The following is a 144179-nucleotide window of genomic DNA, read 5'->3' on the forward strand; positions in this document are numbered from 1 at the left end:
TGGTTCAACTCATTCTAATTTAAGACTGTACAACATAAGTGATTAGAGACAGAGGAACTTGAGATCACCCCCTCCCTAACCACTCTCACAGTGAAGCTTTATATTATATTTATACCCTGTATAGAATCTCCAGGACTGGAAGTCACCTTAAAAACCCCAGGGCATACAAATAAAAGATATAGGAAGTACTTAATGAGAAGTGTAATATCATGGGCATTTATTAAAAAGCCTCTTAATGAAAGTGAAAGAGGAGAGTGAAAAAGTTGGCTTAGAGCTCAACATTCAGAAAACGAAGATCATGGCATCTGGTCCCATCACTTCATGGGAAATAGATGGGGAAACAGTGGAAACAGTGTCAGACTTTATTTTCTTGGGCTCCCAAATCACTGCAGATGGTGACTGCAGCCATGAAATTAAAAGACGCTTACTCCTTGGAAGAAAAGTTATGACCAACCTAGATAGTATATTCAAAACCAGAGACATTACTCTGCCAACTAAGGTCCGTCTAGTCAAGGCTATGGTTTTTCCAGTAGTCATGTATGGATGTGAGAGTTGGACTGTGAAGAAGGCTGAGCGCCAAAGAATTGATGCTTTTGAAGTGTGGTGTTGGAGAAGACTCTTGAGAGTCCCTTGGACTGCAAGGAGATCCAACCAGTCCATTCTGAAGGAGATCAGCCCTGGGATTTCTTTGTAAAGAATGATGCTAAAGCTGAAGCTCCAGTACTTTGGCCACCTCATGCAAAGAGTTGACTGATTGGAAAAGACTCTGATGCTGGGAGGGATTGTGGGCAGGAGGAGAAGGGGACGACTGAGGATGAGATGGCTGGATGGCATCACTGACTCGATGGACGTGAGTTTGATTGAACTCTGGGAGCTGGTGATGGACAGGGAGGCCTGGCGTGCTGCAATTCATGGGGTCGCAAAGAGTCGGACACGACTGAGCGACTGAACTGAACTTGTGCAAGGCAGGGTCAGTAAGAAAAGATATTCAGAACTTTCCTTTCTCAATCTTCACACAAGTAGTTGTTATTTTGATAGGAATTGGACACTGTACTGAACAGGCTGCATTTGTCTGTCATTACATTTTTTCCCCCAATTTATTTTCAGGTGTGTATCGATTACTGCTTTTTTCTTTTTGGAGGGGGTCTGGTAATTTTTTATTATAGTTTTCAATGTTACCTATAAAGTACAATTCTTCAGAGAGTTTTCATCTATGAATAATCTCCTCTGCAGTCTTTTTTTTAATTAATTTATTTTTTAATTGAAGGATAATTGCTTCACAGAATTTTGTTGTTTTCTGTCAAACCTCAACTAAACTCAGGAAGAAAGTGAGGGAAAAAAGTTTGAATGCTTGTAGCAAATCCCAGGTGTGTGTTCAGTGCTCCTGAAGGGCATTAACAGGCATGCTGAGTGAGCAGAGTATTTCAATCAAAATACACAGTGAGCACTCAGAGTATAGCAGGAAAAGAGAAAAAAAGGCATAATGTGACTAGAAATCCTTTTATTCCAAGGGTACTGTCAACTCAGACAGCAGCTTAGACACCTGAGTTCCCACGATGCTCTTCCCATCGTAGCCAGAAGCAGCTTTGGGGCCTCTTTTGGCGGCCGTCTTTTTCCAGCCAGGAAGCTTTTCTTCTGTTTCATGCTACTACCACCTGCTGTCCTGTTCCTACCACACAGAACTCTTCTCCCCTTCTCCAGACAAGAACTAATCTGACTGCAAAGCCCACGATAGAAACATCTTTCACTGAGTTTAAGCAATGAGACAACTTTTTAAGGCTTCAGTTTAAAAGTACAGACTCTGAAAAATAGAAGTGTCCTGTTTTAAACGCCGGTAAATAAAGTACTTTTCCTTTCGGCATGTGATGATGAAGGGGTGAATGCGTGATTTTCACCATGGCAAGAGGAAACAATGGCATGCATGAACCTTGGATTTATTTCTATTTAACATATAGTGTTTAGTATATCAGGCACTGTTTTAAGTGCTTTACCAGAAGAAGTCTTGCAATCCTTATAATAAGCTACCTGTGAGGTAGGTTCTATTATTGCTCCCACTTTAAAGATGAGAGAACCAAAACACAAAGAGGTCAAATACCATGCTCAAGGTCACTGCAGTGGATTATATTAGTGTTTAAAATATTAGGTGCTCCTCCCTGTTGGCATCAATCTCAGCTATATTACTTGTGGTGCCTTCCTTTCTCCATTTACATTCAGGTTGGCCACGTAACTTGCATTGTCCTGTGACATATGAACAGCAGTAAAATGTTTTGAACAAAAGCCTTAAAGTCAGCTCAGAGCTCACTGTGTTCATTTTCCTCTTTATCCATAAGCCCAACAGTGTTTGAGAGAAGGGACATTCTTTCATATGGGATTCAAGAATGGAGACAGATGGAACAGAACGAGCTGACCCACACAGTACACATAATACAACCAAGAGCTAAACCTTTGTGATTGTAAACCACCCAAACCCTTGGGTTGTTGGTTCATATGTTTGTCATCTTTGCATGCGTGCATGTATGCGTGCTAAATCTCTTCAGTTGTGTCCGACTCTTTGCAACCCCATGGACTGCAGCCCACCAGGCTCCTCTGTCCATCAGATTTTCCAGGCAAAAATACTGAAGTGGGTTACCATGCTCTCCTCCAGGGGATCCTCCCAACCCAGAAATCAAACCCGTGTTTGAGAGAAGGGACATTCTTTCATATGGGATTGGAGAATAAAGACAGGTTGAACAGAAATGGAGCTGACCCACAGAGTACACATAACATGACCAAGGACTAAACTCCCTCATGTCTCCTGCATTGGCAGGTGGGTTCTTTACCACTAGTGCCACGCTCATCTTTAGCAATGTAACATACAGCCACCAGATCTCATTGGCATTTAGTATTAAACATTTATTTCTTGCTTTCAAGTTGGCAGGTCAATGGGGGCTCCTGCTCCATGTGGCTCATTGAAGGGCCCAAGATGGAGGACCACCAGCTATTAGTGGTTTGTTCTTCTCACACAGTGGCAGAATCACAAGAGAGCGAGTCCAACTGCTTGAGCATATTTTATTTTTTATTTTAATTGGAATCGAATTACTTTACAATATTGTAGTGGTTTTGCTATACATTGACATAAATCAGCCATGGGTGTACATGTGTTCCCCATCCTGAACCCCCCTCCCACCTCCCTCCCCATCCCATCCCTCGAGGTCATCCCAGTGCACCAGCCCTGAGCACTCTATCTCATGCATCGAACCTGCACTAGCGATCGATTTCACATATGGTAATACACATGTTTCAATGCTATCCTCTCAAATCATCCCACCCTCGCCTTCTCCCACAGAGTCCAAAAGTCTGTTATTTATATCTGTGTCTCTTTTGCTGTCTCGCATATAGAGTCATCATTACCATCTTTCTAAATTCCATATATATGTGTTAATATACTATATTGGTGTTTTTCTTTCTGACTTACTTCACTCTGTATAATAGGCTCCAGTTTCATCCACCTCATTAGAACTCATTCAAATGCATTCTTTTTAATAGCTGAGTAATATTCCATTGTGTATATGTACCACAGCTTTCTTATCCATTTGTCTGCCAATGGACATCTAGGTTGTCAAGCATATTTTCAACTGTTGAAGTGGCATCATGTCCTCTAACATCTTACTGGTTAAAGAAAGTCACATGACCAAGACCAAAATCAAGAGGTGGAGGGAATATAATCTGCTCTCCATAATGAAATGACAAGGGTATGAGTGTATACCACTACTGATATAATGAAGAAGTAGGACCAATTATTAAGTCTAACATGGTTACTAATTCATAATTTAGCTAAGGTGAATGAGAGTGTCCAAAGCTGAAATTTAAGTCCAGGCAGTCTGGCTTTATACGTTTATTTAAAACTTTTTGAGATATCATTCAGATTCCATACAATTCACCCTTTTAAAGTGTACAGTTCAGTGCTTTTTGGTGTATTCACAATGTTATGCACCTATCACCACTATTTAATTCCAGAACATTTTAATCACCCCCAAAGAAACAGCATACCTTTAACAATCACTTTCCATTGCTTCCTACTTCCAGCCCCTTGAAAACACTAATACTTGTTCTGCCTCTATGGATTTGCCTTTTCTAGAGAGTTCATATAAATAAAATCATACAATATGTGGTTTTCTGTGTCTGCCTTCTTTTACTTAGCATGATGTTTTTAACGTACTTCTTTCAATGCTGAAGAATGTATCACTACTTCATTCCCTTTTATGGCTGATTACTATTCCATTTTATGTACTGATCACATTTTGTTCATCTGATTATCAGTAAGATGGACTTTTTGGTTGTTTACATTTCTGTTCTTTTCAGAATATAACTAGGAAAAAATTGCTAGGTCATACGGTAGGATATCTAATGTGTTAGCATATTCATAATATTCCCTTATAATCTTTTTTATTTTGTGAAGTCAATAGTAATGTATCATGTTTTATTCCTGATTTTAGGAACTTGAGCCTTCTCACTTTTTTTCTTGGCCAATATGGCTAAAGATTTGTCAATTTTGTTGATCTTTTCAAAGAATCAGTTTTCAGTTTTGTTGTTTTTCTCTATTGTTTTTCTGTTTTCTATTTTATTTACTCTAATCTCTATTATTGCCTTCCTTCTACTTACTCTGATTTTAGTTTGATCTTTTTTACAGTTTCTTAAGGTGGAAGTTTAAGCTAGTAATTTTGAGATTTTTTTTTTTAAATATAGGTATTGTTGTCCAGTCGTCCAGTCGTGTCTGACTCTTTGTGACCCCATGGAAAGCAGCATGCCAGGCCTCCCTGTCCCTCACCATCTTCCAAAGTTTACCCAAATTCATGTCCATTGCATTGGTGATGCCATCCAGTCATCTCATCCTCTGATGCCCTGTTCTCCTTCTGTCCTCAATCTTTCCCAGCATCATGAACTTTTCCAATGAGTTTGCATCAGATGACCAAAATATTGGTAATATAGGTATTACAGCTATAAATTTCCTTCTTAGCACTGTTATCACTGCATCTCATAAATTTTTATATATTGTGCTTCATTTTAAGTCATCTCAAAGTATTTTCTAATCTTCCTTGCAATTTTTTCTTTGACCTGTTGTTATTTAGAACTGTGCTCTTTAATTTCTACATATTTGTTATTGATTTTTTATTTTATTTCGTTTTAGTCAGAGTACATTTTGCGATTTTAATTCTTTCAAGTTTATTGTTTTATGGCCTAACCTCTGGTTTATCCTAAAAAATCTTCCATGTGCACTTGAAAAGGATTTGTGTTCTGCCACTGTTGCATGAAGTGCTCTGTAGATATGTGTTTATTCTAGTTTGTGTATAGTGCTGCTCAAGTCTTCTATTTCCATTTTGATCTCCTGTCTGGTAGTTCTATACATTATTGAATATGGGTATTGAAGTCTCCAAGTATTATTATTGAATTATATTTTTGTTGGTTAACACTTTTTCTCTTATCTGATTTTAAAAGACAGCTGTACAAAGTAATAAATTGTAAGTGTAAATAGATGGACACACAATAGATAAACTTTTAATTTGTATGACAGTAACATCACAAAAAAGAGAAGGAGGAAAGAAGATATGAGGATCAAAGTTTTACTTGATGTAATATTGAAATTTAATTGGTATTAATCTAAACTAGATTGTTATGGTAAAATGTTAATTGCAGTTCTCAGGGAAATCACTAAAAAGATAACTCAAAAATTACCATAAGGTAAATGACACAGGTGTTAAAATAGTAGATGAGAAAATATTTAACATAAAAGAAAGAACTAATGGGGGAATAAATAAACAAACTAAAATGAAAACATATAGACAACAAATGTCAAAATGGAAAATGAATGTTATCACCAATTACTCTAAATGTAAATCAATTAAACACTCTAAAGAAAATATTTACAGATTTGGTACAAAATACATGATATAATTATATGTTGTTTATAAGAGACATATTTTAAATTTAAAGACACAAGTTGGCTGAAAGTAAAAAAAAATAGAAAAAGACACACCATGAAAGCATTAACCAAAAAAGAACTGGAATGGCTACTATCAATAATATGAGACAAAATAGACTTTAAGTTAAAAAGTTGTTGCTGCTGCTAAGTCGCTTCAGTCGTGTCCGACTCTGTGCGACCCCATAGACGGCAGCCCACCAGGCTCCCCCATCCCTGGGATTCTCCAGGCAAGAACACTGGAGTGGGGTGCCATTTCCTTCTCCACTGCATGAAAGTGAAAAGTGAAAGTGAAGTCGCTCAGTCGTGTCTGACTCTTCACGATCCCATGGACTGCAGCCTACCAGGCTCCTCCGCCCATGGGATTTTCCAGACAAGAGTACTGGAGTGGGGTCCACTGTTGTTAGGAGAGACAAAAAGGATATTTTATAATGCTAAAAGTGTTAATCTTTCCAAAAAAACACCTATAAACATATATACTTAACAAGAGAGATCCAAAAGACATGAGACAATTTTATTTTATTTTCTAATAGACTATTTTCAAAGCAGTTTTAGGTTCACAGCAAAATTAAGCAGAAGAGACAAAATTTCCATATACCACCTGTACAACCTCTCCCACTATTAACATCAACAAACTTCTGTTGACACATTATTATCATCCAAAGTTCATAGTTTATATCAGGGCTCACTCTTGTATATTCTATAGATATGTAATGATATGTATCCACCATAATAATATTGTACAGAATATTTTCACTGCCGTAAAAAAAATCTTCTGTGCTTTACCCATTTATAACCCCCTCCCTCCCACCTAACCGCTGACAACTGTTGATATTTTTGCTGTCTCCATAGTTTTGCCTTTTTAAGATGTCATATAGTTGAAATCATACAGCATGTAGACTTTCCAGATTGGCTTTTTCCACTTAGTAATATGCATTTAAAGTTGTTCCATGTCCTTTCATGCCTAGATAGCTCATTTCTTTTTAGCACTGAATAATATTGCATTGCACAGTTTAATTATTTACTTACTTCCAAGTTCTAGCAATGATGAGTAAAGCTGCTATAAACATCCATGTGTAGGATTTTGGTGTGGACCTAAGTTTTCAACTCCTTTGGGTAAATACCAAGAAGGTGATTGCTATACCATGTTGTAAAAGAATATTAAGTTTTATAAGAATCAACCAAACTGTCTTCCAAAATTGTTGTCCCATTTTACATTCCCACCAGCAATGAATGAATGTTACTGTTGTTCTGCCTCCTTTGCAGCATTTTGGTGTTGCAATATTCTGGATTTTGGCCACTCTACTAAGTATATAATGGTATCTTGTTGTTTTAATTTGCATTTCCCTAATGACCTAATTCTCTAATGTTGAGCATATTTCCAGATGCTTATTTGCCATCTGTTGGTGTGATGTCTATTCAGATCTTTTATCCATGTTTTCAATTGAATTGTTCATTTTCTTATTGTTTAATTTTTAGAGTTCTTTGTAGCTCTGTTCAGTTTTTCTTTATTCTTTTCTCTGTGTTCCTCAGACTGAATAATTTCAGTTGACTTATGTTCCCTGGTTCTTCTGCTTAATCGAATTTGCTGATGACTTCTTCTAGTGACTTTTTCATTACAGTTATTCTGCTTTTCACCTCTAGAATTTCCATTTGCTTTGCTTTTTATTATTTATGTCCCTTTATTGATATTTAGGGAGACGTTTTTCTCATACCTTATTTAGTCCCTTAGACATGGTTGCCTCTAGTTCTTAAATATATATAAAATGGCTGATGTTTAGTCATTGTCTAGTAAACACCATATCCGAACTTTCTCAAACACAGTTTCTCTTCGTTTTATTTTTTCCTGTGTATGGACCATAATTTCTTGGGTTTTTTTTTTTTTTTGCATGCCTCATAATTTTTTGTTGCAAAATGAGCATTTTAAACAATATAATGTGGCAACTCTGGAAATCAGATTCTTTCCCTTCCCAGAGCTTGTTGTAGTATGTTTCTTTAGTGACTTTTCTGAATGAATTCTCTGAAGTCTGTGTTCTTTTCTGTGTGTGGTCACTGAAGTATCTGCATCACTAGAGAGGAGTCTTATTAAAATGCTCCTTCCCTAACCTCAAGTTCTACCACACAGTTCACACAATTTGCCCCATACAATTCAGCCACACTGATCTGTGCTTAAGGGGGGAAGATTAGCAATGCATACTGGTTAAGAAAAAAGGCTTGAAATCCAGGCTGCCTGGGTTTAAAGTCTTGTTCTGGCACTTACTAGCTGGTATCTGCTTCAATAATGATTAATAATGATACAGTGAAAGTTAGGTGCTTAAAATAGTGCCTGGCACAGTACAAGTGACATAGTCAACAAACAATAGCTATTATTTTTAAGACTGTTGACATCATTGTATTCCCTCAACAGATGCTTTGTACTTGACGTACTCTGCCTGCACTTTTCTTTCCCTAGGACTTCTTGTGGCTGGCCTCTTGTCATTTGAGTCTTTGTTTCAAATGTTACCTCCTTAGAGAAACTCTCCTGACTACTCAATGCATGAAACTTCCTTCCATCATTCTATATCTCTGTTTTATTTTCTTCAGAGCATGTTTCACTCTGCAATTATTCTATTTATTTATTACTTCTTTATTATGTGCCTGTTCACTGCACACACACACACTGCCCCCCCCCCCCCCCCAATACAAGCTACGGGAGAACAGGGACCATGTCTGCTTTTGGTTACTTGTCAGTGGATTCTCAGAGCCTGAGCAGTTCTTGATGCATCATGGTGACTCAATATATATTTGATGCATGCATTTCCTTTGTACAACCTTCACAGACAAAAATAATAAAAGTTATAAAAAGGAAGTTGAAGACCTAAATCAACAGAGCAACATACCGTATTCATGGATAAGAAGACATGGTATCATAAAGATAAGAATTCCTTCTCCCAAATAATCTAGAATTTAAATAGATTCCAAACATGGGTTTTTCATAGCACTCAATAAGTTAATCTACAATCCATATGTAAGAATAACTGATCAAAAATTGTCAAGATAATTTTGAAAAAGAATGAGGAGAAAGTTGGAGAAGGATAGAACTGCAAGGAGAAATAGAGAAACCTATAATGATGGTTAGAGATTACAATAACCTTCCCTCAATAACTGATATAAAAAGTGAAGAGAAAAGCAGCAAAGATACAGTAGTTTAGAAAAACACTGTGAACTACCTTAACCTAAATGACATTATTATACTCTACCCAAGAACATTAGAATGCACAGTCTTTTCATGTGACATGGAACATTTGTCAACAAATATCACATTCTAGGCCATAAAACAAGTGTCAGTAATTTTTTTATTAAATGCAAGATTCTTTAATTTCTATAGTTCTTTATAATTTTCAAAAGTTGAACACATATGTCTCATATAATCCCATAATAACATTTAATTGTTTTTTCTATTTTTTAATTTTTAAAAAAAATTTTTGAAAGGTTAATTTCCATCTACAGTTATTACAAAATGTTGCCTATATTCCTTGTGTTGTACAATATATCTTTCAACCTATCTGACACCCAATAGTTTGTACCTCTTTCTCCTCCACCCCTATATGCCCCTCCCCCATTCCCACTCCCCACTGGTAACCACTAGTTTGTTCTCTATATCAGTGAGTCTGCTTCTTTTTTGTTTTATTCACTAGCTTGTTGTACTTTTTAGATTCCATATGTGAGCAATATCATAAAGTATTTGTCTTTCTCCATCTGACTTATCTCACTTAGCATAATACCCATAAGATCCATCCATGTTGCTGCAAATGGCAAAACTTCATTCTTTTTATGGCTGAGTAGTATTCCATTGTATATATGAACCACATCTTCTTTATCCATTCATCTGTTGATGGACACTTATGTTGCTTCCACACGTTGGCAATTATAAACAACGCTGCTATGAACAATGGGGTGCATGTATCTTTTCAAATTAGTGTTTCTGGTTTTTTTAGGATATATAAGAGAAATTGCTGGGTCATATGGTCATTCTATTTTTAGTTTTTTGAGAAACTACCATACTGTTTTCCACAGTGGCTGCTCTGATTTACATTCCCACCAATAGTGTAGGAAGGTTCCCTTTTCTCCACATCGTCAGCAACATTTGCTATTTGTGTTCTTTATGATGATAGCCATTCTGACCAGTATGAAGTGATAGCTCACTGTGGTTTTGATCAGCAGTCTGTTCCTTGACTTAGTGGAATTAAAATGGAAACTATGTCACAGAAAGTTAACTGGAAAATTCCAAAATATTTGGAAACTAAAACAAAGCCAAACCCTCACACTTCTGGATATCCCATGGGTCACAGAAAGTAATCCAAAGAAATATTAAAAATTTTTTACACTGAATAAAAGTTAAAATGCAATAAAACAGAATTTATGGGATGTCACTTAAAGCAGTACTTGTAGTGAAACGTATGGAATGAAACATCTACATTAGAAAAGAAAGACAATGAATGACCTCAATTTGCACCTTAAGAAGATTTTAAAAAGAAATGCAAAGAAAACCCAAAGTAGAAGAAAGCAGAAGTCAATGAAATAGGAAGTAGAAAAACAATAGAGAAAATCAATAAAAACAAAAACTGGTTCACTGATAGTGTGTTAGTCGCTCAGTCATGTCCTATTCTTTGCTACCCCATGGACTGTAGCCCGCCAGGCTCCTCTGTCCATGGCATTTTCCAGGCAAGAATACTGGAGTGGGTTGCCATTTCCTTCTCCAAGGGATCTTCCCAACCCAGGAATCAAACCCAGGTCTCCTGCACTGCAGGCAGATTCTTTACTCTCTGAGCCACCGGGGAGCCACCAGGGAAGCCCGGTTCACTGGTAAGTTCAATAAAACTGATAAATTGATTTCTATATTATAGACTGATCAGGAAGAAGGAGAACACCCCACAAATTACCAATGTTAAGAGTGAGAGGGGACATCATACAAGTGGTATCCTGGAACCCAAGGTGGAAGTGTCAGGTAAGAGGAAGCAGTCAGGGTGCCAAATGCTGCTGCTAGGTCAAGAAATAATGAGGATGCAAAACTGCTCTTGGTTGAATTCCCTTGTGACCTTGGTAAAAGCAATTTTGGCAGAGTAGTAGGGACAAAAGTCAGTGAATCAGGTCCAAAACATAGTGAAAGAAGAATTAAAATTCATAAGTATAGACAACTCTTTTGAGGAATTTTGCTGCAGAAGGAAGCAGAGAAGTGGAACAGTATATAGAAGAGAAATAGGGTCAGGAAAGAGTATCCTTTTTTAAGATAGGAGAAATAACAACATGACTGTATGGTAACACGAACGATCCATTAGAGAGAGAAATTTAAATGACGCAGAAGAGAGAGGGAAGAGTTGTTAAGCTCGTGTCTTTGAGTATGCAAGAAGAGAACTACTGTATACTAGAGGGTGTCTCCTCCTTAGCCAGTAGCACAATGGTTCATCCGTAATATCTGGAGAGAAGGACAAGTCCAGGGGTACAGAAGCTCCAGGCAGATATGTACACATGGTACTGGCAACTTGTGGATGATCTTTGCTGATCTCTTCTATTTTCTCAAGGAAATAGGAAACAAGATCATTAGCTGAGAATGAGGATGGGAGAGGAGGTACTAGTGACTTGAGAGGTACTAGAGGAGGTGCTAGAGAAATGAAAACGTCTAAAACCCCTTTCAATTCTGACATTCTGTGATCTTGAAGCACAAGATAAAATACAAAAGAGCCTTCACTTTTTGGCCCCTTGTAGGGATCAACAAGTTCTTTCTGTATAAAAACCATAGTAAAAAACTGTATGAGATTGTATGTGATATCAAAAAAATGAGAAATAACCTAAATATCCATTAGATGTTTGAAAGGTTAACTAAATTATAACCTGCCCACATTATGGAATAGTAAGCAGCAGATTAATAGAATAAAGTAGTTCTATACTAGTTGACACAGAAAGGTCCCCAAGGTTTGTAAAGAGATGGAGTAGACGTCCTTTTGCTTCTTGTTGCTAGTCTCTTCTTTCCTTCCTTAAAAAGTCCTCAGCTTTGAATCTTATAATCAGGCTTCCCCTCATCACCTCTATTGCTGCTGTTGTTCACAGATCTCCATGTTTTGCTGACATAAAGTGAACATACTTCTATAGTTAAATGCAAACACTATCAAGCAGGTATTTGATCATTTTGTTTCCTTTGCAACCAAAAAAAGCTCCAGAGCAGTAAAAAGAGGCAAGCCAAAGAAAGAAGTCATATTCTGTGGTAATTGTTGCTGATATGCAAAGTCACATCTCTCAATCCTTATTTTTGAGATACTGTACTAGTATCTTCATAAAAAAGAGTTAAGGCAGGAACCCAAGAGAGCAGGTAATGGAAACCATAAAGGAAGCACTCTTTTCACAGGAAAGTTCTCTATTATGGGGTATTAAAAGATGTTCTAATGTCTTATTGGATAAATTTACCTAAAGTAGTAAAACATTATTTAATGAGAAAAGCACTGATCGTGTGAAGCTAATGTTGTTTTTATTATTTTATTTACTTTTCCCCCAATATTCGTAGGTCAATTATAGTTTATGCTTCTGTCTTTCCTATAATTTAAAAGCATAAAGACAATAAATAACTTTGAGGATCGAAAATTATTTGTAAGCACTGAAAAACTATGAGTGAAAATGTGATGATGTGAACAGTGAAGTAAAAGGAAGAAGAAAGTGGAAGTGAAAGAAGAGGAAGCAGAGCAAGAGGACAAAGAGGTTGAAGAAGCAATGATAAGCACCATCTCTGTCTTAGAGAGAGGGTTTCCCTGGTGGCTCCTGCAATGCAGGAGACACAAGAGATGTGAGTTTGATCCCTGGGTGGGGAAGATCCCCTGGAGAAGGAAATGGTATCCACTCCAATATTCTTGCCTGGGAAGTCCCACGGAGAGAGGAGCCTGGCTGGGCTACAGTCCATGGGGTCGTAAAAGTCAGACACAACTTAGTGACTACTGCCTTAGAAAAAGACATCAACTGCAGAATCAGGGTAGTGATGCCAAGTGGACTTCTGGAGTAGATTTGCTTGCTTTCCTTTATAAGCTTATAGTTTCTGTTTACACTGTGGAAGCTTTTTGAAGAATATGATACTACTTCTAGCTTGTAAATTCCTTGAGGGCACAGGCCATGTCTTATAGATCTTTGTATCTCACATAGCATCTAGACAATTACTAGCCATGGTGGAGGTTCTCAATAAATATCTGTGGAAGGAATGACTGCAGAAGCCAAGAGATATTAAGTATTTTTAAAAGAAGTAAAATAAGCAGTTTAATAAAATTTAAAATGCATTTTCCAAATATTATTTAGGTTAATTATAAACCCATACATTTCAAAGTAAATCTACTCTGTATTTTGCCAAATAATTTCTATCTTATTTCTGTGTTAGTTTTCAATTATTTCAATATGCAATGAAATCTTTACCACTCATGAAAACTTTTTTTAAAAATATGTTTTCTTAACTTTTCATTTTGGAAATTTTAAAACTACAAAAAATTTTAAAAAATATAGACTTCACCTAAATTCACCAGTTGTTAATACTTTGCCAAATTTATTTTATAGAGCTATTAAATACCAAAAAAAAAAGTGGCTCCTTTTGGAACCACTTCAATAATACAAAGAATGTTGAAGCTTTTTTGTACAAAGTAGAAGGATATTTCAGCAACTCTGATGATGAAGTAAAACCTCAAACATTACTAAGACTTTCAGACCTTGATGAAAGAAACACCAGACCTATTTTATTTCACAATTTTAAATCAAACTGAGACATATATAATTAAAACAGTTCTTTTTTGACATTCACAAAAAACATGGATATATTTTTAAATTAAAATGTGGATTTTTGGTCACAAATAGTTCTGAATTTTGAATAATTTTAACTAACAGGTGTAACATATATATTCATCTTTTAATTGGTGATATATATTTACTTTGATTTTTAGAAGATAAATATATGATTTAGCACAGAACCTGGCACAAAAGCATTCCATGTTCTCTTTCATCACCTGTGTTATAGAGGTGAGTTAAATTTGTAAATCTAGAATTAAGTATGGTGTTTATACACTGCATGTCAAGGTTGAATTGTAGGCTAGCTAAAAAACATTTCAAACCACAACATATATATCCTGGGAATTAACCATACATTCGAATTCCTTTCTTATAGTGCAGTTATCTTTGCTCACAATGGATTTTCAGCTTTCTTTTTTCAAAAAGATAAGATAAAAATTTAGAAATTCATGATTTGTTTCAGTTGAATTTTGGTGCCCTGATTTTTCATATGCGAATTAGGATAACTTATTATTATATATCATATATATGTTTTAAAGAATAAAAATATTTGTTTAGCTCTTCCACAGTTCACAAGGTCTTTTCACTAACATTACCTCATTCATTCTTCACAATATTCTGATGAACAAGCTAAGGATGTAGAGAGATCTGGAAATGTTTCACCCCATGAACAAATCAAAGTCAGGCATTTCTTAGAAGGTACATTCAGTAAGGTGGAAATTCTTCACAGATGCTAAATTCCACCTTGAGGAAGAGAAGTCATATTTATATTGCTTCCTGGGCAGAACTGAAACTGGTATGTGAAAAATAATACTGCCAACAAAGGTCTGTCTAGTCAAACCTATGGTTTTTCCAGTAGTCATGTATGAATGTGAGAGTTGGACTATAAAGAAAGCTGAGCACCAAAGAATTGATGCTTTTGAACTGTAGTGTTGGAGAAGACTCTTGAGAGTCCCTTGGACTGCAAGGAGATCCAACCAGTCCATCCTAAAAGAAATCAGTCCTGAATATTCATTGGAAGGACTGATGCTCAAGCTGAAACTCCAATACTTTGGCCACCTGATTCGAAGAACTGACTCGTTGGAAAAGACCCTGATGCTGGGAAAGATTGAAGGTGGGAGGAGTAGGGGACGACAGAGGATGAGATGATTGGATGGCAGCACCAACTCAATGGACATGAGTTTAAGTAAGCTCCTGGAGTTGGTGAAGGACAGGGAGGCCTGGCGTGCAGCAGTCCATGGGCTCGCACAGAATCAGACACGACTGAGAAACTGAACTGAACTGAATATAAAAATAAGAAATACAAATAAAACAATAATAAAGATCAATTTTAACATACTGATGTGGCAGATACTTATAATTAGCACTTTACATACATTCTTTCATTTAATAATGGAAAATATAATATTATACCCATTTTACAGATGAGGACATTGGAGCTTTGAAAGTTTAGGTAACTTGCCTAAGATCATACAGATAATCAATGGTGGGGTAGGACTCTGAATATGTATCTGACTCCAGAGCCAGTGATCTCATCTTCCATGCTATACTATCTTTTATTTATTCCATACTGCTATACATTAGAAATGGAGTTACCTGGGGGACTCATTTTATAATGTCTTAGGGGTGACCTGAGAACTCTCAATGGTGTTAACCACTGATACTTGCCATGCAAACTGGCTCTGAGCTAGGTGTTGGTTCATATTGAACACTAGGACTGAGTGGGGAGAACCTGGGGCATTCTGAGCATTCTGGATATAAAGCATTGACATTTGTCCCAGAAAAGAATAAGAGGTAATGGCTGAATAGTTCCTAGAGGTCAGGAAGGCAAGATGGCACCCAGAATCCACATGAGTAAAGAGCAGGGAAGAAGCTAAGTACCACCATCCATCTAGTTGCTCAATAGAAACCTATCAATCATGTCTGATTTATTCCTCTCATTTCCACCTAAACTTCCCAAGTCTGGTACCACCAGTATGTTGCATAAGTGTTATCTCCAACATATTTACTAAATCCCTCCATTCCTCTCCATCACCACCATCCTAGTTGCAATCTCCCTCATCTCCCACCTGAATAACTGTATTAGCCTCTAGCTGGTCTGGGTGACTCCAACCTTTACTCCTACAGTCTGTCCTCAACAAGAAGCCAGAGTGATCTTATGAAAATGTAAACCAGATCACGTCACTCCTCTGCTCAAAACAGTTCAGGGGTTCCCCTCCCATCAAGGATAAAGATAAATTCCTTCCTGAGACCTACACAATCCTCATGGGGATTGGCCCTGATTTGTCCCCCCCACCAGCCTCCTCACACCCCACACTCACCCTTGCTTTCTCCATGCCCTACAATACTTTGGCCACCTGATGTGAAGAACTGACTTATTGGAAAAGACCCTGATGCTGGGAAAGATTGAAGGCAGGAGGAGAAGGGGACAACAGAGGATGAGATGGTTGGACGGCATCACTGAGGTGATGCACATGAGTTTGAGTAAACTTTGGGAGTTGGTGATGGACAGGGAGGCCTGGTGTGCTGCAGTCCATGGGGTCTCAAAAAGTCGACTGAACTGAACTGAACTGAGGCAAGGTAGTGTGGAGTGGTTAAGAGTCTGGGCTCTGGAGTCAGTCTGCCTCGACTTGAATTCTGGCTTGCACTTAGTAGCTCTGTGACTTTGGGCAATTTATGTAAGGTTTCCATACCTCAATTTCTCCCCTCCATAAAATGAAAATAATAATAGTACCTAACTCATAGATACTTGGAGAAGGAAATGGCAACCCACTCCAATATTCTTGCCTGGAAAATTCCATGGACAGAGGAGCCTGGTGGGCTACAGTCCATGGGGTCACAAAGAGACATGACTGAGTGACTAACACTTTCACGCTGTCATTCATAGATACTAACCCACTATGCAGCCCAAAATGTCGATAGTGGGGGAAAAAAGGAAGTAGGTTTCATTGGAGGAATGTATTAGGAGGAATGGAATTTCTCTAAGCGCCACTTTTTGTTTTCCCCTCATGACAAACTAATCTGAACATTAAATGTAAAATATACCTTTTGCTAACTCACTTTGGCTAACAACACAGGTCAAAATCAGCTAACTCTTTTGAAAGTTATCATTCTTCAAGTAGAATAAAGCACAAAGTTGAACTACAGAACTGACCACCCATGTTTTTGTTCACCAACATATTCTTTGCTCCTTTCATTCCCATTAATCCACGGTGGTGGGTAGGGTTCAAAAATCTGTCTGAGCTCACAACTCTGGGCCAGTCCTGACCTCTTGCTGCCATCTTACAGAAATAGCTTCTCCAATGGCCTCGAACCCTGTGGTCCTAGTTACATGAATGGTAGCTTCCATTTTGATTAAAATTCTTTAGCCACAGTCATATTTCCTTTCGTCTTTGTGGTGAACCCTGTGAAATAAATGAATGCGTCAGCACACACAAGACCGAGGAGAAGGGACTCTGACAATTGTAAGCTATTCACAAAGTTTTTCCATAATTGTGAATTCAGGGCACAGTTTAGATGCCCAGAAACAAATGGTTTGCAAAAAAACTCATCTTAGTACTCTTTTTCCCAAAAGGTTGATGATAACTATTGCTTTGTTAAACTTTATGAATTACATTTCAAAAGAGAAAATACCATGCTAATCCACTTTCTATTGATGAGAGCAAGATTAACTGTTGCCTCAAACTCATGTCCCTCCCACAATGACTAACAAAGTATTTGTATGTGTTGCCCAGGGATCCACCCGTTCATTAAAAAGACCCATGTTACAAATACCAATCTGGAAACCTTCTATTGGCTTCTAGAACAAATACAAATAAGCAGATTATGTCGTTTATCCCTTCTTTGTATCTGTAGTTAGATGTATGGAATAGAATGTGATGACATAGATTTTAAGGAAATAGTAGCAGACAGAAATTTTGCTGCTGAGGAAAATACTTGTTTTTAAGAAATACCAGCACCAATAAAAAGATCTGCCAGGGGCTTGGAGTGGGGCAGAATGGGGAGTCATGATTTACTGGGTACAAGGTTTTATTTGGGGTTGATGAACATCTTTTTGTTGGTTGATTTGGTTTGGGTTGCATTTTCTGTTTGTTTGTTTTTTTTTTAGTAGGTATTTTTGTATGATTGAATTAGTATTTAATTTCATAGTGAAAATAAGTTAATTTAAAAAAAGACAGCATCTTAACCATTTTAAAGTATACAGTTCAAGTGTAATAAGTACATTTATGTCATTGTGTGACAATCATCACAGTCTTCAATGAACCTGTTTTATAACTCGATAGCAGTGGTAGCTGTACAGCATTGTGAATGTACTAAATATCACTGAATTGTTCAAGTGTAAATGGTTAATTTTGTTATGTAAATTGCACCTCTACTTTTTAAAATATATACATGTGGGTATTGAAATATTTTGAAATATAGTGGTTACATAACACATTCCACTTGGCATTCACAGGGTTAACCTGCATCTCCATCACCATAAAATGCCTCCTTCGGGTTTGCATACTTAAGTATTTATACATATTACAATTTTCTCCTCCTTTTTGATAAAACAGGATTTAAGTTAATAAAGGTAACCAAATTACCAGAAAATATAAACTAAGAATATTAAAAATATGTCATTGAATTTTAAATTATTGGTGAACCTAACTACTGAGAATGAAAGCTGTATCCTGAATGTTTGTCAGTTCCAGTTCTTCAGCTCTATAATGAACAGCAGTAGGTCTGTCACTCACTGAGACCAATATGATTTTTTCCCACTACCTTGCATCTCTATTTCAGCTGAAAGAAAAAGAGAAAAATTATGAAATATGGTGACCTTTCTATTTATTGCAGACCACTTCCCAGTCGCTTTAGACAACTGGCTTTTTGTCCAGGTGTCTTGTTTATCTCTTCCTGTGTTATGGCAATAACCCGACTATTCTGAAATCCTCGTCTGCAAAACCAGGTGGGAAACTTACACACCATTACTACATGCCTCCAGAGCCCCTTCTGAAAAAGCCTTCAACAGAAACAGTTAAATTCCCCACCACCACCACCCCGCTTTCCTTCCAAGGCCAACATAACTTATGGCAGCCAGATCAGACAAAAAATTCATTTACAGTTGTTTGGCTGAATCCCCCGTCCCTCCCCTAAAGGCCAATATATTTCCTGGGGTGTTTGGTATTTCCAGAGAGGTCCCTAAGTTGAGACACAGAAGTAAATTGTAGAAAAGTAGAAAGCAGCAACTCAGCAGGCCAGTGCTAAGATCTTGGCGAGGGAAGACATAGACGTGCGCGCGCAGCCAGCGTCTAAAGCCCAGTGCCTTCCCTCAGGCTGGTTTTCTTCTATTCCCTCTTTTCTGCCCGGGGTACACGCGTTGGGGGAGGGGACCAGAGGCAAAGTTCGCAGGGTTTGCATGCTTTCCGCAGCAACCCCGGCGACAAGGGCCGGCCTTCCCCTCCCCTCCTCCTCCCTTCATCCCTGGAATGGCCCCCTGCATCTCCCCACCACCCCCGCCACACAGCTGTATCCTCCACCCTCCCCCAAATCGGATTGATGCCACCGTCGAGTTAGTTCCTAGGACGAAGTCATCTTGCTCTCAAGGGTGAGCCCGTGCACGCGGGGGCACGGGAGGGGTAGCGGGGGCAGTAATGACACCTCGCACCGAGCAAAAACGACGATTATCAGATTGTTTAATTTTTAATGAATCCTCAAGAGACAGAAGACCTTTTTCGTTTCCTCTGGACCCTCTCCTTTCCGGGGGCCTCTGTTGCCCGAGCGGACCGTTTCCACCTCCCCGGATCCTCGCAGCTCGAAGGCGAGCCAGGAGTCCCCAGATAACTATTTAGTATAAACAAACCGTGAGGCTTTAATGGAATTACCTCAGCCTGCTAGTAAATAATTTATAGTAGGCAGTAAATAAAATATGGTTCTATGTCTTTAAAAGAGTTGTCAAGTGGAAAACACCCACCAGAGGGATGTAAACCCCGAAGACTGCCACGCTTAAAGACGCCAGTTGGGATGGGGAACCGGGAAAAGACAACATGATTTTCGACCCTGAAAGAAGGCATCGGTGCCGCGGGAGCCGGAGCTGGCGGCTCTGGGGGAAGGTTCCCGCGGGCAGGAGGGAAGAGACACGACTCCTTTTTCACTGAGCTGAGGGGCAAGTGATTAAAATGCAAAGGAAGGAGGCTGCACTTTCACAATAATAACTTCCATTTGAAAGCCTGGTCGCTTTCAAATTCGTTATTACCCTCAATCCTCGCCACCACCCTTCCAGAAAGACCAGGCGAGACCCTGATTCCCATTTTGCGGATGGGTAAAAAAAAAAAAAAAAAGGCTCGGAGGCTAAGGGCCAGCCCTCAGGTCTGCCTGCTGGGGACTAGTAAGTGGATGAGGGAGTCCCCGGAGCAGTTGTTCTTCCCCGCGGTAGCCCCAGGCTGGTACCCCCCGCACCACCACACACACTCAGGCTACCCGCCCAGCACACTTGCCCGGTTTTACCATACTTCAGCCTCTCTTCTGTTTTCGGTGACCTGAGGACCCTCTAAATAAATTTTCTGCCCCCTCCCCTTCTCCATATCACTCCCGCTGGAAGGCGCATCCCCAGTTCGAAGAGGATAGATTTATGAGCATCTCCTCAAGGTTACCCCCAAGACAACCTTGACCATGAAACCAGAATCTTGAACACTTGACCTAAATTTCCAAGGGCATCTGTTTCCGTCTGTAATTGTCACCAGGCTTCATTTGAAATTCGATCCTGTGTCACTAATGGTATTAACAGGAGCTGAAGTCCAACCTTCCAACGGGGAGACTGTTGCATATAATTTTACTTCCAAACGAAAGTAAATCAGTTTCTATAAACCTACAGCAACCCCCTCCCCGAGTACAATAAAACTGTTGTCGCAATCAATAAATCTCTGGTTTGGGGCAATGAAAATTAGATAACTGTTCTCTCTCTCTCTCCGTCTCTTCTCTTCCCCCCACCCCCATAAGACAAAGCCACTATTCAAAGAACGGGGCGTCTTGTTAACCATTTCTGAAGTCCCTCGCTGTACCCGGCGCCTTTCAGACATGCACCTCTCAGTCATCGGAGAAAACCAGACGTTTAATTATGGTGACTTTTGTTCGATCATTACGGATAATAAAGGCAACCTTTTCGCTAGATACAATTATAACGCAAGCTGCTCCAACACCTGCACGGATCGCATTTGTCTCCAGCTTGATTTCTCTCTCCTCCTCTAAACTGCCTTTGAATTTCTCCTTCTCTTCTGACCAGATTTAATGTGTTGCACGAGATAGATTTCACGAAAACGCGTTGTCCCTTCTGTAGCTACATCTGCTCCGACCTATTAAGAAAAGTAAGACATTTTGATACTAATTGCAAATAAATTGTGATGTGTTCACCGAGTAATTGATTTAATGAAGTTCATATGAAACTCCTGAGATTGGCCAAGTGAAAGGCCCCCTGGTGCGTCTATTGTGTAGGAAAGGAAGGTTGCTTTTTCGTTTTCTTTCTTTCTTAAAAAAAAAAAAAAATACACACATATATATGTAAGCGGCGTGGCGGATGGAGGGGGTGGTGAGGAGGGGGTGGGCACAGATGTTACCTCCGCAGTCGACGCTGTGGCGGGAAGGAGCCTCCGGGATCGCGCCTCCCGCCCGCCCGCCCGCCGAGCCCCGAGTCCGGCCAAACGAAGCGCAGGCGGCCGCGCCCCGACCGGCCCGGGAGCCCGGGACGCGCCGTTCAGTGTCAGGCACGGCCGCCAGCGTCCTCGGAGTTGCCGAGATCGCACAGGCTATTGCCGCTCGATTCTGTTCCCCGTCTTCCCCAGGTCTCGACACCCGCCTCTAAGCCATTTTCCCGGCCCAAAGGCCAGAGGCCAGGAGGCTGAGCGAAAAGAGGGGCGGGGGGGCAGGAGGCTCCCCGCTCGGCCCCGGCCCCCAGGCCGCAGCCCGGGTGAGAGCTGCGGTAGCGGGTACACGCCACCTCCTGCGGCCCGTGGGGTGGGGGTGGGGGTGGAGGTGGGTTCCGGGGTTGGGAGGGCCCGGGCCCATCCCGCAGCCGAGAATCTGGACAACGAAGGCTCTTTCGGCGCTCACGCCGGCTTTCCTTTTCAAGCCTTTCTAACCAAACTGGCAAGTTAAAGAGCTGGGGCTGGCGGGGTGCGGAAAGGGAATCAGAATTTTCTGAACACCTGCTGAGCCACAGTTAGTTCCTTCTATCCCAGCAGAGGGTATCATTGCTCCCTCTTAACAGATGCAGACACTGAGGCCAGAAGGACCATTGGCAGCGACTTGCCAATACTTGTCCTGGCTACTCCTTGCCATCTGCCCAGCCTGGCTCTTCGGGAAGAAGGCAAGTTCGAGAAAAACCTTGCCCAGTTTGCCCTCAGAGTCCTCCAAAAACGTTCTGCTCGGTAACTTAGGCTGGAGGGCGTGGAGGCCAGGGCAGAACCGGCCGCCGTGCCCGGCGCGTGCCTGCGAGTTGGCTGCGCACAGTCGGCGACTGGAGTTTGCAATTTTTGTTTCGTTTTGATTTCGAGAAAGAGGAACTCGTCTGAATAATCATAGGCCTGAACTGAGCTAGCGGCGGGCTCCAAGTTCCTCGGAGTAGCCCGACTGATGAACTTTCCGCGAGTTGCTTCCTCCCGGGTTCGGGAGCCGCTCATCCGGGTCCCTCGGCGCTCGGAGGCCCGGGTGAAGCTGGGCGCAGGGGGTGGGGTGCCGGCTCTGCCCCGCGGGCGTTAGATGCCCGAACCCGCGAGCCCAGCTGTAGGGACGAGGGGTGGCCCTTCCAGCCCCTCCACTCACGTTGGGGCAGCTGCGCGGGGACTGGACCGCCCGCGGGGTGCAGGCCGGTTCTCCTAGGAGGTGGCGGCGAGTTGAAAACCCGGGCTAACGCAAATGGTCACCACTGGGGTCCGATCGCGGCTACGTTCTCTTCCCGAGGGGCCAGACCTGGCGCGAAACCCCGCGGAGGAACCCGTCCCTTGCTTTCCCTTTGGACATTGCCGGCTGGGTTAGCGTCCAAACGCCCGGCCCCGAGCGCCCGAGCAGCAAGCGGGACCCGCCTTGGGCCGGGCCGCCAGAAGCGCCACCTTGTCCCCGGGTGGAACTGGGCCCCAAGTACCCAGGCTGCTCCTTCTGGGGAAGCTCGCTCCCCACGCTTTTGTCCGGGTCCGCCGCTCGCAGGCCCACCCTTTCGGGGGCTCTCGGACGGCCCCGACCGAAGTACCTCTCCTTTCGTCTCGGGGGAGCCCTTTCCTCGTTATTTTGTTTATTTTTTTTTCCGGGACGCAGAAGGATGGGGCTGGGGATGGGGGACGGGCAGCCGCCCTCGCCCCGGTACGGGGAACCCCAGCTAGCCGCCCCTGCCGCAGGCTCATCATTTCTGGGACCCTAGAGCGTCTGTCCGGACGTCTGAAGCCCCCTCTCCCATGAGTGGGTGAACTGGGAGCAACTTTCTTCAGCCCAAGGTCACAAGCACACTTTCTGGGGCCGCGAATCCCCTGCCTGCCCCTCTGCCCCCATCGGCTTCGGTACAAACGCCGGCCCGGAGACTAGGGTGTCGAGGATGGGGCTGGGAAGTCGGGGGGCCTGGGCCGCAAGGGTCTTCGGGATTGTGGAGGGAGGCGCCGGTTGGGGGTGGGGGGAAGAAAAGTTAGATTTGAGAGGTTTGGCTGGCCAGGATTGTTTCCAAATGACCTTTTCTCCCCAGTAAGTGGGCACCAGCAGCTGACAATCGCGCACGAGGGGCGTGCAGTCTTTGTGCACATTTTTCACATTCCTGGGGCCAGGACAAGATTGACAGGGGCCTTGAAGATACGGGAGTCTCGGCATCCCGCTTAGTTGGACGTTGCAGCCTGTGCGCCCCAGGACGAGGCTGCACCTTCAGTCCAGGAGGCCGCTCCCCTTCCCCTCCCCCCCGGCTGCAGCGCCCCCTAAGGCCCGGAGGTGGGAGCCGGCGGGCCCCGGGGAGCCCCCGGGGCAGGGGGTGGGCCCGGTTGGGGGGCGGGAAGCCGGGTGCTCGCGGGTCCCGCCTGAGAAGCGGTCACCCGCAGGGGCTTGGCATCTGAAAGTGAAATTTGGGTAGCTGGGAGTGGAGATTTACGATCCCGGAGGACAGAGCGTGAAAGAGGTATCATCATCAGTTCTGACTGAAAGAAAGAAAACATATCTTTAACAAAAAGAAGGACCCTGGCCATTCACCCGCGTTGTTAGGACAACGTGAACTATCCTTGAAATGATTCGTTCCACTGCAAAGGAATTTACATTCAACAGTGAAAACTCTGCCTTTTTTTATTTATTCGAAAAGACTTTTCACTACGGAGAATCGTGTGTTCGGTCCTTCTATTTATTTTTCAGATTCACGGTGCACTCGTATTAGATCAACAGAGAGAGCTGCACAATCCACTCATTAAACGGCCCAGCCCGGGGTTCCAGAGGCCCAGAGCTACAGGTAGACCGGGCGGGGGAGATGGTGCCGGGGTTGAGGTCTAGGACCACGCCGGCGCCCTCCAGGCCCAGAGGATGCGGTGAGGGGCAGCGGGTCTGCGGAGTGGGGAGCATGGCACCGAAAAACCTGACCCGAGCCCAAAGCCAAACGCAGTGACCGGAGATCTCCACCTCTTGGTACAGCACCTGGCACACTTCACGGTTTGTCGCGAAGAAACTGGACCCAAAGTTCCCAGTGACACCCCCCACAAAGCTGTTAAAAACTGATCCGCTTGGCCTCGCTTCCCCGGGCACAATTCAAGCCGATCTCCACAAATTGGGAAGACACACTCATCTCTTAGTATCCTGGGATGTTTGCTCTCACACATATTCTCAGGGCCCACAAATTCACGCCCCACCCCAGGTCTCCACTGGTCGTCAGATCCAGGAAACCTCTCATCAAAGGAACAAAAGTAGAAAGTTTAGGCGTGCCGCGTCCTGGGGGGGTGGGGGTGAGCTGCCCCCATCTCTAACTGTCCTGGATCGGCTGGGGGCGGCGGCTGAGATAAGCTTCCACCGCCTCCGGAAACGGGGCAGCCGCCACCAACTCTCAGCTTCACCTCACACACACCACCAGCCCACGAACCCGGCACTCCCTATCCCACTCCAAACGTGCTATTTTCTTCAGTCTAGGGCTGTTTTTCTCAACAGTAACGGGTGCTGCTAAACTTTTTCTTGATGATCTTTTCTAGCTTCTAATTAAATTGGAGAGAGAATTTGTGATAGCCATTATATTCAACAATTAACCTATCATCTCCTAAGGTATCTAGATTCACCCCTACACACACACACACACACACACACACACACACACGCTGAGCCCATACCTTGAATTATTGTCAACATGAATTTTAGCTGATGCTGAAGCTGAAACTCCAATACTTTGGCCACCTGATGCAAAGAACTGACTCACTGGAAAAGACCCTGATGCTGGGAAAGATTGAAGGTGGGAAGAGAAGGGGACGACAGAGGATGAGATGGTTGGATGGCATCACCGATGTGATGGACATGAGTTTGAGTAGGCTTGGGGAGTTGGTGACGGACAGGGAAGCCTGGCGTGCTGCATCCCATGGGGTCTCAAAGAGTCGGACATGACTGAGCAACTGAACTGAACTGAACTGAATTCTAGCAATTGTCCTTTCTAACTGGACTTCCGGGTCTCCCTCGCTTAGATTCAGAAGCAGTGGCCACGGGCTGCTTAGCTAGGAATTAAAGGTGGCTGACATTGGCCACTTGTAGCAAAGGTGTGAACTGGATTGGCGACTGGGGAAGGCCCTAATTAGTCTGTCTCTGCACAAGGCCTTCCGGGAGTTGAATAGAAAGTAGGGTTTTGTTCAGCATTCTTCCTCCTGGATTCTCTTGGATTTATTTCACCCTCTCGGTCTGGTGGTTTCATTTTGCTTCTTTTCCTGCCTCAACCTGAGGTTTATCCTGAGCCATCCCTTGACCTCTCTCTCCCTCTCCTTCTAAAACTCTTTGAAACAGCTTTCCTGTCCTCTCATCCCTGAGTCTTCACAGAGAATCTAACTACAGTGAAGTCAGAATCCCAAGCAGAACTCAGGATGTGCCAATCCCCCAGGTGGTTTGAGAGAATGTGCAGACAAACAAGAGATACAGACCTCTACCCTCCAACTAGATCTAAGCTTCGTCAATGAAGTCTGAGCAACTTCCATGTGGGTTGGTGTTTATTCCTCTGTGGTATCTACACTTCGCTGCAGGTAGCAAATGCATCCCAGTGTCAACCCTGCGCGCTTGCCTTGAAGGTGCCTCTGTTACTCTCAGGCAGGATGGAAGGGAGGAAGAAAGGAAGGAGGGGAGAAGGAAAGGAAAGGGGAAAAAAGAAAGAAGAAAGGAAGGAAAGAAAGAAGAAAGGAAAGAAGGAAGGGAGAGTGGGAAAGCAGGGGCCCCTATGGAAAACAATTCTGGGAGAGTTCTGAGAGGCCTCCAGCTGAAAAGGCTTGAGTATGCGAGGCCCCCAAGGCAGCTTTGGTGGGGGGAGGGCAGGAGGAGGCGTGTGAGAAAAGTGACATGTCCTAAAGCACGCCCCAGGAGAGCTGGGGATCTAGGAAGGACTCAAAATGTATTTCTAATTACTTTTCATGCTCCCAGGAAAGGGGCCCCTTTTAAGTTCTATTTTAAAAGCTTGTTATTGTGCTGAGTTACAGTCCACATGTTGAAAGCACTGTTTATACATGTGAACTTTTTGTATAGGGTGGAAGGACAGCAAATGCTAGAAATGTACTTTTCTGGCAGGATCTGTAGAAAATCAAAACTTGGCAGCCTCTTCAATAATAGTTTCTTCATGATAAGAGCTGATTAGGAATAACAAAACATTGATTTGACCAAAAATATGTGTGGATTCTTGATAAGAAATGAGGAAACCCTCATTCATGTCTTGTTTATGTTTCTGTATCTCTCATGTAGCTGAGGCTCCAAACGTGCAAGTGTGAATTATGCAGACATCAGTGCAGGACAGACATTCAGTCAGCAGAGGGCGCACTCGTCACTGTGAAACCCTATTGCCAGATTTGGAGGTGACAATGGTACCTAGGGGCTTCCCAGATGGCGCTAGTGCTAAAGAACCCGCCTGTCAATGCCGGAGACAAAAGAGATGCGGGTTCGATCCCTGGGCTGGGACGATCCCTGGAGAAGGAAATGGCAACTCACTTCAGTATTCTTGCCTGGAGAATCCCATGGACAGAGGAGCCTGGTGGGCTGCAGTCTGAGGGGTCAGAAAGAGTTGGAGAGGACTGAAGCAACTTAACACTTACCAAATGGTAGATAAGGGCAAGAATGGTGGGTATAATCTCATTGGAATGGGGCTCCAGTGGAGATCTAGAAAATGCAAAAAAAAAATCTATTTCTTGAAAGTAAAAACAAAGAGAGCAAGAGAGGACATGTTGGTATACTTTATAGCCATGTGTAGTCCAAAAAGTAAAAGTATCTCAGGACTGGAAAAACAACCTTGAAAATCTTGATTCCTCAGGTATGAGGTTGAGGTCAGAGTATCCACTGAATAAAGAGCTGACATTCGCTGTATGTCCATGATACCCTGAAACACTTTTGCCTTCTCAAAATCAGGAAGCAGCTGTAAATGCTGTAAAGATCACTGAATATGACACTGAAAGCCCTTGGTCTTAGTACCTTCCAGTGAGTTCTTAGTCCAGTCACTTCCTGTCTCTGCGTTTCAGTTTCTCCATCTGTAATACAAAGGAGTAGAAATGGAACTAGATCACCTCTAAAGTTCCTTCTTGCTCTAACAGGATAGGATCCTGGAAACAAAATGAAATCTGAACCCACTTAGAATTTAATCTTCATATTCTAGGATCTTCAAACCCTGGTTTCAAAAAGATGGTAATATGCAGGCTGGGATGAAGGTAGCAAGCAATGCAGACCACTCTGTGATGCTAACTTTTTGCCTTATCCAGCTTGAGAGCTGTTCCACCATGCAACTTCAGCTTACATGGTGGAAACAGTAGAAACAAATGGTGGAAACAGTGTTCTTGGGCTGATAGACCCAGACAGCAACTGAGTTGTATGTAGAAATTGTTGAGGAAAAAAAAAAGCCTTGAGACTAGGGCACTGTCCACTGTGGGAAGGCTGAGTTCCCGGGGCCAGGCCAGAATGTTTGAGTTTGAGTGGACCCTTAACATTCTCCTGTGCTCAGTCTAGTGACCTTTGAGAACCCTCAGACTCAAGAAGGTCACTGTCGTGTTTGTTGACAGATGTGTGTTCCTCAGGCCTTTTCAACCCACAGTGAAATTTTGGGTTTCCTCCAGTGAGTAATTTATATACTGGTGTGAACACCTGAAGCAGTTGCTTGAATTGGATTTTCTTATCTCTGTCTAGAGCAGATACTAGATTGGTTAACACAAAGAGCAGGGCCACCGCTAACTTTGTTATTCCACTCAACTAGCATGAAGTTTCTATAACTGACGACAAAGACTTGCAACTGTGGATGTACACTTGTTCACTTGCTGAGTAGCTTAGAATGTGTTGTGAATAGGCAAAATCATGACATACTTAAAGGTCTAAGGTCGACTCTGTTCTGAAATCTGCCTTCCTCTGTCCCCTCTACTTCACTTCCCAGCTTTATGTGGCCAAGCTGTGCACTCATAAGCTCCATAGACTCTGAAGCCCCAGACAGATTAAGCTGGCATTCAGCCGAGTTAGGTGTTTGGGAGCAGGTTCTGACACTCACTCTAGGCCTGCCCAGTCCAGCACTGTGGTCACTAGCCACACGGGTACTTGAAACGTGGCTAGCCCAAATTGAGGTGTGCTGTAAGCAGGGAACACACACTAGATTTTTAAGACTTGGTTACAAAAAAAAAAAAGCTAAATATCTCAGTAATAATTTTCATATTTTACATGTGGAAATGATTTGGTGTTAAATACATTACTAAAATAATTTCAGCTGTGCTTTTTTTTTCACTTTTTAAATAGTGCTACCAGAAAATAAAAAATTACACACATGGTTCACAATTGTGCCTCAGATTCCAGCTCTGTTGGGTAGCACTCCTGAGACAGTTGGCCAGGAGCTCCTACACACCTAGTCTGTGTCCAGCAGTAGAATAGACCTTGTTTGCTTCCTGATGCATCTCCAGAGTCAAGTACAGTGCCTGACAGGTCCTAGGGGCTTACACTTGGATGAATGCGCCCTCCAATACTCCAAAGTGAGGAAACATTGACTTTGGAAGAGACAGCTAGGAGGAAATGCTTCAGTTCAGTTCAGTCGCTCAGTCGTGTCCAACTCTTTGTGACCCCATGAATCGCAGCACGCCAGGCCTCCCTGTCCATCACCAACCCCCGGAGTTCACTCAAACTCACGTCCATTGACTCGGTGATGCCATCCAGCCATCTCATCCTCTGTCATCCCCTTCTCCTCCTGCCCACAATCCCTCCCAGCATCAGAGTCTTTTCCAATGAGTCAACTCTTCGCATGAGGTGGCCAAAGTACTGGAGCTTCAGCTTTAGCATCATTTCTTCCAAAGAACACCCAGGGCTGATCTCCTTCAGAATGGACTGGTTGGATCTCCTTGCAGTCCAAGGGACTCTAAAGAGTCTTCTCCAACACCACAGTTCAAAAGCATCAATTCTTCGGCGCTCAGCCTTCTTCACAGTCCAACTCTCACATCCATACATGACCACAGGAAAAACCATAGCCTTGACTAGACAGACCTTAGTCGGCAAAGTAATGTCTCTGGTTTTGAACATACTATCTAGGTTGGTCATAACTTTTCTTCCAAGGAGTAAGCGTCTTTTAATTTCATGGCTGCAATCACCATCTGCTTACCCCCAAGCAACTCCACCTGCTATTGCATGGCTGTGAGTGAAAAGAGCTTGGAAAATTACAGGCCACCTTAGTTCAAGGTGCAGCTCAGCAAGTCACTCACTGTGTGACCTCAAGCAAGTCACTTGTCTGCTAAGCTCCTTTCCTTCCTCAGCATAGGAAGAAGGTTGTGCCAAGTAGATACTCTCAGCACCTTCCAGTGTTGGGACTTTTTGAACGGGGAGGGGTAGAGAAGCCTTTGCCCACTCATAATTACCAGGCCTGTCTCAAGTTCTCTTTGCACTTCCTCTTCCTTGCTTTACTTTTCCTCGTTTCCTCTTCACCTTTTTCCATTACACTCTGTGCTCTTGATTCTGTCTCTCCCCTCTGTCCCCTCAAGTAATGCCAGAACTAGCTTTCTCCTGTTTTTGTGTTGTTCTACTTCTCCAGTTGCCGGGGATGGAAAATGAGGAAGGACTCATCCCGGAAGTAGTTTCCCATCCCGGAAGTGGAAACACAGCAGGTTTTGGAAGGAGTGGTCCTCTTGGTCCACCTTTACTTCTAGGACTCTGGCAGCGGTCAGGAACGTTGCTGGCAAATGAGGGGCCCAAGGTATAGAGCAGTGAGGAGCTAGGGCAAGATTCCAGCCCTCCAGTGTTCTTGCCTGGGAAATCCCATGGATAGAGGAGCCTGGTGGGCTACAGTCCATAGGGTCACAGAGAGTCAGACACGACTTAGCAACTGAGCATGAGCATGGTCACAGTCTCAGCTCCGCTCGCTGCCATTTGCTCACCTGCTGGCACTCTTATAGTTTCCCCTAATGTTAAGAGTTCTATAGTGCCAGTTTGAAGCATTTGCTCATTTAGCTGTTGAACAGGAACAAAACGTCACTATGTCAAAGAGCCAAATGCCTTCTCAAGGGCCAGGCAGAGTGGGTGAGGGTGCGACAATAAGAAATGGTGAGAGTCATGGCTAAGCAGAGTGAGCTGATTATACCTAAAGGCTTTCAAAGTCTTCTTCCTTTTGATTTTTTAAACGCTGTGGTGACCAAGCAAAACACAACTGTAGCTTGAATCAGAGTCATAGCCAATGTATTAGGTTGGCCAAAAAATTCGTTCGGATGATAGTACAGAAACACCCGAATGAATTTTTTGGCTAACCCAATACTTCAAAGTGTGCCATCCTTCCTAGCTTATCTGTCATCTAGATTTTGGCTAAATTCTGTCTAGATTTCTTAGGATGGTGGATGACGTACCAAGACAAATAACTTTAGAACTCATAGTCTATATTTAAACTCTAATTTCCAATGAGCATATGCAAACCCTCCCTTCCTTCCACTACTCTCTAGTCCTAGACATGCATTCATCTCCATCCTGGAGTCTTCCATTGCTTTCAAGGGTGGCTTGAGCATTAGTTACATTAAAATTTAAACTGAAGCAAACAAACTGTGTAAGATTTGCATTCTTTGAAACATGATTATACATTTTCAGCAGATTTCTCCAAAAACTTAAAATCCTAGTACTGATATGAACAAAAGCTGAAGTTCTTGATAACTTGCCATTTCTTCTAATGAGAGGAGTTACTCTGAAAGTGTCCAGGCTGTCATGGAGTTGGAAGTGGCTCAAAGAACGTTTTGCCAAAGCCACATCTGCCTCGCTCATGCATCTTTCTATCTGCTGAGGGATAAGATGTCTTCACACCCAAATGACCTTAAGACACAAAGTCATCACTCTTCTGTCATCCTGCATTGTCACCCCAGCAGACAACAAGCAGTCTAAAGACAGGGCCTGTGTCTAAGCCATTCCGTACCCCCAGCACCCAAGTCTGACGCTCAAAGCTTAGTGAACGGAACTGTCCTTCTGGACAGTTATGGAACTGAACTGTCTCATTCCCTAAATATTTGTTTTCCCCATTCATTTATTTATTTAGCACACATTCATAACGTATATGCTTTCTGCTATGAAAATGGAAGGAGAAAATTGTTTAAGCAGATTCTTTCCCTTGTAACCTTTATAAAGAAAGGCATATATCCTGAGTATCATTTGTTGAGTCCCAGCCACTCTCCTTGGTACTAAGGATGCACTGGTGACATGACAAACCGTCCTTGTTCTCTCAGGGCTCATGATTGACAATAGCAAAGGCCAGGCTTTAGTGGAACCCAGACATCACTTCTTGGAGGAAGCCTCCATGGCTCCTTATCCTCTTCCCTTGTCCCTCTTTTGTAATTTGTGTGTCCCTTGCCACAGACCTTGCTGCTCCATGCTTTAGTTGCCTGTCCACTTAAAGGTCTCCCAATCTGGACTCTCTGCTGCTCACAGGTGGAAATTTGGGTCCCATCATTGCTGTACTCCCAGGGCATGACATGGCTCCTGTTACAGAAGTAGCACACAATCAAAGTGTGCTGAGTTAGTGGGTGAAAAATTGGCAGTTCTATACACAGTTTGACCAATGAGAACTAAGGATATTGGAGTCAGAACAATTTGCAGTTGAGGTTGAATACAAAGTAGTGAGTGGGTTGCTAGAAGACGAAAGAGCATCGTGGCTCTGGGGTGATGGAAGTTCCATGTTAGAATCTGCTGTCATTGCAGTCATCTGACTATTCCATTTTAGAGTGATATGAAACAGTGTAACATGGTAGTTCAGTGGAAAACCACTAGATTTTGGAGGAGATGTTAATTTGAAGCAGAAGTTTAAGAATATCCTTGGCGTCTATTTCTTTCACCCTTCCTGCTACATATATAGATTCTAAGTCTATAATACATATCCAGATCAATATCTCTAGCTATCTTTCTATCTTTTTTTTTTTCGCTCTTTAGATTTAAAAATGCTTTTGAACCTGAAAAAAAATAGTGTGGGGAAACTAAACTAGTATGAGGTTAACATGTGGGAGGTGGGAGTGAGTGGCTGCAAAACATATAGTTATATTCCTGGATTTGAATTATTTCTTCTTCTTTTTTTGGTTTGGGTTCTTTTTTTTTTTTTAATAGTATGAAGCTTTTTTACTTAAAGGCAATTGTTGGGGAAATGAGCATTACATTTCCAGTTCTACTGACGTATAGTATCCAGCTATTTAGATTCCTGTGTGTTCCAATTCCTTTTTCTATAGCTTTTCTGACTTCTTTCCCATCTCTTTCTCTGTCCATTGCACCTCTGTACTTTCTTCATTTGTTTTTTTTATTTTTTGGCCACACCAAGTGGCATGTGGAATCTTAGTTCCCTGACTGGGGATCGAACCTGTGCTCCTTGCATTGGAAGCATGGAGTCTTAACCACTGGACTGCCAGGGAGGTCCTCTGTATTTTCTAGAATAGCATCCTCTTAACCTCAAACACCATCAGAGAAATTTTGAAGAGTCTCTTATACTGGGACAGTGTTTGAAGCATGTCCTTTCTCCCCTCCACATTTCCTGGGGAACTGTTTAAACCTAAATGCACCCTCATCTTGCCACCTTTCTTTTTTTTTTTCAGTTTTATTTATTTATTTATTTTTACTTTACAATATTGTATTGGTTTTGCCATACATTGACATGAATCCTCCTTGGGTGTACATGTGTTCCCCATCCTGAACCCCGCTCCCACCTCCCTCCCCATCCCATCCCTCTGGGTCATCCCAGTGCACCAGCCCCAAGTACCCTTTCTCATGCATCAAACCTGGACTGGCAATTCGTTTCACATATGGTAATATACATGTTTCAATGCCATTCTCCCAAATCATCCCAACCCTCGCCCTCTCCCACAGAGTCCAAAAGACTGTTCTATACATCTGTGTCTCTTTTGCTGTCTCACATATGGGGTCATCGTTACCATCTTTCTAAATTCCATATATATGCATTAGTATACTGTATTGGTGTTTTTCTTTCTGGCTTGCTTCACTCTGTATAATCGGCTCCAGTTTCATCCACCTCATTAGAACTGATTCAAATGTATTCTTTTTAATGGCTGAGTAATATTCCATTGTGTATGTGTACCAACTGCTTTCTTATCCATTCGTCTGCTGATGGACATCTAGGTTGCTTCCATGTCCTGGCTATTGTAAACAGTGCTGCGATGAACATTGGGGTACACGTGTCTCTTTCAATTCTGGTTTCCTCAGTGTGTTTGCCCAGCAGTGGGATTGCTGGGTCCTATGGCAGTTCTATTTTGTTTTTTAAGGAATCTCCACACTGTTCTCCATAGTAGCTGCACTAGTTTGCATTCCCACCAACAGTGTAAGAGGGTTCCCTTTTCTCCACACCCTCTCCAGCATTTATTGTTTGTATACTTTTGGATAGCAGCCATTCTGACTGATCTTGCCACCTTTCATATCTCAGCTTTTGTTATCTTTCACTTAACAAGCTTCCAAAGACTGATGATTTCACATTGGTGATGTCAAGTGTCCTGTGAAATACTTCCTTTTTTCTTTCCTGCATGTTTCCTTTTAATTCTATATCTTTCCATAGCCCTTAACTTTGGGCTTAGGCAGATTGCAGTCAGCATCTGCACCTCGTAAAATGCCCCAGCGCCTGCCTTTTTCTGCTCTGGTGCTGGGTAATCATGACACCCATGGTTCCCACCTGTCTCCCTGCATGCCTCTCATACACAAGCTTCCTTCCAGTCAGAGCTTGTGTGACTGGCTTCCAGTCAGAGCACTCTAAGAAAAAGGAGCCCGTTGAGTTGAGGGCTGGAGCCTTAGTGGGGAAGCTCCTTCTTCAGTGATCACAACGCACCTCATTAAGCATTCTTTTCTGTCTCATTTTCTAAAGAGAGCAGACTTGGGGTCTGTCATGTTGTAGGGCTGTTGAGAATGGTATAGCTTCCGTCTGGACCTGCCCCATGATTCTCCTAGACATTTCAACCGAGCCATGTGTTTGTTCCCAGCTGACTGCATTCCTGTCATCTGAGGCAACAGTTTTAAGTAGTTCAAGTCTGAAAGTGCTTCTAGCCAGTCATCTGTCTCCTTCTGTTTTCCTTTCCCTATAACCGTCTCAGTTAGGGGAAATAGATAGACAGCGTAATAACCTTTACTGTCTGACCTAATGGAGAAGGCAGTGGCACCCCACTCCAGTACTCTTGCCTGGAAAATCCCATGGGTGGAGGAGCCTGGTGGGCTGCAGTCCATGGGGTCACACAGAGTCGGACACGACTGAAGCGACTTAGCAGCAGTCTGACCTAATCCAGGGAAAGGCTAAAAGGGGATCAGTTATTTCTAGGAGATGAGAAAACCTGTGTGTGCGTGTGTGTGTGTGCGTGTGTGTGCGTGTGTGTGTGCATGTGCGTGAGAGTGCGGTGGGTTGGGGGGCAGGGAGGGGGCAACACAAATCAATCAAAGATTTTTCTGGCTCCATACTTTCATTTAAATATTTGAAAGGAAAAAATCTGAGGGGTGAGTCATCCAGTTGCCAATTGGAGATCTAGCCAAGGGGAAAACACCTACTCTGTGTCCAGCCCTGTTCCTGATATAGAGGAAGGCTTGGAGCACAAGGTCCTTGCCCTCAGGTTACCACCCATCTTTCTTCAGCTCTTTGAGGCCTTGGAAGAGCAGTCTATGCTTGAAGCCTCTGTGTCTTTCCTTTAACCTGTGTCTCAGGTTGGGTTCTCTGGGAAGCAGAGTCTGAGACAGAGGTAGAATGTGGGGTATTTATGAGTGAGTTCCCTCGGGATTAACATCTGTGGGAGGGAGGGAGAGGAAGCAGGCATGGGAAACAGGAAGAGGAACCACTTCTCTCTCTGGAGAAGGGCCATAATGCAGGTTCAGGGATTGCTCAGCCAACCTCATAGGGCTCTCTGGATGAAGATCATTCTTCAGAGCTGCCTGAGTTAAACTGAGATGACTGGGAAACATTATGCTCCCACACAGATCAGTTATTAGATGTATGCTTCCATGAAAGGAAGTGTGACCTCTGGGTAAGGGGTCTCTCTGAAGCTGAAGCCATCTCTGAAGGGGCTGCTGGGGACTCTGCAGATAGTCCTCCCAGAAGTTGAGCAACAGATCTTTCATTGAAGGGAGATCTGGGTGGTGCATCACAGTGGCTACTGCAACCCACCGCAGGCTGGCTTTTCACAAGCCAACTAAATTGCCCTTGCTAAGGTTAGCAACGAACCCCTCAGTAGAAAGTCCAACAGCCTTGTCTTGATCCTCTTCTTACATGAATTTCCTGTTAATCAACTTGTCTGGCTTTGAAAGCTCCCTTCACTTCTGCTGTAGCTCACTTTTACTTTTCTGAAACTCCTTCCAAGTCATTGCTCTATGTTCCTCAGTGAACCATTCAATCACAGATGCTGTCCCCACCTCCTTGTTCCACCTTAGCTCTCCTCTTTCTTTTTGTGTTCTTTTGCTCTCTGGATGATCTTTCTCATCCACTTCCAAATGCCAGTGATTAGATGACTCCCACAGCAACAACTCTTTTCTGAGCTCCAGGTGTATTTCCAACTGACCACTACATATCCACAATGTAAGTGCCCTGCCGAGACAAATTCAACCTGTGTGTTAGTCAGCTTGGGCCGCCACGACAGAAGACCACAGGCTGGGTGGCTTAAGCAACATAAGATTCTTTCCTCACAGCTCCGGAGACTGGAAGTATAAAATCAAGGTGCCCGTAGGGTTGGCGTCTGATGAGCACTCTCTCTCCTCGAGTTGAAAATTCCCACCTTCTTGCTGTGTCCTCACATGACCTCTTTTCTGTGCATACATGAGAAGAGAGAGAGAGAGAGAGAGATCTCCAGTATCTCTTCCTCTTCTAATAAGGATGCCAGTCATATTCGAGTAGGGTCCCAACCATATGACCTCATTTAACCTTAGTTACCTTCCTAAAGGCCTTATCTCCTAATATGGTCACATTGGGGTTTAGGGCTTCAACATATAAATTTTGTTTTGGGGGCACAATTCATTCCCCTAAACTGTCCTAAAATAAACTCTTTATCATATTTCTTCGATCACTGTCCCTCTCTTTCCTTCTCAGTAAATCGTACCACTCAGTGGCTTGAACCAAAACTTAAGAATCATCGTTGCCTTATTCTTTTCCCTCAACTTCTACATCTAGGCTCAGAGGGTAAAGCGTCTACCTGCAGTGCAGGAGACCCAGGTTCGATCCCTGGGTTGGGAAGATCCCTTGGAGAAGGAAATGGCAACCCACTCCAATACTCTTGCCTGGAAAATTCCATGGACAGAGGAGCCTGGTGGGCTACAGTCCATGGGGTCACAAAGAGTCAGACACGATTGAGCAACATCACTTTCTACATCTAAGCTGCAGCATTTATGTATTTCTATGTAACAAATTATCCCTAAATTTAGCATCTTACTACAATAGGTACGTTATGCTCAGTCACATCCAATTCTGAGATCCCATGGACTGTAGCCTGCCAGGCTCCTCTGTCCATGGGATTTTTCAGGCAAGAATACTGGAGTGGGCTGCCATTTCCTACTCCAAGGGATCTTCTCGACCCTGTCTGCTGCACTGGCAGGTGGGTTCTTTACCACTCATGCCACCTGGGAAGCCTGCCAACACTTGTTATCTCACTCAGTTTCTGTGGGTGATAAACTATGAACAGCTTAAGTGGATGGTTCTAGCTCAGAGTCTCTCATGAGGTTGCAGTCAAATGTTGGCTGAGTATGTAGTCATCTGAAGGTTTGATTAGAGCTCCAGGATTGATATTAAAAATTGCTCACTTAGTGGCCATTGGCAGGAGGCCTCACTTCTTCACTGGCTATTGGCAAAAAGAACTAATTCCTCTGTAGATGGGTCTCTCCACTGGGTTGCTTGAGTGACCTCATAATATGGCAGCTAGCTTCCCCAGAGTGAGTAACCCAAGAGAGAGTGAGGAGGAGGTACCACACGTCCTTCATAACCTAGTCTCAGAAGCTTTACACCCTCACTTCCACCATATTCTATTCAGTAGAGACAAGTTACTGAATATATACTAAAAGAAGACAATTAAAGTCCCTTTGAAAGGAGGTGTATCAGATAATTTATGGACATATCTTAAAATCTCCTACACATCTCATATCTACCCAACCTTTATGCATTCTTAGACCATTATACTGGCCTCCTAAATTGTCTCCTTGCTTTCAATTTGTCTAAAACCCAGATATAATCATGTGAACCCCAGTGGCGCCCTGGAACCTGCAGAAGCAAGCCCACATTCTTTACCATAACATTCAAGGCGCTACATAATTTTGCTAGAAACTTTTTAAAATTTAACTTCGTACTTTATTCTTTGTACCTCCCTCTAAACGATCCATATTCATTCCTACTTCCTTGCTTTTGATCATCTTTTTGCCCATTCTCTGCCTGGAATTTCTGTGGTTGTTCCAAATTGTTCACCTTCCCTGTATCTACACATATGTCATGTAGCTTTGCAGTTCCACTAGAAGCAGAATATATTTCTCCACCCTTCAGCTTTGGACTCAGTTATGTGACTGACCTTGACCAATAGAGCTGTGATGTAAGCAAGGGCTTGAATGTGCTTGAGTAGTTGGACTTGCTCTCGTACTTCTGCCGTGGCCATGAGACGAGCTTTCTTTGGGCTACTACTGCCCTTTCCACCCTTATGGCAGAAAGTGAAGAGGAACTAAAGAGCCTCTTGATGAAAGTGAAAGAGGAGAGTGAAAAAGCTGGTTTAAAACTCAACATTCAAAGACCTAAGATCATGGTGTTTGGTCCCATCACTTCATGGCAAATAGATGGGGAAACAATGGAAACAGTGACAAACTTTATCTTCTTGGGCTCCAAAATCACTGCAGATGGTAAATGCAGCCACGAAATTAAAAGACATTTGCTGTTTGGAAGAAAAGCTATGACCAACCTAGACAGCATATTAAAAAGCAGAGACACTACTTTGTCTACAAATGTCCATCTAGTCAAATCTATGGTTTTTCCAGTAGCCATGTGTGGATGTGAGAGCTGGGCCATAAAGAAAGCTGAGCACCAAAGAACTGATGCTTTTGAACTGTGGTGTTGGAAAGACTCTTGAGAGTCCCTTGGACTGTAAAATCAAACCAGTCAATCCTAAAAGAAATCAATCCTGAATATTGATTAGAAGGACTGATGTCACTGAGGCTGAAGCTCCAATACTTTGGCCACCTGATGCAAAGAGCAAACTCATTAGAAAAGACCCTGATGCTGGGAAAGATTGAAGGCAGGAGGAGAAGAGGATGACAAAGGATGAGATGGTTGGATGGCATCACTACCAGGCTACTCTGTCCATGGGATTCTCCAGGCAAGAATACTGGAGTAGGTAGCCATTTCCTTCTCCAAGAGATCTTCCCGACCCAAGAATCGAACCCAGGTCTCTTGCATTCCAGGCAGATTCTTTACCAACTGAGCTATGAGGGAAGCCCATTGTTATTTGTAGATGTTCCCAAAAGGCTGCATTACTAAATATTTGGGTCTGTAGGCTCCTAGATGTGAAGATCTTCCCACAGAATTGTCAGGCCCTAAGAACTCAGGATGTAACAGGAGACTGAAAGCAAATATCAGCCTTTTAGGGTCCTTTGCAAAGTGGCTGTTGGTAGTTATTGTTTAAACTTCTCTACTAGCTATGTAGAAGAAAGGACGTTCTCAGATGCCACTACTTAAGCATAGGTGAAAAATACAGGGATCAAGTCTGTAAACGAGGCTGTATATGGTACATGTTACTTCTTAAGATACATTTGGGGCAAAGAGCCCTTCCCTGGGGTGACTGCAGTAATCTCAGCTGTCAGCTAGCTGACTGAAACCAGAGGGGTGGGAATGCAGCAGCTCAGTCAGCAGTCATGCTATTAAGTCATGAGGATGTTTTAAAGGAAAGGAAGTGTTACAATAAATGGTGTTGGGAAAACTGGACCACTACATGCAAAAGAATCAGTTTGAACTACTTTCTTATATCATATACAAAAGTAAACACAAAACAGATTAAAAACATAAAATGTAAGACCTCAAACCATTAAACTTCTAGAAGAAAAGAGGCAGGATGCTCTTTGACATCAATCTTAGTTATATTGTTTGGATCTGTCTTCTCAGGCAAAGGATACAAGGGTAAAAATAACAAATAGGACTTAATCAAACTAAAAAGTTTTTGAACAGCAGAGGAAACCATTGACTAAATAAAAAGGGAGCCTATTGAATGGGAGAAGATATTTGTGAACAACATATCCAATAATAGGTTAATATCCAAAATATACAAAGAATCCATACAACTGAACATCAAACAACCCATTTAAAAAATGGGCCAACTGAATAGACAGTTTTCCAAAGAAGACATATGGGTGGCCAACAGACACATCAAAAGATGCTCGATGTCACTAATTATTAAGGAAATGCAAGTTAAAAACCACAATGAGATATAATCCCACACCTGTCAGAATTTCTATTATCAAAAAGACAACACATAGAAAGTGTTGGCAAGGATGTGGAGAAGAGGGAACCATCGTGCACTGTTGGTGGGATTTTAAATTGGTGTAGTTGGTATGAAAAACACTATGGAGGTTCCTTTAAAAGTTAAAAATAGAATTGCGATATGGCCCAGAAATTTCACTTTCGGATATTTACCCAAAAGAAACAAAAACACTAATTTGAAAAGATATATGCAGCCCTGTGTTCATTGAATCAGTATTTATAAGAACCAAGATATGGAAGCAACCAAAGTGTTCATCAATAGACAAATGGAAAAAGATGTGAGATATATATATATATATATGATGTGATATATGTATATATATGCAGTAGAATATTGCTCAGCCATAAAAAATGAAATCTTGCCATTTGCAACAAATGGATGCATCTAAAGGGTATTGTGTTAATGAATGTCAGAGAGAGAAAGACAAATACTATATGATTTCACTTACATGTGGAATCTATAAAAACAAACAAAAGAAAATGAAAACAGACTTTTTGCTACAGAGAATAAATGAGTAGATGCCAGTGGGGAGAGAGGATGGGGGAAGCAAAGTAGATGAAGGAGATTAAGAAGTACAAACCTCCAGTTATATAATAAATAACCGCAGAGATGTAATACACAGCATAAGGAATGTGATCAATAACATGGTAATGGGGACAGATGATTACTAGACTATCGTGGTGACCATTTCATAATGCATGCAAATGTCAAATCACTGTGTAGAACACCTGAAACTAATATAATATTGTACAGCTGTATTTCAATTAAGGCAGAAGTTTTACAGTGATGAGAGCTTTCAGGTCAATATCTGAAGAAAGGTGACTCAAAACAAGACTTGGAAACCCCTAACCCAAGCAAATAAAAAGTTGAGAGCTTTTAGGGTACTCCAAAGGCAAGAGGACAAACATCGACAGAGTACTACAAAGCAGAGACATCACTTTGCCAACAAGGTCCATATAGTCAAAGCTATGGTTTTTCTAGTACGGATGTGAGAGCTGGACCATAAAGAAGGCTGAGTGCCAAAGAATTGATGCTTTTGAATTGTGGTGCTGGAGAAGATTCTTGAGAGTCCCTTGGGCTGCAAGGAAATTAAACCACTTAATCCTAAAGGAAATCAACCCTAAATATTCACTGAAACAACTGATGCTGAAGTTGAAGCTCCAATATTTTGGCCACGTGATGCAAAGAGCTGACTCACTGGGGAAAACCCTGATGCTGGGAAAGACTGAGGGCAGGAAAAGAGGATGAGATGGTTGGATGGCATCAACTCAATGGACATGAGTTTGAGCAAACTCTGGGAGACAATGAAGGACAGGGAAGCCTGCCATGCTGCAGTCCATAGGATCACAAACAGTGAACAACAATGGCAATTGCATAGATCACTCAGTCAATAAAAAACAAGCCTTTCAAAAAATTTTCCCAGTTTTATTGTGTTATTATTGACATATAACCTATACAAGTTTAAAGTGTACAATGTGGGACTTCCCTGGTGATCCAGTGGTTAAGAATCTGCCTTTCAGTGCAGGAGATGTGGGTGTGATCCCTGATCAGGGAACTAAGATCCCACATACTGCAGGCAACTAAGCCCAAATGCCACAGCTGAACATGCTCACCTGAACTGGAGAGCCTACGGGCGGCCACTGTGGAGCACAGGCACTCTGAAGCTTGCAGACCACGACTAGAGAGAAACTGGCGTGCCGCAACAAACCCTCACGCCACAGTGAAAGACCCTACATGCTGCAGCTAACACCTGATGCAGCCAAAAATAAATACATAAGCGTTTTTAAAATGTACAATGTGATGATTTGAAATGGATGCTGGAAAATGATTACCATGGTAATGTTAGTTAATATCTCCATCCCCTTATATAATTATTGATACATAATATCATATGCTAAATTTTTTTTTCTTTCTGACTTACTTCACTTGATATGATAATCTCTAGGTCAATCCATGTTGCTAAAAATAGTATTATTTCCTTCTTTTTTATAGCTGAGTAGTATTCCATTATATATACATATACACTTAGTCACTCAGTCATGTCCGACTCTTTGCAACCTCATGGACTGTAGCCCACCAGGCGCCTCTGTCCATGGGAATTCTCCAGGCAAGAATACTGGAATGGGTTGGCATGCCCTCCTCCAGGGGATCTTCTCAACCCAGGGACTGAACCCAGGTCTCCTACATTGCAGGTGGATTCTTTACCAGCTGAGCCACCACGGAAGCCCATGAATATTGGGGTGGGTAGCCTATCCCTTCTCCAGGAATCGAACCGCAGTCTCCTGCATTGCAGGCAGATTCTTTACCAGTTGAGCTACCAGGGAAGCCTGAAAAAAAAAAAAATGTGTGTGTGATATATCTCACATTTTCTTTATTCATTGTTCTGCTGATGGACATTTAGGTTGTTTCCATGTCTTGGCTATTGTAAGCAGTGCTGCTATAAACAGTGGCATGCATGTGTCTTTTTGAATTAGAGTTTTTTTCCAGATATAGCCCAGGAGTGGGATTGCTGGATCATATGGTAACTCTATTTTTAGTTTTTTGAGCACCTGCCATAACTGTTCTCCATAGTGGCTGCACCAATTTACCTTCCACTGACAATGTAGCAGGGTTCTCTTCTCTCCACACCCTCTTCAGTATTTATATTTGTAGACTTCTTGATGATGGCCATTCTGACCAGTGTGAGGTGGTACCTCATTGTAGTTTTGATTTGCACTTCTCTAATAATTAGTGATGTTGAGCATCTTTTCATGTGCCTATTGGCCATGTCTTATTTAGAAAAATGTCAGTTTAGGAATTCTGCCCATTTTTTGATTGGGTTGTTTGGTTTTTTGTTTGAGCCATATGAGCTGCTTGTATATTTTAGACATTAACTCCTTGTTGGTCACATCATTTGCATTTTCTTCCAGTCCACAAGTTGTCCTTTTGTTTTGTTGTGGTTTCCTTTGCTGTGCAAAAGCTTATAAGCTTGATTAGGTCCCATTGGTTTATTTTTGCTTTTATTTCTATTACCTTGGGAGACTGACCTACAAAAACTGGCTCTGGTTTATGTCAGAGACTGTTTTGCCCACGTTTTCTTCTAAGAGTCTTATGGTGTCCTGTTGTATATTTAAGTCTTTAAGTCATTTTGAGTTTATTTTTGTGTATGATGTGAGGGTGTGTTCTAACTTCATTGATTTACCTGCAGTTGTCCAGCTTTCCCAGCAGCACTTGCTGAAAAGACTGCGTTTTCCCCATTGTATATATTCTTGTTTCCTTTGTTGAAGATTAATTGACGTAGGTGTATGGGTTTATTTCCAGGCTCTCTCTTCTGTCTCATTGATCCATACGACTGTTCCAAGATACTGTTTTTATTTACTTCAGATATATACTCAGAAGTGGGCTTGCTAATCATGTGGTAATTGTATTTTTTAATATAAACTTATTTATTTTAATTGGAGGTCAAATTTTAAGGAACCTTCATGCTGTTTTCCATAGTGACTGCATCAATTTACATTCCTATCAGTTGTGCACAAGGGTTCCCTTCTCTCCACAGTCTTGTCATCAATTTTTTTAAAATTTTTTTTGTTATCAATTATTGATGAGGTTTTTTTCCTGGAAATTAGTTCATGTACCTGAGATTATTACTTAATGCTAAAATGAGGCAAGAATCAACATTGATTTTATTTCTATTTCTTATTTTTACAGATGTAAGTTTGAAGAAATATTATTCCCATAAGTAAGTATATTAGATTAGAAGGAAGAGTGAAGTTTTGTTCAAGCAATGTCACCTGATTTTTGAAAACTTTTTTCATGTTACACGCCCCCAAATTACATAATGATTATCATTAAAAACTTTAAAACTTGTGGCAAAATATACATCACAAAATTTACCATTGCAACCACTTAAGGTGTACAGTTAAGTGACATTAGGTATATTCACATTGTTGAGTGACCATCACCACCATCCATTTCCAGAACGTTTTCATCTTCCACAGCTGAAACTCTATACACACTAAGCACTAAATCTCCAATTCCCCACTGCCCCTGGCAACCACCATTCTAGTTTCTGTGTCTATGAATTTGAATACCATAGGCATCTCAGATAAGTGGAACCACATGACATTTTTCATTTTGCATCTGGCTTATTTCACTTAGCATAATGTCTTCAAGTTTCATCCATGTTGTTGCATGTGTCAGAACTTCTTTCCTTTTTAAGGCTGAATAATATTCCATTGTATAAATAGACCACATTTGTTTATCCATTTTTCATCAGTGAACATCTGAGGTGCTCCTATCTTTGAAAAGTGTTAGTCGCTCAGTCGTGTCTGACTCTTTGCAACCCTATAGACTGTAGCCTGCCAGGCTCTACTGTCTATGTTATTTCCCAGGCAAGAATACTGGAGTGGGTTGCCATTCCCTCTCCAGGGGATCTTCCAAACCCAGGGATGGAATCCAGGTCTCTTGCATTGCAGGCAGATTCTTTAACATCTGAGCCACCAGGGAAGTCTTTTGGCTATGGTGAATAATGAGTGTACACATATCTGAGTCCTGCTTCTAGTTCTTTTGAGTTTAAACCCAGAATAGGAATTGTTGGATCATGTGGTAACTCTCTTTTTAATTTTTTGAGGAAATGTCTTACTGTCTTCCACAGTGGCTGTACATTTTACATTCCCACCAGAAATGTACAAGAGTGCCATTGAAAAATCCATTTAGGGATCAGTCAGGTGACAATGCAAGTAGGCCCTTTTGCAATTTTGTTAAAAGCAAAGAATTGTATACCACTTACTTGAAAAGAGACTTGTTACCTGGTATTGATTAGAGTCATCAGCTTTTTTGACACTGGCACAGTTTTTCAAAATGACTGTTTTCCCCGAGGTATTTACATTCCCGGGTGAATGTACCATAGTGAGAGTTATGGTGGGTAAAGCTAGCTTTTCTTTGGTGAAAGGAGAGAAGGTTTATGGTAAAAAGAGAGGTAGAAAGTAAAACTGGTTTGCTGCCCCAACCATGGACACTCCCTCAAGCAGATAAGTTTTCAGGAAAAATACAGAGTGAAATTGAGGATCTGGAACTTAGTTTCCTTAAAACTTCATGGAAGGACCTTCCCTGGTGGTCCAGTGGTTAAAGAATCCGCCTTGCAATGCAGGGGACATGGGTTCAGTCCCTGGTTGGGGAACTAAGATCACACATGCAGAGAGGCAACTACTGAGCCCACTTGCCTCAACTAGAGAGTCCATGCATTGCATGAAAAGATCTCACATGACGGAATGAAATCCCGTGTGTGGCAACTAAGACCTGAGACAGCCAAAAAAATAAATATTTTTAAAAAAACAAACACTTCATGGAGAGTCTTCATGTACCCCCTGAAAAATACAAGTCCCAGGTGGAAGACCAATGGAATCTCTTTAAAGAAGGAGTAAGTGTAACCGGAAGTTACACGTGGAAGGTCAGGAAGGGCGGCAGTAAGGAGATACCCCTTGTCCAAGGTAAGGAGCAGCGGCTGTGCTTTGCTGGAACAGCCGTGAAGAGATACCCCATGTCCAAGGTAAGAGAAACCCAAGTAAGATGGTAGGTGTTGCAAGAGGGCATCAGAGGGCAGACACACTGAAACCATACTCAAAGAAAACTAGTCAATCTAATCACACTAGGACCACAGCTTTGTCTAACTCAATGAAACTAAGCCATGCCCGCAGGGCAACCCAAGACAGGCAGGTCATGGTGGAGAGGTCTGACAGAATGTGGTCCACTGGAGAAGGGAATGGCAAACCACTTCAGTATTCTTGCCTTGAGAACCCCATGAACGGTATGAAAAGGCAAAATGAGAGGATACTGAAAGAGGAACTCCCCAGGTCAGTAGGTGCCCAATATGCTACTGGAGAAGAGTGGAGAAATAACTCCAGAAAGAATGAAGGGATGGAGCCAAAGCAAAAACAATACCCAGCTGTGGATGTGACTGGTGATAGAAGCAAGGTCCGATGCTGTAAAGAGCAATATTGCATAGGAACCTGGAATGTCAGGTCCATGAATCAAGGCAAATTGGAAGTGGTCAAACAAGAGATGGCAAGGGTGAACATTGACATAGGAATCAGCGAACTAAAATGGACTGGAATGGGTGAATTTAACTCAGATGACCATTATATCTACTACTGCGGGCAGGAATCCCTCAGAAGAAATGGAGTAGCCATCATGGTCAACAAAAGAGTCCGAAATGCAGTACTTGGATGCAATCTCAAAAACGACAGAATGATCTCTGTTCATCTCCAAGGCACACCATTCAATATCACAGTTATCCAAGTCTATGCCCCAACCAGTAATACTGAAGAAGCTGAAGTTGAACAGTTTTATGAAGACCTACAAGATCTTTTAGAACTAACACCAAAAAAAGATGTCTTTTTCATTATAGGGGACTGGAATGTAAAAGTAGGAAGTCAAGAAACACCTGGGGTAACAGGCAAATTTGGCCTTGGAATGCGGAATGAAGCAGGGCAAAGACTAATAGAGTTTTGCCAAGAAAATGTACTGGTCATAGCAAACACCCTCTTCCAACAACACAAGAGAAGACTCTACACATGGACATCACCAGATGGTCAACACTGAAATCAGATTGATTATATTCTTTGCAGCCAAAGATGGAGAAGCTCTATACAGTCAACAAAAACAAGACCAGGAGCTGACTGTGGCTCAGATCATGAACTCCTTTTTGCCAAATTCAGACTCAAATTGAAGAAAGTAGGGAAAACCGCTAGACCATTCAGGTATGACCTAAATCAAATCCCTTATGATTATACAGTGGAAGTGAGAAATAGATTTAAGGGCCTAGATCTAATAGATAGAGTGCCTGATGAACTATGGAATGAGGTTTGTGACATTGTACAGAAGACAGGGATCAAGACCATCCCCATGGAAAAGAAATGCAAAAAAGCAAAATGGCTGTCTGGGGAGGCCTTACAAATAGCTGTGAAAAGAAGAGAGGCAAAAAGCAAAGGAGAAAAGGAAAGATATAAGCATGTGAATGCAGAGTTCCAGAGAATAGCAAGAAGAGATAAGAAAGCCTTCTTCAATGATCAATGCAAAGAAATAGAGGAAAACAACAGAATGGGAAAGACTAGAGATCTCTTCAAGAAAATTAGAGATACCAAGGGAACATTTTGTGCAAAGATGGGCTCGATAAAGGACAGAAATGGTATGGACCTAATAGAAGCAGAAGATATTAAGAAGAGGTGGCAAGAATACACAGAAGAACTGTACAAAAAAGGTCTTCACGACCCAGATAATCATGATGGTGTGATGACTAATCTAGAGCCAGACATCTTGGAATGTGAAGTCAAGTGGGCCTTAGAAAGCATCACTACAAACAAAGCTAGTGGAGGTGATGGAATTCCAGTTGAGCTGTTTCAAATCCTGAAAGACGATGCTGTGAAAGTGCTGCACTCAATATGCCAGCACATTTGGAAAACTCAGCAGGGGCCACAGGACTGGAAAAGGTCAGTTTTCATTCCAATTCCAAAGAAAGGCAATGCAAAAGAATGCAGTAGTTTGACTGCACAATTGCACTCATCTCACACGCTAATAAAGTAATGCTCAAATTTCTCCAAGTCAGGCTTCAGCAATGCGTGAACCGGGAACTTCCTGATGTTCAAGCTGGTTTTAGAAAAGGCAGGGGAACCAGAGATCAAATTGCCAACATCCGCTGGATCATCAAAAAAGCAAGAGAGTTCCAGAAAAACATCTATTTCTGCTTTATTGACTATGCCAAAGCCTTTGACTGTGTGGATCACAAGAAACTGTGGAAAATTCAGAGAGAGATGGGAATACCAGACCACCTGACCTGCGTCTTGAGAAATCTGTATGCAGGTCAGGAAGCAACAGTTAGAACTGGACATGGAACAACAGACTGGTTCCAAATAGGAAAAGGAGTACGTCAAGGCTGTATATTGTCACCCTGCTTATTTAACTTCTATGCAGAGTACATCATGGGAAACGCTGGGCTAGAAGAAGCACAAGCTGGAATCAAGATTGCCAGGAGAAATATCAATAACCTCAGATATGCAGATGACACCACCCTTATGGCAGAAAGTGAAGAGGAACTAAAAAGCCTATTGATGAAAGTGAAAGAGGAGAGTGACAAAGTTGGCCTAAAGCTCAGCATTCAAAAAACAAAGATCATGACATCTGGTCCCATCACTTCATGGGAAATAGATGGGGAAACAGTGGAAACAGTGTCAGACTTTATTTTCTTGTGCTCCAAAATCACTGCAGATGGTGACTGCAGCCATGAAATTAAAAGACGCTTACTCCTTGGAAGGAAAGTTATGACCAAACTAGATAGTATATTCAAAAGCAGAGACATTACTTTGCCCACTAAGGTCCATCTAGTCAAGGCTATGGTTTTTCATGTGGTCATGTATGGATGTGAGAGTTGGACTGTGAAGAAGGCTGAGCACCGAAGAATTGATGCTTTTGAAGTGTGGTGTTGGAGAAGACTCTTGAGAGTCCCTTGGACTGCAAGGAGATCCAACCAGTCCATTCTGAAGGAGATCAGCCCTGTGATTTCTTTGGAAGGAATGGTGCTCAAGCTGAAGCTCCAGTACTTTGGCCACCTCATGTGAAGAGTTGACTCATTGGAAAAGACTCTGATGCTGGGAGGGATTGGGGGCAGGAGGAGAAGGGGACAACAGAGGATGAGATGGCTGGATGGCATCACTGACTTGATGGACGTGAGTCTGAGTGAACTCCGGGAGTTGGTGATAGACAGGGAGGCCTGGCATACTGCGATTCATGGGGTCGCAAAGAGTCGGACACGACTGAGCGACTGAGCTGAACTGAACTGAACTGAAGTGTAACTGGAAGAACTTGGAGAGACTGAGTAGTGTTCTGAGTCAGTGCTTCATAAACTGTAATGTGCATCATAATCACCTGGGGGGGAAGGTTAATTGAGACACAGATTGTTGAGACCCCCCAGTGGAGTTTCCAACTCAGTAGGTCTAGGTCGGGGCACAAGAATTAGCATCATTTATAAGCTAGCTAGTCCAGGCACCACACTGAGAACCACTGCTCTAAGGTAAACCACCTGAAACTTAGGAGTCCATGCCCTTACCTCTGTAAGTGACCGAGTCTTGCCTAGAGATTCTCCCACACTGTAGCAAATGAGTTTATGCACTTAATTGATGGTGGCAGTCTTTGGACACTGCAGGGAAGAGGCTCAGCATTTATATTACTTGTTGTCTTGTACTATATTTCCATTTCCCCACTGAAAGGTTTTTCTAAAGAGTTAGGGCTTACCTCTCTATCATCTATTGCAGATGCCTGATGACTATTTGTATTGAGTTTAATACTACAATTGTCTTCCAGTGAAATTGTTTGACTAATACACTTATTAATTTAGTATTTCCAACAGGAAAACCTGGACATCACTTCTTAGGGTTGAAGTATGTATTGTTTACCCTTTTGAGGCAAATTTAGATATAATCAGGAACATAAAAAGAAATAAAAAAGATGTCATCAAAATCTAAAATTACACTTTAATCAATAGCAGTGCATTAACTGAATCTGCCCACTTTTTCTGTGACCATGTGGCAAATGGGCATACATACACAATGGGGATTTTACAAAAACATTTACAATCTATTGGTGATACAGACATATAAAACTATGGGATGCAGAGGACAAAAAAGGATCAAGCATGTACCCTACCATCAAGAAGCTCCCAGTGTAGTAGGAAAATGTACATTTGAACAGAAATATCTAGGGAAAGTGCCATAAGATAGAGAAGTGAAGGAGCCTCGGAGGTCTCAGAATGAAAGTATAAACTTCAGGCTAGACTTTGGAGAGTGTGGAACACTCAGGGAACCTTCCAGGCAGACGGTGTCCTGTGAGGCAGGCCATGGAGGAGAAGTAGGAGCTGACTGTGGAGAATTGGAGAAAAGAGTGGGAAAAGAGAATTTCAGGCTGAGGGAACAAAGAGTAGGAACAAAACCACTGAGGCAGGAAAGCATGGGAGCTCTAGGAGGAGAATATAGGGGCTCCACGTGATTGAGGACAACAGCACATGAAATGAGTAGGGACTGAGGATAGGACCAGATCACATCAGGCCTTCAATGAGAGACAAACTAAGGACATTGGCGTTTATTCTCCAAACAATGGGCAACCATTGATGGTGGGTGAGCAAGAAGTGGAATGATCAGAGATGTACTCCAGGAAGATTCATTTGAAGGGAATGCATAGGAGAGATGAAAAAGGATTGAGTCCAGTGGCAGGGAGACCAATTACAGTCTCCGGGGACAAAGCAGAGAGAACAGATGATGCAAGGTTAAGAATAGACAAAATCGAGTAATTCATTCAGAGAAGGCAATGGCACCCCACTCCAGTACTCTTGCCTGGAAACTCCCATGGACGGAGGAGCCTGGTGGGCTGCAATCCATGGGGTCTCGTAGAGTCAGACACGATTGAGCGACTTCACTTTCACTTTTCACTTTCATGCATTGGAGAAGGAAATGGCAACCCGCTCCAGCATTCTTGCCTGGAGAATCCCAGGGACGGGGGAGCCTGGTGGGCTGCCGTGTATGGGGTCGCACAGAGTCGGACACGACTGAAGCGACTTAGCAGCAGCAGCAGCAGCAGCAGTAATTCACTGGATGTGACAGGTGGAGGGAAAAGAGGAATCATATATAATGCTGACGTTTTAGGTCTGGGTGACTGGGTAAATGGTAGTGCCAGAAATTGGGAATTGTGGTGGTGCTAGCAGGCTTTGGTGGGAAAAGATGGGAAAAGGTAAGCCAATTTTGAGGTCCCAGCCCACCATCCTTTGGGTTGTCTCATGGCAGTCAGTCAGCAATGAGGCTCAGGAAAAGCACCAAAGTTGTACTGGGTTGGCCAATAAATTTCTTCAACTTTTTCCATACAATAATGTAACAGAAAAACCCGAACGAACTTTTTCACCAACCCAGTAGATCAAGATTTCAGAAGTATGTCTATAAAGGTGATAACTGAAGTGGGAGATGGGAGGGGACTGTCATGGCAGGAAAGGGAAGAAGTAGGTATGAGTCAAGGACTGACCCTTGGGAGGCTCCGTACTTACCCTGTCAGTCTACAAGTTTTTGTTAGTGTCCTTACTTTGATTTAGGCCATGTATTTAGTGGGCAGGAGGAGGGAGAGGAAGAGAGATGGAAACAAGAAAGGAGTGATAGAGAGGTGGGAAGATAAAGTGGCATGCAGCAGCGGTGAAGAGAGCATTTCACGCTGGGGTTATTGCAAGAATGAGTGGCTCCAGAAAGGCTGGAGAGGATGAAGCCTACTAAGAGTTCATTGCATTTGCCAATGAGGCCTCAAGTGATCTCCATATAGTAGAGAGACTTCTAAGATGACCCCAGTGATCTCTGCCTCCAGGATTTCATGCCCTTGTGTAAGCCGTTCCCTTTTTCTATGGGTTAGACCTAGTGACTTGCTTCTAGTGAATAGAATACCTTTGAACGAACAAAATAAAATGAAAGTGATGGGATATGCAGCTTCCCAGGTAGCGCTAGTGGTAAAGAACCCACTTGCCAATGCAAGAGACATAAGGACGTGGGTTCGATCCCTGGGTCAGGAAGCTTCCTTGGAGAAGGGCAGGGCAACCCACTCCAGTATTCTTGCCTGGATAATCCCATGGACAGAGGAGCCTGGTGGGCCACAGTCCATTGGGCTGCAAAGAGTGAAGTGACTTAGCATGCACACATGATGGGATATGACTTCTAAGATTAAGTTTAAAAAGACTGTGACTTTCATTTTACTGACATTCTTTCTCTCTCTTCCTCTCTCACTTGCTCAGGCTGATGTATCCAACTGCCATGTTACGAGCAGCTCTGTGGAGTGGCCCACAGGCCAGGGAACTGGGGATGGCCTCCAGCCAACAGCCAGCAAAAAAACTGAGGCCCTCATTAATTCCAAGTCCATGAAGAATTGCATCCTGCCAACAATCACAGGACTGAACTTGAAATTGAATCCTTCCCCAGTCAAGCTTCCAGAAGAGTGCAGATCCAGAGACCCTGAGCCAGAGGCTCCAGTTATACCATGCCAATTTCCCAAACCACAGAAACTGTGAGAGAGTAAATGTATGTTGTCTTAAGTCATTAAACTTTGGGCTAATTTGTGATGCGGTGATTGAGAACTAACACACTGCACTTTGAGCAGAGTGAGGGCAGGAGCCAAATCACAAGGGATTAAGGAGCAGGGTTAAGAAATGCAAGAAGGAGATACAGACAGTCTTCTTAAAGGGGCAATGGTGAAGGGAAGGAAGAAAATGATAGTTACTACAAGCTGACTGTCAAATGGATAGAATTGATTAAAATATTATTTGGGACTATTAAGATGGCACGGACTTACTGTAGCCTCAGGACTGTTTGAGGTGACATTACTTCAACATGCTGAGATTTATGAGTCTTTACTGGTTAGTTCTTACTGCGGACCTACTAAGTAATAACAACCATCACCCTTCATACTCGGCTTTCAATGTACTCTTGGTCACAGCCTTCTCACGTGAGAGCTGTGAATGTTCACTCCCTGTGAAGCTGACACCACCGAAGCAAGAGCCACTCGCTTACGTGTAACTGGGTGAACTTGGTTCTTGTGACACAGTACTTACTGCTGTCACAATAAAAACTGAGCTAGACAGATGTGTCCATAAAGTACAAAGTTGATTGCACAAGCCTGTGGACACCAAAAGTATGTGGATTCCATGAGGGGTGTGGAGTCCTAGTGGCGGGGGTGGGCAGGGAAGGGTGTCCCAGGGTGGCAGGCACACATCCTTACAAGCCAGAGTATTGAAAGCTGCTTATCGTCATGCTCCTGAGAGTTAGGCTCAGCTTGATTATACAATTCACCCCCCTCTGCCAGCACAGAGGCCCCAGCTGTTGCTCTTAGCAAAGGACTGACAGTAACTGACACTTTATCATTTTTATGGGCAGAACACTTGGTACCAGCTATATCTCTGCCAGCTTTGGAAAGTAAACTCTCCCAAGAGTTCTGCTTTTCGGTGTTATCTGCAAAAGGCTGCAAGCAGAGCTCACCCATTCGTGGGTGCGCTTTGGCATGTGCCCACGAAGCTTGAATTTGAGAGTCTTCCTGATTGCCCCAGTTACTCCGCATGGAATTCCTCAGGCAACCCAGTGTTCCAGGAAAGCTGTGCCAAAGCTACCAGTCAACTCATCCGTCCCAGCCCACCCTGCTGTGCTTCCTACGGTGACTCCCAGTCTGCATTGACTTGGCAGGGCCCAAACCAAACTGCAGGACCTCGTCAAGTGGCTTCAGAAGGCCAACACCACACTCATGCACATGCTGGAATTCACAGCTTCTTGACCCTGGAGTAGGCGAACAAATGAAATGGGTGCTTATTCATGCCCTAACGATTACTGGAAAACATTTTTCCTCCTCCTAAAATGTAATGATGGTGGTAAAAATACAGTGCTTTTATTTATTTTTTTGTTCCTTTCATTTTGATCTTTTCATTAAAAAAAAAAAGTGATTTTTCTCTTTGCCATGATAGGGTTTCCAAACTGCTACTTACAAAGAGGTAAAAATGAGTGGATTAGTCACCAAAACGTATTCGCACAGATGCATCTTCACTTTGCAAGCAATAATAGCAGCAATAAAGACATGTTTCTCCCCTTGATTTAGCTTTCTTAGAACTGTAATATGTGACTAATAATTTACTTAAAAATAATTGTGTCTTCTTGGTAATGAGAGAGGTTTTATCTCCCATCCCCACCCCCAGACTGTGCACCAAGTCGGGGGGAAGACAGTGAAGACATCTGCAGTTTCGTCTACAGGGTATTACTAATTTATCACTATTAATGTTTGTTTACATGGATAGTGCCTCTCATCTTCTGTTTCCATACTGAGTGTTGTCATCATTTATTTATGTACTACTTAACAGACACTTACATAGCACATACACTGTACCAGTCACTGTTCTAAGTACTTTACAAATATGGACACATTTCCTCTTCCTAACAACCCCTTGGTCTAGTGGTTAGGATTCGGCACTCTCACCGCCACGGTCCAGGTTTGATTCCTGGTCAGGGAAGTGTTTCTTCTTCCTCTCCCCCCGCCACCTACCAACCTCCCTGGCGTGACGATACAACAACCCCATGAGGCAGATACTATTCCCATCTTATCCCTATTTCAGAGACGAAGACACCAGCGCACAGAGAAGTGAGGAACTTGCACACAGTTCCACAGCCGGAAATGGTATGGCCAAGATCCATCGCAGGCAGTCCCTGCTCATGCCTACCTCATTCTGCTGTCCCTATGAGTCACTTCATTAGTTTGGCTTCTGAAAGCTTTCAAAGGGCTATTTTAAGTCATATCAAACTGCCAACCAAACACTGTGCCAGAGCAGCGAGTAAATAGAAATGACAACACAGTCCATTCTTGGTAAATGACTTTCAGCCCAAGGATGGGCCCCCAGGGGCCAGGGATAGTTTGCCTGTGAGACTTGGGATCCCTGGGAACTCTGAATGGTGCTCCAATGCCTTCTTTTTCCATCTAGTGAACTTTTACTTGTCCTTCAAGATGTAATTCAAATGTCCCTTCCTTTGGACTTAGCCCCTGAAATCCAGGTAAGCAGGACACATTGATGATGGAAGAGCCGAGGCAGTCTGAGGGAACACTCTGAGGTAAATTATGCCCAAAGTGAAAGTGAAATCGCTCAGTCGTGTCCAACTCTTTGCAACCCATGGACTGTAGCCTACCACGCTCCTCCATCCATGGGTTTTTCCAGGCAAGAGTACTGGAGTGGGTTACCATTTCCTTCTTCAGAGGATCTTCCCGACCCAGGGATCGAGCCCAGGTCTCCCGCATTGTAGGCAGATGCTTTACCGTCTGAGCCATCAGGGAAGACCTAAATTTTTGCCCAAGGCTGAGCTTTAACAAGCTCCCAGTGAAGTGGAGTAATTACAAACATTTCTAGTCTCTCCGTATATATACTGGCTTATTCCTCACAACCACCTTGTAATATCGGTATTTTTCTTATTTCTATTTTATAAATGAGGAAACCAAGAATCAAAGGTTAAGTAGCTTGTCCAAGATCACACATCGGTGAGTGGTAGAGCCATGGTTCGAACCAACATGGGCAGTTTGGCTCCAGTTACCACACACTTCACCACCCCACCTGTGCGGCAAAGCCAGATCCATGTAAAGAGCTAAGGCAACTTTAGAAGGAAAGCTCGAGAATCTCCCGTAACATAGGCCTCTGGGCAGAACCATCTGTCATCATTGCAAGGCATTTTGCAGCTTCCCACAGAGCAGTCTCCATGATCAGGTTGGCCTAGAGTTATAAGCATGGTCTCCTGTAGGGAGAAAAACAAATTGAGGCTTCTGGGGGAGAAAAAAGGAAATAATTTCCCTGAGTATTTACTTTTTTGCCCTACAAATTTAGAACCACATTCATTCATTCAACAAGTCTTCAGAGAGTGCCCACCTTGCACAAAGCACTCTTTCAGCCCTGCAAACAAAAACAAGCAAAATTCCTGCTTTTGTGGTTTTGTTCTGAATTTTTCTATTTTATTTCAACAACTTTCAACTCTAAATGTACCAAAACATACTAATCTTAAGAGCAAATAAACACATACGCATACTTGCCATTAATTTGATGGTCAGCTGTCAACCAGATGCTTATCACCCCTGAATGCTTTGGTGTATTTTCCTACAAAGAGGGACATTCTCCTATATAACCACAATACAATCATTCAACCCAGGAGGTTAACACTGATGCACCACTACCATCTAATCCCTAAACCCCAAGTTTCTCCATAGTCACCAACAATGAATGTGCTTTATAGCAAAGGGATCCAATCCAAGATCATGAGTAGCATTTAATTTCCTTGTCTTTTCAGTCTCCTTCAGTCTGGAATGGTTCCTCAGTCCTTCCTTGTTTTTCATGATCTTGACATTTTTGAAGACTACACACCCTTCCTTTTACAGTGTCCCTTAGTTTCAGTTTATCTGAGGCTTCCTCATGATTAGATTCCAGTTCTTCATCTTTTGCAGGCATAGCACAGAAGCGATGCTATGTTCTCATTGCCTCCTATCAGGTGGCCCATGATTTCAATTTGTCCCATTACTAAGGCTGTTCACTTTGATCACTTCATTAAGGTGGCAGGATTTGCCAGCCTTCTGCACAGTAAAATTATTCCCTTTGTAATTAATAAGTATTCTGTGGGGAGGGGAGGTACTCTGAGACTATGTCAATATCCCACTCCTCATCAACTTTCACCCACTAATTTTAGCGTCCATTGATGTTTCTTGCTAAATTAATTATTACTATGACGGTTGCCAAATGGTGATTTTTTTTTCTAATTCAGTCATCCCTTAAACATTTATTAGCTGATTTTTTATGCAAGGAGAAGATTTTCCTTCTCCTTGTTTACTTATTTATTTAAAGATGGACTTATAGGTTTCTATGTTTCAGTAAGATTTTACAAATCTTTCTTCCCTGGCTATTCTCAAATCTATTATGTAATCTTACACTTCTCCCTTTGGCAGAATGTGGAGCAGACAGCAATCGAAAAATTAAGCCTGTTCTAAGAGACCTTGTCAGCCTCTCCAAGCCAAAGAGCCTGATTGCACAAGGCTGACCTCATTGTAACATAAGGATTTTCATTCTAAGATAATGATAGCTAGCTTTATTGTACGCTTAGACCATGTGCTAAGTTGTTTACATGCACAATTTGAATTCACCAATAATACAACTCTGTGAAGCAGGTTTTATCATCATCTACAATTTACATATAAAGGAATCAAGGCACTGAGAAGTTTTTTTATTTGCCCAAAGACACACAAACTGTACATGTCAAAGTAAGGACCTCGATGTGTATAAATCCTGAAGCTTTGCCACTAACCACTTTGCTCTCCTGTCCCCAATTTACCTTCTGCAAACACAGAAGTCCCTGAGACCTGCCAGAGTTATAACTTTCCGTTTGCTCCTCATTTTTATTTGTTCTCTGGGCCAAATTCCCAGCCTCTTAGCAATCTGTCCTTGGAGCATGACTTTCTTAAATCCTCCACGAACGTGAACGTGTCCGACTCCTTGCGACCCCATGGACTGTAGCCTACCAGGCTCCTCTGTCCATGAGATTTTCCAGGCATGCATTTCCTTCTCCAAGGAATCTTCCCAACCCAGGGATCGAACCCGAGTCTCCCACATCGTAGACAGACGCTTTACTGTCTTCGATCTCAGCCAAAAGGCTGAGAAGCAAAGGGACTGAAATTAAGCCAGTTTGCTAGATAAAAACAGAGATTGTCAAACTCCAAGTGTGAAAAGTAACCAGGCTTCAGAGACATGGAATTCAATGATGAAATAAAAATAAATGATAAATAAATATAAATAAACAAAAATAAAATGAACAAAAAATCCAATCCCCACTCTCACTTCCAATGTTAGCTTTAAGACCTAAGATTTTGGTGCTTAGATTTAAATTTCCCAGCAAATGTTCCAGTCAGAGTGGGTCATGGGCAATGAGGTGGGCTGCCAGTGTCGTTGCTGAGCTTCGAGACTTCAGGCTGCTTGGGGTTAAGCCCCAGAGATTGGACAGTTTGCAATTAATGCTAAAAGTCTGAGGCATTGACGTGAACACACAGCAAGGCTTCACTGAGTGTGATTGTGGCACTGCTGTGTGGGATCCTGTATGTCTAACTCCTACTCCTGTTCATTCATTCATTCATCAAATATTTATTAAGCATCATTGTCCAGGTGGTGTAGCACAAGGTGAAGAAAATCCTCCATCACAGAATTCAGAGTCATCTCTTGGAGGAGCGAGACAAGCAAGTGGGATTACAGAAGGATGACCAGTGCTAAGGAAATACAAGGGCTTCCCAGGTGGCTCTAGTGGTAAAGATGCCACCTGCCAATGCAGGAGACTTAAGAGATGTGGGTTCAATGCCTGTGTTGGGAAGATGTCCCGGAGGAGGGCATGGCAACCCACTCCAATATTCTTACCTGGAGAATCCCATGGACAGAGGAGCCTGGCAGGCTACAGTCCATGGGCTCACTAAGAGTTGGACATGACTGAAGCAACTTAGCATGCACACAAGGGAATACAAATACCACCCCTTGTTCAACAGCTAGTCTCAAAACACTACACTTCCCAAATGTCCCGCAGTGATATGTGTTCCTGCATGCATTCCTAGATTCGATGAAGGACTATTTACTGACTATCCACTCTGTGCTAGGCCCCAGAAGCAGGGAGAAGAACCTCAGCCTTTTGAGAACTCTCTGTCCTGCCCAGGAAATGGTCAAGCGATGGGACAATGACAGTCCCTGGTGGGAGGTCCATAGCCTTCAGGAAGCAGAGAGCAGGAACCCCCACCTAGTCTGGATGAGACTTAGGGAGGGTGAAGGAGGCTCTGAAGACTTCCCAGAAGTGGCTTGGAAGTTGTGAGGGGAAGTCCACCAGCCACCAGATCAAAGGGGAATTGGGTTTTCATGAGACTCAGGAGGTCTGGAGAGCAAGACAGCAGGCAAGATGAGGGCTGGAGCTGTGGGGCTCAGGGAAGATGAAGCCCCGGAGCACACGGGTGCAGCCCAACTGATGGAGACCGTGCTGCCACCTGAGAAAGGGAGTCTCTTGAGAGCACATCTGGAAAAGCAGGGAAATGGGAGAGGACCCCAAACTGTCATTTCCGAGGGCCAATCTCAACCCTAGGTTTCCTGTCCAGCCAACCACCTCAAAGGGGCATTGAGTAACCTGTGAAGAATCAAAATGTGGTTCTAGTTACTGCAAGTTTTCACCAGATTCCCCTAACACAACTGGAAAAAATGTAACAGCTCAGTGGAGTCCTAAAGGGGAGATTGTGAACACATGAACACACACTTCTTGCTCACCTTACTTATCTCTCTCCTCATTGTTTGCACAGGCCTGTGCAACTTTCCAAGGGCAGCTACTGGCCAGGCCTCTGGCTGGTGACCACATTTGTCATGGCCTTGGCAGTCAGCCCAAAAGTAGAAACCACAAAATTCATGGCTTAGGGCAGTTTACTAGAAATACTGACTCACTTTATTTCATTTAAAGGATATTAAGAGGCCTCTGAGGAAATAGTCCTTCAAGACTGCTGTGACCTGCTTCTAACTTTAGCTTCTGGGTCCACAAGCTTGCTGTGGCTACCAGCCTCGGTCTGTCTTTCCCGGTGACTGTCCTGAGGGCCCCAGCACTCTGTGGCCCTGTCACCCTGGGAGCTATGGAAGGAGGGGTATGCAGAGGGAGGTGGGACTCCAGATGGGAACTTCACCTTAAGAGCCCAACCCTGCAGCGCGTAGGAAATCCAGTGCTGTGTGACGTCAAGTCCATCGGCAGACCTGGTAGATCTTGGCTTCACTGCTTTCGGCCTTTGTGACCTTGGGCGTGTCACACGAGCTCGCTGACCTCAGCTTTCTCTCCAGTAAAATGAGATGAAGCCAGTTTTGAAGGCTTTGGGGAATGTTAAACAAGACTGATGTAAAAGCCCTCTGGAAATTGGGAAATATATGTATTTCTGTTTTCATTTTTCTCTCTGCCCAAAGGAAAGACCTGAGAGACCCAACTGGTTACCTACTCAAGGCAGAATGGCAACAGGAATGGATGGAGAGAGAGACAGGACTCCAGGGCTCTGGGCAGAGAACAGGCTTGCCTGGGAGAACTGGCAACTGGCCAAGCTAACTTCAGAACCACAGTCTCCTGGTGACCTTATGAGGGCAGCCTGATTTCCCCAGGCTGCCCTCTGAGAGTGTGCAGGTATCCATGAGATCTAGTACCTGGAATCACCCTACTGTGCCCAGTATTCAAGATTGCTTTCCTCCAAGAATGCAACGTACAGTCAAGATTGGTATCAACCTTCAACTCATGCCATTCCTGTGCTGTGCTTAGTTGTTTAGTCATGTCGACTCTGCAGGCCCATGGACTGTAGCCCACCAGGCTCCTCTGTCCACTAGATTCTCTAGGCAAGAATACTGGAGTGGGTTGCCATGTCGTCCTGCAGGGGATCTTCCCACCCCAGGGATTGAACCCAGGTCTCCCACATTGCAGGTGGATTCTTTACCATCTGAGCCAGAAGTCCTGTAAGGAAGAACAATTATGATTAACCCCATTTTACAGACGAAGTGGAGCCTAGAGAGGTTTGAGGACACGCTCAAAGTCACACTCAATGGTCTTTACTCCAGTATCCCAACAATGTTTTCAAAATGTATTTATTCACTCAACGCATATTTATTGAAGACCTACAAATAGCTAGACTTGTTCTGGGGGAAGGGGATGCATAGATGAATAACAACAACAAAAGCCACCAAGATTCCTGCCCTTAGAGAATATGTATATCCTAAAGAGGGGAGAAAACAAATTAACTTACAAAGAAATGTATTAGGCAAGCTAATTTCCCATCGAAGTAGATGTTAGAAAGACAATAAAAGAGGAAAGATCTTTCTGAGGAGAAGGAGGTGGAGGTGGAGGAGAAGGTTTTTGAGCTGTAACCACCAGATAGATGGGAAGAGTTTCCAGGCAGAGGGAGAAGAGGAACAGTTTCCACAGACAAAGAGAACCGACTTGTGGTTGCCAAGTGGGAGGGGAGGTTGGCGGAGGGGCAGATTTGGAGTTTGGGATTAGCAGATGCAAGCTACAAGATACAGGATGGATAAACATACTGTACTATATAGCACAGGGAACTATATTCAATGTCCTGTGATAAACCATCATGGAAATGAACAGGAAAAAGCATGTAAAAAAAAAATTTTTTTTTAAGGCAACAATACCAAGATGGTGTGCTGTGGGCAGAAAAGTACTCTTCTGAGATTGCTGTCTAATATTCTCTCACTTAGAGGCATCAAGTTTAACTCAAGTTTTAAGGGACATAAAATATTGCCCATCCATTTAAACATTTGCCAGAAAAATGTTTTCAAGACAAAAACGTTCATGAAATAAATAAATAACTTTTCTTTCCGTTAGGAAAACAGAAGTACCTCTCACAGGAGGAGACTGTGCTCTGATTGGAGCTGACAACCCTGGAGGTGGAGCAGCGTGGGGAGATTCAGGATTCACTGATACGTTGAGGAGGGAGTAGTGAAAAGCGAGGAATCAAGGTTTGGAAGAACTGGGGGGAGGAGAAATCCGATGAAATAGGTTGGTGGGGCAGGTAGGGGTGTGCTGTGGGACCCATGAGTTGGAGTCGGCCGCGTTAAATTTGAGGTATATGTTCTAGGCACTGGAGGTTCATTGAGGGAGAGAAGTACACACAGTCCCTGCCCTCATTTCAGCTGTGATCTATAGCTGCTAGTAGCAACACAGGTCTCCAAAAGGGGGCCTTAACTGGGGCCCATGGATATGCTTGAGGGAGGTCTGTGCACCTCCTGAAATTCTGTCCCTAAACGTCCCTCCATCTGGTTCCTTTTGGAATTGTGATTAAAATTATGGATTTCTTCAGGAAAAAAGGAGACACACACACTTACACAGTAGAGCTTATACTCCCTACTGTAAGGCTGATATCATGAGGCTATTGACCTCCATGCTGAGCCCTGCCTCTATTCAGTGATTTCTTGTCTCCCTGCCTTTGGTCATGAAGTCCCAGCCAGCCAGAAGGACTTCTTTTCATCTCAGGCCCTGGTGCTTTACTAACTTCTGATCATAAAGATAAAGTCTTGACTAACTTCAGATCATTTTTATCTCTGTGCCTTTTTCCATGAATGAGAAATACACACCCAGTCCCAGCCCTCCTTGAACTAATGGTCTAGCACCAGGGAATGCAGACACCAAATAAAAAATGACTATAAAGTGGGGCGAGTGCCATGAAGGAGAAGTGCAGGGTGCTGGGGGACAGAGAAATCTAGTCATGGGTTCTGGCGGTGGAGTCCCTCACAGGAGAGCTCCTGGAAGCAGTAATCTTGACAACAAGAACTGAAAGTAGAAAAGGCTTGGGACAGGTGGGCAGGGACACAGGGAAGAAGAGAGTGTGTCTGGCAAGGAGACAGCTAGTCTAAAGGCCTGGGGTGAGAGGATGTGGAGCATAAGGGGAAATACTGGGAAGAGGGCCTCGTGTGTCGAGTGAAGAAGCTTCAATGGGAAGACAGTGAGAGGTTTTGAGTGGGACAGGACGTGATCAGATTGGTGCTGGGGAAAGAGCACTGACTGCGGAGTGCAGCATGGACGGGGTAGGAGTCCAGAGGAGAGCAGGCAGCCCTGTTCCTGCTGTAACCACCCCCAGGGATAGGTGGGCATGCAGGAGAAGCAACCTGCCGCTTCCTTCCTCCCTTTTTCACCTTAAGCCCATGTTGAAACCACAATCATTTCTACCAATAGAAAGTGGCTTATTTTCCTCTGCTGGGAGGCCAAGATTCTTGCCTATAACCCTTTGGGCATCTGATAGAAATACGTCCTTGCTTGGCAGAAAAGAAGATGTGTTTAGACCACACCTCTCTTCAGAACCCCCTAAACCTGACATTCCAAATAGCTTGGCAGCACTTACTGCTTCATGTGCTGAGTGATAGGACTGGCAAGTCCCAGTAGGGCATTCTCAGGCCATATTTTCATCAGCCTGGCAGGAGGAAGACAAATGTGATGTTTCTGGGGTGGGGCGGGGTGTTGAGGGGACCACAGAGAGAGAGAGAGAGCTTGGATCGTCTCAAGTGGACACAAGGGATTTGTCTCAAGACTGAGAGGTGTAGGAAGAATGTAGCATTTGATCCTGGTTTATAATTAACTGATGGAGTAGTTATAGGGGTAGATTTTGGAGACAATAGTGCTTTCAATATCCTTCTGTGGTGGCCTGTGCTTTAGGGCTTCTTCCTGTTCAAAGATTGGAGGCCCTGTCCGGAACGTGCTCAGGGCCTTGGAAACACTGTATGGGATCACATCCTTCTACCCTACGCATGGTATAGGTTTTGAACACAGGCTCAAGAGTCAGACTGCCTAAGTGCAAAATGTGAGACTGCTACTTAGCTAGGCGACATGAGTTAAAGCAACTTTTGTCAGCCTCTGTTTACCCACTGGAAAATCAGGAAGCTATTACTAACCTCACAAGATTGTTGTGAGGGTGAAATAGGATGGCACATGCCAAGTATCTGACATCACGTTAATAATAGGTATTGAATACTTACTATTATCTGTCACCAAACCATTTGGCAGTTCAAACTCCTTCCCCGCCCCCACCCTCAATATCTATTATCTTCTTATGCTACAAACAAACCCTTTTAGAGACTTCCTTAAATTCTCTGGAATAAAGAGTCTCAAACAAGATTAGCCTAAAACACAATGTTTGAAGCTATGAAAGAATTGATTTGTTTTCTGTGATTGATTTTGCTCAGTATTAAGTATCCTGCAATCTAAGGAAACACAAAAACATGGAGAAAAAAGAGAAGACCAAATTTTAAGGTTTGGATCATGATGCCAAAAAGGAGTAAACATTTAAAAAGAAAAACCCAGTGCCATTCACAGGGAAACCAGAAAGCACAAACACTAACAATGGTTGTATCTCAGTGATGAAGCTGTAGGTGTTCTCTTCTTTTTTCAACAAATCTGTATCTTCTTTTTCCTTTAGGGAACTTATATTACTTATGCACATCTTTTAAATTATACGGAAAAAGAGGAAAAAAGCAGTGCAAATGCTGTCTTAAACTTCAATCTGAATGTTCATTGCAGTGCAAAATAAGCTAGTTACAGCTTCAAAAAATTAACAAGTTTAATTCATGCTGTTTGTTCACTGAGAGTTAATTTAATATACTTATCCTAGAAAATAATGCATTATTCAGTTTAATCAATATTCATTTGTTCTTTGCATAATCATATTTGCAAAAGCATTTATTAACAATGTGCCTGAGACTCACAGGGAAAGGCCATGCTATAAGTGGGGTAAAATTTTTGAAATAAAAGAAAAACAATGAATTTACCAACATTAGGGAAATGATTGATTCTAACATGCTGCAGGTTTTCATTTAAAATGCAGCCAGGAGTCTTTTGTATATGTGCTTTCACCGGAAGTAGCAATAGATACATTGTCAAATTAATGAATATCACATTAATTCAGAAGGAAATTAAATCTGGGTTGTTATTGAATAGCTGGCATATTGGTGCAAGTGACACCGGCTCTTTCTACATAACCTCAACTGACTGGAACCGTCAATGCTATGGATATTTGCAAATGTTTGTCCTTGTGTAGCTAAGAAATACATATTTTTCTATTTAAGTCAGGATGCATAATGTGATGTAGACACAGATAAAGACTCATGTTAGGTTTTTCAAACATCAGGATTTGAAAAATGTCACCTTTTAGGAATAAAGAGAAGCTTCCTATGAATGAGTCCTATTTGCATTGTTAAATTTTTCTTTGAGAATATTTCTTAGACTGTGATTATTATTTTTCATTGACTCATTTTATGTGATTTCTTTCAGAGTTCAAACTTTCAAGAAAAATATAGGAAGCTGAATTCAGAGAATTATTGGCTAGTCTCCATACGACACTCAGGACAATACACCCTTTGGAGAATGGGTACTATTACAGTGGTACCTTCATTTCCATTTTGTTAGTATTTTTTTTAGCAGAAATATAGTTGCAAATTAAAAAAAAAAAAAACAGCTATTAATGCTATTTTCAGATAGGTTGGAAACTTCCAGGAAAATACAGCTTTGGGGCAGGGGTTGGCTTCCCTGGTAGTTCAGTTGGTAAAGAATCCACCTGCAACACAGGAGGCCCTGGTTTGATTCCTAGGTCAGGAAGATCTGCTGGAGAAGGGATAGGCTACCAACTCCAGTATTCTTGGGCTTTCCTGGTGGTTCAGCTGGTAAAGAATCCACCTGCAATGTGGGAGACCTGGGTTCGATCCCTGGGTTGGAAGATCCCCTGGAGAAGGGAAAGGCTACCCACTCCAGTATTCTAGCCTGGAGAATCACAGTCCATGGGGTCGCAAAGAATCAGACATGACTGAACGACTTTCACTTGGGGTGCTCAGTTGTTTCAGTCATGTCCAACTCTTTGCGACCCCATGGACTGTAGCCCATGAGGCTCCTCTGTCTATGGGATTCTCCAGGCAAGAATACTGGAGTGGTTTGCCATTTTCTCCTCCAGGGGATCTTCCGGACCCAAGGATTGAACTGGTATCTCCTGCGTCTCCTGAGGTTGAGGGGGCGAGGGTTAAAACTAATAAAGAGAACTGACCCTGAAGAATTTTACACGGTTCTTCCCATGACATACAACTTAAACATTATTTTATCCTAAAGAGAAGTGTCTAAAGACTTAAATTCCATTAGTTTTTAGAAATAGCTATAAGAAAAAGATGCCTACTAGTAGTAAGATAAAATTCCACAAATGAGGGGACAAGTTAAGGAGAAAAAATAATAGAACATTTTCAGAACTTCCTCAGCGGTCCAGTGGTTAAGACTCCATGTTTCCAATGCAGGGGGCATGGGTTCAATCCCTGGTCTCGGAGAATTAAGATCCCACAAGCAACTCAGTGTGGCCAAAAAATAGGTAAAAATAAAAATAATTTTTTATTCAAAAAATAGAATTTTCATTGTCAGAATGGTCTTGGATATCTTCCGAATATAGGTGGGTCTTATTTAAGCACAACTCCTTGGGGGAATATACTTACAAAAGTAACAAAATATAGTAATAATCCTTCAGCCAGCATCTGATGTCTCACTATTCAAACAAATATGGTGTCTTCTCCCTACTGGACTTTAAAGGGTATTGAGCAAACATTGCAACTCTGGCAGCCTTGAACAGGGTGATTAAATAAACAAACAGTGAAGGGATTTCCTATAAGACAAACCCTTCTACAGAAGGGGCAGCTAAATGCTTTGAGTTTTCAAAGAAAATATTTATCTAGGGAGAGGTGAGCGATGGAATACATCTAACACTAAGGTAACACACAGGACATGCTTCCTTGTTCAGATGTAATCAGAGCAGCATTTCTAATCATTTGCTATAAAAAGGACAATTTATCTTAAATTATGGGAATTTTGAAAGCCTCGCCACATTTTTCATTGTGGTTTAAAAAAAAAAACAGGCAAACACCTTTTCCCATTCTAAAATATGATTTGTGTAACTTCTTAATGGCCAGAGAACCCTCATGAAAACAGCTCTAACTTTATGACAGAGGTTGATGAGGGCAACATGGTATAATTTACAAAACCAGACACCAGAGTCCACGTTTCTGGAAGACATCAGCTCAGTAAAGACAAGCACATCTGTGCCTAACAGGCTAGGTCCCAGCTTGCCACTGCCAACTACGAGGGCCGCCTCTCTGTTCAATGCAGTCAATGCCAGGTCTATCATTTTTATCAGCTGACAAGCTTGACAATGATTTCTTAAAACTTAAATATCATATTCAAATGTAGATGTAGATGCAAGCTTTCTTTAACGAACTTAAGAAAAATGTTTACTGTTCCTAAATTCTGTATCAAACTTGGAGGCTTCTCAGCTTGTAGTTTTACAAATGATCCTTAATATCATGGGTGCTTGTGGGGACCCACTTTCCCCCTCCACCATCACAGTCAGGAGTTGATTAAAGAAAAACTTCATTTGCATACCCTGCCAGATTGGCCCAGGCAAAAAGTAGTTTACAACCCAACTCTAGGTCATAGCATGGTGAATTTCATTTTTAAGGACGCATGCCTACTTTACAGATGCCCACTGGTCAGGGTTCATCTGGCCGATCGGGGGCACTATCTTCACGCAGGAGAGACCTATCCCAGTTGAGGAAGACATTGTATTGGGGAGAGATCATCTCAGAGATAAAAAGGGTCCTGTAGGACACAGTGTTAGTTACTCAGGTGCCAGAAAGCTCACCTCATAATCCGGCTGTAGACTCCCGAAGGCTGCAGCTGGATAAACGAAGCTGCTCAGTCATTTCCTTAAACAACAATAAACACTCTTTCAAATCCAAGGGGAAACAGCACTATAAAGGACCAGGAGGAACGTCTTCCGTGTCACCTAGAGGCATTTTTCACTTTTTCACTCTTATGCCAATTTCTTGCCTAAGCGAAGAACTACCATGTTATGTTTACAAACACGCTCGTTAAACCTGGGGCTCTTTTAGATTAATTACCCTGTGATCTAACCATTGCTATGGTACTGCCACTGTATGCAAAGCTGTAGTCACAGCTCATCTTTGCCCCTACTTCTGGTTGGGCTCAGTGTTACCCTTTATTTAGCAAAAATGCCAAAAAGGAAGCTTTTTGTCAAAAGGAAATTTGTCATTTCCTACCCCCATTCCACTCCCACCAATATTGCAATGGTATCCTGTGATTCATGGATTTATTGCACCTGTATATCTCTAATAAGGCTGCATTTCTTAAGTGGCTGGCTGCAGGAATGAGTTTCTAGAACTATGAATTTGCTTAAAACAGCAACATAAAGTCGCATAAGATTGGGTCTTCCCTAGTGGTCTAGTGACTAAGACTCTGAGCTCTCAATGCAGAGGGCCTGGGTTCGATCCCCGGTCAGGGAACTAGATCCCACACGACACAACTAAAGATCCTGCATGCCACAACTGAGACTTGCTGCAGCCAAATAAATAAATATTTTAATAAGTCATATAACATTTAACAATGCCACTCTTCGTTTTTAAAAAACTAGCCATCCCAAAGACTCTGCCTCCAAAATCCTATCGATTCAATAAGAAACATATACCTGTGTTCAAATTAAGCCACTCATTTCACACTCTATCTAATAGGAAAATTTCCAAACTATACAAGTAAAGAAAATAGCACAGGGAAGCCCCATTGACCCAGGCTGAGCAGGAACTATGACTTTTACCACACTTGCTTCATCTCCTTACCTCCTACTGTGTTTGGGCTGCAAAATGTTAAAGCAAATTCTAGAATTGTGTCATTTTACCTTTGTGACTTTGGGATACCTTTTTAAAAATATGTAGGCTTTTTCTTAGATAACCAGAATGCCATTTTGAAAATATAGCCAGTATAATTAATGACAATCTCTTGTCATCGTGTAATACCCAATTCATACTCACATTTCTCAGATTTCCTCAAAATCCAAACCACTCCATTTAATCATTCCTCTATGGGAGCAAGGAAGTGCACTGGGTTAGAGCTCCTTACCAAGTTTTCTATCCTGAACAACCCTTCTAGTCTACACCCCAGGGCTCCACACTTGGTGGGGGCTCAGTCAATGTTTGTTGAATCTGGCCTTTCTCCTGTTTGAGGAAAGAAATCAAAAGTGACACAAGGAAAGGTAGTTTTTCCAGGGCAGCTGCAGCTCCCGGAATTGAAGCCTGAGAAAGCTGCTATTGATTTCTGTAGCCTTCTCCCCAAGCGCAGTAATTCTCCGAGTGAATATTGCAAGCATATTGAAAAGGCCACCTTCCTAGCTGTCTCTGTTCTCTGTTCACTGTGTGCATCTGCAGTTAATTGAGAGGCTGATTAAAGAATCAACTAACCCAAATTGAGTGATTTTGTTGTCTCCTTTTTCATTCGATTCAGCTATAAAAGATTAAGAAAATGCATTTCCCCTCCCTCCCAAAGGTGCAAAATCTCGAACGCATGCCAGTTAACTGTTCTCTCCTATGACTAATTGATGTTTTGCACTCACAGCCTTGAAAAATAATCCTTTCCATGCCCAGCGATGGTTGTAATGAGATATATAATGTTGACAGCTTGAGCCCTCGCGAAGGTATGGAACTCAGCGTGTAAATAATTGTGTCTGCAATTTTAAAATTTCCTATAAACGGTGCACTGTTTGGGATGGAGGCTGGGCTTGCCAGCACTTGGCCAGCTGTGCCCAAAGGTGCAGCTCAGCCACTGTTTGGCCCCAGAGCCTTTAAGCAACCACGTGGAACCTGGGGTTACTGTGCAAGTCAACTGGCACCCAGCACCATGCTTGGCAAATGGAAATTAGTCAACAAAAGTCTATAAAATGAATAAATGAATGAGTGAATGGGGACAAAAAGAAATCAACCTTAGCACAACAAACGTTTGTTTCTCACCAAAAAATAGAAAAAGCAAAACTAAATCAGCTCACTCCCAGATGAGCAGGCTGGAGGCTGGCAGCTCCGGGGTCTTTAACTGAGCTCAATCTTATGTACAATGAGCAAAGCCTATTGGTTGATTCATTTCAAATGTTTTTGATGTGCATTTTCTCAAAAGATCTGGTCAGCTCCCTAACACTCACAAATTCATATTTATAATTCTGGATAAGATAGCAAAAGTGTAAAAATATTTGTTAAAAAATTCTCTAGGGACTTCCACTCCTGGGGGCACAGGTTAGAGCCCTGGTAGGGGAACTAAGATCTCACATGCCACCCGGTGCAGCCCCCCAAAATCTCTAAAACCATGAATTACAACGTTTCAGTTAGGAAAAGCAGGAAGACAGATCGACTCAACTAGAGCTAGTGGGTGGCCTTGTGGATGAAGGATTCAGGCAGGAGCTACTGAATGGTAGAAAGGCTTATAGGAGACCTCTGAAACTATGGCTCTCCATTTATCCTTTGACCTGGTAATCTCACATACGAGAGTATAGCCCATGGAAATGAGCCAAAAGGCAAAACCTAATTTTATAAAGATATTTATAGCAAAGCCACTTATAATAGAGGAAAATTGGAAGGAACCCAAATGCCCAACTGTAAGGGCACTGGCTAAGCCAAGAATAGCATATCAACTCAGTGGTTCACCGCGCAGCTATTAGAGCACTGAGCAGGTGGTTAGTTTCAATGTGTGGCAACGTCTGCATGAAATAATGGTAATTAGAAAAAGCAGAACACAAAACATCGTGTGCCCAGTGATTAAAACTTTGCAAAAAACTACACCTGGTATTTTGAAAAGGGTCAGAATTTATCAAGAGTGACATAAACAGAATTGTAAGTTCACTGAATTCCTTTTCCACCTTGTGGATGGTTAAATGTGTAACACATAGGGAGGAAGGAAGGAAGGGAGGAAGGAGGGATGGAGAGGAGAGGAAAAAAACTGACTGCAAAGAGGGGCTGCTATTTAAAACAGTCTTTTATTGAGAGATATTCATAGATTAAGAAACATCAGAGAGAAATACCAGTAAGAAATCAGAAAGATCTGGAGACATCTGAATCTAGTCTGTATGCCTAATAGAAAGTCGAAATTCATTTGGAACAAGATCCCTTCTGAATGCCTTGCAGTGTTGGATCAACAATTGGAAGCCATAATGACCAAGTTGTGTCCAGACTCCTACAGGGAAAGACAACTTCCCACAGCCACCAGTGTTCTTCAGCAAACCTCTTTTCAAGTGATGATGTCACCATTAAAGAAAAAACAAATCAGCATTTGCAGAATTCACCATCACCCAGCTGAAGACAGTGTGCCAAAACCTTTAGAGTTGATTTCTGTGCATTCACAGCACACCTTTCGGATTCTGCAGCTTAAATTAATCACTAATGAAAATTAGAAAGATTGGTTTGGGATCGTATTTGCAGCATGATCCCTGCCATTAAAGAGGGCAGGGTCTTGGAAAATAAGTAAAATCATTGCCTTAAGACTTAGTCCTAAATGTTCGCTCTAGGACATCTCCAAAGGTGTTTTAAAATCTTTTGCCCATGTTAAAGTCAGCTTTCATTGTTGCTGATTTTTTTTCTCAGTATTTCCTACAAATGCACTTATAATTGAGAAGTGGAGATACCATGTGTTTTGGAGAAAAGAGCATCACATGTCTGTTGTAGCATTTTAAATATTACAGGACGAAACCCAGGGGGAGAATTCCATAAAATTATTTTAGGTATTGTGACATCCAGTATCAACATGCAAGTTGGGAAGGAGCCAAAGATGATGACAGAGAGCTGAAATGTGTTTCATCTGAAAGTTTTCATTTCTGCCACCATTTTATTGCTGCAAAGGCACGACAGCAAAATGGTGGCTGTGTATACCCTGTTTCTGTGAAACGATGTATGTAAAACAGCCACCCCCTGTGAGGTGGTTAATATGCTGCCTCAGCCTTAAAGGCTGTGCCCTTGCCGACACACAGACTGGCTCTCTGACATCTGTGCTGATATTAAGGTTGCAAAATCAAATATTAAGAAGCCATATTTTTCTCAAAGGAAAAAGATTTACCAGTTTAATTAAACAGCACATCCCTTTTCTTTGCATCTCCCTCTCTTCCCTCCCCCATTGCCCTCTGGGGAACAGAAAGAATTCTGGTGCTACAAGAAACCTAGAGCTCTAAGGAGGCTAAGTGCTTTGACTGTATTTGTGAGCATGAGATCTATTTAGAGACAAGTGACTAGGTCTTGCTTTTCCTCTGTTAGCCACCATTGGAGGTTCATATAGTGTGATCCTCTTAGTTGCTGAATAAGCAGAGATTCTATTTTGTGATTTTTTTTTTAAATGAGGGAATAAAGAAGTAGACACCAATCAGTCCCCTGACCCTAAACAAAGCACTGGTTTTTATTCTCTAGCCTTTGTCTCTGCCTCCTCCCATACCCTCTCAGATTCTAAAGAAGTTATCATCTTTGCCTTTTCACAGGCATAGATCGTGTGTGTGTGTATGTGTGTGATAGTTAGGTTTCCTTAGCTATAAAATGGAGATAATACTTCTTGTTCTATTTCACTACATAGGGTTCTTATGAGGATAAAATGAGATCAAGGTTGTGAGAGTGCTTTGAAAAAAATTAAATGTACACTATCATGGAAAGTAATTGTGACGGCCATCTCTTCCTTTGAGATCTTGATAGTATTTATGCTACAGGTAGAGGGTTGACTAGCTAATCTCTACATTTTTGTAGTTCTGTACTGAAAGTTAGTTTTGCAATGAATTTAGCCAAAGTTTCAGTAATGTTAGTCCTTTACACAGGTTCTCATGTTGTTCCCAGGTTGGTCACTCTTGAAGCTCTGGTTTAGTTCTGTGCTTCAGAGGTGGGGAAAAAAATGACCAAGGGAGCTCTGAGATCAGCTTAGGCAAAGGGGAGGAATGGACAACAGCATGGATAGGAGGGAGCGGAAATGGGTTCTTTCATCACCAGTTCTTTCTGGAAAAATATGCCTGGTGAGGGAAAACAGATTTGGATACCATTTTCTTTGGCAAAAGGTAATTAGATAAGTATAAATCTTTATTCCAAAATCTTGTTTAAAATAGTCTTCAGAAAGTGCTGGGCTGACCCTGGAACTAAGGCAGTTTGTAATTAAGATCATGACCTCAAGTGGTTGCTACCGAGTTGCTAAGGAGTACCAGCTCTTCAAGGCTTAGTGACTCTATTCACTGAAATGGTAGACCTGTTTGGGAAAGCTTTATTCACAGACCTTAGTAAGACTTTCTTGAAATTGGCTGGCTCTGTTGTCCTGCAGTCCCACATTCCAGAATACACTTGACCCTCAGAGCCCATGTCTCTCCAGGCATGAGCGTCATCCTTCCATACTTCCACACATTCAACACTTCAGCCATTCTTCTTTAGTCTCCTAAAACTGTCACCCCTATACCCACCGTGGACTGCTGAGCAGTCACTGAACTGGGCATTTTGAGGTCTCTCATGAAGATGCCATTTATTTCAGCAGTGTTAATTGTTTGTATACAGCAGTTCAGGCAATTTCTCATTTTGCATCCAGTCTTTATAAAAATGAATGGATACAGGGAGCAAACTGGTGGTTGCCAGGGCAGGCTGGGGGTGTAGAGAGGTGGGATGAAATAGGTGAAGGGGATTAAGAGATATAATTTTCCAGTTATAAAATAAGCCATGGGAATGCAATGTACAGCATAAGAAATAGAGTGAACAATACTGTAATAATTTTGTATGAGGACTGATGATTGATAGAATTGTCACGGTGACCGCTTTATCATGTGTTTGATTGTTGGATGCCTATGCTGTAAAACAGAAACTAATGCAATATTATACATCAGCTATACTTCAATTGAAAGAATAAGAAAGTGATATTCAGATATGAATGGAAACAGGAATAACAAGTCTTGATACTAGTGAGAAGCAGCTTGGGTCTCTTAAACAAATTACAATTGAGATAAAGATGGAAATCATCACATGGTCCAAAGTTAGAGACTCATTAATCTTGGTCTTTGGATTCAGTTTTTTCATTTAGGACACTAGAGGCCCAATTGTGAAGGAAAAGAATACAATCACAGAATGTGTACTTTTCTGTGAATGTATTCTTCAGGTTTATGTGGGTTTTTCAATACTAATTTTCATTTTCTGGGAATGGAACACCCCAGCCTATCCCATATCATGTAAGAGAGTTTTCCACACTCTCAAACTTCTACGTGTGTTTTTAGGAATCCACCACGTGTGACTACATCAGAAATCCTGGTGCCGACTGTTCTCTGATCGGTTCTCTCTGTCCCTTGGACATAAAAATTCAGTCCTTTAATTGTGCTGCTTCTCTGTCTGGAATAGCCTTTCTCTCTTTTATCATGATCAAACTTCCTATCCATCAATCCTCTAGGTAAGCTGCTTTAGCACATGAAGAAACTGACATTTGGGGAGGTTAAATAACCTGGCCAAGTTTACATAGTAAGTTGGAGGAGCCAGGTAACAAATGCAGGCAGTTGGACTTTAAGGCAAATACTCTTATATTGGCCAAATACTATTCTCTTGAGTATGCTTTCAAGTGCTTTAAACTTGACAGTCTAAAGTACATTTTGCCAAATACAATATCTTTGCCTATTTGAAACAATTTTATTGAGGTGTAATTTAGGTACTATAAATTTTATACTATAAAATACATCCATTTTAAGTGTAAAGTGCCTTAGTGTTTAAACTCTTCTGCACTTTGTGAGAAATTAAATATGTTGTTTCATCTTAGTTATCAAAATGTTATCTCATAAAAAATATTCAATATTTTAAAAGCCTCTGGTTCTTCTCTATTATTTACTTTTCTTAGAGCAATTGCATGGGGCTTCCCAAGTGATGCTAATGGTAAAGAATCCACCTGCCAATGCAGGAAACTCGAGACATGGATTCTATCTCTGGGTCAGGAAAATCCCCTGGAGGAGGGAATGGCAACCCACTCCAGTATTCTTGCCTGGGGAATCCTATAGACAGAGGAGCCTGGTGGGCTACAGTCCATAGGGACGCAGAGAGTCGGACACGACTGAGAGACTAAGCACACACATTAACTAATATCCGACCCCAACAAGTCTGAGTTCCGTTCAGTACTTCTAAGCTACTAGTTCTCAAGCAGGTTCAAAAATCCAACACAGTATGAATTTTAACCAATGGGATTTCTGAACCACATTCTCCAGTGTAGATTAAAAGTGCATCTTGAGAAGACCACTGTTAAATTTGGTCAAACAAAACATGCTGAACACTTGGAAGAATCCCATGGAGTTACTATTCTGATGCATTACTATTGCCGACAAAGGTCTATACAGGTCTATAGTCAAAGTTATGGTTTTTCCAGTAGCTATGTATGGGTGTGAGAGTTGGACCATAAAGAAAGCTGAGAGCCAAAGAATTAATGCTTTTGAGTTGTGGTGCTGGAGAAGACTCTTGAGAGTCCCTTGGACAGCAAGGAGATCAAACCAGTCAATCCTAAAGGAAATCAAGCCTGAATATTCATTGGAAGGACTGAGGCAGAAGCTCCAATACTTTGGCCACCTGATGCAAAGAGCTGACTCATTGGAAAAGATCTTGATGCTGGGTAAGATTCAGGGCAGGAGGAGAAGGGGGTGACAGAGGATAAGATGGTTGGATGGCATCATTGATTCAATGGACATGAGTTTGGGGAAACTCCGGGAGATAGTGAAGGACAGGAAAGCCTGGTGTGCTGCAGTCCATGGGGTCTCAAAGAGTCAGACAACTGAGTGACTGTATAACAAAAAGACACAAACAAAATGCTCAGAAGTAAAAAAGCTTCCCCAACAGTAGGACTGAATCAATTTTGGTTCAGTTTTGTGCTGGATCAGAGAGTTTTCTCAGAGTTGCAAGGGAACCAAGTGACAAAGTTGTTGAAACCTTTTCTGGCACATAAATGCTCTCAGCAACATGCAGTTTCTGCTTTAACACTTGGAGATCTCGCTACCTGTCCTGGCAGCCCAAAAGAAGTCTTAATCATGAGAAACCATTCCCTTAGGTAAAATACAGATCTACCCCATAATTCCTGCTAATTTGTCTTTTGCTGCTTTCCAAAACTATCTAGAAAACAATTCTTTCCCAGTTTCTAGTTCCTCTAATATTTGAAGACAGCTCACAAGTCCCTAGCCTGTCAGCAGTTTGTTCATCTTTTCCCTCAGTAACAAGGTTTTGAATCCCTAGATTATAGTAGGAATTCTCTGTGCATATTTATCAAAATTCTTTTTATAATGCATCCCCCTAGAACCAAGCACAACCCTTTAAATGTGGTCCAATCAGTGCAGAGCACAAAGGATATTCATCTTCTTTCCCCACCCCCAGCTTTATCAAGGTATAATTGACATATAACAAATACGTATATTTAAAGTGTAAAATGTGATAATTTGATGTAGGTATACACGATTACCACAGTCAAGTTAAGTAACACATGTCTAACCTGCTAGCCATAGTTACCATTTTTTGTGTATGTGGTGAGAACATTTAAGACCTATTCTCTTAGCACATTCCAAGTACACAATACAATATTATTATTAATAACTACAGTCACCATGCTACACGTTAGATCCCCAGAACTTATTCATGTAATAACTGAAAGTACACTATTTCCCCCACTTCCCAGCTGTGGCACCCACCATTCTATTCTCTGCTTCCATGAATTCGACTTTTTTGGTTCCATGTAGAAGTGAGATCATACAGTATTTGTCCTTCTGTGTCTGGCTTATTCCACTTACTATAATGCGACAGCAAGGAGGTCAAACCAGTCAATCCTAAGGGAAATCAAGCCAGAATATACATTGGAAGGACTGAGGCAGAAGCTGAAGCTCCAATACTTTGGCCACCTGATTGGAAGAGCTGATTCATTGGAAAAGACCCTGATGCTGGGAAAAATTGAAGGCAGGAGGAAAAGGGGGCAACAGAGGATAAGATGGTTGGATGGTGTCATTGACTCAATGGACAAGAGTTTAAGCAAACTCTGGGAGATTGTGAAGGACAAGACAGCCTGGTGTGCTGCAGTTCACGGGGTCACAAAGAGTCAGACACGACTGAGCCCCTAAACAACAGCAATGTCCTCCAGGATCATCATCTTGTGCTGGGTGCTACGTTTGCTGCTGCTAAGTCACTTCAGTCGTGTCCGACTCTGTGCGACCCCAGAGACAGCAGCCCACCAGGCTCCCCCGTCCCTGGGATTCTCCAGGCAAGAACACTGGAGTGGGTTGCCGTTTCCTTCTCCAGTGCATGAAAGTGAAAAGTGAAAGTGAAGTCGCTCAGTCGTCTCCGACTCCTAGCGACCCCATGGACTGCAGCCCACCAGGCTCCTCCGTCCACGGGATTTTCCAGGCAAGAGTACTGGAGTGGGGTGCTGTTGCCTTCTCCGGGGTGGTACGTTTAACCATATGCAATTGCCATTTTGTATGTCAAAAATAGATGTTAGCAACTTTCAACTGGTCAATCTACTGTATTTCATTAATATAACCTAAGATCAAATTATCTGTTTTAGCAGCAGCATCATACTGTTGACTTAGTCAACTAAAACTTACAACTCTTGCTTTGCTCTATGCTTGCTATTCGTCCACATTCTCCAAGTCTTGAAATTATGCAGTTGCTTTTTTGACCCTAGGTGCTCTTTACATTTATTTAAGATACTATATATATGAGGGTTTCCCTTGCGGCTCAGTGGTGGAGAATCTGCCTGCCAGTGCAGGAGACATGGGTTTGATCCTTGATCCAGAAGGATCCCACATGCTGCAGAACAATAAGGCCCAGGTGTCAAAAATTCTGAGTCTGCATGCTGCAGCTGCTGAAGCCAGTGCACCTAAGGCCTGGCTTAGGTGCTTGTTGCTCCACAAGAGAAGTCCCCGCAGTGAGAGGCCGGTGCACTGCAACTCGAGAGTAACCCCCACTCGCTGCAATTACAGAAAGCCTTGCACACAGCAACAAAGACCCAGTAGAACCAAAATAAATAAAGAAATAATTTTGTAAAAAAAAAAAAAAGGTATTATTTGAAGAGGGCTTTGGAAATCTTGGTTCTATCATCCAGAATATAGACTCTCCTCCACCATCTTCCCTCATAACTCAGTTGGTAAAGAATCTGCCTGCAATGCAGGAGACTCAGTTTCGATCCTTGGGTCAGAAAGATCCCCTGGAGAAGGAAATGGCAACCCACTCCAGTAGTCTTGTCTAGACAACCCCATGGACAGAAGAGCCTGGTAGGCTACAGTCAATGGGGTCAAAAGAGTCCAAGAGTAGGACACGACTTGGCGACTAAACCACCATCACCACCATCTTTGCACGCTCAGTCACTTCAGTTGTGTCCGACTCTTTGCAACCCCATGGACTACAACCCGCCAGGCTCTTCTGTCCATGGAATTCTCCAGGCAAGTATACTGGAGTGGATAGCCATTCTGTTCTCCAGGGCATCTTCCTGACCCAGGGATCGAACCCAGGTCTCCTGCATTGCAGGCAAACGCTTTACTACTAGCACCACCAGGGAAGCCACCATCTTTGTGTCATTGCAAATCAGATCATCATGCCCTCACACTCCTCATATAGTTTGGTGATAATGAGGGCGAACGTTATTGAGCCAAGGGGGAGAAAAAGGAGCAGAGATCTTGTCATTTACCCACCTCTATTTCAGGGCAATTAGCTAAGCTTACATTGTACTCATTTCATCAGAGCGCCTAAGTCTAACTTGAGAGTTCTCTTTCTCCCTTCCCCCTCTGTGGCCACTAACTCTCAGGCACCACACACACCTCTCAGTACGGTCAACAAGGCAACAGGCATGCTATTCAGTGACATTCACCAAGAGGCCAAGTGCTACTGCTGCGTTCTTTTGTTGGATATTTAGCTACTGCCTCAGGACCTGGTCATGCCCCCTTGGAAGGGCTGTTTGGCTCACCGTGATGGAATTTTGTACTTGACCCCAATGAAGCCTCTAAGACCTCCAGTGGAGTTTGACCCCTAACCCAACCCCCTCCCATTGTTCCTCCTCCCTAGCACCAATATCCACCCTGCCAAGCCCCTTTGTGTGGAAATGAAGCCCTGCTTTCCAAGGCCTTGCTTCAGGCAGAACTCTTCCCATCCTTGAGAAGCTTAGCGTTGAGGAAACACAGTGGGGGCTGTTGGAGCTGTCCTATAACTTTATTTCTTCTGATTGACGAGCGTTTCATCTCCCCAAGCTTCTTCCATTATCTTCTGGTTCATGCCAAGAATTCTGTCATTGCCAATTCATTCCTTTGACTTAATGTTGGTGGTGATTTAGTCGCTCAGTTGTGTCCATCTCTTGTGATCCCATGGACTGTAGCCCGCCAGGCTCCTCTGTCTATGGGATTCTCCAGGCAAGAATACTGGAGTGGGTTGCCATTTCCTTCTCCAGGGGATCTCTGGACCTAGGGATCCAGCCTGCATCTCCTGCATTGGAGGCAGATTCTTAACTGCTGAGCCACCAGGGAAGCCCTGACAATGTTATTCCCTGTTAAACTGAAGTTTCTTCAAGGAAAGATAAGGCCTAGATTTTTTTAATGACAACTCCACACAGTGTTCGTCAGCTGTTTCTCTGACAATGACTATGGAAGAGAGGGTAAAGGAGCAGGAGGCCAGAAAGCCTAAAGAAACTAAGTGCTTTGGATTTGAGTTTGTGAATTAATAAAATAAATATTAAACCTCACTAATAATAACAGTTAACATACATAATATACATAAACAATATAAACAGTTAATATACATAATAAACATTAACAATGTTTGTCTCACATCAACCCTATGAGACAGGTAAATTGTTAATCCCTTTTCCAAATGTGAAAACTGAGGCTGAGAGAAATTAAATAGTTTGCCCAAGGTCACATAGCCAGTAAGGAATGTGTGTGCGTGTTCAGTCATGTCTGACTCTGTGGCCCCATGGACTGTTGCCCCCCAGGCTCCTCTGTCCATGGAGTTTTCCAGGCAAAAATGCTGGAGGGGTTTGCCATTTCCTACTCCAGGGGATCTTCCCAACCCAGGGATCAGAACCCCGGTCTCTTGTGTCTCCTGCATTGGCAGGCAGATTCTTTACCACTGTGCCACGTGAGAAGCTAGTAAGGCATAGCTGCTAAGCTGCTAAGTCACCTCAGTCATGTTCGACTCTGTGCAACCCCATAGATGGCAGCCCACTAGGCTCCTCTGTCCCTGGGATTCTCCAGGCAAGAATACTGGAGTGGGTTGCCATTTCCTTCTCCAATGTGTGAAAGTGAAGTCGCTCAGTCGTGCCTGACTCTTAGCGACCCCATGGACTGCAGCCTACCAGGCTCCTCCCTCCATGGGATTTTCCAGGCAAGAGTACTGGAGTGGGGTGCCATTGCCTTCTCCGAGTAAGGCGTAGAGTCAGGCTTTAAACAGGAAATGTAGCCCCAGAGCTGAAGCCTTACTGCCTCTGGCTCTGTCCTTATTCCCTCCTTGAGTCTTTCCTGCTGGCATTGAGAGCAGCCTACAGTCAGTCAGGGAATGGATATCAGTAGGAGAGGCCCCCTCAGCAGCTCTGTGGCATGCCCTCTGGGCACACACCATGTGCAGAAGGCCTTTGTCTCCACCAGCGGCCCTCTGATGGGCACATGGCAGAGTTCATGAGTGGGAGCAGATTTGGACTTTCCTCATCAATTTTTCTGTAAGGAGCATTAGGATTTGAGTAATGTAGTACAGCTTCATAAACAAGAGGGGTTCAGGATAGTGGTGGCTCAGACAGAAAGCGTCTGTCTACAATGTGGGAGACCTGGGTTCGATCCCTGGGTCAGGAAGTTCCCTGGAGAATGAAACAGCAATCCACTCCAGTACTCTTGCCTAGAAAATCCCATGGACGGAGGAGCCTGGTGTCCATGGGGTTGCAAAGAGTTGGACACGACTGAGCGACTTCACTTTTTTTCACTTTCAGGCTCTATAGGAAATGTGATATAAGGTAGTGTTGTTGGCTGAACAATGCAAAGATTGGCTGGTTGGTTTGGGTGAGTAAGGAAGCCCACAGGCGAGCTTAAGTACAATGCAGATTCTCAGAGCTAGATGGGACTTTAGAGAATCATTTAGTCTAACAACCCATAAAACAATTACCTCTAAATTACCCCCCACGTACACACACCACCACCACAACCAGTAGTAGTCTAGTTTAAACAGCTCTAAGAACGGGGAACTCACTACCTCTCAGAGCGGTCTTTTCTGTCTGTTAAGAAGGATAGCATGCAGTTCAGTCGTAGTGATTAAGAATGCATTTTATGCCTATCTAATGCTCATCACTTAAGTGGCAGGGAAGGAGAATTCTCAATACCTCTAACAGGGCCTCTGTCCCTGAGCAGTCACTTATATTCAGGTGGAAAAAGGACTCCAGATTTTTCTTAGGAAGCAATAATGAAAAGCCGGGTTAGGTAAATGAGAAACCCCATAGGAAGTCCCAGGAGTTTCCTGATTGAGCAGCTGCAGGGAGCTTTTGGGACAGCTCCACTCAGCTCCACTGCCCTTTGTCTGGGCTCTGGGCCCCCCAAGGAGGGGATTCCTACAGTGAACTTCACAAAGGAGAGCAGAGAAAGATATTCTTGAAGCCTAACTTTCACTCGTAGGGCTCTCTGGGAAACAGCTGGGAATCTTGAGCCAGGCAGGCTGGCAGTCCAGCAGACAGAGAGAATCTCTCTGCACCAGCAGCCACAGTCCAAGGCCCCAAAGAGAACAGCTGTCAAAGCAGAAAGAATTGCTACAGACCCAGCAGAGAAAGGTTTCAAGCATCAGCCTCCTTGGCACACAGTCTTACATCTCAGAGGCCTCAGCACCCGCAGTGGTAACGTGGGAAATACCTTTAATGAGAGTGTAGAGGCCAGTTAGTGAGCACTTACTTTGTGCCAGGCCTGGTGCCCCCTGCTTTATATGTATCATCTTCTTTCATCCCCGCAATATCACCAGAAGGTAGATGCTATTGTTTTTCTCATTCTTCAGGTCCAGAGAGGTTAGGTAATAACCCCAAGGCCACACAGCTGGTAACTGCCACAACTAAGAGCTCACAAGGTGTAACTAACGATCCCACATGCCACGACGTGGATCGAAGCTTCCTCATGCTGCAACTGAGACCTGGTGCAGCCAAATAATTAAATATTTTTAAAAAATGTTCAGCCCAGATGATTTAAAGGTTCAGTTCCAGGAGTTTAGGACCATAGAAAATACTGGCTCTAAGCAGGAGTAAGTTATCAATTTGATAAGAACAGGTAGCCTCTCAGAAACATCATTTCCCATTGTTGCAGGAAGAGGGACCCCTTCCAGGGCCCGAAACTGGGCTCTTGTCTAATGCTTGGAAATGAATTGTCCGAGGAGTGGAAGTGGACGGACACGCGGTGTCTCCTTTAGACCTTTCCCGAACTCTTCCGGTTGGTGGCGGCTTATTAGTTCCGTATTCCTTATCAGGATCTCCTGTCATAAAACAACTCATGCAGATGGTTACTATGGTGCCTGGCCAGGGTGGGCGGTTTCAATCAGTGTGCTTCCCCTAACACCATCTCTCCACTCTACTCAGCTGCTGTTTTGTTGCTCAGTCATGTCAGACTCTTTGCGACCCCATGGACTGTAGCCCGCCAGGCTCTTCTGTCCGTGGGATTCTCCAGGCAAGAATACTGGAGTGGGTAGCCATTCCCTTTTCCAGGGGATCTTCCCGAACCACGGATGGAACCCACGTCTCCTGCATTGCAGGCAGATTCTTTATCACCGAGCCAGCAGGGAAGCCCCGACTCTACTCAACCTCAAGCGTAATTGAAACATCACTACTTCTGTGCGTTCTCTGGTCCCTTGTGTACTCCACACTCCAAGATAAAAGCACTCTCAACTAGTCAGCAGGAGAGTATGACTTAGGACATTGCTACTCAAAGTGTGGTCCTCAGACAAGCAGTTTGTTTCGAAGTAAAGACTCACTGTCCCCACCCCAGACCTACAGAATCAGAATTTGCATTTTAACTAGATTCCAAGGTGACTCTTGCACTATGTGAAAGATTAAGAAGAGGTTTAAGAGAGCTCTTACTCAAATTTAAAAGTGCTTCAAATCACCTGAGGCAATCCTTACAGTTGCAAATACAGGAGTCCTACCTTAGAGACTCTGATTCCAAAATTCTAGGGCTGGGAATCTGGATTGTAATAAGGCTGGATTTGAAAGTTTCCAGGAAAATTGACTCAGACTTGAAGAGCTTCTTGCTAAGAGACAACACCACAGATAGTAACTCAGTTCCTTGCCAATTCCTAGAAGCCTACTGAACAGGTAGATGTAAATCCTGATTTGAGACCTAGCTAACAAAAGAGAGGCTCGTGGAAAATATAAACCCTAGGCCTCACCAATCAGGACTCAAAGCTTCCGTTTCCTTATAGCCCGATGCCCCCCAGAGAATCCTAGGTCAAGTACTCACCCATCCTCTTTTTGGCAATTTCCATCTGTCTCCAAAAGGAAAAAGCCTACCTCCTCCAGGATCTCAGTGTTCTTAGAACAGAAAGCGAAAGTGAAGTCACTCAGTCGTGTCTGACTCTTTGCAACCCCATGGACTATAGCCTATCAGGCTCCTCTGTCCATGGAATTTTCCAGGCAAGCGTACTGGAGTGGGTTGCCATTCCCTTCTCCAAGGAATCTTCCCGTACCAGGGATCAAGCCCGGTTCTCCCACATTTCAGGCAGATGCTTTATTGTCTGAGCCACCAGGGAAGCCCTCAGAACAGAGACTATTCCATCTAGACTGAATGCCAAGTGTCTACTGCAAGCAAACCAGGAGCAGAAGGAGTCAAAGGACCCTGTCACCTGTCACTGTGGGCAACACATCCCTGGACAATTTCAGTCCCAGGTGATACCAAGTAGGGCCCCATGGGACTCCTGGCTGCAAATCCTTTCTGTGTCCCCCATCTCCTTGATTGCAGCAAATAGGCTGCATTCAGCCTCCATGTCCTTCCCTGTGTTCCCCAATGGGCAAGTTCAAGCAATTATAGGGAGAAACAGTCAAGATAAACAATAGCGCAGCCTTTAGGGCAAGGCCCTATTTCCCCATCAATAACACACACAATATCTTTGAGGTGTTTCGCAGATACTGAAATCCCCTGTTACCAAGTCCAAGCTTGCTCTGCTCGCCGCAGGACAGGACAATGAATCCGAGAGACAAGGTGTTGAGGCAAGGAAGAAACTTTAATTGGGGGGCCAGCAGACCAAAGAGATGGCAGGCTAGCGCCTCAAAATAACCATCTTCCTGGGGTCTGGATGCCAGGTTCTTTTCTAGATCAGAGATGAGGGGAGGTGAAGAAGCAAAGTAAAAAGGCCATTCCTCTTGCAAACATCTCCTAGAATGGCAAGCCTCAGGCAGAGGATGTGTTAATTTCTTCCTTGCTGCCATCCACAGGTGGACAGGGTTCTGAACAAAGGCACTTTGGTTTAACAGCCAGGCCAAGGGACAGGATTCTCTGAGGCAAACCTTTCTGTATGTTTATAATAACAAAAGCAATGAAAAGCAAGTCAAAGAAACAGTTTCCAACATGGAGTCCAAATTGGCTTCCTCCCTGAAGCACCTCCAGGTGGGAAAAGTTAACAATGGTATGCTGCCCACAAGCATGTAGACCCCAGACCAGTTGAAACCTGAAGGTTGATGATGCTGGCTCCTACTTACATCACCACCAACCCATAAGAATGTCCACGAGCTGATTTTGCCCTCTTTGGTTCATTACTATAAAGCTTCTCACTATCCTCTCCAAGTGGGGACACATAGTTTTTCGAGGCAGGAGCCTGCTGTGTTTCCCCTTTGCCTGGCAAAGCAATAAAGCTACCCTTTTCTACTCTGTCTCCGACATTCGATTCTGCCCAGTGTACAGAAAACTGAGCTTTCGGCATCATACTTACTATATAGTTTACTTTCCTAAAATATTCTTTCTTTAAAAACAGGCTTTAATGTTGATCATTCCTAATAGATACTATATTTGGCTTACAGAAAAGACATAGGTTTATAAAGTGGCCAGTATAAAAGAAAAAACAGCCTAAAGATATAATTGGATGAAGAAGTGAAAGAAAAATTAATCTCAACAAAGTATCTCCTGGACTCAGTTTCTGAGCAATTGCCCTATAGTCTATAATTATGAATAAAATACCCTTTGAAAAGACCTCATCAGAATCTGAGAGAAATGAGAACAATAGGGTAGGTATTACAAAAGATTGGTTCTTCTCAGATAATTGTTTTTAATAAAATGGTAAAAGTGTAGAAAACACCAGGCAACTATAATTAGGATAATAATCTATTGTTCTACAGGAATATATACTCTGTTGTCGCTTCTATTGGAAAGCAACAAAGAAAATGTAGTAAAGGATGAGTGAATATGTTTGAAGGATAGTTATACATTGAACTGTAGAAGTCATTAATTAATCTTTCCTTTATGGCAGAGTCAGCCAATAATGAACAGTGGATACTATGATACATGCAGGCTCTGAGAGCACTCTGCTTTTAGAGACCAGCCCAGGGAAACTACAAGCCAGCTTTTATATATGACCGCCTACATTTTCTGTTTATGTGCTTAGGTTTGCTGGTATTCAGACACAAAACATCTGTTCTACACTGTTGAATGCTATTCTCTGTCAACTGGGAGTGTCTGAAGCTATCATTGGTCTTTAGTTGATAGAAGTTTTAGGAATGGAGGCTCCAGGAAGATCCATGAACACCTTGATTTGATCGTGACCTTGACAGAAATGTTTTCAAGACAGGGGACCTAAAGAAGTGTCACACGAGTGTATGTTCCTTGGTTCTTTGTCTCGTCACAACAAAGATTTGGAGTGAAGGACATTAAAGCCCTCGGTGCGTCACAGCTCTCGGGTCTTGGACAAACCGTGTTATAGCTCTTAGGCAAATCAGTGTTACAGCTCTATTTTATTTAGAAGATAGCAGGAGAATCCCTCCTTGAAGCATGAGGGCATGCCAACCCAAAGACACAAAGAGAAGAGAGTGGAGGAGCGTGTGGGGGAGGGAGAGGGAGAGAGAAAGAGAGAGAGAGAGAGCACACGCACCGCGGAGAGAAAGAGAGAGAGAAAGCACTTTGGCTCCTCCTTTTACATGTTTTTTCCTCCCCCGGGCCTGCCCTATGCAAATTGGGCTTAGCCAGGAGTGCTGTTTGTTCTACCTGAAGTCCTCACTCCGGTCCTTGGACCTTCTTTTGTTCTATTTTCGCGGGCTTTTCCCTTCCTTGTCTTTTAGCCACCGCCATTTTGGACTCCTTTTCCCTATTCTACCTACCTAATGGAAGCATAAGACTGCTAACTGAAAAGATCTGGTTTTCATCTTCATTTTCCAGATGAAAAATAAGAAGGAGGAAAATCAAACCATCTCCCCCACTTCTGTCCCTTGGCTACTCTAGGGCAAAGGACATCCATACTGTTCCCAGTGAGACTGTCACTATATGCTGGACCCAAGGGCCTGACAGGGGAGGAGCCATGCCAAGTGAGCTTCAGGGAGAGGTCTTGGCCTCCTGGGCCACAATTCTTTTTCTTCTCCCCTGAAACTGGGGACCCTCAAATAGGTAGGCCCAAATAATCCTGGTTGGAGAAGAAAGTTGGTGATATTGCCCAGTAGTTTTAATAGTACAGGTTTTGCAGGAGGACTGCATCTGTAGTTGTGGGGTCTTGACAAATCCTTAGACTTCATTCAGCTTCAATTTATTCATCTGTAAAATGGGAGTAACCACAGTGCCTCCCTCAAAGGGCTGTGATGAGGATTGAATTATTAAATACAGGTAAAGTTCTTAGCCTGGAACATAGTGAACACTGAAATACTAGCTATTTTTATAGTTATTATCAGCTGGAAATATTCATCTCCCTTATTTTTCAGTCAAATAAGAGTTTGGAACTGCATTAAGGAAGAGTTAAGTGATCATTACTAGAATAGTTTAGACTTTTAAAGTAAACCCTAAGGATCTAGGATTGTCTTCTCTAAACAATTGTTGATTTTCCATAATAGAATTTCTCTGCTCCCTTCCATTAGATGACTCCTGCTACCCAACATACACACACACACACACACACACACACACAAACATATACACGTACAAACACACACACACACCCCCTTCTCCCCTCAGCTCAGGGTCCTCATAGAAAGCTAAGTTGGAATTGTTAGTTTAAGTGTCCCCCACCAGGTGAGCGTGTCTGTGTGTGTTTGGTGGATTCTGTGTTTTGTGTGTGTGTGTGTGTGTGTTCACTGGAGTCCTTGTTTGCCAAGGTCAAGTACGTGGATCTTTGCTGTAAGGAGAGTACTTTGAGCTTCCCCATTCTTGACTATGTTTGATTCCTCTCCACAACTTTCCTGCCAAATAGCTTTGCAGCTTCTGCTTTGAACACTCCCAGAGAAAGCTCACTGTGCCCTAAGGCCACCATACTTATCTTTAGCAAACTCCTTCTATTTACAATTTCTTTCTTATTTTGGTCTGAAATCTCTATCCTTCTAGCTTCCTCTAGATCCTACTTCTGCCTCCTCAGGGGACCTAACAGCATAGAGCAAAATAAAGCCATTTATATCTTGAACATCATTAAGAAAAGTCCTGTTCCTTCCAAAGGGAGGGGTGCAATATCTCTGCATCTCCACTGACACTTGTTTGAGATGACTGGGGTCTTGGGCTTTGGCCTGAGTTCATTTTGGACCTGAACCCAGACTGTCCAGGGTATCTCCCCTGACTGTCTCCCATCTCCAGGAGCAGTTTTCCACCCTATCTTTTCCCTGACGGCTCTAGGTCCAGCTTGGGTACATAATATCCGCCTCACTTGACCTGACACTGGGCTATAATTGAGGTCCGCTCAGGAGTATAACAGAGAAGGCAATGGCACCCCACTCCAGTACTCTTGCCTGGAAACTCCCATGGATGGAGGAGCCTGGTGGGCTGCAGTCCATGGGGTCGCTAAGAGTTGGACACGATTGAGCGGCTTCACTTTCACTTTTCACTGTCATGCATTGGAGAAGGAAATGGCAACCCACTCCAGTGTTCTTGCCTGGAGAATCCCAGGGATGGGAGAGCCTAGTGGGCTGCTGTCTATGGGGTCAGAGTCGGACACGACTGAAGCGACTTAGCAGCAGCAGCAGGAATATAAAAGAAAGAAAGTGAAGTCGCTCAGTCGTGTCCGACTCTTTGCGAGCCCATGGGCTGTATGTAGCCTGCCAGGCTCCTCTGTCTATGGGATTCTCCAGGCAAGAATATTGGAGTGGGTTGCCATGCCCTCCTCCAGGAGATCTTCCCAACCCAGGGATTGAACCCTGGTTTCCTGCTTGGCAGGCAGATTCTTTACAGTCTGAGCCACCAGGAAACCTCAGGAGTATAGGAGAATTCAATGAAATAGGGCTTCCCTGGTGGCTCAGATGGTAAAGACTCTGAGAGAGTTTGATCACTGGATTGGGAAGATCCCCTGGAGGAGGGCTTGGCAACCCACTCCAATATTCTTGCCTGGAGAATCCCCATGGACAGAGGAGCCTGGCAGGCTGCAGTCCTTGGGGTCACAAAGAGTCAGACATGACTGAGCGACTAAGCACAGCACAGCACAGGCCTCCCTCATTCAGACTGGGGGTATAAATACTGACAGTTGAGAGCCTGGAAGCCCAGACTTTTTGAGGAACAGGAGTATCACCCCTGTTTCCCCTCCCTCCCCCCATACAGTTTGGACAGAATCATTTAAGTTTCATGAACCATCAGAGGTCAGGACATTGTTTTCCCTCAACACAGATTAAAACAGAGAGTCAGTCAGTCAAAGATACTGTCAGAGACGCTACTGGAGGGACTGCAGACACCTTCTGAAGTGCACATCTCAGGAATAGTGTGCTAAGGAGGGCAACTGAGCAGGGTGCCGTGTTCCCCAGGCAGCCTCACACCTCTGCTGAGTTCAGTTCAGTTCAGTCACTCAGTTGTGTCTGACTCTTTGTGACCCCATGGACTGCAGCATGGACTGTAGCTTCCCTGTCCATCACCAACTGCCAGAGCTTACTCAAACTCATGTCCATTGCATTGGTGATGCCATCCAACCACCTCATCCTCTGTTGTCCCCTTCTCCTCCTGCCTTCAATCTTTCTCACCATCAGGGTCTTTTCCAATGAGTTGGGTTTTCCCATCAGGTGGCCAAAGCACACTCGATTTGCCTTTAGCCCATCAGTGTTCACCTACCATCACCGTGAGCTAGTCCTTAAGTCCATAGATGGCTAGGAAGGAGAGGAGTGCCAGCATAGACATACTGTCTGTGTGTTGGGGGTAGAGGATGTCCGATCCACAAAAGTACCACTTGTACATTTTATGTTACAAATTTCCTTTAAAACTTAATTTATGTTGATCACGATATTAGTTACATCACTTATTTCACATTCTGCCAATTTTTGTACTAGTATTTTTTGAATTTTATTTTTGTATTGGCTGTGCTGGGTCTTCGTTGCTGCTCAGACTTTTCTCTAGTTGCAGCAAATGGGGGTGACTCTCTAGTTGTGCTGCACAAGCTTCTCACTGTGGTGGCTTCTCTTCTGGTGGAGCAGGGGTTCTAGAACACACAGGCTTTAGTAGTTGCACTGTGTGGGCTCTAGAGCTCGGGCTTAGCAGTCATGGCACACGGGCCTAGTTGCCCCATGGCCTGTGGGATCCTCTTGGACCACGGATCGAACCCAGGTCTCCTGCATTGGCAGGCAGATTCCTATCCACTGAGCCACCAAGGAAGTCCCACACTCTGCCAGTTTTTAAGGTCATTTTAGGTGCTTAGAAATATAACACTATCTTAGGCTTTCCCATCTATTATTTAACACAGTGAAAACCAGAATTTGGGAAGTTGCAGAGTATCTGTGCTGTGTGCTCCAGGGAGACTTGATAACTGAGTGTTAAATGCCTTTTTCCATCTCCTCTGTCTGCTGCAGAAAAGGAACAAGCTGTCACATAGCTCTCCAAATTTTAAGACTAACTTTTTGGGTCCAATAAACAGTGTTTCTAACTAACTACTCGGCAATGTTTTTGAAATCAAAGAAAGACATGGAAAAGGGGACTAGGATTTCTTGAACTCCAATCATGAGCTACATGTTTTACATATATGAGTGGTAAAATTTTGAGTGAAAGTTTCCTTTGTCTAGTGAAAATAAAAGGTAATGTTTACTTCTAAATGATAAGAAAATGAAATATTAAATCTGGATTGTGCTTAAAGTCAGTTTACTGCCTAATTTCCCAGAGTCTGTTTTGATGAACATGAATATTTGCAAGCCTTTTTAGTCTGAATTAATTTTAGATTTGCAGAAGAATTGCAAAGAGTACAAAGAGCTTCCGTATATTGTTCCCTCAGCTTCCCCGGAGGTGAGCATCTTACATAACCACGGTCAATGTGTCAAAACGAAGACAGAAATATTAGTATAATACTATTAATGAAACTCCAGAGTTTACTCAGATTTCCCCAGTTTTTCCACTAAATGGCCTTTTTCTGTTTCAGGCTCCGATCCAGAATACCACACTGCCTTGATTCATCAAGTTCCTGGGTCTTCTCCAACCTGTAACAGTTTCGAGGTCTTTCATTGTGTTTTGCCACCTTGACAGAGATAAACACTCATTTAACTGGGTCTTCTGTGGGGAAAAGAATTTATACTCAATTACGTTTACAAAATGCTAGGGCTTCCCTAGTAGTCCGGTGGTTAAGAATCTGCCTTGCAATGCAAGGGACACTGGTTTGATCCCTGGTCCGGGAAGATCCCACCTGCTGTGGAATAATAAAGCCCATGTGCCACAACCACCGACCCTGGGTACTGCAACTACTGAAGGCTGTGCACCTAAAGCCTGTGCTCCACAAGAGAAGCCACCGCACCACAACTCAAGAAAGCCCACATGCAGCAACAAAGACCCGCCATAGCAATAAACAAATAGTCTACAAAATGCGAAATAAAGTAGACTTCGACACTAGAAATATATGCTAATATGTTTTATGAATATTCAAGAGGAGCCTGCAATAAGCAGCATTTCCCAAACATTTGGCCACAGAGGCGAGGCCACTACTAACAGAGCCTCTCTCCAGGCTAGGGAGTCTGGTTGAGACGATTTGTATTCCATGACTCTCCTACCTGTTCTTTCTACTTCTAGTCCTGCACATCTTCCTTCCATTCTCCAGTTAATTTCTAGAGTGAGCTTTGCCTACTGCAAAGCTGCTCCAGCACTTCCCTAGTGGTCCAGTGGCTAAGACTCCATGCTCCCAGTGTAGGAGGCCTGGGTTTGATCCCCTGTCAGGGAACTAGATCCCACCTGCAACAACTAGAGAAGCCCCTGTGTTGCAATGAAGACCCAGGACAGCCTAAATATAAATTTTTTAAAAAAGTTCCAAAACCTTTCTTCAGTCTGCGATGAACTAACTACAGAACTGGAATTCACAGTCTTCAGCATGCAGTCCAAGCCCACCACAACCTCATTTCAGCTCACCAGCTCAGCCAGAGCCATTTCTTCCCCTGTGGTCCTCTCTAAAACCTCATCTCCAGCCACACTAAGTGCTCCAATATGTCCCCAACCCGTCTCTTGCCTTTCAACACTCTCACTCTGCCTTTTATTTCCTCCTCCTTGGCCTTACCAAAACCCAGATCGTCCTCCTGGTGCAATAAAAATGCCATCTCCTTGGTAATGATGACCCTGTATGTGAGACAGCAAAAGAGACACAGATGTATAGAACGGACTTTTGGACTCTGTGGGAGAGGGAGAGGGTGAGATGATTTGGGAGAATGGCACTGAAACATGTATACTATCATGTAAGAAACAAATCGCCAGTTTATGTTCAATACAGGATACAGGATGCTTGGGGCTGGTGCACGGGAATGACCCAGAGAGATGATACGGGGTGGGAGGTGGGAGGGGGGTTCAGGATTTGGAACTCATGTACACCTGTGGCGGATTCATGTTAATGTATGGCAAAACCAATACAGTATTGTAAAGTAATAAAATAAAATAAAATAGCAGAACAGCAAAAAAAAAAAAAAGAAAGAAATGCCATCTCCTTTTTGAAATCTTCCTCCCTCCTCCCTTAGGCTGTGCAAGCCTGAGATCAGCTTGAACCCCTCTGCTTCTCAGCATCACAATGTCTGTTTAAGTACTATCCACGGCTTTTCTTTTTGCCACCTATTAGGCAGCAGCATGTTTGTGCCCCATTCTAGGCTGTGAGATCCTTGAGGATGAGAAATGGACCTTGTTTGACATGATAAGCCTGGTTTCTCTCCTTTGGCCTTGAACAAAATATGTGTGTGTGTGTGCTCAGTCGAGTCCGACTCTGTGATCCCATGGACTGTAGCCCGCCACGCTCCTCAGTCCATAGAATTTTCCAGGCAAGATTACTGAAGAGTGGGTTGCCATTTCCTCCTCCGGGGGATCTTCCCAACCCAGGAATTGAACCCGGATCTGTTGGGTCTCCTGCATTGGCCGGCAGATTCTTTACCACTGCGCCACCTGGGAACCCAGTGGTAAATAATCTAGGCTGTGAGCTCCTTGAAGATGAGAAATGGACCTTATTTACCACTAAAAGCCTGGTTCCTCACCTTTGGCCTTGAACAAAATAGGGGTTCTTTAAATACTCGGCTGATGAAGCAACAAACGTCTATAGCACTTTACATTTTCTAAGTCTTTAATTTGAATCTCAAAATAATCCTATAAGGAGGGAGTGATAATTTTCCCCAAGTTACCGTAAAGGAAACTGAGGCATAGATTGGTTAAGTGACTTGCCCCGCTGTCACACAGCTAATCAGGTATAGAGCAATATTCCCTGATCTCAGTAAGTAACTGTTCTTTTCAACTTCTTGAGGAAGTAAGCAAGTGGACATCAAACATTAAGCATCTACTGTGTGCAGAGAACTGAGATAAGGAGACCCAGCAATGAATAAGAATGAAGAAGCATTTCTGCCAGAACAGGTAGGAGTGGTATATTTTATGGACAAAAACACCCTGACCTGAGAAAGGTGATATGAAGATAAAAGGATCAGAAAAGCCTCAGAGACAGGGATGTGTTGGTGGCAACCAGAGAGAGGTAGCTACTGGTTGTCAGAGATCAGGGAAGCTAGGAAGAACTGTGTCAAGCTGGAAATCTGTTCGGAGACAGTGATGAAGCCAACACTCTTTGATTGCCTAAAATTGGCTGTGCAGAAATGGATGGCAATGGAGACGTTTGCTGCTGGGGAAAGAATATACTTTAAATTTAATGAGGACAACTCTAGAAGCCCTGCTGATTCCTGATTGATAAGTACTAAGGCGCCTCACTTAACTTGCAGGCACAGCTGTCTGCCCGGAGCTTTGGTGGGTACTGGGCAGCAGCTCGGCCCACAGGGAAACAGTCCCTGCCTTTTTGCCTGTTTGTGATTTCACCTCCTGGACAGCAAATGAGAGAAGGAGCAATCCCAGAGCCCCCAAACCCCCAAAAGGTTATTTTGTCCAGGGCCAATGTTGCCTATTGAATTCTCACCAGCCTGATTAGAAAGGATTATTCCGAAGGTCTGTGAAGTATCTAGTAACCAATCTTCCTGAGTTATTTTTGAATAGCTATTGAATGGATAATTTCCATACCCATTATCAAAATGATATGCTGGAGGTGAAATTCAGCTGTATTGTATTTGATCAGTAATTGCAGAAATGTTTCCCTCAGATTTAATGCCTTATTGGCAGCAGGTCTCCCTACAGGCGCTAAAGACTTTGGGATACTTTTTGGTTGACACAAATGCTTTATTATTGTAATATTTTTGTTGCAGTGGGAGGAGGGGAGACTAGATTTATTTGGGCATCTGAAGATGAACGCAAAGGTTGTTTTTTTTTTTTTTTTTCCCACCTCCTGAGAGCAGCATTTGGCAACATAGCGTTTTCCCCCAGCAACAGCGAGTGGATAATATATCTCCCAGTCACCCAAGCCTCAGTGCCTGGAACAAGAGTGGACACAGTGGCTTCTCACGGATCACAAATTCAACGACAACAGCCATTCATGCAGGTCCCTGTTACCAGAAACAAATGGAATAGGAAATGAAGGTTGAGCTATTTGACCGTGGAAAGGTAACTTGAGTTCCGAGGTTCACTTTATGCCTCTGCCTTGCAAAATTCTAGATCTGCCACTGACCATGGTAATATGAGGCAAGACATATGCATAATTTTTAATTTTCCCAGTAGCCCCATTTTTAAAAATGGAAAGAAACAGCTGAAATTAATTTTAATACTATATTTTATTTATAAAAAATAAATATAAAATACATCCAAAAGTAAAATATATCCAAAAAAGTATAAGTTCAACATAAAATCCATATGAAATTATTATTTACATTTTTAATACCAACTCTTAAAATTGGGGATATATTTTACCCTTTTTAAAAAATTTATTTATTTTAATTGGAGGCTAATTACTTTACAATATTTTAGTGGTTTTTGCCAAACATTGACATGAATCAGTCATGGGTGTACAGGATGTTTTACCCTTAAACAGCACATCTCAATTCAACTAGCCACATTATACATGGCTGCAGGGTGCTGTATTGAACAACACAAGTCTAGCTTGAGCTGCATACCAGGGACGGCAGCTTCCAGTTAGCCCCTAATTTGAACTGATCTGTTTGGTTTGCTCTGCCTCTAGGCCAGGGAAAAACTCAGATTGCCCTCATCTTTTACATGTAGCCCTGTACCTATTCAATCCTCTAGTCCTATGAGACCCTGCCAGGGTTGTCAAACCCTAAAATCAAAATTATCTGCTGAGAGTCAGGACAAGTATGGTTGCACAATCATGATTTATGCACAGAAAGGAAAAGGCAACGTCCCATGTCACTTTCAGAAGAAAATGCGAGTAGGCACTCAGCCAGCTTCAAGTTGATCCAAGTGTACTAAAATCCATCAAGATACCTGACCCTTGATCACCTTTCAGCATTAGACACTTTACTAGGACTAGGCTGGGCTTGCAGATACCAATTTTGGAAGCAAATCCCAGTAGAACCAAAACAAAGATGCCTCATTGGGTTAGTTTTACATTGCCATAATAGAATTCTGAAATGAATATGGTTGGAAATTGGCAGGAAAAAATAGATTCTTCTTGATTGAAAGTCTTTTTAGCTATAGAATGATAATGCCACTTTAATTCTCTTTGCTGTGATGGGTTTCGACTCATAGCTACATATCCTAGGCATACTGCAGGAATGTTATTCCATAGAACAGTGGAATACAGTGGCTACAGTGTAGGCTACCATACTTTGGGGAGCTATAAAGCTAAATTTGATGTGTGGAGACTGATTTGGCATTGATCTCTCTTCTCTCTGGTATAGCAAACTAATCCTATCAGTGTCTCATTGTTTTATATGTATGAGATTTGTCTGTCTGGTAATATGGTTCAAATACTTGAAGATAAAGTAATTTATGGCAATCCACTCCAGTATTCTTGCCTAGAGAATCTCATGGACAGAGGAGCCTGGCAGGCTACAGTCCATGGGGTCGAAAGAGTCAGACACGACTTAGCAACTAAACCACCATCAGTCTCTTCAATTTATCAGACATTTTATTGAATGCTTACTACGTGCTAACCTGGACAATGGTTTCAAAGAGCTTGGCCTCTATGTCAGCACTGTCTACTAAGGACATTTTAGGACGCTGTATTACATTTTTCATTATAAGAATAAATGGAAATTTAGAAAAGCAAAATGAATAATACTAATGACAAGAAATATCTCAAACTTATTTGAGACAGATGGAAATCATTGGATATATTGTAACATGGTAAATATTTAGCTTTAATTGGATTCTCATTGGACTTAGGGCAATTATGTCCTCAATTTACAATTCTGGAACATAAATGAAACTATGAATGTCTATTTCTGAAAAATGTTACTAGAAAATAAAGGATACTTGGAGATTTTTATACTATGTTTCAGCTCTCTGGGAATCAACTCCCTCTCATGTTGCCGATAACATGAGAGTCTACTGTTTGACTTATATATTGGGTTCTTGCATATATTTTCAGGATTCATTTCTATAAGGAATCAGGGAGCTACTTGAGTAATGTTTGGAATCAGCAGCTTTAAGATGATAGTTACACCTTGAAGGACTTCCCTGGTGGCCCAGTGGTTAAGACTCTGCACTCCCCATGCTGGGGGCCTAGGTTTCATCTCTGATCAGGGAACTAGAGCCCTCAAACCACAACAAAGATGGATCGGAGATCCTGGGTGCCACAACTAAGACCCAGCGCAGCCAAATAAATAAGTGAATATTTAAAACAAACAAAGAAAACCTTGAAGTACAGCTGCAACTATTTCCTAAATGTCTCATTGGTTGCTTACTGTGTCTGTCAACACCTTATTCTGCCAAGGTTTTTGGTTGACAAATGTGTGTGTGTGTGTGTGTGTGTGTGTGTGTGTGTGTGTGTGTGTGTGTGTGTGTGTGTATGGGCTTCCCTGATAGCTCAGTTGGTAAAGAATCTGCCTGCAATCCAGGAGACCCCGGTTTGATTCCTGGGTTGAGAAGATCTGCTGGAGAAGGGAAAGGCTACTGTGTCTGTCAACACCTTATTCTGCCAAGTTTTCTGGTTGACAAATATGTGTGTGTATATATATATATATGTAAAGACAATTCATTACTAAGCTTAATCACCGGAAAAGTCCCATTTTTGAAAATCACACTTATCTGAATTTCTCCCATTACTTTTCATTTTATACCACTCAGAATTGAGAAACGGACAGAGTTAAGTAATAAAGTAGATTAAAATAAGAGTAAGTGAAAGCTATCTTGTAAGCCTGCCAATGTGACCACACACAAAAAAGCTTTTCCTTAACAATAAAGCCTTGGTTTTGACTGAAAGTAGCCCAATATGTTGAGAGGCAAAGAAAAAATTTTAGTCCATAAAAATGCCCTTTTAAAAAACGGAAGCTATCCAATTTGCTTGGCTAAAAGATGCGTTGCCAGGCACTTCTACCTCTTTGGAAATTAGTCCCAGCAGGTGAACTATTACGTTCCCATCTTGGGCTAGAAAAGTATGTGCTGAGAGTCACCAGCCTCATAATCTTGGAGTTTATGTAAAATAACATACCCATGAACTTTACAAACCAAATGAATGCATTTAAGACAATTTAACTCTGCGTGGTTGAAAGAAACAGATGAGAATGGATGTTTGAAGAATAACCTCTTTGGCATGCAGACTGCCCTTCTTATGTCAACATTTAGGTTAACGCCCAAGTGATATTTAAGAGAAAAAAAGTATGCATGTCCTATTGAGAACTTTTCAAAGTTGGATTTTTATTTGCCATTTTCTTTTGTGAAATTCACAAAACAAGGTAGTTGTCATGAATGTCATAATCGCAGGTGTGATGTTGAGCTCTGTTAGTTAACGTGTACCTTAACCATTTGCAAATATTTTCTAACGGACTATAGGTTGTCTTTTCATTTTGTTTATGGTTTCCTTTGCTGTGCAAAAGCTTATAAGTTTGATTAGGTACCATTTGCTTATTTTTGCTTTTATTTCCTTTGTCTTGGGAGATTGACCTACGAAAATATTGCTATGATTTATGTCAGAAATGTTTTTCCTATCTTCTTTTCTAAGAGTTTTAGCAATAAGGTTGGAGATCACCATATTAAGTGAAGTCAAATAAAGACATATTATATAGTATCACTTATATGTAGAATCTAAAATATAACACAAATGAACTTATTTACAAAACAGAAATAGACTCATAGACACAGAAAAAAAAAACTTATGGTTACCAAAGGGGAAAGGCAGGGGAGGAATGATAAATTAGAACTTTGGAATGAACAGATACACACTATTATATATAAAATAGATAAACAAGGACCTACTATATAGCACAGGAAACTATATTTAATATAATAGCCTATTAAGGAATAGAATCTGAAAAAGAATATATATGTGTGCAACTGAACCACTTTGCTGTATACCCAAAGCTAACACAATGTTGTAAATCAACTTGACGTTGATAAAAAAGTTTTTAAAAAATATGTACCCGTCAGACAAACCAGATTATAACCTGTTGGGATGGCTTTCTGATTTTTTTCTGAAAGGCGGTACCTACAGCTCTGCTTCTCTAAGTTGAATGTGCATGTGACTCACGTGGGGATCTTGTTAAAATATGTATCCTGATTCTGTGGGTCTGGGATGGGGTCTGAAACTGAAATTTCTTATAAGCTCCCAGGTGATGCTGATGCTGCTGATTCAGAGGCCAGACTGAGTAGCAAGGCGGCTAGAATACAAGGCAAAATTTACACATTCAGAAATGCATGCTGTCTTCCTTTACAGGAGGCAGGATTCACTTAGGAAATGAATGTGTTTGCTCCTCCATTTAAATATTTATTTGGAGACCGTTCGTCTTTGTGAAGGAAAGGACAGGAGAAGTCGCTTCTTGAGCAGTTATGTACCAGAGACTGTGTTGGGCACTTCCATTAAATTTTGAGAAGTACCAAACAAGGAAAAAAGGCTTAGGGAGGTGTCCTCGTCTAAGATCAAAGCTCCTTTCCTCTGTATCGTCCTCTCCATGGTTCCAATCTTAAGACCATCACCAAAGGTGCTATCTAATTCAAGTCTTTTTCAATATGATTTCTGTGATTCTCAAAAGAAACATAGCTCAAGTTGAAAATGTTATACTTCATTTTGTGAAATTTAATAGAGTCCCATGACATCTCTGAATATACTACCCATGAGTCACTTTGAAAAAGGGGAACAGGAGACTGATGGCAGAAGATATACCCAACATTTTAAAGCAACTTAGTTTCTGCTTGATCCTGAAATCAGATCTCATTCTGCCTGGGAATAAGGGACATGATTAGAAATAAACAGAACAATGAAGTTATTCCACCAAATTCAGCTCATCAAGCAGTCGTCAAGCCCCTGCTGCAGGCACTGTTTTCAGGAGACTGGAAAGAGGAAGGGCCAAGCTCTGCTTTCAGAACTGCATGGGCAGGTATCCAAATGACTTGGACAAGGTGCAAGAAGGTAGACAGGAACAAAATGCCAAGAGCACTGCATCAAGATTCAGGGGAGGGAGAGATCATCATCTGTTGGGGGCATCAGGAAAGCCTTCCTGGCCAAGGTGATGTCTGAGGCAAGCCTTGTAGGATGGGTAGATTTCCACATGCAGCCCTGATAAAGGGTGTGTGTGTGTGTCCAGGAGAAGAAGCAGTCTAAGCAAAAAAAAGGCATGAAAACAGAAAAGTGTAGGTTATATTCAAGGGACTTTGGTTTGGCTGAAATGTAGGACCTGTGGTGGCTTCTCTGGTTGCAGAGCACAGGCTCTAGGGCACACGGACTTCAGTAGTTGTGGCTCCTGGGCTCTAGAGCATAGATTCCATAGCTGTGGTGCATGGGCTTAGTTGCCATGAGGCATGTGGAATCCTCCTGGACCAGCAATGGAACCTGTGTCTCTTGGATTGGCAGGTAGATTCTTTTTTTTTTTAAATTTTTTAAATTGAAGGATATTTGCTTTACAGAATTTTGTGGTTTTCTGTCATACATCAACAAGAATCAGCCATAGGTACACCCATGTCTCCTCCCTCCCGAACCTCCCTCCTATCTCCCTCCCCATCCCACCCTTCAGCCTGTCACAGAGCCCCTGTTTGAGTTCCCTGAGTCATACAGCAAATTCCCATTGGCTATCTATTTTACATATGGTATGGAAATTTCCAAGTTACTCTGTCCATACATCTCCACTTCTCCTTCCTCCCCTCCCCCATGTCCATAGGTGTGTTCTCTATGTCTGTTTCTCCATTGCTGCCCTGAAAATAAATTCATTGGTGCCATCTTTCTTGATTCATATATATGCATCAGTATATGATATTTATATTTCTTTTTCTGACTTCCTTCACTCTGTATAATAGGCTCTAGGTTCGTCCACCTCATTTGAACTGACTCAAATGCATTCCTTTTTATGGCTGAGTAATAGTCCATTGGGTATATGTACCACAACTTCTTTATCCATTCATCGATGGATGGACATCTAGGTTGCTTCCATGTTCTAAAAACTGCAGTGAACATTGGGGTACACGTGTCTTTTTCAATTTTGACTTCCTCAGGGTATATGCCTAGGAGTGGGATTGCTGGGTCATATGGTGGTTTTATTCCTAGCTTTTTAAGGAATTTCCATACCATCTTTCATAATGGCTGTATCAGTTTACATTCCCACCAGCAATACAAGAGGGTTCCCTTTTCTCCACACCGTCTCCAGTATTTATTGTTTGTAGACTTTTGGATGATGGCCATTCTGACCAGTGTGAGGTGGTATCTCATTGTAGTTTTGATTTGCATTTCTCTAATAATGAGTGATGTTGAGCATCTTTTCACGTGTTTGTTACTCATCTGTATGTCTTCTTTGGAGAAATGCCTCTTCAGGTCCCTTTCCCACTTTTTGATTGGGTGGTTTGCTTTTCTGGTATTGAGTTGTATGAGCTGCTTGTACATTTTGGAAATTAATTATTTGTCAGTTATTTCCTTTACTATTATTCTCTGCCATTCTGAGGGTTGCCTTTTTACCTTGTTTGCAGTTTCCTTTGCTGTGCAAAAGCTTGAAATGGCAACCTACTCCAGTGTTCTTGCCTGGAGAATCCCAGGGACTGGGGGAGCCTGGTGGGCTCTATCGGGTCGCAAAGAGTCGGACACAACTGAAGAGACTTAGCAGCAGCAGCAGCAAGTCCCACTTGTTTGTTTTTGTTTTTATTCCCATTACCTTAGGCTGTGGGTCAAAAAAGATCTTGCTTTGATTTATGTCATTGAGTGTTCTGCCTATGTTTTCCACTAAGAGTTTTATAGTTTCTGGTCTTACACTTAGGTCTTTAATCCATTTTGAGTTTATCTTTGTGTATGGTATAAGGTCATGTTCTAATTTCATTCTTTTGCACGTAGCTGTCCAGTTTTCCCAGCACTACTTATTGAAGAGGCTGTCTTTTAGCAGGCAGATTCTTAACCACTGGTGCATCAGGCAAGTCCAGGTTTGTATGTTTTTTTTTGTCTTACCAGGCTATAAGTCCTTAAAAGAAATGGGCAGTCAGTGTTCACACCATGAATGATTCATGTCTGCAGCCCTAGTAGTCCTAGTACTGAGCCCTGAACCCAGTAGATGCTCCAATACACATCTGTTTGTTGGATGAATGAATAAGCTTATTTAACCTGTTGTTTGTCTCTTTTTCTTTGGTCATAAAAACAATGCACTCAGTGCCCTGTGGCTCCTGAAGGCTTCAGTAAGCTGCCAAATAACATTACTGAATTTGTGATTGGATTAGTAAAAAGCTTGTAGCAAAATTATCCTAGTGAGGAAATGATCCTTTGGGGGACTTCAATTTCAACTGGTTAAGTCAACATTACTTTTAAATGAAAGAAAATATCTCATTGTGTAGACTTCGTGTGGTTGATAAATACGCCAGAAGGAGTTTGTGCCAGGGCACCCTGCACTAGATGCAAATAGGAAGAAATACACCCTGGGAAACTGGAGAAAAGGGAAGCGTGCTGTGTGACCTTATAAGAGTTACTCCTCCTCTTGGGGCCTCCATTTCTCCGTTTTTTCATGTGTAAATGGAGTTTTATTTCAATGACCTCCAAGTTTTCCTCCAGCCAAGCCATCTATGTTTCTCTTGGATGGTAAACAGATTACCAGTTTGCACTGGAGAAAGTCCCAGATGGCTACTCCCCTTAAGCACCTGGCATTCAATCCCACTCTTCCACAAGGACCCACTTCTAGTAACCCTGCTGGGTACAAGGGGCATGCATGTGTGCGTACTAAGTCATTTCAGTCACGTCCAACTCTTTGTGACCCTAGAGAGTGTAGCCTGCCAGGCTCCTCTGTCCATGGGATTCTCCAGGCAAGAATACTAGAGTCGGTTGCCATGCCATTCTCCGGGGGATCTTCCTTACCCAGGGATTGAACTTGTGTCTCTTATGTTTCCTGCTTTGGCAGGAGGATTCATTACCACCAGCGCCACCTGGGAAGCCCACAAGGGACATAGTCAGCTTTGAACATGGCCCTTGCCAATGACTCCATTGGGTACATTTCCACAGAAGGAAACACACGTGAAAATCTGTCCAGGGAAGAAGACCCATGCTGGGCAGCCAATCTGTCATATAAAATTATCCCTCTTGCTCCCAAATATCCAAATAACTGAAAAAGAATGAGATCATGAATCAGAGCCTAGGCCTGATGCATCAGTCATCACTGGGAGCTCACAGCCACATACTGTAACAGGAAGGAACCTGTTATATGCACTGAAGGTGTGTGGTCTCTCAACTTCAGAAGTTGAATTCTTAACCCTTAAGGTGATGGTATTTGGAGGTGGGGCCTTTGGACAGTAATTAGGGCATGAAGGCTGAGCCCTCATGAATGGGATTAGCGCCTCTGTAAAAGAGACCCCAAAGAATTCTCTCCTCCTTTCCACCATGTGAGGACATAGCAAGAAGAGAACCATCCATGGACCTGGAAGTGGTCCTTCAGCAGGTACTGGATGTGTCAGTGTCTTGATTTCAGACTTCCAACTTCCAGAACTGTGAAAAATCTGTCTTTTAAGCCACGCAGCCTATGAGGTTGTGGTTATAGCAGCCCGAATGGACTGAGACAAGTCCTCAGCACATGGCACGATCCACCTTCACTTCCTGGTACCTGGCCCGGGTTCTGTGGGAAAAGCCACCTCCTTACATCCCCATCTCCTGTCTCATATGCAGGTATAAGGAGCCCATTCTCTGAGCTCCTTTCTTGAAAGCACCACCGTGAGTCTAACTGAAGTGGTTGGTTTATTTTCAGCAACTTATCTCAATCCCCATCGTGCGCACCAGAAGAATAGTAAACTTTCTGTTCAGGCACAGTTTTGCACTCAACAGACACTGGTTTGAAGTTGGGCTTCATCAGCAATGACCTCTGTGACCTTGATATAGTCACTTCCGCTCTTTGCTCTTCAGTTTCCTCGTCTCTCAAATGTGGATGATAGTACCTTCCTCAAGGACTGATGTGAGGAATGAGTGAGCCTATGCTTTTGGTAAAAAACTTGGAGCAGCACCCCACATATAAGAAAAATTCAACAAATGATGACTATTATCACTATTATTATTAACAATAGAACTTTCTAAGTATAGTTAAGCCCCAGTAATTCTGAATAAGGTGTTAGTGGGTGGTGGCTGTGGGGGTAAAAAAATTTCTATCAGGATTTAGTGATAGGAAAATCATTATTGATATGAAAACCATATTTATATAGGACTTACTCTGTGTCCATTCGGTGGCACTAGTGGTAAAGAACCCGCCTGCCAATGCAGGAGATGTAAGAGACGCGGGTTTGATCTGTGCCAGGAAGATCTCCTGGAGGAGGGCATGGCAACCCACTCCAGTATTCTTGCCTGGAGAATCCCATGGACAGAGGAGCCTGGTGGGCTACAGTCCATGGGATCACAAAGAGTCAGACACAACTCAAGCGACTTAGCACACAGCACATATTTTGTGTTCTGTTAAATGCTTTATATATTAACTTAATTCCCACAACAGCCCTATAAAGGAGGTATTATTATCATTATTACTATTATTATTCCCCTGTTATAGAAATAAAACCACTGAGACACTTATCCATAGTCACATCCCTGGTAAGTGATAAAGTTTGGGCATGAGCCCAGGACACCTGGCTTCAGAGCCTGCACTCAGCCCCACTGCTAACTGCCCCTACACAGCTAACTGTAGAAGAGTGTGAATAGAAACATTGTTTTACAAGCTCAGACTTGAGGTGGTAACCTTTCCGATCACTCACAGTATATTCTCCTGTGATAAATGGCCACTAATTAATTGTGATTAGCACATTATTCATGTGAAATAGTTGTAGGCAAACTGCTGCCACTAAAGGTAGAAAGTGGCAAGAAATGTATTCATGTTCCCCGATGAGAAGGGAGATGGTTCTTCTGTCTTGATTCTCCATGGCTGGCCTTACCCGACCCTTTTTTCCATTAGTGGTAGACCTCAACTCAGAACACACAAGATTAATGCTTTTATGACAAATGACTCTTATTTACACACGAAAGATGTGCTCATCAAAGTATTTACAAGATTCTTTGAGATTGTTTCAACATCTTTCTCATTATTTACCCCTGCCCCCAAAAGCAACCAATCTGTTCAGTTAATTCAGAGGGAGGAAAATCAAGCTGGCTTGATTTTCAATTTTCTTTCATTGAGCAATTGCGATACACCAAGTGCTAGTCTAAAAGCTTGACATGCGTCATCTCAAGTAATTCTCAATCTAACCCAATAAGTTAGGCCCTATTGTCATCCCCATTCTGAAAATGAAAAAACCAAGGGGTGCAAAAGTTGTTATTTACTTGAAACCACACAGAAAGTGCAAGAGGGGCCCCCTCCTCAGTTTTGTGCTTTAGACTGCCATGCTCTGGTGGTCTTCTAGCTGTGTCCTCCCACAAGGTGAGGGATTTCGGGGCCCAGGGAAAGTGTCCATCCAGTGCCCTGCCTCCCTCCACGCTGCTTCTAGAGCAAACACAGGGGTCCCAGGACTCCAGATCTTCCTGCCCAGTGACTCCAAACTCACTTCTGGGGCCTGAGGGGGACTCTTCCTTGTGTCCACCCTCTACAAAGTAGATGACGATGCTACTACTGTGACACCCCTGTGTCTGAGGAGTGGTCAAGGGGTGACTGTTCATGGGATTTTTTTTTTAATGAATTTTGGATTTGAGGGCTGAGATGTCTACTTGCATGTGTAGGAAGCCCCCTGTGATGAGAGCTAGAATGCAGGGTAGGAAGAAAAAAAGAGGCTGTAGACCAGGGGACTGGATCTCCCCACATGGCATGTTTTAGCCCAGAATTCCAAGGAGTACAAGAATTTCAAGTTCCAACCCAGCCTCTCAGATAAATGTATGTGTGTCAATTGAAGATGGACTATACTTTAATTAGCCAGTATGCTCATTTGTCCCAGGTAACTCTTGTCAGAGGCAGGCTATGTACACCAGACACTACGGTACTCTTCCTTTAGGGTATCAGCTCAAATACCACTTCTTCCAGAAATCTGTTCCAAAGGGCACAAACCAGAACTGTTTTCCCTCTCTCCTTTGGTGCCAGTCTTTCTCCCAGCTTGCCTGGCCACACTTTCTAAGCTCCTTCTGTGTTCCTCATGAGAGTGTGAACTAAGAACTAAAACCTATCGATCTGCTGCCCCTGGGTGCCCAGTACAGTGTACCCCCACCCCCACAGCCATGTCTGGAGTTGCTTGTTGAATGAAAAGCCAACAAAGGAGAAAATGAGAGGCAATACTCCTTGGGGAGAAAGGAAAGGGTGTGAAGCAGTCAGGAAAGTCCTTGACATAAAGACAAGTGAGCTGACAAGAGTTTTCTTCTTTTCTTTTTTAATGGAAAATTTCCCACATATAAAAAAAAAGTGGGAACTTCCAGATGACCTTCTCCGCTGCAACAATGATGAACTCATAGTCAACCCTGTTTCATCTCTACCCTCCCTCACTCTCTCCACCTCAATCTTGGATTATTTTGAAGCAAGCCTCAGACAGGTCTTTTCAACTCTATTTCAGCATGAAAAGCAAGGGTTTGTTTATCCAGAATTTGATGCTGTATGCCTTAAACTTATACAGTGATGTATGTCAATTATTTCTCAATAAAACTGGGAAAAGATTTTGGTATCACTGTGTCCAGCTGAGCAACTGCTGGAAACGGATGAGACCTGAGCAGAATTAATTTGGGCAAGTGCGGAGGTTTGCAGGACAGGGGCCCGTGCAGACTGGTAGCCTGTGTGTGAGAGGGGAAAGGAGTCTCTTCTTCCCACTGTGATCCTCGGTGGCAAGGAGCTAGGCCAGCATGGGGCCCATGGCTGTGGCGTCTCACTGAGCTGGCCATCTTTCTTTGCTTGTTGCAAACCCCATACTTAGTGATTTTAGACACCTTTGTGCACATCCAGGCTGACTTGTCTTAATTCTGTCAAAGCCTTCTCCCTCTCCCCTGGAGCTGTCTGGGAATTCTGGTTCATTGTTGCTGGCAGTTTTTTACTTCCTTTGTGCTTAACTTGTTGAAATACGAAAGGGGTTGGACAGTGTCAGACAATATGGCCCCCGTCACGCCACATTTTACATTGAAATCATCTTTAAGGGCTTTGCTCCTTGACACAGATGGTCTCCATATCCTAGGAGATGGTCTTTTGGCACGAAAATGAGAAAGCTGTGCCCCCTGTGAATCAAGAAACTTGGCGAGTTTATTCGGGCTCAAGTCAAACGCACACTTCATTGTCCTAGGGCCTCTTAGTTTCTCCTCCCCCGGAGCATTTTTGACTCTTCATTAAACACATATGAGTTTGTGCTCCTCTTTCCCATTTAGTAGGAGGAATTCTGATGATCTCAGAAACACATATTTCAAAGACTTCTTACTAATAAAGGTTAAATGTAGGTGGATGGAATGCAGCCCCTGCATTTTATGTTCACACATAGATCCAAACTTTGCTAATCACTAGCTATTTAAGATTGACAAACTCACTTTCCCTATTTCCTCATCTGTAAAATAGGATAAACAAATGTGTTTATGTTATTTGTACCAATACACAGGACTAACAAAGATTAGGGTCTACAATATATAAAGAGCACCTTAAAAATCAATGAAAAGAAAACTAATAACCCAAAAGGGAAACGGCCAAGTATATGATGAAGCAGTTCACAGAAGAGAAAACCTGAATGGTGACTAAATATATGAAACAATGTTAACTCTCCCTAGTTACCATGGAAATAAAAATTCAGACCACAAAAGAAAAAAATATTACACACAATCCAACTGATAAAAATATTAGAGTCTAGGGATTTCCCTGGTGGTCCAATGACTAAGACACTGCAATCAGAATGCAGAGGGTCCAGGTTCAATCCTTGATCAGGGAACTAGATTCCATATGTGCCAACTAACAGTTCACATGTCACAACAAAGCTCCAAGATCACTTGTGTTGCAAATTGAACCCAGCACAGCCAAATAAATAAGAATAAATTAAAAATATTTTTAAAGGAGCAAATTATTAACATAAAATCTATTAGAGTCTAGCAATGTAAAATATCTCAAGAAGATAGAGAAATAGATCCTTTCGTACATTACAAATCCAGCTCAGTTCAGTCACTCAGTCGTGTCTGACTTTGCTACCCCATGGACTGCAGCATGTCAGGCTTCCCTGTTCATGACCAACTCCCAGAGCTTGCTCAAACTCATGTCCATTGAGTCGGTGATGCCATCCAACCATCTCATCCTCTGTCATCCCCTTCTCCTCCTGCCTTCAATCTTTCCAAGCATCAGGGCTTTTCCAGTGAGTCAGTTTTTCACATCAGGTGGTCAAAGTATTGGAGCTTCAGCTTTACCATAACTTCTTCCAATGAATATCCAGGACTGATTTCCTTTAGGATGGACTGGTCTGATCTTGTTTCTGTCCAAGGGACTCTCAAGAGTCTTCTCCAACACCACAGTTCTAAAGCATCAATTTTTTGGCTCTCAGCTTTCTTCATGATCCAGCTCTCACATCCATACATGACCACTGGAAAAACCATAGCTTTGACTAGACGGATCATAGAAAAAACAAGAGAATTAAGAATTCCAGAATAACTTCTGCTTCATTGAATATGGTAAAGCCTTTGACTGTGTGCACCACAACAAACTGTGGAAAATTCTTAAAGAGATGGGAATATCAGACTGCCTTACCTGCCTCCTGAGAAATCTGTATCCAGGTCAAGAAGCAACAGTTAGAACCAGACATGGAACAACGGACTGGCTCCAAATTGGGAAAGGAGTACATGAAGGCAGTATATTGTCACCTTGCTTATTTAACTTATATGCAGATTACAACATGAGAAATGCCAGGCTGGATGAAGCACAAGCTGGAATCAAGATTGCAGGGAGAAATATCAAGATGCTCAGATATGCAGATGACACCACCCTTATGGTGGAAAGTGAAAAGGAACTAAAAAGCCTCTTGATGAAAGTGAATAAGGAGAGTGAAAAAGCTGGCTTAAAACTCAACATTCAAAAAATGAAGATCATGGCATCTGGTCCCATCACTTCAAGGCAAATAGATGGGGAAATAATGGAAACGGTGAGAGACTTTATTTTGGGGGGGGGCTCCAAAATCACTGCAGATGGTGACTGCAGCCATGAAATTAAAAGACGCTTGCTCCTTGGAAGAAAAGCTATGACAAACCTAGACAGCATAATAAAAAGCAGAGATATTTTATATATTACAAAGTTTTAACAGTTCTACTAACAGATGTTCATACTGTATGATCGAGGAATCCCACTTCTTGATTGACAAGAAGACATATACAGAGTTGTCAAATAGAACATCGCAATAGCGAAGAACTGGAGAGAAAATGTCCACCAAACAGAGAAGTACACAGGGGCCTTTAACTATATTTCTCCTGTTTAATTTCTTGAGCTGGATGATAGATATACAGTTGTGAATTACCATATGGTCTTGGTATCTAAATAAGTTTTTAAATGCCTACTTCATGGTATTGGTGTAAGGTTTAAATGAGGTCATGGCTTGAAAATATTCAGCCTAGTGTTTGACACCTAGCAAGTGCTTTATAAACGTTAATTTTGTCACCATAACACATATAGCTGCCTCAACCTCCCCACTTCAGGCATTAAATTACAAGTATAAGTCTTTGTATATATCCCTTGGTGGTAACTCAAGACTCAAGCCTGAGCCCACTTTATTCATTCTCATCCTTCCTTGCAGCCTCTCTCCTCTCTACTCTAAGAAAGTTTGTCCCTTAGAGCCAACGAAACAAAAATCTTCATTCTATAATTTACACTATCTTTGTTTTTCAGCCTTTCTGCAGATGGAAAGTCACAATCTACTCTAAAATGGTTCCACCTGTACACAGCCCAGTCCTCCTGATATGGTGAAATGTTTTGGTTACCTGTTGCTATGTTAACAAAGTGACTCAAGTACTGGTGGCTAACAACAATGTGCACTTTATTTGCCCCTGATTTTTCAGTTTAGGCTGGCTTCTGTTCTTGCCAGGGGTCTCTTGTGTGGCTGCATTCAGCTGTCAGGATCACTAGCGATTAGGCTCAGCTCACACATCAGGACGGCCAGAACTCTCCTGCTCTCCATGTAGTCTGAGAGCTTCTCTTTCTCCGTGTGGACTCCACATGTTTTCTGCAGCAGGGTAGCTGGGCTTTTGACATGGTGGCTCCAAGCTCCCAAGAGCACAAAAACTGCCAGATCATAAGACCCAGACCTGGCACAGTGTCATCTCTGCTTCATTTTATTATAGTTCAAGCAGGTCCCATCCTCTGCCCATATAAAGGAGAGTGAAATACACACAGATGTGGATACTGGTCTATTGCTTCACACAGCCTACCTGGTGACCCCAGAGAACAGAGGTGAGCCCTCTATTCCAGCCTCTGGGTCACTGAAGAAGACTGCAGATGGCACCAAGTGGAAACTTCAACCATCAGACTGTCCCCTGCCACTCCACATACTCTGCCTTCACCCCAGGCTCATTGATAAACTCCTCTTGATTTAGAAACTCTCTTTCAACTCCAAATATATACATTGTGTGATTACTGGGTGCTAGGCATTATGCTGTACTTTGGGAGGAACTCCAGGATAAATAGCAGTTGTTTGTGTCCTTGAGGAGTTCACAGTGCAGCCAACAAAGAAGGGCGGGTTAGAACCTATCTTCCCAGCTGACATGAGGTGACCTCACAAACCAAATCAAAAGCTGGGAGACATCCAGGCTAGATGATGGCCACAATAGCCACTTGACCTAACAGGCTGAGCCCTCAGTCACAAAAGGGCATCTGATTAGTCTAACAAGGCGTAATTTTGGTAAGGGCGTGAGGCTGTTACTAGTCTGCAGCGTTATTGTTTAGATCAACATTTTTTTGAGATTCTGAAACTGAAAGCTAGTCTATCTTTGTCCTGTCAGACCTAGTACCATTTGTGTTATTCATAACAGGGACCAAAGAGAGATTTAAGTTGGATTGAATTACTCAGTGTTTTTTTTTTTTTTAATGTCTAAGAAAGGCTGTTTTACTCTAAGTGATACTTAGAGCTCCACTATTATAGAAATATCCAGTAAACCTCCAAAGACATACATACACACCCATATACACATACATAAGATAGCTATTAGTCCTAGATTATTTTAGTCTGCTTTTAGCCAATTACAGTTTTTAAAGTTCTCGAACGTTTCAAGAAGCAAATAGGCACCACTTGTACTCCATAGCTAATCACTTTTAATTCTTCCAGTAGTCATTTTGATAATATCAGACATAATGAAATCACTTATCAGTAACGTGGGTCTAATTCCCCTATGCAAAATAGTCCATTTTAATTCAGGTTTGGAATCCCTGCCAGAGCTCTTGAGGCTGCTCTTTCTATAGGGTCGTTATTGAAGAAAGTTTATTTTTATGATAATAAATTATTATACAAACAGATCTCACACAATGACACAGAACTCCAGCTAGTCCTTCCCAACTGTTGTCATGAGGTGTTATTGTACTCCCCATATTATATGAATAAATAAGAAGCTGGCAGTTTCTAAACTACAGCAAGCGTACTTATGGGAGTTATGAAGGCGACTCCTGGATCCTTGATAATCTATCACTGCAATAAGAATTTAGATTAAATGGAATCTTATTAAATCAGATAGGAAGAAACTGAGGGCAGAACTATTATTATGTCTAATGTAAATCAGGATTGCATTGCAACACATCTTTTTTTTAAGGCATGATTTTCTTCTTGATGGATAGGATGTGGCTTGTCTGGCATCATTAAGGCCCTTTGTGTGGTTTTAATCTGCAGTTTGGATACTCCAGCGTGTTCCACTATTTTCACTCTTTAAAGTGACATGAGCTTGGTTAATGGAAGAAAGAAGATGAACCCCTGAGGATCCTCAACTAAAAAGCATTACTTACAGGATAGATCAGCCTTCTTTTGGGGTTGGAGTGGCCAGGAAATGGAAAATGGGAAGGGAATGAGTCAAAGCCACCTCCATGGTCTGGCCCATTCTTCACAATGGAATCTTTCTCTTCTCCAAGCTCCTCCTTTCACACAGAGCCTGAGAGCCTAAAATTGCAGGAAGTAGAAAGGTGGTACCATTAATAGCTAAAGGAAAAAAATGTCCAGCCCTGTCCCCAGATGAGCCAGATATTCTTTCAGCATAAAACTTGGAAAATAAGGGCATGCATGGTATGAAATACAGTTTTGTCTCAAAGTATTTAAAGAGGGAAAAAAGGCCAAATTGCAATCTTAAAGTTATCGTGAAAGTGTATTTTAGTCACTGCACTTTCCTGTGTTGGAACACCTATATCCTTACAAATGGATTCATGCTATACCAGTCACTATTCGTGTCAGATCCTTTGGACCAAATTTGCACAGAAAGATTCAGCCCTAACTCTCTCGAATATTTGTTGTTGTTGTTTAACTCAACCAGTTCTGTGTTTCATTAACTGCTTGTCATGTTTTGATATGTGGATCAGGAATTGATCAATAGCTGGCAAAATTTAATAAAAGGAGCTCATTTCTGGAGAAACGAGCTCGTTGCCATGCCAACTATCGATCTTCTCTGATGGAGGCTCGGCAGTCAGTCACAAAATGGACCCTGTTAGGCTGTCTGTCCATAGGAAATCACTGAGTCGCCAACCTCAAATGAGTTCCTAAAAATGACATCAGGTTCACAATGGAAAGAACTAGGCTACATTTGTCTGTAGGGAAGGCTCTGCCTCACGATTGCTTGAAATATATCTGTTTCACTGAGCACCTGAGAATCTTGTCACATAGCTGGTATGGAATGCAACATGGTTGAAAGACAGCATTGCATTATGCTCGTGCTGTGTTCACTATTTACAGGCATGGAGAAAGAATGAACAGCTTAGTCTATTACTGCTGCATGTTTAGGAAGTGTAAATGCAAAGAAATCTGTTTACTCTGTGTCATTATGTACTTGCTTCCCAGGTGTGAGAAAGATTAATAGCATCTTTATCAAAGGGAGATCTGGATCTGTACTGTGTTGTATAACATAAAGGCCAGGGGAAAAGAGAGTGAGAGGATAATAATCAAAGAACTCTTTGAACTTTTTCAAACTCTGAAAACTCCTTTAAAGTTAAGAAGTCATCAGAATATTTGAAAATGTCACAGATTCTAATTTGAGGGGAATTTCATTTGCTTTTATAGGAACTAAGACATCTTTAAATATAGAAATTACATTGTACTATATTAAGTGAATAAAGTGCTGTAATATTTGTTTAACAAATACTTATTTCAACACCCACAATGTAGAAGGCAAAGCTCATGAGTGTAACTGCTCCCTCTAGAATAAGTTTTTGGAATCATACTGTCCTCAGCATTGAGATGAGAGGTAATGCTCTCCTGTTTAAGCTTTGTCCAACAACCTTAAGCCTTTAGGGGCATGATTTCTTCCTCCCCAGTCAGTTAAACTCAGGAACTAGTTTGTGACCGTGAGAGAAGACCACACTCAAAACAGAACTAACCCTCACATGTATAGTCAATAGATTTTTGACAAGGATGCCAAAATCGTTCAGTGGGGAAAGGAGAGTTTGTGTTTTTTTCATCAAATCATACTGGGGCAAGTGGATACCCACAGGCAAAAGAAGAAAATTGGACCTTCACCTTACTTCATAAGCAAAAATGAACTCAAAATGCATCAAAGGCCTAAAAGTAAGACCTAAAATTTTAAACCTCTTAGAAGAAAACATTGGAGGAAATCTTCATGACATATGATCTGACAGTGACTTCATGGATATGACACCAAAAGCACAGGCAAAAAAAAAAAAAAACATAAATAGAAAAGTTCATCAAAATTAAGAAATTTTATGCATTAAAGGACGCTATCAAGAAAGCAAAAGGACAGCCTACTGAATGGGGAAAAATATTTGCAAATCATATATCTGATAAGGCATTCATATCCAGAATATATAAAGAACTCCTATAATTCAACAACAAAAACAAACAACCTAATTCAAAAATGGGCAAAGGATTGAATAGACATATTTCCAAAGTAGATATGCAAATGGCCAATAAGCATATAAAATGATGTTCAACATCATTACTCATTAGGGAAATACAAATTAGAACCACAATAAGCTTCCACTTTACACCTACTAGGATGGCTATAATTTTTTTTTTAAATAGAAAACAAATGTTGGTGAGGATGTAAAGAAATTGGAACCTTCATCCATTGCTGGTGGGAATGTTAAATGGTGCAACCACTGTGAAGAGCAGATTGGTGGTTTCTCAGAAGGTAAAACATAAACAACCATACGACCAACTCCGGGAGATAGTGAAGGATAGGGGAGCCTGGCGACCCAGCAATTCCGCTCCAAAAGGATTTAAAGCAGGGGCTCAAATAAATATTTGTACATAGCAATATTATATGTCCGAAAAGGCATTCACAACAGCCGAAAGGTGGAAAGGACCCAAGTGTCTATCAACAGATGAATGAATAAACAAAATGCTTAAATGTGATAAGAAAATATGATATATACATATAATGCGATATTATTCAGCCATAAAAAGGAATGAAATTTGTTACCTTGCTACAATGTGGATGAACCTTGAAACATTATGCTCAGTAAAATAAGCAAGACACAAAAGGACAAATATTATATGATGCCACTTACATGAGGCACATAGAATTCTCAAATTCATAGAGGTGGAAAGTAGAATAGTGGTTACCAATGACATGGGTGAATGGGAAAAGGGAAGTTATTGTTTAATGGGTACAGAGTTTCAGTTTGGGAAAATGAAAAAGTACTGGAGATGGATGGTTGCATGGCAATGTGAATGTGCTTAATGCCACTAAATTGCACACTTTTTATGGTTAAAATGATAATATCCTATGCGTGTAATAATGCAATTTTTAGAAACTTGACTTGAAATGAATATAATATTGTCTATCAACTATAATTCAGTTTAAAAATAATTTAAATTGTAAAAATACTAAACGAGAGATTTCCTGGTTTAAAAAAAAGCAGATTCATCCACTCTCATTCCGTGTTCTAATTAATATCCTCAGCAAAGACATATTTCTCCACTTTCATCCCAGCATCCCATGGTGTTATAATTGTCTGTTTCCTTCTCCAGCTTTCCCACTGCTGTGAGCATCTTGAGGGCAGAGGCTGGCTTTTCTTTATGATAGAGGGCTGGATGGAAATGTGAGCTCTGGATTCAGATAGGCTTTATAGTCCAACTCCAGACCTGCCGCTAACTAGCCAGGGGGCCTTAAGCTAGTTCTTGAAGCTCTCCGTGACTGTGCTTTCTAACCTGCAAACTGGAGACTGTTTTAAATGAAGTGATACATGTAAAGTGCCTGGAATCATAAGCATTTAAAACATCTTAGTTTCAGTAACAACATTAATTTTAGTCATTAAAACTAGATGATGTTTAGGGATTCCCTGGTGGTCCAGTGGCTAAGGCTCCATGCACCTAGTGCAGGGGGCCCTGGTTTGATCCCTGGTTGGGGAACTAGATCCCACATGCCACAACTAAGACCTGGAATAGACAAATAAATAAATAAACTAGATGATGCTTAAAGTAAAAAATTTTAAAACTTTGATCAATAATTTCTTTTATAATTATTTTGTGAGTGTGAGTTATAGTCGCTTTGGTGACCCCATGGACTGTAGCCCACAAGGCTCCTCTGTCCATGGGATTCTCCAGGCAAGAATACTGGAGTGGGTTGCCATTTCCTTCTTTAATAATTATTTTACTCAACACCTAACGGGCCTAACACATGATAAGCTAGTGACTGGTAAGTTGCAGGGTATCTGCTTTAACCATGCTGTAATTGTCACTTATAATGGGCTCTTTTCTTGTTTGTCTCCCCACTAGACTGGGAGTTCCTCAAGGGCTGAAACAATGTTTATCTCAGTACCTGCAGCATGTTGTATAGTACTTGGTACACAGTAAAAAAAAAAAAAATCAATACATATTTATTGAATTTAAAAATGAATGAATAAGGAACTGGGTGCATTGGGAAACCAAGTGAGAGAATCCCAAAGGAGAGGGAGGAGAAATGAGGAAGGAGAAGATAAGAACTGCTTGTGTGGCCACTTCCATCTATCTGGAATTTTCATAGCATTCTCAAAACTTGGGAGGTCTTCTGATTATTTTGAACAAGGAATGGCATCTCCTTGTTCACACATCCTGATTAGAATGTAGCTGTGTAGAAAGTTTGGAGAAGGCAATGGCACCCCACTCCAGTACTCTTGCCTGGAAAATCCTGTGGACGGAGGAGCCTGGTGGGCTGCAGTCCATGGGGTTGCGAACAATCTGACACAACTGAGCAACTTCAATTTTCACTTTCATGCGTTGGAGAAGGAAATGGTAACCCACTCCAGTGTTCTTGCCTGGAGAATCCCAGGGATGGGGGAACCTGGTGGGCTGCCGTCTATGGGGTCGCACAGAGTCAGACACGACTGAAGCGACTTAGCAGCAGCAGCAGCAATGTAGAAAGTTACATGGCATTTGCTTGTTTCCTTGTTTGCTTTTCCTCCAGACTGAGCACCTGGAGATAAGAAACTGTCCTTCCTTCATCTTTTGTGTTCCATCATCTAGAACAATGCCTGACACATACTGGTGGCTGCCCAGTGCATGTATAATGCATGAGAGAAACAGAACAGAATTGGATCATATGTTCACACTTTACTAAAGAATTCTTACTTGCGGGAGGGAGCAGTCCTGGCACAATCAAAATGAATGAATCAATGAACCTTATGGGTCAATGTTAGGTTTGGGCTTTTCTTTCCCTGAGAAGAGGGACATAGTAAAACATTCCTTACTCAACATCCTTTAGTTCAGTTCAGTTCAGTCGCTCAGTCGTGTTCAACTCTTTGCGACCCCGTGAATCGCAGCACGCCAGGCCTCCCTGTCCATCACCAGCTCCCAGAGTTTACCCAAACTCATGTCCATCGAGTCAGTGATGCCATCCAGCCATCTCACCCTCTGTCGTCCCCTTCTCCTCCCTCAATCTTTCCCAGCATCAGGGTCTTTTCCAATGAGTCGGCTGTTCCCATCAGGTGGCCAAAATACTGGAATTTCAGCTTCAGCATCAGTCCTTCCAATGAACATCCAGGACTGATCTCCTTTAGAATGGACTGGTTGGATCTCCTTGCAATCCAACGGACTTTCAAGAGTCTTCTCCAACACCACAGTTCAAAAGCATCAATTCTTCAGCGCTCAGCTTTCTTCACAGTCCAACTCTCACATCCATACATGACCACTGGAAAAATCATAGCCTTAACTAGACAGACCTTTGTTGGCAAAGTAATGTCTCTGCTTTTGAATATGCTGTCTAGGTTGGTCATAACTTTTCTTCCAAGGAGCAAGTGTCTTTTAATTTCATGGCTGCACTCACCATCTGCAGTGATTTTGGAGCCTGAAAAAATAACGTCTGACACTGTTTCCACTGTTTAACCATCTATTTCCCATGAAGTGATGGGACCAGATGCCATGATCTTTGTTTTCTGAATGTTGAGCTTTAAGCCAACTTTTTCACTCTCCTCTTTCACTTTCATCAAGAGGCTTTTTAGTTCCTCTTCACTTTCTGCCATAAGGGTGGTGTCATCTGCATATCTGAGATTATTGATATTTCTCCCAGGAATCTTGATTCCAGCTTGTGCTTCCTCCAGCCCAGTGTTTCTCATGATGTACTCTGCATAGAAGTTAAATAAGCAGGGTGACAATATACAGCCTTGACATACTCCTTTTCCTATTTGGAACCAGTCTGTTGTTCCATGTGCAGTTCTAACTGTTGCTTCCTGACCTGCATACAGGTTTCTCAAGAGGCAGGTCAGGTGGTCTGGTATGCCCATCTCTTTCAGAATTTTCCACAGTTTCTTGTGATCCACACAGTCAAAGGCTTTGGTATAGTCAATAAAGCAGAAATAGATGTTTTTCTGGAAATTCCTTGCATTGATCTCTGAGGAAGGCTTTCTTATCTCTTCTTGCTATTCTTTGGAACTCTGCATTCAGATGCTTATATCTTTCCTTTTCTCCTTTGCTTTTAGCTTCTCTTCTTTTCACAGCTATTTGTAAGGCCTCCTCAGACAGCCATTTTGCTTTTTGCATTTCTTTTCCATGGGGATGGTCTTGATCTCTGTCTCCTATACAATGTCACAAACCTCATTCCATAGTTCATCAGGCACTCTATCCGATCTAGGCCCTTAAATCTATTTCTCACTTCCACTGTATAATCATAAGGGATTTGATTTAGGTCATACCTGAATGGTCTAGTGGTTTCCCTGCTTTCTTCAATTTGAGTCTGAATTTGGCAACAAGGAGTTCATGATCTGAGCCACAGTCAGCTCCCACTCTTGTTTTTGCTGACTGTATAGAGCTTCTCCATCTTTGGCTGCAAAGAATATAATCAATCTGATTTTGGTGTTGGCCATCTGGTGATATCCATGTGTAGAGTCTTCTCTTGTGTTGTTGGAAGAGGGTATTTTCTATGACCTGTGTGTTCTCTTGGCAAAATTCTATTAGCCTTTGCCCTGCTTCATTCCGTACTCCCCCAGGGGAGTCTCGCAGAGTGCGGCCGTGCTGGGATGTCTTATTGAATCCCTAGGGGTTCAGCTCTTAATTTCAGCACAAAATGGAAGGCGTTCTTATTGTAAATCATAATAAGATTTGCAATAATTAAGCGAACTTAGGCAATGGCACCCCAGTCCAGTACTCTTGCCTGGAAAATCCCATGGACGGAGGAGCCTGGTGGGCTGCTGTCCATGCGGTCTTGTAGGGTCTGACACAACTGAGCAACTTCACTTTCACTTTTCACTTTCATGCACTGGGGAAGGAAATGGCAACCCACTCCATTGTTCTTGCCTGAAGAATCCCAGGGACGGCGGAGCCTGGTGGGCTGCCGTCTCTGGGGTCGCACAGAGTCAGACACGACTGAAGCAACTTAGCAGCAGTAGCAGCAGCAGCATTGCAGTATCTGTACGAGCTGACGAGAGAGAGAGAGAACGTGAACCTCCCCCTAAGTGTACAATTGGTTTGACCTAAGGGTTCATCTCTGTAATTGATGGGTGTAGAACAAATGGAATGTGAGTGAGCTGAAGCAGAGAGACCAGATAAGAGGCTGCTGCCACAGTCCAGACAACATCCTTTAGGCATGTTTAAATGATCTCCTGCTCATCAAGAAGCTAGGTTTATACAAATAAATAGGAGACTGTCCATGTTTTCCGGGTTTTAGAGGGGAGGAAGTAGGAGACGGTAACTAATTGAAGGGTTACAACAGAGAAAATAATAAAAGTCCAAGAATTTTCCATCTGAAGGATGCTAAAATAGCAGACAAAGGAGAAGAGAAAGAAAAAATTTAGAAATGTAGAAGAGTGAAAACTTATGGATATTTGCACTCTGCAATCTAGAGGGAAGAAATTCATAGAGCATCACTTTTATTTAGAATGATAGTATGTCTTCTTTTAATGCTGCTCACTGTCTCCTGTGGCCTCCTGCTGCTGCAAGCCCTTAAAACATGTTTTTAAGTTTACTGGCTAGTTCACATCCTCTCACTATTTTCAGTTTGGGGAGTCTAGGTTAAAAACAGTCTAGTGACTTGACTCCATTTTGCATAATTGTCCCTGACTTCTGAGTTCTATATTGAGATCTCCTGACTTTCTTTTTAAATGTCATTGCAAGATTGCCTAGAGTGAATTTTCATGGTAGGAAATGCTTTATCATCAGGAGCAATGAGTCACTCCATCCTGAAATACATGTTAATGATGGCTCTTCACCATCAGCAGCAAATACATCAATGTGTGGTCTAGCCAGGGAACAGCTACCGCCAGCCTTATTGTGAATTAGCCCAAACCTTCAGCTCCTGGTGACATAGGGCTGTCAGCTGGGCCTGCAACCAGCCCCGCATGGCATCCATTCTCCATGGCTCATCCTGTACTCCAGCCATGGTCCAGTCAGGGCTCACAGGGACCCAGATTTTGGCTCCAGTGACAGGTTAAATCCTGCTAGAACAAACTGCAGTCTGGTGTCAAATTTCTTTGCTATAGAGGAACTCAGCCATAATAAATAGTGCTTGAAATCCTGCCATCAGTGGGACTTCCTGCTATACAAAGTTTTTTAGTATGTGTGATGGCATTTCTCATAACATAAGTTGACCTGCATCATTTGGGGGTCCTGCTGCACTTCCTTTCCGGACCTGAGTGTCTGAAGAGGGCTACTTACTCAGGCTTTCACTTTGAAGAAGCTCTTCCATTTTTAAAGATATGTTAGCAAAGGTAGTGTTCAGATACACAGAAGTGGGAAGACTCCATTCTCACAAAGAAAAAGTCTGTAAGTATCTCCAAAGGCAAACTAGGCTTCAATTTGTTGAATGTGCCAACAAGACAATAATGTGAAAAACCTTTTGGGGATTTACAAAGAAATGGTATAGATGATACACCAGTATGTCTCACAGTACAACCTCTTCTTATCTGTAGGCAGCCCTTTCCAATTTCCTTTGCAGTTTCAGAGGAAAGGCAATTTGAAAATTCCTTCACATCTCGATGTGCTCCATCCATAGTGTGTTTCAGGACTGCTTGAGCGATGGCCACTTAGAATTCCCATGTTATATGACATCATGGCCCTCTGTATGTCATTAGCACCTCAAAACAATCTATTGTTCCAATAAGAATAACTGTTATATCACAAGTACAGGGCACACACTTGGCTCATTCTGAGGATACAGTGAGGAGAAGGGCATGGTTCTGATCCTTCCTTGAGGAGTTTACAAGCTAATGAAGAAGGGAGTCAAGTGGTTGTCATCTGTTGTGATTCATGGTGCAGCAAGGGGCATACAGTAGATACTTGAAACTACTCATTGATTTATTTTCAGATACACAACCAAGCAAATAGCAAAATCCAAACTCTAACCTTCTTTTGATTTGTATATCTACTCTGCACTATTTCTTAAAATTGTATTAGACTCTCAACTCAGTAGTAATTGAAACTAAAGCTTTCCCTGTGCTTTTAAGCTCCTAATTTTTCAGGTCTGAGGAATTATTTTATAGACACAGAAAGAGATTAAAAAAAATTTTTACAGCAGCATCTACTCAACACTAACAAGTACAGACACTGTACTAACCCTTTAATCATCAACAAAATTCTTTTTATAAGTGGGGAAACTGAGGCTTGGAGAGTTTGAATAACTTGCCAAAGTCACACAGCTAGTAAGTGCAGAGCTAAGAAGATTCTCCACTTCTTAGGAGCATAGAAGACTCTCTTGTACATAATATTCAGTTAACATAATTACAAATGACTCTTTGTCTTTCAATAACTGAGGCAGAACATCCCAGATTGGAATTTGAATGGCATTCTACCTAAGGAAATATTTTGTAGATGGTATTCAGGTGCAGTTGAGATGAGGTAGAAAACACACAGGAAATTAAATCCCAGAGAAAGTCGTCAGAAACAACTGAACAATGAGCAGGAGATCTCTTACTCTTATATCCACCAAAAGTCTCATTTTTTTATAAATCTGATAGATTGTCCCAGGTGTCAATGATTGTAAGTCTTGACCCTGGAAGTCTAAAGAAGCTTACTGCCTCTCCAAGCCAGACAGAAAGAGAATGTTCTCAGAAAAGTACACTTCTCTAAAATTACATTCAAAGCAACTATCTGAGCATAAAACATGCACAACCATGAACACTAAACTCACAAGGCCAAAGCCACATAATTCTACTTAGTAGCCAAGGCAAAGCCATGATATTTTTAGAGTCTTTTACCCTAACCACACTGTTTCTTCTTCTCCTCAGAAAGTCAGAAGCAGAGGAGAACCCACGTGTGGATATATTCTTCTTGAATTCAACAAGGCTGCTTGTCTAAATACCCTACTGTTCAGTCTACCAGAGATACAAGCCAAACTACAATCACCTAGTGCCAAAACAGTTTAGAATTCTCTTTCCTTTCCTCACACACATGTTCAGACTTTTTGACACAAGGAAATGTAGCAGCTATTAAAATGCAACTGAAAATACGCTGTGATTCAAGTCGCTTAAAGTTAGAGAGTCACTGATTAAAGAATGAGCTATTTAAATTGAGTGTTACAGAGATTTAATGAGAATCTAAATGGTGCAAACCAAATCCAAATGCAAGGACTACACCAAAATCTTCTTCTTAACTGAGAAATCTTTTACATGTCTCGTTACTTGCTTGTTGAGAGATTATTCTTAATTGTCATAATATTCCTTGTGTTTGAATTTTGTTATGTCGGGAGTCCTTTGGGGACTCCAGAGTTACTTAGTGTATGGTTCATAAGTGAAAATGAATGTAATTCTGCATTACACTCATTGTAATGAATCACTTGCCTACGAATGCTAATCTGGGCACTGTTGGATGGTTCTGGAAGGTCTGGGAGACAGATGTGCCCTCCTTTGGAAAGGATGGAGGGAAAAGATCCCACCTGATTTTTTAACCAATGAACTCCCTGGGGGACCAACACCACTCTGTGCAATTAGGTTAACCAAGGTCAAGCAAAACCATTGGAGTTTAGAATAATTTCCCAGAGGCATAAAATGCTGTCCATATAGGTGCCATTAAGGTATGTAGACTCTTTGACTCCAGTTGACACATTCAGCTGGAACCTGAGATCATCGTGACCCCAGGAAGGAAGTCAGGACATCCTTCTCAGGCCATAGTGACCTGCTTCTACTTTCTCTGTCAGGTTGAATCTCTTTAAAAAATTTTTTATATAACCTTAATATATATATATATGTCTGTTGGTTTGGCTGCGCCAGGTCTTAGTTGTGGCGCATGGGACCATTGATCTTCATTGCAGAACGTGGGATCGTTAGCTGTGGCATGCAAACCCTTAGTTGCAGCATGTGGGACCTAGTTCCCGGACAAGGGACTGAACCCAGGCCCCCTGCATTGGGAGTGTGGAGTCTTAGCCACTGGACCACCAGGGAAGTCCCTGGCCGCACCTCCTCTTGATCTGGATTCTTGAAGTAATGGATCATGGAGAGTTTTCATCTCTTTCTTAGGAAACTTGGCCTTTTGGCTAAGATCAAGTGGTGGCTTAGACGGAAAGCGTCTGTCTACAATGTGGGAGACCTGGGTTCGATCCCTGGGTCAGGAAGTTCCCTGGAGAAGGAAAAGGCAACCCACTCCAGTACTCTTGCCTAGAAAATCCCATGGACAGATGAGCCTGGTGTTCATGGGGTCGCAAAGAGTTGGACACGACTGAGCGACTTCACTTTTTCTTTTTTTCTGCTCAAATATAATCCAAAGGGCTTAGAAATGCCATATCCACTCTCCCTCAGCCCCCCTTCTGGCGCCACTCAATGCTGTTATTCTCTCAACGCTGTCAAACTTGATCTTGACTTTTTACAGACTTGATCTTGACTTAATCTATGGTCACAGATTCTTAGGAATGGAAGGGCTTGTGGAGATCATCCCATCCAGTTGACTCAGATTATACATGAGCTTAGTAGAAACCCAGATAGCTTAAGTGAATTGTCCAGGGTCACTTGGAAAGTTTAGGGCACTCCATTCCGGTGCCCATTGTGTCTCCACTTCACCACCTTCTTTGTCTTGAGATCACATTTCCAGAACTCTGCTCCTGGCTGAGCTCAGGCCCAGGACTGACTAGACATTCTGAATTATTGTCATTCTTCTGGGCACTTTGTTAGGGTGAAACTTGAGTTGAGCTATTGAGAAGAACCAGGCAATGATTAAGGAAGGGAAAACTGATGGAGTTGTAGGAGTTCCACACATTCTCCCAACCCCACCGTGCATGTCGCTCAAGGCCTGCCCAATGGGTTCTCCTTCACCTGGTACTTCCAATTCCTTAGGTTGCATTTTGTGATTCCTGCCACACATTTTGGACTGCTAACAATAATCCTCTTATCTCCACTTCACCTGGGAACACACTGGGATGGAAATGAAGGGAGGGGCAGAGTCTTTCTGCTGGTCCAGATCGCCTTGGGTCAGGGTCTTTGGCTGCCCTGGGTAAAGATGAGACTTGCCCTAGCATAGAAAGGGAGGGTGCCAGCTTGGCCCTGGCTAAGTCTGAACAGACAGGGGCTCAGTTGGGGCATCTCTAGCTGGCAATGGAATTGCTTTTTGGGGATCTGAGGGACAAAAGCATCTGTCCTAAGTTGGTATGATGGTAGGTAGGATAGGGGCTGTAGTCATAGATTCATGTTTGGAAGAGATTTTAAAAGTAAGTTCCTACAACACACCATTATCTCCAAGACCCTACAAAGATGATTAAGCTCATTAACCCCTTCTAGTCACTCTGCCTGCTCCAACACATTACAGAGGAAGCTACTGTAGAAATTAGTTTATTCAGGTTAGTAGCTTACACTGGGCCTCCTAGGTGGCTCAAGTGGTAAAGAATCCAACTGCCAATGCAGGAGATGCAGCCAGGGGACATGGGTTCGATCCCTGGGTTGGGAAGATCCCCTGGAGAAGTAAATGGCAACCCACTCCAGTATTTTTCCCTGGAGAATCCCATGGGCAGAGGAGCGTGGCAGGCTACAGTTCATGGGGTTGCAAATAGACACGACTGAGCACAGCACACACACACACACACACACACACACACACACAGAGCCATCACTGAGTGGTCACTATTATGTGGCTCTATTTCATTTAATTTACCTGAAAACTGTAAAGATGGGCACATTTATTAATCTTTCCCAGATGTGGAAACTCATCAAAGGTCTTTTTTAAAAAATTAATTTTTTTATTTTAATCGGAGGCTAATTACTTTACAATATTGTAGTGATTTTTGCCATACATTGACATGGTTCTGGGGTCTTCAGTCACTTGTCTGAGTTCAAGAAGCTAGTTAATGGCAAGACATAGAGAATCAAACCTTTCTAAAACTACTTGACTCAAGTCTGTGCACTGATTACAGGACTTCTGTGAAAGAGGGACAAAATGAGTGAAGTGTGTGAGAGAAACAATGAAAGAGAGAGACCTGAAGAGTTAGAGAGAGAGCTGTGTTGTCTGCTGTGGGGTGGGGAGATTAGACAGGATTCCTCATAATCTCAGCTTGCTCAGAGGGTGGGAATCACTTAAAACTTTGTAAGGATTGGGACATTTTGAGGTACAGCAGGATGGGCCACTGTCCCCCAAACCAAGAGGACTAACAGCCAAGGCCACCGCTTCCCCCAGGGCACCCTTGAGGTCTTGTCCCAAATCCCCTCAGGGCCTGCGGCTGGCGGGCTTGTCAACAGCAGGGCAGTATTTATCCCCTCAGTCACTAGTTCTCCCCTCACCTCGTGCCCTTCGTCCTAAGATAGTTCAGTGAGCAAACAGCACCACCGGGGCTTTTCCTACTTTAATCTTTCCAAAACCCAAATGCAGTGCCCACCCCCCAGCCCGGAGCCGGGGCCCTCAAGCCGGCTGCTTCAGCGGAGAGCCCCGGCCCCGCAGGGGCGCGAGCCTGCACACCAGAAGTCCCTAGCTGCGCACAAGTTTTCTGGACTGTTCTCTCGGAGCCGAGTGTCAGCACCTCCGTGTACACTTGACCCCGAACTTTGCAGACCCAAACTGGGTGTGGCCCCAAGTGAGTTCGAAATAGCCAGCTGGGCCCTCTGGACCGCAAAGCATTTTCCGAACAGCCTCGGTCCCCCGGGGGCGGCGAGTCTCAGGCTGCCAGGTGCTCCCCGAAACTTCCCCCGAGACTCAATGAGGACCCGGCCCGGGACAGTTGGGACCGAGTCCTGCTCCAGAGTTGGCTCCAGAGGAGATCGGGGGACCTTCCAGCCGCAGTCCTCGCAACTCCGCCTCCTGGGCGCGGCCAGGCGTCCGGCCCAGCTCCCTGCGTCGGATCATCGTAGCCGTGCGTTGCACTTGATAGTATCGCAGCCATACTCCCCGGATTCTGACGTCGACCCAATTGAAGGGGTCGGTGATTATCATGAATACCAATTTACAAATGAGGGAGAAACCGAGAGGTGGACGGACTCCCCCAAGGCTCAGGGCTGGTCAACAGCCGGCTAAACTGAGCACTAAATCTTGTACCTCGTCCCAGGCAGTTGCTGAGGGCAGACTCAGTGGGCAGTTGTGGCTCCCATCCAAAGCCTCTTGAACTTTGGCACTTCCCTTCCAGGCTCAGGAGGAAAAGTCCAGGTTGCTGCTGCTGCTGCTAAGTCGCTTCAGTCGTGTCCGACTCTGCGACCCCATAGACGGCAGCCTACCAGGCTTCTCTGTCCAGGGGATTCTCTAGGCAAGAACACTGGAGTGGGTTGCCATTTCCTTCTCCAATGCATGAAAGCGAAAAGTGAAAGTGAAGTCGCTCAGTCGTGTCCGACTCTTAGCGACCTCATGGACTGCAGCCTACCAGGCTCCTCCGTCCATGGGATTTTCCAAGCAAGAGTACTGGAGTGGGGTGCCATTGCCTTCTCTGAAAGCTCAGGTTAGGGACCACTAAAGCCACTTAAGAAAGGCTTCACAGTTGGGTCAAGTTTGGTGGGGGAGGGGTCTATTAGATTCTAAACACTTGGAAGCAATTCCCTTCAGCCCTGTGCTTCAGTTTCCTTATATGTAAAATGGGGGATAATAGTACCAACTTCGGAGGGTTATGGAGGCAATTTCTTGACAAGATTTACCTTCAACGCCTTTTATTTAGTGGTGGTGGTGGTCTAGTCACTAAGTCCTGTAGGACTCTTTATGACCCCATGGATAGTAGCCTGCCAGGCTTCTCTGTCCATGGGATTCTCCAGGCAAGAATACTGGAGTGGGTGGCCGTTTCCTTCTCCAGGGGATCTTTCCAACCCAAGAATCGAACCCCGGTCTTTTGCATTGCAGGCAGATTCTTTACCAACTGAGCTAGGAGGGAAGCCCCAAGGTAAATGCTAAATAAATCGTTGTTTCCTTGCTCTCCCGGAGCACTCCAAACACCATGTCTTTCAAAGTTGCGAAGTCATTTTCTTACAGGACTGGAAAGTCTAAGGTGAGATGGGGAAGCTGAAAGAGGAGACAATTTTGAACTGGCTGGCAGCAGGTGTTAGTGGGGGACAACCAGTTCACATGGATGGAGTCTAAAAAAAATTATAAGCACAAAAGGCAGAAGGGCCAGTCGGTGCACTGGGCTAACAGAACTGAGCCAGTGTGGATGGCTTTTTCTTTCTTTTGTGACCAGACTTTAGCAGAAAGGAGCCAGATTGGGGTTGGTGGGAGGAGCGGTCGTGCCGGGACCTTTGAGGGTTCTCAGGCCTCCCTGCAGAGCACCAAGTGTTTGCCCCAGGCGAGCGGGTTCCTAATTCTCAACCCCGGGAGAGCAAAGGACACGTTCCACCCACCTGCCTCTCGGCTGGGGATGCAGCGCGCGGCGCCGAGGCAGGGGAAGCCGGGCTGGAGAGCGGCGGCCGGGCCAGCGGCGGAACAGCCCGAGTGGTGGGGGGCCCCGAGCTGCGGACCAGCATCTCGCTGCCCCGGGGTCTCAGCCGACCCCGGAATCTTTGTCTATTGCCTCTCTGTGTCCTGTGGAGAGAAGTCCCACCTAGAAAATGGTCACGCGGTACGGGAACGGAGCTATTTGTGTCTGGTGTTCTCCACCCGTGAGCTTACAGCCAGACAGCGATGTCAGCCCAGCTCTGGACAGCGAGTCGGAGGTCTGCGTCTGCACGGTCCTGGACCGCTCGGCATGGCCTTGGCTTCTTAGCAGGAATTTGGTTAGCCTTATTTTTAGGATCCCTACACATTTAAAGCCCTCATCTTTTGAAGAGGCAGCTCGGGATCAAAGGGCCCCTCTGGCCCCCAGAGAGGGCGTGCCGGCAGCCCCTTTAAAAGGTGAAAGTCCAGGGAAGACAGACAGCCGATGGGCCCCCACTCCACCCTGGCTACTGCTGGTCGGCCAGCCCTGTCCTTGGGGATCGTCCGGCTCAGGGACTGAGGTGAGGGACGCTGCACCCCCAAGACCCCAGCAACCTCTGGCAGCTCCAGGGAAAAACTTCCTGCATTGGCAGGGCTCAGGGGACACACGACAGATGGGTTCAAAATAAGTTTTTTGGAGACTTTGTGAGGGGAGGGTAAAGGGGAGAGGCAGGAGTCCATCCATTTGCCCAACAAACAAGTGGTGAGACTCCGTCTATCACAAGATGAGGGTAACGGGGGAGGGGGGGCTGTGCGGGATGCCCTAGAAGGACCTTTCCTTTTATAAGGGAAGAAATCGAGGCCTGGACAGGAGCCAGGGTTGTCCCCATGTCAGCCAACTTGTAGGAGCCGCCCAGCTGAGACTGGAAACCAGGTTGTAATTCCAACTTGAGTGATGTGGGACACTGTCCCTTCTCTCAAAGGCAGACATCACACACCCTGTCACACCTACACCTTCACCACCCTACAAGCGAAGAACTAAATTAAAAGGGCAGAGTCCACCTCGCTTGTTTCAGCAGCAGTAAATCTTCGAAGCTCCTTGGCCTCGGACCTCGATTGCCAGTTGCTTCTCGGGGTTTGTCCTAAGACAACAGCGCACTCTCTGGGTCGCCTGGGTTGGGCTCTGCGAGCCAGGGAGGGAGCCATTGTCAGAGGTAAACACTATCCACAAGGTCCTGTGTTCCGTCTGGGCTTCTTGTCTCGGTCCTGGGACCCTCAGCAAGGGCTGGTACCCAACAAGCCATGGAGAGAGTCTGGGAGGGACTTGTGCGGGGTGGGGGCAGTGGGTGTCAGTCGGGGCCAAGGGTGGCAGCCAATGGCAGCTGGAGTCACACTGAGTGCTGGCTTTGCTTCAGGCTCTTCTGCCAGGGTTCTGGAAGCCACCGGAGTCCCAGAGGACTGCGGCTTCTTGCCTTCGTGCGTGGGAGTCCTCATCTCCTTGTCTGGGGCTGTTGGCAAACTGCCTATTAACCGTCGAGTTCACTCTTGAACTGCTTTATGCCTGGAAGTAGAAACCTAAATGTCCACCCCGGATTCCCGGAGCCACGATGCAATTAAAAAAAAGAATAAGAAGGGTAATAACCGGTTCAATGGAGACAAGCAATTCTTCACATCAAAAGAACCCATTATTTCCAGGATTTTCTTTTCTTTTTTGTATATACATCTATACCAAGATTTCACGGGCGCTCCCTATTTTATCAAGCCGTTCAGAAATTTCAGGGTTATCTGCAGCTCAGAGACAGACTGGAGTGGACCGGGAGTCACAGCAAAACCCCAGCTCCTGTCTCCTGGCTAAACTGAGGCAGGTGAAACGCTGGCGCCTGCCTCCCTCCCAGTCCACAGGCTTTCTGCGGCCCGCGGCGTCTGCACTGGGGCCACCTTCACACTTGCAAACTTCACCAAAGGCTGTGGCAAAACCCCACGCTTTGTCTTACGAAGTACAGAAGGGGAGCACCGCCCGGACACAGGTTTCCTGGCAGGTTCCTCAGGCCTCCCGGAGGGCAGCAGGCAGCAGCAACTTTCGTCCTTACCCGGACCGGGCCGTCTCTCTTCCGCCCGGCGGCCCCACCTGGGGGATTCCGGGAAGGGAACTCTGGAGAAGCTGCCGATCTGCGGGGCCTGCACTCCACCGGGCGAGCCGCGGGGAGACGATGATGGGTGTCCCCGGGAGACTCGAGGGCCGGGCAGGTTCCAGCTGATCTGCATCTCAGCCACCATATAGAACCCGAGGCCCAGCTCGGGGGGCGGTAGGGTGGGGGAGGCGGGGAGGGCTTAAGGGCTCTCCCCCTCGTTTTAGAGTCAGCCTGAGGATCTGGGCATCACTGAGAAGACCTCTGGGAAGGGACCCGAGATCTAGCTGGTGGGGCCAGGGTGTTGAGGAAAAATTCAGGGAACCTGGACACCTCTTTCCTTGCCCTCGGCTCTCGGATGGACCCAGGGCCCTTCGAACAAATAAGCACTTTGGGGAATGTTCAAAAGAAACTGGCAGGTGGTGGAAAGAGGTGCGCCTGGGCGCTGGAGAGGGGAGGGTCGCAGTCCCCTGGAAATAGAACAGGAGCACCGAGGGCGCCTGTAATCGGAGACTAGGGCGGGTCGGCATCAGTGTGAGAGCGAGCAAGAGACAGAGAGGCCGCATGGACCCACACTGGACTATTTAGAAATGTAGACTTTGGTCTATTCTACAAATGCATACAATCTCACAGTTTTCACTTGTTCATCCGCTGAGACCTTAACCAAACCTCACTCTCCTGGTTCAAGTTCGAAGTGGAACTGGAAACAAAAGCAGGCAACGATTCTGGCGCTGCCGGAAAGGAGGACCACAAAGCCTCCTCCCGCGTCTCCCCTCCCGGAGCCGGAAAGCCAATGTGAAGATCAAAAGCTTCCACATCACCCCGGCGGGGCGCGCCCCCAGCCCTGACAGAGGCTGACTGAATGCTGGGGAGTCGGGGGAAAATCTCTGGGACTCTCGAGCTGGGCGGCTCCTGCCAACCCTTCCTGGCATCCAGGGAAGGCGCGGGCGGAGGCCCTTTCCCTAGTGGGTTCTCGGCAGTGGTTTAGGAGTTTATTTGTCTTTTCGGGGCCACCCGCGCCAGCCCCGCGGCTCCGTGGTCCATTGGAGAGTAAGCGTCCCGACCGGAGACTGTAGGCTCTGCCTGGTCCAAGGCCACCAATTCGGTCCTATCGGTGGGCGTCCCTAGACGAACCCCTCTTTCAGAGCTGGGGTTCTCCGAGAGCTGCTGGGGTCCGAGTGGATTGATGCCCCCTCCGGGGCGGCCTTTCCAAGGAGGCTGGGGAAGCCCCTAGAACCTCTGGATGTGATGGTGCAGGGAGAGGGGACAGAGAGTTGAAATCCGAGGCTTGCTGGGAACCAATGTCCTGCGCTAAACCCGGACAAAGCCAGAGACCTCTTTGGTGGGAGCGGCCGGCTGTGCCTTCCCCGCCCCACACTCTCGGGCCCCACATTCTGAAGGGGAGGCTCATCAACAGGGCCCCAGGACTGCTAGTAGTAGAGATGCAGCGCCAGGCAGCGCTGGGTCTTCCTTTCCTGGGCCAGATGGGCCAGGAGGCCGGCTACTCAGCCTCGCCGATCCAGGCCCGCGGCTGCCGGGTGGAAGCTGTCGCGCGGCCATGACAAGCCGGGTCCCCAGCATTGACCCGAATTGACGTCGGAACAGCCCCGCGCAGTGGCCGCTACGTGAGAAAGCCCGGGCCACGCACAATGCGCCGGCGCCTCGTTAGGACCGGGCGGGCACTCAGGGAGCCAGGCCTGCACTGTCCGCGGCCTCATCATTCATTTCCCTGGACGTGCTGGTAAAAATGCATCAAAACAGGCTGCGAAGCGCGGTATAAAAGCACAGCGGGATGAGCTGCTTTCCAAAAAGGATCTCGGTGATTGGACCGGGCTCGGTGTGATTGACAAGAGCTTAGTTTGGTAAAGGGAAGACACGCAAGCTTTCACAGCGGGATCCCTTTTCTAAAATATATCACACTAGCCTTTGAAAAGCGCCGCACACTATAAGGAAATAGCGTTTCACGGCTCGCTTTATGGTGCGATGACATTTCTTTAAAACACAGCGAAGATCAAAAAAGGTAGAAAGAGAAATAAAATGTGTTGCAAACACAATGTTTTAATTAGTTTATTCTGCGCGTTGCTTTTATCAGACGTATACATTGTAGGTTCCCTTTTAATTAAGCAGCCCCTCTCGAGCGGCGGCAGGCATGGAAGGGAGGCGAGGCGCCGCGCCCCTTGGTTCCCTGTAGGAAAAACGTAAGGGCTGGCCGGCCCCAGAACCAGGCTCGCAGGCCCTTTTGCCCTCTGGGCCGGGGGATCGGGCGGCTGAGGCTTTGGGGCTTCGGGAAGCAGCGGGACCTGAGCGCCCCACGGAGGCAAGAGAGGAGGGAAGGGAAGGAGAGGAGAGGAAGGGAAGGAGGAGGTTTCCTTCTCCGGGGAACAGAATGGAACGAAGGCCGTCCCAGTAGCTCGGGCTTTGCGCCAACCTCCTCCCCCTCCCCCAAAGTCTCCCCGCACCAGCATTTCCCGCCCCCGCTAGGGGCCGAAGCCCCCCCTCCCTAGGCCCTCTAGGGTCTCCAGGTTGGGCGGGTGTAGCGGGGAGCGATAGGCACCAGGAGAAGCACTGGGGTCTCGGCCCACTCCCGGATTTCGGGCTCCGACTTCCGGCTACTCCGCCCTCCTTGGGTCCCAAAGTAGCGGATCCTCTGTCCTGACCAACAGGAAGAGGGGACTTCGCCAGCATCCTGCTCACTGAAAGCGCGGGCGCCGCAGGCGCTGTTATAAGTAAGTGGGGCCTCAAGAAAGGCGAGGGAGAAGCGAACGGTAGGATGTGTTGTGAGCCTAAGCACGGCATGTTCTTACACACACACACACACACACACACACACACACGCACACACACACACACACACACACACACACACACACACACACACACACACACACACGCTTACTTCTTGGGAAGCTCTGCAGACTTGAGCTCCACCTTCTCCCTCAGCCTAGCCCTTGAGCCGAACACAGAGCAGGCCCGTGCAGCACTCTCAACAGTATTTGCAGCTCTGGATGTGATGCAGTCATGTAGGCATGTTGGTAGCCTTACACTCAGAGGGCATTGTTCATTCTGTCGGGAGACCAGAGAACTCAAAATATACACCTGTGGAGTGGGAGGGGGTAGAAGAGCTGTGGATTTGCCCCTCTAGACAAACCTCGAACACAACCCTTTAAATTGATGGACTGGTCATAAGACCTCCTCTCCTGACCAGATTTGTTCCTTCTACTGAAACTAGGAAGGTTTTCAGCCCTGCTGCAGGGACTGGGGTGAGGAGAGCCACCACAGGGCCGGGAAGCCTCCTTTCTACTTTGGCTTAGAGGAAAATTTCCTTCTCACCTCTTTCCGCTCAATGAAATGAGACAGAAGCCAGCATAGGTGACTAAATAATTCTGTAGCCTGTTTGCCTATTCAAGGGGGTATGCAGTGTTGCCTCTCTTTGGGAAGGGGGAAGATCCGGTACTTCTCCCACCAAATATTTTTTTTCAGTATTGGAGTTTGAATATTTGGATTTGTGTAACTATCTGAAATTCATGATCTTCAACAGGAAGAACTCCTTTTAAAATCATATACATTCTCTCCAAGTACTAGCACACATAAGAGTATATGATGTTTGGATGGAAATTAAAAACAACTGCAAAGACCATTTGATAATAATCAAAATAATTAATATGTGGTTTCTATGAATCAGAAAATTTGATATTACATAGCATATGCAAAATACGATCTCTTCACTGTATTATCCTCTGAAGGTTCTTTCTTTCATTAAATTACTTGTGATGGGTCTACATTATAAAAAAAATCAACAAAAATTAACTGACGTGTAATGACAAAGTAGTGACAAGCCCACTTTCAGAGCCATCTGCCTCCCCATTTTTTTGAGCCTTATATTCAAAAGAATGATTTGAACCTACTACAGCTGTTAAAGAACAAAACAGCTCAAGAAATGAAGTGTATGTATGGAATTGTGCTATAAAGCACTTTCCTAAAGCTAGTCTCTCTCCTTCTCTTTCTCTCCTTTGCTCTCTTTTTCATGGAGTTATGGAATTGCAAAACTAATAATAATAAAAATAAGCCCCCATTTGTTATGAAGTGGTCTTTAAAATTGTTTTAAAGGTGCCAGAATGGTAAACAATATTAAATGAAGCCTCTGATCTTGAAAACTTTATATTGCAGAAAAGGGCAAAAGAAGAATACAATGGAAGAAACCACTCCCCAAATTAATAAACTAAAAGCTGATTTCATTTTTTTCCTCACAAAAAGATAAACGCTTCTATAAAAGTTTCATTTGGGTATTCATCCGAGCAAACTCCAGTAATGTATCTGAGTTGGAAAAGACATAACCGAACATATTTTTTTATGTTAAAAAAAATAATAAAGAAGCACTAATAGTTACCCCAAACTTTCAAGCAATCAATATAGTAGTCATAAAATACCTTTTCTAAAACTTCAAATCCCAGCATTTGTTTTTAGAGTATTAAAATGTTTGGGACCAGTCACAATGCAGTATCATAGTATGATTTACTCTTCTCTCCCCCACAACACCTAAGACAGTGTCTTGCATATAGCAGGAAATATGTAACTATTTTTTGAATATGAAGTTAAACCAGCTAATGTATTACATGTGTGAACTTTAAAAAAAGTTGTCTAAGAAAAAAAAGTTAAGTTTCAAATCACTCTGCAATTTGAACTTCATCCACTTACCCCCATCTCTCTCTGCCTTCTACAACTTCAGAGAGATGTCCCTGGACCCTGAGCCAAACTGAACAATCCTGCACAGCTCAGTTTCTTGCAATTGTTTAGAACCTGAGAGCCATAAGGCTCCCCTCATCAGTCGTGGGGAGTCCACCTAGGGCAGCTGCTGCTGCTGCTGTGTGTCCGACTCTGTACAACTCCATAGACAGCAGCCCACCAGGCTCCCCCATCCCTGGGATTCTCCAGGCAAGAACACTGGAGTGGGGTGCCATTTCCTTCTCCAATGCATGAAAGTGAAAAGTGAAAGTGAAGTCGCTCAGTCGTGTCCAACTCTTTGTAACCCCATGGATTGTAGCCTACCAGGCTCCTCGTCCATGGGACTTTCCAGGCAAGAGTACTAGAGTGGGGTGCTATTGCCTTCTCCGACCTAGGGCAGCAGGGGGAAGCAAAGAAATTATTCCTGAGGAAACATTCCAAGTGAGAGGAAATACCTCCCCATCCACAGCCACTCCTTGTTTCTTCTGGAAGGAGGTCAGGACTGGACTGGGTAAGATGGAGAGAAGTGGGATTCAACTAGCCCTGTTATTCAAGTAGCTCCATCCTTCACTGTCTTCCTGTGGAAATTTTGTTCTGTGACAAGGTAAGTGTAGCTCTTTAGTTGCAATAGGATAAATGGGAGCAGGCCCCAAAGCAAACAAATTCCTAATCAGTCGCTCTTGAGTTCTTCCAGCTCAGCGGTTTCCTCATTAGAGTCACCTGGGGAGCTTCAAAACATAGTACTATGGTGCATGCCTGCTAAGTCACTTCAGTCGTGTTTGACTCTTTTCGAACTATGGACTGTAGCCCTCTAGGCTCCTGTGTCCATGGGAATTCTCCAGACAAGAATACTGGGGTGGGTTGCCATGCCCTCCTCCAGGGGATCTTCCCCACCCAGGGATCGAACCCACATCTCTTACGTCCACAGGTGGGTTCTTACCAGTAGCCCCACCTCAAAGCCCAGTAAGCCCAGGAAGTATACCTCCCTAAACTGAGTCACAAGTTCTGGGGTGGTCTGGGCATCTGAGTATTTCAAAGATCCCCAGGAGATTCCAATGTGGAGCCACGGTTTTCAATCCTGGGAATCCTGGCTCCACTCTATTGTTTCTGAGGCACAGGGCAGGCAACTCCTCCCTCTTCCAAATTTAAAGGGATAGGATGCCTGCAAAAATAACTAGAACCTGCACTGTAACTCTTGCTGCTGCTAAGTCGCTTCAGTCGTGTCCGACTCTGTGCGACCCCAGAGACGGCAGCCCACCAGGCTCCCCCGTCCCTGGGATTCTCCAGGCAAGAACACTGGAGTGGGTTGCCATTTCCTTCTCCAATGCATGAAAGTGAAAAGTGAAAGTGAAGTCTCTCAGTCGTGTTTGACTGCCAGTGACCCCATGGACTGTAGCCTACCAGGCTCCTCCATCCATGGGATTTTCCAGGCAAGAGTACTGGAGTGGTGTGCCATTTCCTTCTCCGAATGTAACTCTTCAGTTCAGTTCAGTTCAGTTCAGTCGCTCAGTCGTGTCCAACTCTTTGCGACCCCATGAATCACAGCACACCAGGCCTCCCTGTCCATCACCAACTCCTGGAGTTCACTCAGATTCACGTCCATGGAGTCAGTGATGCCATCCAGCCATCTCATCCTCTGTCGTCCCCTTCTCCTCCTGCCCCCAATTCCTCCCAGCATCAAAGTCTTTTCCAATGAGTCAACTCTCTGCATGAGGTGGCCAAAGTACTGGAGTTTCAGCTTTAGCATCATTCCTTCCGAAGAAATCCCAGGGCTGATCTCCTTCAGAATGGACTGGTTGGATCTCCTTGCAGTCCAAGGGACTCTCAAGAGTCTTCAACACCACAGTTCAAAAGCATCAATTCTTCAGCGCTCAGCCTTCTTCACAGTCCAATTCTCACATCCATACATGACTACTGGAAAAACCATAGCCTTGACTAGACGGACCTTAGTCGGCAAAGTAATGTCTCTGCTTTTGAATATGCTATCTAGCTTGGTCATAACTTAGAGAACCACAAAAATAACAGATCAGGCTGGAGTTACAGCTTTTGGGTGCATAAACTAAAGGGGCCCCTGTGCCCTCCTAGAGGGCATATTAGAAACTGAGAAGGGAGGCTGGTGTGAGCTAACGCTGGCAGTGCTCACAGGCTATATATACCACCCAGAAGGCAGGTTTGTATCAAAAGGCAGTGCAGGCTTCCAACAGTCTTAAGAGTCAGAACTACTTCTTGAAGAAGGTAAGAAATAAGAATTACTGAGCTTTTTGTAAAGTGGGAAAAGGGTATTTAGGTGTTGGGGGGGAGTAGAGGGGGGCTTCTAGAATGTTCTCAAGGCCACTTAACTGAGGACAGATTCGGCCTGTGGAACCAGTAGTGAGGAAAAGAATGTTCTAGCCGTGTTTATTCTGCTTCACTTTATACATAGATTGATAAGAACCTATATTAAGAAGTATGAGGTGGGGTGGGGAAACAAGGAAGGAAAACAGCCGTCTGCTGATAAAATGTGCTTCTCAAGGGCCTTGGTCTGAGGAAAACTCCATCTTTTGCCCTGGAAGGCTGCACAGAGGCTTCTGCACCTCTGGTGTTGACTAAAGTGCATGTGCCGGGGTGTGTGTGTGTGTGTGTGTGTGTGTGTGTGTGTGTGTTGGCCAGGCGATTGGGGGTGGGGAGAGGGCAAGGCTCAGCGGAATTTGGGAGCCAGGGCGATTTGGAACTTGAACCCTGGGGAGGGGCCTCGGGTGCACATAGGCAGAGAAAATTAGGAAAAGATGAGCCAGTGGACCGCAGCCTCTAGTCCAGCTGCGATGGCAAGAGATCAGTGTGTGGCACCTTGTGCCTCAGGGTCCTTCTGTAACATGGCACTATATCTGGGGCCCAGCGATCAGTAGTACACAGGGTTTCCCTCCAGGGGTTAAGGACCTGCTCTGAACATCTCTGGTGGCCCAGACGTAAAGTGTCTGCCTACAATGTGGGAGACCGGGGTTCAATCCCTGGGTCAGGAAGATCTCCTGGAGCAGGAAATGGCAATCCACTCCAGTATTCTTGCCTGGAAAATCCCATGGATGGAGGAGCCTGGTAGGCTACAGTCCATGGGGTTACAAAGAGTTGGAACCGACTGAGAGACTTCACTTTCACTTTTCTGAGAAGGGAGGCAGGAGCCCCTGGGGGCACAGTTTGGGAGCGGCAGTCACGGAAGGTTCTAGTCCCAGTGTCCGGCTCTCCCCTCCTCCCCACCCCTCCCCCTCCTCCCTCCCCCTCTCCCTCCTCCCCACCCCCTTCTTTAACCACCTCCCTCTTCTTCCCCTCCTCCCTCCCCCCACTCCCTCCGCCCACCTCAGCCCCCACCTTCTGAGAGCTGAGGGTTTCTCTGGCAGGGCCAGGAGGGGGCTCATTTTAAATACAGATCACTGCACAGAGCCTCACTAAGATGGCTCCTGGCCAGGTTAAAGAGAAATGGCACCCTAATTGAACTGGGAATGTCACTCCAGCCTTTCCTGGGCTTGCTAGGGTCAGGAGGTTCCTAAGCTGATTTTCCACAAATGGCGCCTCTGGAAAAGCATTAGGTGCAAGGAAGTCCTTCTTTCTCCATTCCGCTAGGCACATGATACCTGGTCAGGCCACAGCTCCAGCTTGAGACAGTTTTGGTCATCTAGGCCCATCTAGAGGGCTTCCCTCGTAGCTCAGTTGGTAAAGAATCTTCCTGCAATGCAGGAGATCCCAGTTGGATTCCTGGGTTGGAAGATCCCCTGGAGAAAGGGATAGGCTACCCACTCCAGTATTCTTGGTCTCTCTTTGTGGCTCAGCTGGTAAAGAATCCACCTGCAATGCGGGAGACTGGGTTGGATTCCTGGGCTGGGAAGATCCTCTGGAGAAGAAAACGGCTACCCACTCCAGTATTCTGGCCTAGAAAATTCCATGAACTGTATAGTCCATGGGGTCGCAAAGAGTCGGATGCGACTGAGTGACTTTCACTTTCACTTTCAGGCTCATCTAGGTCAGATGCCTGAATCATAGTATTACCAGATAAGATACAGCTCAGCTCGTCCAGTTAAATTCAAATTTCTGACAAAAAAAATGATTAATTTTTTAGTGTAAATATCTCCCATGCAGTATTTGGGACATACTTATCCTTAAAAAAAGAATCCGTTTATTTGAAATTCAGGTTTAACTGAGCATCCCAGATTTCTCTGCTAGACCTAGTAGCCCTACCAGAGTGCAGTGACTACTTGTGTCTGGAGGAACTGTTGACTCTGCCAGCTTACGCCAGGTTCGAAAACTGAAGTGTAATCTATCAAAACTGAGTCTGAGAGGACAAAGGTTAAGGGCAGGGAGGAACTGCAACTTTGAAGAGAAATTTCTGATTGGGCTAGAGTCTGGGAGAAAAGAAGAGGAGCGGAGAGGCATACTTAAGAAGACAAGGTTGTGGGAGCATCCTGGAATCTTTGTATTAACCTACAGTTTAAAGGAGAGGCATTCAAGGAAGTGGGGCTAAAATCCTTGCCCAAGTGTAGTGACTGAGGACATCTGTCCATGGTAGAACTGGAAGGAGCATTTCTGGGAGAGAAAAAGGCGAGGGATGAAGTCCAGGCCCTGGCTGAGGAGGGGCAGTTGAATTGGCGAAGAGTTGACCTCTCCTCATCAGAGCCCCTTGGGGCATGGGGAACTGGCCTCGCTTCCCTCGCTTCCCTCGGGCTTCCTGAAGGCAGGCAGCTCAAGGAACGGCCCTAGCCCGGACTCACATGCCTCGCAGGGTTTGACAGCTACAGTTGCCCCTCAGGGTTCAGTCATGCGGAAAGGGTCAATAAACCTATGTATCTCTAGCCAAAGAAGAAAGACAATAAAACCACCCTCCGGGTCACAGGTCACACAGTCACAGATTGAGATATTCACAACTCTTTTTTCTTTCCTCTCTTCTTGTCTCCTCTTTCTCCCTCTGGTTCGTTCTCCCTTGACTCTACTTTTCGCCCTTCTCCAAAACCAACCTTATGCCTGGAAATAATTGAGTTATGAGGCTGAAAAAAAAATCGTGTCATGCAAAATGAAGCTTGAAAAGTAGGAGAGTGATGGTGGATAAAACCCACCGGTTAAGAATACTTAGCTTCTTCGCTGGCAACCTCCAACCTCTAGTCTAGGGGAAAGCAAACATTTTCTGTAAAGCATCATATAGAAACAACTTTAGCTTTGCAAGCCACGCTGGGTCTCTGTAGCTTAATCTCCCCACCCTTTTCCCTCTCCTTCTCTTTTTTCTACTTTTAACCCTCTAAAGATTAAAAATAATAATAATAATTCTTGGCTCCTGGGGCCATACAAATACAACAGGCCAGATTTGGCTTGCAAATTGCCAAACCACATTCAAGCTAGAAGTTAGTCTAATTCACCCTTACTCTGTCTTGCTTGTGGGTGGGGGGAAGAAAAGGGGGGAAAGGGAGGCCCCCATGTTTTACTATCAAAGCCTTTTCCTCCTATCCTTTCACTAGAAAAGGACTAGATGAATGACTCCAAATCATGAAAAAACCACAAGCAAGTTGATTTTACCAAATGCCATTCCTGATCTATACAGAACTTCTTGGGAGTTGAATAAGCCGGGACAGCATTTTTTTAGGTGGCAGGAATTCTCACTCTCAGTTTGGGCAAAAGGGAAGATAACTGAGGTAATGCAGCATCTGCCCCCCGGGGAGAAGGGGAGGAGGAAGACGGAATGGTGGACTAGGCCTGAACTAGGGAAATGGAGCTAGGAAGGTGGGGGGCCCACACCTAGGCACCAAAGATGAGTCAGTGCCAGAAACCATAATGTGGTCCTGAGGTACCCTTCCTGTCACCTCGGATGCAGGACCCTGTCTCAAAGCAGGGACATGAATAAGTAAATACCCCAGGAGAGTCAAAGCTTCTCTCCAGTTGTTTTGGAAATAAGTAAATACTCCAGGAGAGTTAAGGCTTCTCTCCACTTGTTTTGGAGCTGAAGTTATTTACCAGAACTAACAGAGCACTTAGCACCTAGAAGGAACTTGGGGCCCTGCATAAATGAGAGCTCTAGAATGTCAGGCAAGCTTTGCACTCCCAATCCATTCTTCTTCCTCTATCTCTTCAGCTCACTGGGGAAGGACTTGGAATCATAAATCAAATGCATTATTGTGTATTTCTACCCCTGCCTGGGTCTCCCTCTCCCCTTGCCTCAGTGCTTCCCATCTACAAATGGTTCTGATCCCTCTGGGGAAGGGGAAGTCTTCTTCCAGTGTGGCTTGTCCTTCTGGTACCCAGAGCCAGAGTGTACCTCAGATCCTGGGCAATAAAGGTACTCATTGGCTGCATGACCTGGTGGGCCAGGACCATGACTCAGACTTAGCTGGTAACAGAGCACTGCCCACTGTCTAGGCTTTCACTATATTTCCAGTATTTTCAGGGCTCTCTTCATAATCTCAAACTAGGTTCTGATATCTCTAGCTCAACTTCCTGCCTTCCTCCAAGTTCAATCCTATTTACTTCAGCCTGTCTCTGAAGTTCAAATATCTATCATTTGTCTATCTGTCTGCACAGCCATGATTGACAAGTACAATGAATGAAAATGTCTCATTCCTGTCTGGCTTGCCTTTCATTACATTGGGCAGTGATATGCTGTGGACCGCAGAGGACAAAGACAAGACAGATATTTAAAAAGGGTTGGTTAACAATATCTACTTGTTCATTCTACATTGAATTTTAAAGGTATTTAGGACAAAATTTTTTTGTGAAATGATGAGAGGGTAGTGCAAACTCTGATGTAGCCAATAAAATCTGGACCTCAAATAATCGGTTGCTGAAAGTGTCCACTAGTCCCGGAGCTCCCGAGATCGATAGTTTAGCTTGGCCCCTGAAGCCAATTAAGAGCTTTATCTTAGCATAAAAATAAAGAGGAGTTAAAAACTCATTCCTTTCTCAGCCTTCTTCTCCCTTCATTTTTTTTTTTTTAATTGCGATTTGCAGTTTTTCTTTTAAAAGGTCTGGAACTCTTTTTAAAGAGGGGGTGGGATTGATATAAGGAAAGTGCCGTTTACCAGGGGGAAAAATGCATATAATGGTGAGTTTCAAGGACATGTTTCAACGAGAAACACTTGGTGCTTCGCTAGAAAGAGGCAAGGGCACGAAATTCAGCGTCTTGGAATAATTCCCTTCCTGGATTCAAAGATTCATTTATTGAAATAAATCAGGAAGCATTGGCAGAACGGAAATCCGCTTGCTGGGTTTAAAGGGTCTTTAAAATGTTCCGAGTGTTAGATTGCAAGTCTTTCTAAATACAAAACAGAAGAAAAGACCGCAGTGTTTCCCTTGGACTTAAAACTGCTAGATCTCCGACTTGGGATAATTTCATGTCTGCCACAGAGACTGTGTTTTAAGAGGAAATTCTGCCCCATAGAACAACTGCTGTACATGTTTTGTTTTTTAGCAGGCTGGATTGAAGAGAAAAGTGCTGCAAAGTGGGGCTCTGGGTTCTATGGAGAAACCAGTTTGTTTCTACTGCCCGTCTGGTCGTTCTATTTCCCTCTTGCTTCTCCAAGATGGATCCTAAAATTCTGGCTCAAAAGCTTTGCTCGTTTGGCAATGATCAGTTTCTCTGATTTTATTTATTGCTTCAGATTTGGGCATGAAAATAAATCTTTTTCCTATTTACTGTTTGAACTCAGTGTGAGGGAAAGGATCCCATTATATTTCCTATCCATACAGACATGTGGATATTTAGACCAGACCACATACAACTGGGGGACACATAAAAGAGATTTATTGGTTAATTTACGCCGCCTAATACACATGTAAACCCCAGTAAGCCAAAGCTGCCGAGGGAGCCTCGGTTCTAGCGTAAAATAAGAACCACGACCCCTGGGTCCCAGTCTCCCTGCCCTGCCCTGCCCTGCCCAGTGCTTCCTTTCTCCACCTGAGAAACGAAGAAACCAGAGCTCTCTTCTGTCTTACTCCAGCCTGTGTACAGAAAAAAACTTTTCTTCGCTTGCTTTCCGCCACCACTCCGCTCCTCTCAGACTCAGCTCCCTAAAGCCCCCTGTCCCTCGAAGTTGTTCCCAGGATCTCCTCCGAAAAAGGAGTTGAGGGGTGGGGGCTGCAGGTAATCAGGAGAACCTTGCCTATTATTATTTTGTTGCCTAACAGGAGTGGTTTGCTTGGCGGGGGGGCGCGTTAGTTGTTTTCTTAGGCGGTAACTTGCTATATCTGGAGGTATTTCGCTTTCTATCGTGTTCCAAGGGTCAGGGTTCCCCCTCCCCCCCAAAGGAAACCTCCACCCACGCCAACCGAAATAGAATTCGAAATGGCCTGCCTCTGCCCTGCAGCTCACAAAGTCCCCAGCCTCGTCCTCTTGGGGGTATCTGGGGTCCCTGCGCCCCGCCGAGCAACGACACCCCCTCAAGAGTCGCACACTCGAGCTGGGCCGTGCTGTCCCATGAAGGGCTCCACCGCCCGGGGTTCTGGCCTGGCTGAACCGCCTCAGGTCGGCCCCTTAACAAGCATCCCCCCTCCCCACTTCTCGGTTGATGATCTAATTGAATTATGCCTTTTTGTTCCAGGGACTACAGAGCACGTGCTGGAGGCAATTAATTATCGGAATGTGGTCAGATGAAGACGGACAGTGGGCACTGGGTAGGTCAGCGGCGGCACCATCCCCCGCCCTGCGCTCGGGACCCCTCCCCCAAAAGGGGCTGGCGAGGGTCCCTCGGCCGCCCTCCTTCCTCGGCTCCTCCTTGCCCCCGCAGCCCCGACCCGGACTCCCAAACGCGCGTAGGCCCCTGGTTCTCGGGGTACCTGGCGGGGCTCCCCGGAAACCCTCTCATCAGCGCTGGCCGGGCTAGGGCTCGAGAGCCACCTCTTCGCCGTCCCCGAGCCCCGCTCTCCTCCGGGCTGACGCCGGAGGAGATCCAAACTTTTTCTGATCAGCTGCGCGCCCAGGTTCCGTGGGGGCTGGTGGGAAGTGAAGAGAGATAGAAAGAAGGAAGGATATAAAGGGGGAAGGGAGAAGAAACGCGGAAGAGAAAGCTATCCTCCCTTTTTGTAAAGCTGACTCCAGGGAATTCATTTACATAATTTAGGCTTATTTGTTCTTCTCTGAACCTTACCCCCCGCAACCACCATCCCACCCTTCCCGCAAAGAAACCCGCTGCTGAGCGACACTGAAACCAGTCTTGGCGAGCCTATTTTCAGTAGCTGTAATAATTTAAGTCAGCAGTGAACTCACCTTCCAAACTGGGGGGAGAGCTCTGATGTAGAGGGAGAATTGGGGCAAGTTTGAAGGGGATGGGGTGACTACGGCAAGTGCGCTACCGGCAGGGTTTGCCCCCAGCAAACTGGCAAAGAAAGAAGGTGAAGTCTTGACCAGGCCTGGAGGAATGGGGGGCAGGAAGTGAAAGACTGCAGTTTATAAAGCGCTGCTTGAGGCGGTCTCTCCAAGCGTCTCTGAACTTGATCAGATGTTCTGTTTCCTACAGAGAGATGGCGGCCAGGCTGTGAGGCTGCCTCAAGGCGCAGGCTTTGGGGCTCGGCTCTCCTCGGGGTGTGACAATCACAGCCACCTTTCTCTCTCTCGCTCGCTCTTTTTTTTTTTTTGCCATTCTCGCTCTCTTATATTCTTTGCAAATACCCTGCTGAACAATAACAACAACAAAAAAAATGAGTGGATTTATAGCCTTGTCTGAACCTGGTCATTATGTCCAGAAAGACCTTGCACCAGACAGGAGAGGGGGCCCTGATCCCACACACAACCCTAGAAAGACAATCTTTAAGGGTAAGAAGTTCCCGAGGTGACTAGAAGCTTCTGCGGGTAGAAGGAGAAGAGGGCAAAGCCTGGCAGTTCAGAGGGAAGAAAATTCCACCTCCACCTCACAAGCCCCATTCCCGCCCCCACTTTTGCATTTGGAAAATGTTGAGAATTCGAAGCTGATTAGCCCAGTGGTTTGAAAACAGGCACTGATCCGGTGTGTGTGTGTGTGTGTGTGTGTGTGTGTGTGTGTGTGTGTGTGTGAGAGAGTGAATGTGTGTGCAGTGAGTTTGCTGTGTAGTTCATGCTGTGTGCATGTTCAGCGTGCCAGGCTGTGTACATTGTGCATGTTTGGTATTTGTGCTTCGGTGTGTTTGCAGTTATACGTGCGTGTGTGTATACTGTTGTGTGTTTAATTTTTTGTGTGTCTGCTTCCCTTTTTGTGTGTAGTTTGTTGTGCGTGTTTACTGCTGTGTTTAGTTGAGAGCGTGTTTAGTGTGGTGTGTGCGAGTTTACTGTGTTACATGTGTTTGCTGTGTTGTGTCTGGTGTGTCATGTGGGAGGGTGGCGGGGACAGTGGCGAGGACAGTATACTATAGCCACTACTCACATACTGAGAGCCAATGGTTGGCTCAGACGGAAGTAACGGAGATGGCTCTAATTCTAACCATTTCTCCTCGTTTGGGCCTCGGCCGGCCGGCAGCGCTCGGTTCACAGACGGCGAGGTGGCCGGCCTGGGTCCAACCTCTTGGGTCTACAGGACCCACAGCGGCGCGTGGGGAGGACGCGGCTAATGAGCCGCGAGAGTGGAACTGTTGTTCTCGCCGGGGGATCCGCGCCCGGGGGCACATTCTTGGGGTGGTGAGGCGACGAGTGGGGGCGCCCAGGCAGGACTGGACGTCCAGCGCCCAGCCGACGGTGGGAACGAACCTGGCGAGGCAAGGAGTTCATTTGGTAAAAGCGGGTAAAGCGGGCGCGAGGGGTGTTCGCCCGTTTCGGGCGAGGGGGAAGCCGAGGAGAGGCCCCGGCTCCACCCCGCCGGTCGCCGGCTCGAGCCTGGCTCCAGTTCCCCCACGGCAGCGCCAGCCTCGCGGAGCCCACTCGCGGGTTCCCGGCCGCTGCCGCCGCCGCCTCACCTGCCAGGCGCCGGGCCACGGCCCAATCAGCGGCTGTCGCTCGGCAGCGGCTGCCATGTTCCCCGCTCCGCGCTGCCAATCAGTGTGGCGACTGCCAATGGGCTGCGGGGCCGGGGGTCAGGTGACCACGGGCCAGCTGGCTCCTCATTGGCGCGCGCCGCGCGGCCTCCCGCTCGGTTTATGTGAGAGGAGTGAGTGATTGACTTTATCAGTCCAAGGACACTACTCTGGAGGCGAAGAGGCTGGGACTGGCGCGGCGAGCGGCGAGGACCGAGCCTGCCTCCTGCCTCCTGCCTCCTGCCTGCCGGCCGCGAGCCGGGCTCTGCTTCTAAGCGCACCCTAGCCGGGAGGCACGAGCCTCCTGGTCCCGCGGCTCTGCGCTCTCGGGGAGAGGTGGGGTGCCCGGGACAGGATTGGCAAACTCCGCCCTCCACTTATTATTTTGCTTATTTTTCTTTGTGCGCGTCTGTTAGTTTGTTAAACCAGATCTAGTTCCAGAATCTTTTCTCCTCCCTTCTTCCCCACTCCTTCTCCCCCCTCCTCCTCCCTCCAGGTCCTTCTACTTCCCCTCCTCCCTCCTGTCCCTCTGCAGGAGACTCTCTCAGCGACGGAAAGTTGCAGTCCCTGCTTCAGCCTGAGGGATCTCCCGACCACCGTGTCCAACCGTCGCCACCCCTCTTCGACTTCGACTTTGTGGAGCTCTCCTTAAGCACCCTCGATCACATCTGCGAGATCGCTGGTGTCGAAAAAGAACCACCCATGACGATGCTCCTGGACGGAGGCCCGCAGTTCCCAGGGCTGGGAGTGGGCAGCTTCGGCGCGCCGCGCCACCACGAGATGCCCAACCGCGAGCCGGCGGGCATAGGGCTGACTCCTTTCGGGGACTCGCCCCACGCCGCCGCCGCCGCCGCCGCCGCCTTCAAGCTGAGCCCCGCGGCGGCTCACGATCTGTCTTCTGGCCAGAGCTCAGCGTTCACGCCGCAGGGTTCTGGTTACGCCAACGCCCTGGGCCATCATCACCACCACCATCACCACCATCACCACGCCGGCCAGGTGCCCAGCTACGGCGGAGCCGCCTCCGCCGCCTTCAACTCCACGCGCGACTTTCTGTTCCGCCAGCGCGGCTCCGGGCTCGGCGAGGCGGCCTCGGGTGGCGGGCAGCACGGGCTCTTCGCCGGCTCGGCGAGTAGCCTGCATGCTCCGGCTGGCATCTCTGAGCCCCCCGGCTACCTGCTCTTCCCCGGGTTGCACGACCAAGGCGCTGGGCACCCGTCGCCCACCGGGCACGTGGACAACAACCAGGTCCACCTGGGGCTGCGCGGAGAGCTGTTCGGCCGCGCTGACCCGTACCGCCCGGTGGCCAGCCCGCGCACGGACCCCTACACGGCCGGCGCGCAGTTCCCGAACTACAGCCCCATGAACATGAACATGGGCATGAACGTGGCGGCCCAC

The 144179-nt window shown here is 44.0% G+C and overlaps 1 protein-coding gene across 2 annotated transcripts in view; it reads left to right on the forward strand.

Moving 5' to 3' along the window:
- The first annotated feature begins 143486 nt into the window (after positions 1-143486).
- Positions 143487-144179, forward strand: part of ZIC3 (Zic family member 3) — a 10535-nt gene continuing 9842 nt past the window's right edge. For both annotated transcript variants that reach the window (XM_068962837.1, XM_068962836.1), the window contains exon 1: positions 143487-144179. This exon is cut by the window's right edge and continues 361 nt beyond it. In XM_068962837.1, the coding sequence (XP_068818938.1) occupies positions 143487-144179 (693 nt within the window).

The sequence above is a fragment of the Capricornis sumatraensis genome, chromosome X (genome assembly GCF_032405125.1).
Source record: "Capricornis sumatraensis isolate serow.1 chromosome X, serow.2, whole genome shotgun sequence".
In the NCBI taxonomy this organism is placed as follows: domain Eukaryota; kingdom Metazoa; phylum Chordata; class Mammalia; order Artiodactyla; family Bovidae; genus Capricornis; species Capricornis sumatraensis.